Raw genomic sequence first — 142,214 nt, 5'->3', positions numbered from 1 at the left:
TTAGGCATGTCTGCTTAGCTTAACGAACCAATGGCACATTAGCAATAAGTGTGCAAGTGAGGAACTGTTTTGGAAGTGTTGAAGTGCCCTTTCATCCACATGCCAATGTAGCGTGATCGAATCTGCGTTGTGTCTGGTGTGAGGCGGACGTAGACACGGACAACGGTACTCAGTTGATGGTGTTTATTTCCTGTTAACGAACCACAAACAGCATACACACATGGCATCAGTTACCATCCTCGCCGTGGTTTAGTCCACCTGTGCTCTCGTGTTCGGCAATCTCAAAGAGAGCGCGCGCGCACATTCAAAACAGCGCGCCGTCTACAGTTACAACCATTAAATACATGTAGCTCAGTACAAGTCAGCTTCAGCAAAAACATATGAAACAATATGAAATGAAAGGCAGTGTGTAAGCATTAATTAAACCAAAATACAAAAACAACGGTTCATACCTGTTAACGAACCACAAACAGCATATACACATGGCATCAGTTACCATCCTCGCCGTGGTTTAGTCCACCTATCATTTTTAACAGAGTATGAGTTAGTACACAAACGTACTGTGGCTGTTGTACACAGGGCGAATTAATGTCATTACACAACAGGGTATTTCAGTACCAAAACCAAAACATAAATCAATTGTACAAGTTATACATTGCAATTAAATCCCATATTAGGTAACCGAAAGTGCGTACCTGTGCTCTCGTGTTCGGCAATCTCAAAGAGAGCGAGCACTTCCGCCGGCGTGTCTCTCGTCGACAAACCGGCTAAACCATTGTGTACGTTAGTTGAACGTATTTACAATACAACAAATATTCAATGGAAAGATATCCTATCTTCTCTAAACCCATTATAAAAGACCCAAAAGGGATTTCGTTTGGAGAATCAATAACTCAATGTGAGGAAATTAATATAAACTAGTAACCAAGGCACCCCTCCACAACACTAGAGTGAGCTCGGTCCACTTTGTTCCTTCAAAGTAAGAGTGTTTCCGTTTTGGCCTACTTATTTAAGATAAAAGATAACAGTTTCTGTCCATGATTCTAGCATAACAACTTCACTCTGCTACACCAAGTTACTTTTTTTTTACCTCTTTCACAGCCACTGTTGTTTATGGTAGTTTGATTATTATATTAAAAAAGATATAGCCTATGAGCAACTTCTCATCCAAATGGGGCCTGTAGTTCACAAGATTAGCTACGCACACACACACACACACACACACGCACGCACGCATGCACGCACGCACGCACGCACGCACACACACACACACACACACACACACACACACACACACACACACACACACACACACACACACACACACACACACACACAGAAACACAGATAGACTACATACTTCTATTTTATACTTGCTATACTTATTTTATTTTATACTTATCTATTTTTGTCTAGCACAGTCTCTGGAGCGTAACAGAAAGAAGCATTTTGTATAAAAGTATTCTGTACTTCTGTATGACAACTAATAAAGAAACTTGACCCCCCCCCCAGGCTTTCGCCTGGTGGAGATAATTCGACTCAATCAATGAATACTTACTGCCATGGGGCGCAGCACTTCCATGCCCCTCTCGGGTCTTTCACACATAATGATCAACAGACCTGAGACCCATGGTAATATAATAGAATAGAATAGAATAGAATAGAATAGAATAGAATAGAATAGAATAGAAATCCTTTAATGATCCTGAGGGAAATTCGGCAGTACAGATCGCTCACATTGAACAACAATAAACATTTAGGTAGTCAATAGGACTAAAATAGGAATAAGAATATAATAATATTAAGAAATAGAATAAAATAGAATAAATAATAAAATAAAATACGGTCCGGTATATACATTCTGGTATGTATATACATTTTAAAATCTTAAATATACAATATACATATACATAGAATGGGACCCGGACCCATTGACGATGATAAAACATGGACCCTACCCCCACGCTGGTCCCAGGTCAGCTCTCGGATCCTATGGTTCGGATAGATCTGTGAAGGCCTCTAGTTCACGGAGTTCAAATGAAAATAAAGTGTCAGGCTATTGTTACCTTAACCCCTTGTACATAAGTGTACATGTCCACGGAGGTAACAGTTTTCTCGAGGTCGGGACAGGTGAAGCATTTCACTGCTCCTGTCACTGCCATTGTTCATATGCAGTAAGCTGACACCTGGAATACCTTTGTGCTTTCATAACAGATCCCATTGTTCTGTGTGGTTAGGTTACTTTGGGGTCTATTAGCTGGACCTGTCGACACAGTAATTGTGCTCAGGTGTATTACAGTGGTGCTGAAGTTCTGAAGTGAGCTAATCACTCTTGTTTGCAACAGCAATAGAAGTTGCTCTGCATATTTTCTGGAGAGGGTGAGGGTGATTTGGACCGGATAGGAAGATCTTATTTTGCCTCTACAACAACTGTAGTTTCTTAAAACGTATAAAACAGTCATGAAAAGCAACTTGTTTGTTTTTGTATGAGCTGCATCTAGCTACTGAAAATACATTAATTACGTATTGCCTTGTAGCTTCTTCACCTTACCTAGTGGATTCTGCCACCAGATCTGACCTAGTGCTTCTGGTCATCTCGACAAGCTTTTTTGATATCTTGTGTCATTTCTATTTTACAAGGTATTTCGGGTGAAAAAATATAAAATATTTAAACATTTTCACTCTATGTATATAGTTTTCTTTTTTAAATGACTAAGAATTTTTGTATTCTACTTTTGTGTGATTTTGACAAATGAAAGTGTAAAGAATAATTAATTAATAACGCATGATAGAAACAACATTTTCAAAAACCTCTGTAAATTACCAAATATATACTTATTCAGCACATTGAGACACAAACATTTACTCTGACTTTATCCACTGAGAAAAAGAAGTATGTCAATAGCAAACTATATAAAATATATACAAACAAACAAACAAAATAAAAAATATTAAAAAAAAGAGATCCTAATTCACTGTGAGGTTCATTCAGAATTCCACAGTCAACAGTCCACAAATTGAAATGCCTGTGAAGATGTTCGAAGACACATTGTCATCCCCATCTAATTAGCGAAATGTCATCAGCATAATAGAATTACCTTAACCCTTCGAGGTGTATCATCAAACCCAGTGTGGGTGTGGTGGGTGTGCTCATGAAAAACAATGGTCGGGTCAAGTGAAACCCATTCCGTTTGAGATACAGATGCAGCTCTTAGGACTCTGAGCTCTGCTCTGCACTGCTACTGCGGTAATCATGCACCATTAACCTGGCAGTGCTGAGGCATTAACGATACTGCGCCCTTGCAGTAGAGAGCTGGATCTGTAAACAACATTAAGCGAATAGAAATTACTCATAATGTATGTAACAAGTGTCTTTGTCCCGCTCGTCTGCTCGTCTCTGTCTGCCTTTCACCGTCGCCAGGCTCCAGGGCCTGCCTAAGGGCAACCATTTTGCAAACATGTCACTCAGTCAGAAGGGCCCTATTCTTAATGGCCATTATGCGACCTGACTGTCTCCCGTTGAGTCATTAGCTGTCGTCAAGACACCTTTAAATGTGGTGTTGTCACTCGTCACGTCGCAGGCAGACAGCTTGCTGTGAGGCCTTTGTTTCTTCCACAATTTGGTAAAGTTTGTCTTTGTGTGTCATCGCCTGTGCATGAACACATGAATGCATGACTATATACACACACTGATACACACACACACACACACACACACACACGCATGCACACACATACACGCACACACACACACTTTCTCAAACACACACACACACACACGCACACACACACACACACACACACACACACGCACACACACACACACACACACACATACACATACACACACACTCTCAAACACACAAACACACACACACACACACCCTCTCAAACACACACACACACACACAAAACACACACACACACACACACACACACACACACACACACAGATGTAGGGCTCACCAAATTAAAAACAAACCCAAATAAAAAATTAAATAAAAAATACTTACATATATTTTGTATGTATTCAGAAAGTACATATAGTTGTGTTAAATGTTGTGCATTCCCTCCCGCTCTCTCTCTCCCTCCCGCTCTCTCTCTCCTCCCACTCACCCTCCCCTCCACTGTGTATCTCTCCCTCCCACTCTCTCTCCCTCCCACTCTCTCTCCCTCCCGCTCTCTCTCTCCTCCCACTCACCCTCCCCTCCACTGTGTATCTCTCCCTCTCACTCTCTCTCTCCCTCCCGCTCTCTCTCTCCTCCCACTCACCCTCCCCTCCACTGTGTATCTCACCCTCCCGCTCTCTCTCCCTCCCTCCCTCTCTGTCCACCTCCATCACTTCCAGTCAGAGGGTGGGTGGCGCGCTGATAGCTGAGGCTCATGTATCAGGTGCCGCTCCCCGTCCAGAACTGTCCCCATATCACCGCTTGTTCACAGGAAGCGTTTTATTGCCGGGCCTTTATGGCTGCTGCCGGTAACTGTATATTTATAGGCCACGCCAGACCTTTATTACTCGTCAGATACAGTAGATCCATGTGTTCGTTAGTGACCCTATTGGAGATCACAGACCGGGAAACCTATATAAGGGGGCGGATGTTCGTATATGTAGATGTGTATATCTGACCAAGTATATAGATGATCTACAGCTCTAACCCTATAGAGCAGTGGGACCAGCATGATCTAATTTTTGGGGCCATCATGACCTTTGTCCCCCTAGTAACTAACCACCATGTAAAATGTATAAACCACCATGCAGAATTTATAAACCACGATGCAAAATGTATTAAATGTTTAATGCATTTGTGAAATTAGTGTAGGTTCTTTTAATTCATTATTATTATAAAATGTTTATTTAAAAAAAAATTATAAATGTTTTTAATATTTCTATTTCTATTTGTTCCCTGCCCCCCATGCTATGACACCTGCATCTCCCCAAAGGGGATCAATAATGCCCCTTTTCCACTGCATGGTACCTACTCGACTCTACTCTACTCTACTCGGCATTTTCGGTTTTACATTACCAAAGTACCTGGTACCAGGTACTTTTTGGGTACTTTTTGGGTACTTTTTTAGTCCCTGCTCTGTCGAGGTTCCAAGCGCGTGCCAAGCGAGTAGAACTGGTACCAGAAAAGTCACGTGAAACACTGCAGACCACTGATTGGTCAGAAGAGAGACGCGTCACTCGTTGGAGAGTCTGAACGAAAACAGAAAGCCGCCATCTTTAATGTCTCGCATAGGATTTCATTGTTTGCAGCAGGCACAAGTGCAATAAACAAAGGATACAGTCACTGTGTATTCTGCCTCATTTATTGATTAAACAAAACCGACATCAACACAATTTGCCACCGAGCGGAGAGTTTAGTCTCGCAAAAAGATCGCTGACTTGTTAAGGCTTAAGCTTGTTGTTAGGTTAGGTGCTAATGTTGTGCTAGCGTTTTAGCATGGCTATCGTACATAGCGTGATCAATATAACTCGCTATTGATTGTTTGTATGAGTAACGTTAATGCAAGTAGAATAGACACAACGTGAGGTAATCACCATCCATTTTAAACCGGTTATTACCTAATACTAACGTTAGCAAATAGACGCGAGACTGGTAACGTTACAGCTTTGTTGTTAGCCTAATGCTAACGCTAACGTTAACGTTAGCATAGACAGCCTAGCTAACGTTAACGCTTGTAGAATAGACACAATGAGAGGTAACGTTAGCATTAGCAGAATAGACACAACGAGAGTCTCGTTAATGTTGTTATTGATTGATTGATTGAAAACTGTGTTTACTCTGGCTTGCGCCTAGCTCACGGACATAGCTATGCTGGAGCTCTCACAGAGCTATGGAGCTCTCAGCTGTACACCAGCAGCCCCGCCTCCCCACACGGAGACAAATTTTAGTACCTGCAGTGGAAAAGGAACGAAGTACCAGGTACCTAAAGCGAGTAGAGTAGAGTAGGGTAGAGTCGAGTAGGTACCATGCAATGGAAAAGAGGCATAAAGCAAACACTAGACTTGACAGAACTGTGTTGTTGCCAAAGGGTGGATTGTTAAACCCTCTGTGCTCTGCTTCCAGTAAACCAGGTGATTGGTCCTGTAAACAACAGTCATATGACATTATGGCTGTGTCATAAAAGGTTAATTGAACAATGAATAAACTAAGATTTGATAGTACAATACCTTGTCTTAAATCACCTCCTCCCCTGCAAGAAGCTAAAAACAAACACCTTGCCAGGATGTCCTTGGTCAATAAGACTTTGTTATTGATTAGCTTAACCTGGTTTAATACAGTTTACATTAAAATAATCTTGTTTTTTAACGAGAGGTCCAGGGACCCCCAGGGGTCCTTAAGGAGGTCACAGGGGTCCTTGAGGATGTCCCAGGGGTCCTTGAGGAGGTTTCAGGGGTCATTGAGGAGGTTTCAGGGGAGATATAGCACAATAAGAGAATATATAAGAATGACTACTCTAATCATAACTTTCACTCTCCAATGTTATCCCTCCACCTATAGACAGTTCAGACTAATTCAAAATCCAAGAGACCACAAAGGTCACAGAGGTCACAAACGGTTGACTAATTGACACTCTGCATCATAGAGTGTTGAGCTGCAGCATGACTGTACACAGACAACTCTTGACACGGAGAAGGTGTGGCCTAATGACCAATACCATAGAAATGGTTATCTCCAGACACGTTATCTTCAGTCGTCAGAAAAACCCTGAGTCCGGTGAGATAAGCTATTACTGTAACAGAGACTGTGATCAACATACATTTAAATGTAATATAACAGATTGGAGGAGATGTTCTTCTGATGTTCTGATAGAGATGGTTTTGTCCACACCTCACACTGCCCCTCATATTTGTAGCACAACAAATACCAACTTTTATACTGCACTGTGTGTGACAACCCAAAGCAGACATGTGTATATATTTTCCATATTGAAATTATAATTTTAGTATATTAAGTATGTTGAAAGTGTATTTCTACACACATGTACTTTTCAGAGAGAATAGCTCTGGGATGCTAATTTCTTGATTTATTTGATCAAGCATATGTGACTAAATTGGTGATACTTGAGGTCTGAGGCAGGCAGGTGGCGGTGAGGTGGAACCCATAATGTCAGTTATGATCACATCTCCATGGTTGATGCACATGTATTGGTAAGGCATGCACATGTATTGGTAAGGCATGCACATGTATTGGTAAGGTGTCAGTTACAAATAACTGGGTCTCTGGCTAAGAGTGGGGCGACAGTGGCTCGGGAGGTAGAGCAGTCGTCTGGTAATCCTAGTTTGATGGAGATTCCTAGTTCGATTCCCTCTCCTCCCGGGCAGCGTGTCGAAGTGTCCTTGAGCAAAGACACTTAACCCCTAACTGCTCCCGATGAGCAGGTCGGCACCTTGCATGGTCGCCTCCGCCGTCAGTGTGTGAATGTGTGAGTGAATGGGTACAAATGTGAGGAACAAATTGTAAAGCGCTTTGGATAAAAGCTGTTATATATAATTGCACCATTTAAGAGATGGCTTGTGGGTGGGACAAAAGGAGGTTTTGCTGGGTAAGGTGTGGAGACAACAGTTTATAGGAAGGTGTGGGGAGGGACAAGGGGATGGAGAGGGAAAGGAGGGGATTAACCAGTTCCTCAATGAACCCATTTAGCCTATGGCCTATCTAACTTGTTTGCTCAATATGACGGGAATTGTGAACTGTCACAGAGAGCGCTCCTGCCACGTACACATGAGTTTATATAGGCCTACTGTACATAATCTGTGTGATGATGTGTACCTGCTTTAACCCATCCATCTACATTCATTGCACACACATCCACATGCACACGCTCACTTTAAACAAACACTCACCTCACTTTTGACACTTTAATAAACACCAGACCATATTGTATCTATGCATTACAAAAAGATTTGCACTACATCCATCTACAAATCTACATTTTTTTTTGCATTTTGTACTTTAGGTTGTACTTTAGTTTGTATATTGTATATTCCTTATTTTTAGTGTTTGGACTTTTTCCCTTTTTACTGTATAAAGCACATTCTCAGGGGGCTCATACAGAACTAAGCATTCACTGTAATGTAGCCTACATGTACTTTATATGTGACAAATAAAACAAAACTTGAAACTTGAAACTTGAACTTGTCCCACTGTCAATCCTCGTATCAAAGGCTCAGATAATACATTACAAAGAGAAGGACATGTCTCCAATCCAATAAGGCGTTGCATAAATTAAGCCAGTAATGGGGTCCATACTGCAATCACACATTCTTCATCATGTCACATATGATCTACATCTGTATATATCCCTACCTACTCCTACTAGTTATACCACTGGCCAGTATGGCTAACTACCATATTTTATGGCTGTATCACTGTACATAATAATAATAATATAACACTGTACATACATCACATTATGTATGTACTGCTGCTGTGACTTCACTGTCACCTCCACTACCATTATTTGCTATATTTGCAACAATGCATAGTGCACTTTACATCCTTTCTACCGCTACACTGTGAACTGAACGAGCAATACTGTCACTCTGTCACTCGTGCCATATTTTTACACTTTATTTATCTTTTTTATGATAATTTATTTTAGCATTAAAGTTTTTCTCAACATTTTATGTGATTCTGTGTGAAGGGGGGACTAGCAAAGTAAGATTTTCATTGTACGGTGTAACTGTCTGTTTAACTGTGCATATGACAAATACATATCTTGATTAGCATTATTCAGTAGTATTCATTTATATTCCAGTTAATTACTTGTACATTGTATATTGTTAATGCACTTTGCTGTTACATTTGCACTCTGGTTAGATGCCAAACTTCCTTTCGTTGTACTGTACTTGTTACGTGTTGTATGATGACAATACATTTTAATCTAATCTAATATGACCAAACTACATGCCACAGCCCTACCACTCATCTGTGTGTGCGTGCGTGTGCGTGTGTGCGTGTGTGTGTGTGTGTGTGTGTGTGTGTGTGTGTGTGTGTGTGTGTGTGTGTGTGTGTGTGTGTGTGTGAATGGTGGGCTTCTCTCTCTCTCTCTCTATCTCTCTCTCTCTCTATCCCTCTATCTCCCCCCTCTCTCTCTCTCTTTCTCTTTCTCTCTTTTCAATTAACTTTAACTGTCTTTACTTGACATAACAAATCAAATCAGCAGGAAGGGTACAACTCTAAGGGTAAGTAAGATTGTTCGTCAAACAGTGTCGAACTCGAGTGCTACAGTACAGTTACAGTAAGAGTGCATATTAGTATAGACATATACTTAGTAGGTAGTAATATAGGCAAGGTAGATTCCTTAGTAGCAAAGTGCATAATAGTAGAAGACAGTAGGAAGATATTCTTTTCAGATATTGATTGAAGAAGTGCGTTTTTAGTCGACAGTGGAAACATGGGCGGGTTTGGGCCGCCCTGACCTGTCCACTGAGACCAGTCGGCTTGGCTTTGATGAGGTTTTATGTTCAGCAGTAATAAAGCACAATACTAATACTCTCGCTCTCTCCCTCTGGTCGTTATCGGTGTCTCCAGTGAGACCGTGACCCCTCCCTGCCTCCGCCTCTTCCCAGCACGGAGCGCCCAGGTTCCAGTAAGCTACGTGCAGAAAAGATATTCTGGCATGTGGCCAAATGCACCTGTCAGACAGGTATGTTGCCGCAGCCGGGGAGGAGTACATGCCCTTTGTTACCTCACTAAGGTGTGGGAGTGAAGTGCGTGTGTGTGTGTGTGTGTATGTGTGTGTGTGTGTGTGTGTGTGTGTGTGTGTGTGTGTGTGTGTGTGTGTGTGTGTGTGTGTGTGTGTGTGTGTGTGTGTGTGTGTGTGTGTGTGTTGTTTACAAGTTGTAAACAAGTTAATTACATCACACACATTACATTACAAAACAGCAATAGGGATTTGTTTTCATCTGCATCAGTGTCCAGTTCAGTGTCCTGACATTCAAACTCATTAACTCTGTTTACAGTTTTGGGGATATGCGTGACATTGTGTGCAAAATAAACCAGCATTGTTTCCAACAATGACATTGATATTCACCAATCTTCCTTCCACTGTCATAAGCTAACAGCTAAGAGTATCAGCATAGTCACAATAGACAGGAAGTGTATATGCAGTCAGTCTTCTGTGCTGTGTAGCTGCAGCAACTCAAAGTAACCTTTACATTTCCTTTGTATCCCACAATGCACAGGCACAAAATGAAACAGAAAATAATAGTAATAATAATGAATCGAAAAAAAAAGTTAAGTAATGTCAACTATTGTGAGTCCATCAGGTAGTGACTGCAACCTACTGTGAAGCCATTTGCCACATGTTCTAAAGGTTACCAGCGGAAAGTTCAACGGTAAATTAAACTGAACTTTAAGTTCAAAGAATGCTTTTTTTTTTTTTAAACATCATGTGACCATCCTTGCCAGTAAACTGCGGCAAAAATAGAGCCAGCTTCCCAATGGTTAGTAGAAAGAAAGCCAGCTTCCCAATGGTTAGCAGAAAGAGAGTCGTTTAAGCAGTTTTCCTGTTGGACTACAGAGATGTAGTTTATAGACATGCAGCGGCTTCCACTCTTAAGCCCCTAGACTCTGTATATCACTTAGCTATTAGATTTATGACCGCTGATGGTTATGGTTCTCACCATAGCAGAGTCGTCCCAGGACAAAGGATACCCCCCATCCCCCATCCCCCCTTCCCTCTCGCGTCTATATTAATCCCAGCCGAAGAGTGTCTTAGTCTTAGGCTCCCCCCCTCTAGCGCGCACATCGGCGCCAGGCGTACACTCTGGAGAGGGGGTTTGGGTAGGGATTGGGGGTGGGGGTGGGAGGGGCCTGCCATCAATCTTATCTACTCCAGACAGCTTCACTTTTCTTCGGGATGATCCGTTCCTGGCACAGCTCCACTGAACTCCTTACTCCCGTCTTGACCTCGACCTTGGTTTCACAGCAGATGGAGATGGGGGGGGGGGGGGGGGGATGCAGCCTGCAGCCTGCAGCCTGACCAGATTGCTGCAAAATGCTGCTCAAATTTAGCTTAGTTTAGTTTAATCATATATCACAACCATAATTTCTTTCGTGATGTCTAAAATGGCCTGAGATCTCGACAGTTCATCTGCGTGGTAGGCAACAAGTCTCTCAAGAATAGCCTTCGAGCTCGATTGTTCATCAGAGTGGTAGATGTCGATTTTCTCCAGCATGGTCTTAGAGCTCAATTGTTCCTTAGTATTGTAGCCAGCGATCTTCTTATACAGTTCCACTTGGTTGGTTTTAAGTACACAGTTCCTTTACTTAAGTAAAAGTAAAAATACCCAGATAAATGAGTACTCTGGTCAAAGTAAAAGTCCAGTCCTTCAAAATCTACTTAAGTAAACGTAGAGAAGTATTTACTATTGAATGTACTTAAGTATCTAAAGTAAAAGTATGCATTATTCATGACGTTTGTGTATTCCAGTGCTTGGGAGCATTCAATCCACAATCTGGATAAAGGTTATGTTAAAGTGGTATGTGATCCAGTTATGATGGTCTGATTAAATGTTAAAATGTTATGTGGTCCAGTTATGCTGCTCTAATTACATCCACTTGAAGTTGACAGGCTTCAAATGTGAAAATATATAATCTTCATACATTTGTGCCACATTTTCTATGCAAAATCCTTTTCTTCAAAGTAGCTAGTAACTGATGGGTTCAGATAAATGTCAGTAAAAGGTACAATATTTCCTTTGAAATGTAGTGGAGTAAAAGTATAAAGTTCCCTAAAATGAAAATAATGAAAGTACAAGTAGTTCAAAATTGTACTCATCTGCTCAAGTTGATTGAGGACTTTGGTGATTTATCGGGATTTAAGATAAATTGGCCGAAATCGGCTTTCCTTCCACTTAACACCCCTGCAAAAAAAGATACAACCCTCCCAGGAGAGATACCGATGGTAAAACATTTCAGATGCTTGGGAGTGGAAATATTCCCCACCATAAGACAAACGGTGAAGCACAACTACACAAAAATCCAAAACAAAATCAAAGACGACCTTGATAGATGGGCAAAACTTAAAAACACAGTACAAGCACGGATATCAATAGTTAAGATGGATGTACTACCTAGAATCAACTTCTTCAGTTCAATGCTACCGTTACCCCCTCCAGAGGGTTACTGGAAAAGATTACACTCCTCCACATACAAATTTATTTGGAATAACAAACCACCACGTATAAAAAGATCCACCGCACAGAGAAATAAAGCAGATGGTGGCATGGCATTTCCAGATTTTTTCCTATATTTTAAGGCGTACACATTAAGTCCATTGACAACATGGTTTGACCCCCAAGCATTAGTATCCTGGAGAAAATTAGAAGAAAACATAGTAGCCCCACATAGACTGAAGGACATAGCATACACTAAACTACCAATCAAGTACTGTGAACGAAAATTTGGACCCATAATTACTCATGCGATCCGGATATGGCGTGAATCACAAAAAAAAAATCCTAACCCACAAAAATGGCACAATCATACTCCCTTATTCAATAACAATGCACTCTTAATTGGAAAACGACCTATAAGATTCCCTATATGGGAAGAGCAAGGCATACACTCATTAGGGGATGTTTTTAACAAACAGGGTTTTTGTAGTGATAAAGAAATACGCAAAAAATTTAATCTCACCAAGTCCACATGGCTTTTTTACAAACAGTTAGAGCTATGTTTGAAGTCTCACGTGTTACATTAGACAGACCAATTGAACACCACAGATACCACAAATTCTTCTACGAAAGAGAGACATCGAGAGGTTTTGTTTCAGAATTTTATCATCAATTACTAACGTCCTCGTATGAAACCCTCCAACTAGACTCTGTCTGGAGGAGGGATATACCAGACCTGGAAAATGACTTTGATTGGCAAGGAGCCTGGGCAAATGTCCGACTTACATCAAGGAACCCGGATCATCAACAAATCAATCTTAACTATATTCACAGGACATACTTGACTCCTATAAGACTGAACAGAATGGGCCTTAAACAAGACTCCAAATGCTCCCAATGTACAAATGGGGACGAAGGGACATTTATGCACATGTATTGGGACTGCTCACCAGTTAAGGCATTCTGGAAAGATGTGACCCAACAAATATCAAAACTAGTATCTTGGAATATACCTGTACACCCCTCGGTATTACTATTGAATGATGTTTTTGAGTTTGCAGTGAATCCACAGCTAAAGAGATTGGTTTTATCGGGTATCACAGTAGCTAAAAAGCTGATCGCATCACGCTGGTTTCAACCGGAAAAAATGTGCCGTAAAGTTTGGTTTCTTACATATCTCGATGTAATTTACCAAGAAATATCTACAGCAAGAATTCTGGGTCTCAATGAATCCAAAATGTCAATGTGGTTAGAAGTGGTGGAGAGAATAAAAGCTAGCTTATAATGGTAGTGTCTGGTTAGGTGCGAGGGATAGTGGAGGTACTTCTCAAGGTGGGGTCCGGGAGGGGGGGGTTCGAGCTGGAGTATATGTGTGTAGGTTTTTTAGATAACAGGTATTAGGGGTATATCTTATATAAGACAACTAACTAAAATGTGATCTCATTGGATGTGCCCTGACAATTAATGCTTGTATATCTTATCGTGTGTTGTCATGTTTGTTTATATGTTTGTTTAAAAAATTATAAAAAAATAAAATACAAATTGTACTCAAGTACAGTACTTGAGTAAAGAATACTTAGTTACTTTACACTACTGGGCAGTAGTCATGTGTTCACATCAACGATTGACTCGAGCACAGCGTGTGTACAAACAGGAAATCTATCTATACGACCTCAGTACAATGGAGATGAAATCAATTACTGTTGCGACGGCCTCCACTCTGCCTGCTTATTGGTGAGTCTGCTGCCTCTCTAGGGAGCGTGGCAGAGTGGGTGGCTCGTCAGCCAAACTAGACTCACCTGGGCATTGAGAGCTGCCTGTCTATAAAGGTGTCTCTGGTTAGTTAACCTGCTCTCTCTCTTCTCCTCTCACCAGGTTATCCACCACCCATTGAGTTATCTTTTTCCTACTTACACCACACCGCACCACACTTCACCGTTCACTCATCCATACACTGCATTCATCACTGATTCTTATACATACATATTATTTTTTTTGTATCCACTTTTTCTGCCATTTTCTATATTTTCTCCCATCCCAATTTCGTATCATCCAATTCAACCCTCCCATGTCACGAACGCTGTTTCTTGCCTCCCACAAGCCGGCTGCAATGTGGACTAAGTCATACAGCACAAGTCCCCTCCTGTACTTGAGGTAACAGCAGTCGCATCTTTTCACCTGCGCAGCTCGATCTCTCAGTGGCGAGGAGTAACGCGTGGGAGGCTCACGCTGCCCCCGACACTTCCTGATTCTACTGCGCAGGCGCACCAACCGACCTGTAGGAGTCGCTGTCCACAACGCCCGATCCCCACCCATCAGTTTCCCACCCCCTAATACGGCCAATGTGTATTAGTGCGGACGACCAGCTAAACTGAAAGCAAATGTGGAGCGCTGGGCTCGAACAGGCGGGCGAGCGCCTTGCCCACTACGCCACGTAGCCGCCCTCTTATACATACATATTCATTGTTTATTTGATTGTTTGTTTGTTATATAGGTTAAAATAAATTATTCTGTTTAATGGCTTTCACGTGTGGACTCCCTTTTTGTCACAATTGACCCCTTTGTGACACTGTTATGAATGACTTATTGTTCTGGGGAGAGACGTGTATGTCCTCGTGGAGTTGACAGCGTGGTATGAAGGTAGACTCTATACCAGATGCTACGTTGACTGTGTGCCTCTCTGGCAGCATGCCATGCTAGTATACGATACACCAGTGTGGGAGCGGCCGAGTGAGTGACGGACCTGGGTCTGCTTTGCTGATCACTCAGTGTCACATTGTATGTGTCATAATTAGTGGTGTAAAGGTACACGTCGTATTCGTGCCGAACCGTTTCAGTGTGTACCGTACCGTACCGAACTGTGTAGTGTACCGAACGAATACAACGGTATGTTAACCACTAACGACCGCCCACCGGGGGCTGTTTTTTTCACAATCTAATATAATAATAATAATTATTATTATTATTATTATTATTATTATTATTATTATTATTTATTTTTTATTTTTTTGTCAACAGTGTCAGACTGTGGTTGTACTGGGCAGCTCACCAGGTATGAATGTGTGTAATTGTGTGAGTGTGAAGTAGGGAGTTTCTGAAATAAAAAGAAATGGTTAGGTAGGGTTAAATAATCCTAAGTGCTCAGGGAACCTACCTTGGGTAAATAAAAGTTTATATTGAACTGTAAAAAAGAAAAAAGAAAAGGAAATGTTGAACGGAGCAGGTCAGATCACTGATAAGGAAACAAGTGAAGTGAACTTCAGAGAGGTCTGTCTTCATCCCTGTACCTACAACATCTATTACACCGGCAAGTTCCACAAAAAAACCACAAAAAAACACTCATATAATAAAATAATCATATACAAACATGAATGCCGAGTACGATGTAACCATTTGAACCAGGATTTCTGTCCTTGTTTCATTGGAGAGAAGAATTTCATCTTAACCCTTTCACTGCCGCACTACCAAATGGTTAACCCTTTCACTGCGACAATACAGAAGGTTAACCCTTTACTTTCACAGATAGTGATAGTAAAGGGTTAACCTTCTGTAGTGTGGTAGTGAAAGGGTTAAAGGTAGAATCTGTAATGCCGCCAAACCATGTGACTTCTTGTTGACAGAATCCAGCTATAGGGCGACAATAATGTGGTCAAGAGGCATGGTTTCTATCTTTAGCCTTTAAGCGGCATGGTTTATTCATTCACATGGTATGAGCAGCAGTACATGAGGTCTCCTCTCACTGAGAGGCTGGGGGGGAAAGAGGTAGAGTAGGAGGAGACATCTCTATTTATACTCGCCACCTGGTGGTGTTCTTGAGTGGCTCCGCCTAGAGCGCCCTCCAGTGGAAACAGTTATATATGCAGTTAGACAGTTACTAACAATCCTACATAGAACCTCTGACTTCAACACTCCCACGTAGGGTTGTATTAGCATACTGGATAACTTCTCCGAAAAACATTTTACAAAGGAAATAATATAATCCAAAACATCAACAGAGTATGGCAGTCAACATTTACACATTAAACATGACCTTTGCAAATCCCTTCAATTTCAATTTGGAACAGGTTTCCTCATAGTGTCTGCTACCCTGTCGTCCGTTGGACAATAAACCAGTGTCATTCTTTCTTTTCTGATGACAGATCTGATGAGATGATATTTTCTATATCGACATGTTTACATCTATGTCGACACACTGGGTTCCTAGCCATCACAATGGTTCCCTGGTTGCCCTCATAAACAACAGTCTTCATATATACACAGTGTCCATCATTTTTAAATGATGTTGACAAAACGCCCCTCATCTTCAAAAACACCATATTCGGTATAGAGGATACATTCCAATTACCTACTACATATTAAGCAATATATTCATAATCTTATCTCCATCACTTCGAGCAGTTGTTCTAGATAAACACATTTTGCATTGTCATAGCTAGAAACATATACTCGGCTTCACAGGCTGATAGTATCACTGTGGGCTTTAAGCTCTAAACCCTTGCTGCCCTTTCTGAAACACAACTGTTCATCTGCTGCACCTCTGGGATAACGAAAAACATGTTTTTGACGTAGTTCAATGCTTCTCTGTGGGGTCAGCAAAATACTGTGACAATTTTACTCACTACAAAACATAGGTCAGGGCGGGTACATGTTGTTAAATAAATTAGGCTACCCACAGCTTCTCTGTACATTTTTACATCTGTCAGTTTCTGAGCATCCTCCTGATAGTCTAGTTTTTGATCACATGGTGTTTCCCTTGATCTACATTCTTGCATGTCAAAACGTTTCAGGATCTTTTTCACATATCTCTTCTGGGATATTTTTACACAATTGGCAGACTGTTCAAAGTCCATGCCTAGAAAATGCTTTAACCTCCCAAGGTCTTTCATTTTGAATCTGGTGGAGAGCATCTCTTTCGCCTGTGCTAGGCTTCTAGTGTTGTCTGCTGCGATGATCAAATCATCCACCCAAATGACGATGATCACTTTTCCTGACTCCTTTGACTCCCTCGAGTAAACACAGGGGTCTACTGGGTTCTGTAGGAAGTGATCTTCGATAACACATGTATGAAGCATCTCGTTCCAATTTCGCCCAGACTGTTTCAGGCCGTAAATGGATTTTTCCAGCTTACACACTAGCTTCTCTCCTTTCTTTTCGTAACCCTCAGGTTGTTCCATATAGTTAAATCATTGAGAACATGGTAAGTCATCCACCTCTGTACTTAAACATGGAATTAAACATAGGATCCATTTCAGTATTTAAACATGGACTCTAATCAGGTATTTAAACCTGGATTCTACTCCTCCCGTATTTAAATCTAGAGTATCATCCTCCTGCATTTAAGCAATTAGTCACCCTCCTTCAGTATTTAAACATGGAGTACCCTCCTTCAGCATTTAAGCAATTAGTCACCCTCCTTCAGTATTTAAACATGGAGTACCCTTTTTCAGCATTTAAGCAATTAGCTAGGAACCATACATTTGTATATGTCGTGGCCTTCAATTCCTCCTCCTGCATTTAAGCAGTTGGCTACGAACCATACATTTGTATATGTCGTGGTCTTCAATACCCTCCTGGGTTGAATACACCCATTTCCCTCCCACTGTCTGTCTGCCCTCTGGTAACTTGGTTGAATGCACCCATTTCCCTCCCACTGTCTGTCTGCCCTCTGGTAACTTGGCTGGAGCAAAGGTGTGGTTGTCCTCTAGGGACTTTATCTCCTCATCCCTTGCTCTCTCCCATTTACTTGATTCGGGGGACAATGTGACCTCTTTAAAGGTCGGGGGTACCCCACTGACTACCCTGTAGCAGTAATCAATGGTGGTAAGTGTACTGTCACCCTCGTCACTCCCTCTCCAGGCATAGTCTGTCAGATACTTTGGGGGTTTGTGTTCCCTTGAGGGATACCTCCCACTGCTTGGGGCACTTGACGTCACCCTCGGGTGCTCCTCGTCATCGCCCTCTGGGGGTGGCTGACTGTCTGCCTGCACAACCGTGCTAAGTACACTGGGCTGATGTGTCTCTGTTTCTACACACCTTACTCTGGAGTCCAGCTCTGGCTCCTCTGTCTGTGTCTCGCTCTCACATGTTGTCTTTGTGACAAACTTGACTTGCATGTGTTTCTGCACTCTCCCTTTACCGGGATGATAAACTAGGAAAGCGGGGCTTCCCTTGTCGTGCCCTACAAAAAGTCCTTTTACACATCTGGACTCGGGCTTTCCCCTGTCCTGCAGGTACGCATAACACACTGATCCAAATCGGTGCATTCTAGCTAGATTACACTTCTTTCCTGTCGGTGCTGTATACGGGGGGTGGTGCCCGTGTGCTTATTAAAGCACCTGTTTCTGGTCTAAGCGGCTTCTTGCACCGCATAATGCCATAGGCTCTTAGGTAAGTTACTGTCTACTAGCTTACACCTAGCCATTTCGAAAAGGGTGCACCATTTCCTCTCTGCCACTCCGTTCTGGTGTGGGGGATATGGACATGACGTCTCGTGTCTTATCTTGTACCTTCTCAACAGTGATTGGAACTCTCTGTTTGTGAACTCGGTCTCGTTGTCGGACCTCAAGCATCCTACGTTACCATAAGGGGCTACGTCTGCCAGGAATTTCTCCGTGGCCTGGAGTGTGTCACTCTTTGCTTTGAGAAAGTAAACAAACACTGCTCCTGTGCACACATCTGTAAAAGACTGTACATATCTAAAGCCTCCTATGGACTCGTTGCTTACTGGACCGGCTAGATCCGTGTTAACTAGTGCAAGTGGTACCTTTACTTTTTCTGTGGGATTTCTGTTTCTCGATTGAGTAAACTCCCCCGTTTTGCACACTACAAATTTTTTGTCAGGTCTACGCTTTTCACCTTCAATGTGCATGCCTTCTGTCACTGCTTGCAGTTTCAGTAAATCCTCGTAATTACAATGACCCATAATCTCGTGCCATGTCTGAATATCGTGACTGGCCGTCACGCTACACATATCATTATTATCATTACATTTGTCGTTGTCATTACACTCTGTTTGCAGATAATACACTCTCTGGTAAATTTTTATGTCAAACTGTGTACCGTCAGGCTCTACAAGAAAATGTTTACCTTTATCGAAGAATACCTTGGCACCGCTTGCAGTAGCAGCTATTACAGAGAATAGTCCTTGTGGGAACGATAGTACGTAGAGAGCGTTCTTGTCGTTGATGACATGGGACGACGCACCTGTGTCCACGATCAGTCCCCTCCTCTGGGCCCGCTGCAGCTGTGCCGGCCTGGCGATGCACGCTGTCCGCGCCCCGAAAGCGAAGTCTTCTTGTCCCATTATTCTCCGGGCGTCGTCTCGATCCGTCTCACGTCGACCGTCGCTGCCATCGTGTCCGCAGCCGCCATCTTGTCCGTAGCCGCCATCTTGTCCGTAGCCGCCGTCTCGTCCGTGGCCGCCGTCTCGTCCATGGCCGTCATCTTGTCCATGCGCGTATCTCGCGCTCTGGTCGTGTTTCTTCATGCACGCTCTGTCTGTGTGCCCCGTGGATTTGCAGAAGCTACACCAGACAGTCTTTGTGCAGTCGCCTCTCTGATGGCCTTTCTCTCCGCATCACCAACACGCCAGTTCCGCCGTGGTCCTGGTTCTCTCCCTTGGCGTCGCTCTGGCCTTTAGCACCCTCTCTATCATTAGCCCATCGCTTGGTGCTTCTCCTGCACTCCTCAATGGCGTCGTGATCTGCTCCGCTCTGTTGACGTATTCGGTCACAGTCTCGGTGTGCCCCTTCTTCAGGGCCGTTAGTGCTATGTAGAGGGCCACGACTCGGGGTCTTCCTCGCCCGATGTAATGCTCTCTCAACACCTCCAGGCTTTCTCAGCCTTTGTCTTTAGTGTCGCGGAATATCAGCCCCAAGCTGGTGTCGTCGAGCAGTGGCGCTAACTCACAGTACGCGTCTGCGTTACGCTGGTCGTCCAGTGCTTGCTCTTCCGCTGTCAGGTCTCCCGTGGGGGCTGTCAAGATCGTCGCCTTCAGTCCCGCACCGTGCATGCAGCATAGCATGCGCTCTTCCCAGAGCTCGTAGTCCTCTGCTTTTCTATTGAATGAGGGCCATTTGCTCCTTCCCTTGGTCTCCATCCTCTTGGTTGATGGTAGGCGTAGCTTTAGCTCTTGTTGGCCTAGCGTCTAGCCACGCGGTGCTCCCGGCGCTAACCTAGCCTATACTTTAGCTAAGCTTGCTACCCTTATTATTTCGCCCCGGTGTTATCTGGGCCCATAACCTGTTGACAGAATCCGGCTATAGGGCGACAATAATGTGGTCAAGAGGCATGGTTTCTATCTTTAGCCTTTAAGCGGTGTGGTTTTTCATTCACATGGTATGAGCAGCAGTACATGAGGTCTCCTCTCACTGAGAGGCTGGGGGGGAAAGAGGTAGAGTAGGAGGAGACATCTCTATTTATACTCGCCACCTGGTGGTGTTCTTGAGTGGCTCCGCCTAGAGCGCCCTCCAGTGGAACCTCTGACTTCAACACTTCTCTGCAACAGAGCCCCGCCTGGTATTGTGCTTTGTTTACATTGTTGTGTTTTGGTCTGGTGTGTGGTTTGGAGTTGAGTGGGGATATAGGGGGCGGGGTTGTTATTGCTGGCCACACCTCAGGCTCTGCCAAGAGAGGTCTGGGGACATTCACAGTACAATCTATTACAAAATTACAACTCACACAATAAGACCAAAACTAAAAATGAAAACAAAGTGCATTTCCAAGCGGGGCTCTTTTGCCTAGTGGTCACAGTTTGACGGCCTTACAGATTCAACTTTTAAAGGGGCCAATGCTAATTTATTTTGCACATAATCTCACACACATCCAAAAACTCTAAACAGTTTTGCACATATTCATTTAGTTTGACAGTAAATTAGTTTGAATATGGACCACCAGTGACATCATCGGGAACAGTTTACTCTCTGTGTGTCCAGTAGCCCCAGAGAGAGAGAGAGAGCTCCAGGTGCATGCTAGCCTAGCTTAGCACAAGGACTGGAAGCAGTAGGGAGCAGCTAGCCTAGCTTAGCACAAGGACTGAAAGCAGTAGGGAGCAACTAGCCTAGCTTAGCACAAGGACTGGAAGCAGTAGGGAGCAGCTAGCCTAGCTTAGCACAAGGACTGGAAGCAGTAGGGAGCAGCTCAAACAAGGGACTAAACACGTTTCGCAATTATGCCACATCAATGTGGAACGCCCTACCCAAAGCTGTAAAGGAATGTGAATCACTACCCACTTTCAAAACCACTCTCAAAGAACACCTACGGGAGACTGCAATTCGAAACTGGCCCTTGTAAATGTCCTAACCCAACCCCCTCCAATGTACAGTAAATTACCTAGTATGATTTTGTCAATATTCCAATGTACAGTTTTGCTTGTTTGTACAGTGTCGTCGTCCCCCAACCCCCTCCAATGTACAGTAAATTACCTAGTATGGTTGTCAATATTCCAATGTACAGTTTTGCTTGTACAGTTGTACAGTGTGTCCCCCCCCCACCTACCCAACCTCCCCCAATGTACAGTTTCTACGTCAAATGTATATACTCTATTTTCTGGACTATTTTTGTATCACAAACAGTACTGTATTTGCAAATCTGGTATGTCATAAATGTATAGATGTAGCAGTACTGTCTATCTGTATGTCATGTATGTCATATATGTCCTGATGAATTGAAAATGGGGGACCCTGATGTAAACAAGACGAAAGTCTTTCTCTGGTCTGCATCCCCTTAACAATTGTGTGTATTGAGCTGTACTGTATTGTACCCATTCTGCAATCTGTTAATAAAGTTTTCAATCAATCAATCAATCAATCAATCAATCAATCAATCAATCAATCAATCAATCAATTTCAATCAGCTAGCCTAGCTTAGCACAAGGACTGGAAGCAGTAGGGAGCAGCTAGCCTAGCTCCATCAAAAGTGAATAGATACAAGTTCCAACAACTCCAAAACTGATGCACATAGATGAAAGTTCTTGTCTGACTCTGGGGAAGATGACGAATAAGTGTATTTCCAGAAAATGATGGAATGTTCTTTTAACCCTTAACCTGATAATCAGCATTTTTTGGTATGAGGACTGGCCAAAACGTCCTCACAACCCAACATGTTCTTCCATTGAAGGTGTTAAGAGTTGGTTCTCACAAGAGTTGAAACATGCCCAGACCTGTCAACTAAAAACACACTTCTTCAATCAATATCCGAATTAAAAAACAAATCTTCTTATTGTACTATACTACTCTCTACTATCTACTATGCCTATACTACTACCTACTATCTACTAGGGGTGTAGCATCCTGAAAATATGGCTATTATTCAGAAGTGCTGACTTGCCTTTTATCTCCCCTTTGTGCACAAAGACATGTTGACTAGTGTCCATTGATATTCTCACGAACAATGACGCGGGCTCCTCCTTCTTCTATCGGCTGGAATATGGATTATACACAGTATCTCTGGATCATATGCACCCATCCTTTTCCCTGTGTGACTAGTTGGCGGTACCAGCAGGGGGCGGTGGCAGGCAGAGAGTGTACGGGAGAGAGGCAGGCAGCGAGGAAGAGGGAATCACCTGGAGGTGGGAAGAACCGGAAGCTCTCTTCAGCTTGGGATGTAGCCGTGAACGGTCGCAGCTACAACGGGAGGTGCTTTGGAATAGCCCCGTTAAAGAACCACCAGAGAGCCCCGCCGAAGCGAGCGACGGGTTATCCTAGGAGTATCCGTGATAGTGCGTGAGTGAGAGAGACTGAGCCCCAGGACTGACGTCCATAGGTATCGGGTTATAGTAGCAGCGTGACGGTATAATTAGCATGCTGCTAACGGCTATATTGCCTCTAGAAAACCCCGAGCGCGGGGCGCTGAAGAAGACCGGTGGTATGGGGTACCCCATCAACAATATATGCCGGCATTAGTATAGAACTCTTTTGGTATTATGGGCCCATATTTTGATTTCCTTTGAGTGTGATAACGTGTTTGGTTCTTTAATAATATTTTCCCATCTAATTAACCCTTTCCCTGTGGGGAGGTTACAGACCTGGTGCATCATAAGTAAAGCCCAGAGAGGTATTATTCTCGCCATATAATTAAAGCCTGTTAGAGGTATTATACATGGTACTGACCCAGACGTGGGCGATGAGTCAAATGCATTAAAGTATATTAGTATATGTGTGTAGAATATACGTGGACATAAGGTATTGAGTTACAGATTGGGTAATAGCAAGATTCCATTCTATTCGACCCAGTGCTTTTAACTCTTTGTAACTGACCAGTATAATTAGTATTAAAGAATTAGATGGGAGTTCTGTGTGCGTGTCCATTCATGAGCCGTTTAACAACTCTTTTGGTGTGGGTAACGTATATATGATTAACCCCTTCCTACCCAACTCTCCCCTTTTCATTGTAAGGTTTCTCGTGGTCATCAAGGGAGGGTACTGCTTGCGGGAGGGACGAATCTATTTTGGCATATCAGTCACTAGGTGTGGGAGGGCCCACGGAGGTAATCAGGGAAGTGAGAGCGAGTTGGGGAGTACTGCTGACCGCCCCGGAGAGGCGAGGAGGACCAGAGTACCAAACCAGGTTGGTAAATCCCGGGCCCCATTCACTCCCACTACCGGGTCCCAGTTTGACGCTCCAGGCCCAAAGACGTGGGTGCAGTTAGACGGAGCTCTACTGTGTCCAGCTACCTTGTGACTGCCAGCAACCGTTCCCACGAAGCAGGGATAATCCACCCTGTTACACATGGTTCAGTACGTACCTCGGTTTTGAAGTCACGGTTCAGTACAGGTTTTCGGTACAGTGGGGGAAAGTTTGGCTTTCCATGTTCCACTCAGGGGTGATGTAGTGTGCTGTCAACGAATATTCTATATTGAAATGAATAATCGACTTGTAAAGAAAAAAAAAAAAAAATTATTATATTAGATTGTGGAAAAAACAGCCCCCAGTGGGGTTAACATACCGTGGTATTCATTCGGTACACAGCCGTTCGGTACGGTACGGTACGGTACACACTGAAACGGTTCATTACGGATACGTGTACCTTTACACCCCTACTATCTACTATGCCTATACTACTATCTTCTATGTACTATGCTACTATAAATAATTACCTATACATACTACTACCTATGGTGCTACTATGTCTATACTACTATGCACTCAGAGTGCAGCACTCAAGTTTGACACTGTTTGACGAACAATGCCCCTCCTTCTGACTTATTTGTAAGTGGCTCTGGATAAAAGTGTCAGCTAAATGTAAATGTAAATGTACATGTAAATAATGTCCACATACACACACACACACACTCACACACACACACACACACACACACACACACACACACACACACACACACACACACACACACACACACACACACAGACACACACTCACACACACACACTCACACACACACACACACACACACACACACACACACACACACACACACACACACACACACACACACACACACACACACACACACAAACCATCAGCAATAAGGATCTGCTTGAACCCATGCGTGATACATACATTACACCAAACACTACAGTGACGTACAAACCACATCCGTTTCATGTCGGGTTGAATGGATGTTGTGCAACTCTGGAGTTTTGCAAAACCATTCCATTTGTGTGTGTGTGTGTGTGTGTGTGTGTGTGTGTGTGTGTGTGTGTGTGTGTGTGTGTGTGTGTGTGTGTGTGTGTGTGTGTGTGTGTGTGTGTGTGTGTGTGTGTGTGTGTGTGTGTGTGTGTGTGTGTGTGTGTGTGTGTGTGTGTGTGTGTGTGTGTGTGTGTGTGTGTGTGTGTGTGTGTGTGTGTGTGTGTGCGTGCGTGTGTGTGTGTGTTTGACAGCAGCAGTTATTGGGCTGGGAACAGTTCTTTGAACTCAGCTGACACACACACACCCCTTTGTTCTTTCTTCATACGGTATATACGGTACTCAAATTGTCCCCATAAAGACCTCACAGTAATCGTATCTTGTGTACCTTAGACACAAAACCCCACCTTCAGTTAACACCCATCAGCCGTGAGGCTCGCAGGCACATGTCTGGTTTTCACCTGACTGAGGCCGTTGAACCGGCAACCGGATATCTGTTTACAGGTCATCCACTGACTGGCACAATGAAATCAATCAAATATTGATCACAAGTGCTATTCTGACATGGCCAGATAGGACAGAATGGTAAACGTAGATACTATAGAGTCTTTAACTAATGTTTGTGTTCATAAGTGTATATGGTGTGTGTTTTAGCTGATCTCAGTTCACCTTACTATATGCTATTCAATACTGCCTCTGATCTTGAAATGGGTGGAAAATACTCCATGAGACTTGAAAGTTGTTTGAAATTGGTAATTAGACATTGATGATTGGTAGCCCCGTAGTGGGAGTCGAACTGGTCAAACTAGAGGTGGTGGCAGAGAGGAGGACAAGGAAACCCCCTCCAACCCCCTCTATGAGGAGCACGTTCAGCCATAGAGCCATGACACACCACAAACCGCCTTGACCGGTCCTTCTTGCCAGTTGCCATCAGGCTCCACAACCGTGGGCATGGATAGATAGATACTTTATTCATCCCCTTGGGGAAATAATAATAAAAAGCGATAAAAAAAGGACAACCAATACAACAAACAAACAATTAAAAAAAAACAGTCTGATGGCTGTGGGGACAAAGGACCCCCTGTACCGCTCAGTCCACGAGCGCAACGATATGAGTCTTTAACTAATGTTTGTGTTCATAAGTGTATATGGTGTGTGTTTTAGGTGATCTCAGTTCACCTTACTATATGCTATTCAATACTGCCTCTGATCTTGAAATGGGTGGAAAATACTCCATGAGACTTGAAAGTTGTTTGAAATTGGTAATTAGGCATTGATGATTGGTAGCCCCGTAGTGGGAGCACTATCGCAGGACCTTAGCATGTCTTTTACCATGCTTTTTGTTAACTTTATGTACATTATACCTGTTATGTCTTATTCTTATTACTTGTATTATTGCACAAATGTCTTATTCTTATTACTTGTATTATTGCACAATCGCTGCGGGCATGACCACCTGCATTTCACTGTATGCTCGTATGCCGTGACAAATAAAGCTCTTGACTTGACTTGACTTGACTTGGGAGTCGAACTGGTCAAACTAGAGGTGGTGGCAGAGAGGAGGACGAGGAAACCCCCTCCAACCCCCTCTACGAGGAGCACGTTCAACCATAGAGCCATGACACACCACACCGCCCTCTGTGAGGAGCGAGCCAAGATGAGGAGCAGGTTCAGCCATAGAGCCATGACACACCACAAACCGCCTTGACCGGTCCTTCTTGCCAGTTGCCATCAGGGTCCACAAGTTGCCGACAGGCTCCTCTGTCCTGCCAGAGTGTGGTGGAGAGTGTGGCTGTCATTGTACATGATGGCCTGCAGCTTACTGTGTGCGCCTCTCCACCACCACCCCCAGCATGGACTGCTGCCAATTGCCGGAGAGCTACTGTAACTGCTGGTGAACTTGAAAACTGTTAGGACTATCTGACTCTAAATAATAAACACTACATGGACTCTGGTGCAGTGTGTTGGACCATGTATACCATCATCACTATTAATTCGGTCTGATTGAATCCTACCACTCACTACTGTTCACTACTACTATTATCACTATTATCACTATTATCACTATCATCAATATTACTTTGCACTTTGTTCTATGTTCTATGCTCTATTATTATTTGTACCTGTCCTACCTGTACCCCCCCCCCATGCTGCCATGACACCACCTGGGGTTCCCAGAGGGGATTAATAAAGGAACGCTTGACTTAATTCACCCTTATGAAAACCACTGGGTCGTATATTTTCGCTAAAACATTACTGTATTCACTATGAATATAGACTATAAATGACAAACGCACTCAGAAACTGAAAACGGAAGTTGGACATGGGGACTGGAACGGTTTGTACCAGAGAATAACCTGTGGTTTTCACAAGGGTGAATTAACTATGCTGCCCGTGTGAATTTCAAACTACAAAGACATCTTAGACATACAGGGTATGTATGGGCGATATAAGGCCAAAGATGTCTTTTGGAAATATTAACTGTCTGCAGTGTGTGTGGTAGTGAAAAGTTAACCTTCTGTAGTGTGGTAGTGAAAGGTTAACCTTCTGTAGTGTGGTAGTGAAAAGTGAACCTTCTGTAGTGTGGTAGTGAAAGGTTAACCTTCTGTAGTGTGGTAGTGAAAGGTTAACCTTCTGTAGTGTGGTAGTGAAAAGTGAACCTTCTGTAGTGTGGTAGTGAAAGTGTTAACCCTTTGTAGTGTGGTAGTGAAAGCGTTGACCCTTTGTAGTGTGGTAGTGAAAGTGTTGACCCTTTGTAGTGTGGTAGTGAAAGTGTTGACCCTTTGTAGTGTGGTAGTGAAAGTGTTGACCCTTTGTAGTGTGGTAGTGAAAGTGTTGACCCTTTGTAGTGTCGTAGTGAAAGTGTTGACCCTTTGTAGTGTGGTAGTGAAAGCATTCTGGTGGTCTGGAAACAATAAAGGTTATTAAAGAGAATTAGTTAAATCTTTCAAAAACCCTTCAAACACAATATAGAGGCCGGCTGTGTCTGTGTCCTCTGCTGTAGAGGCCGGCTGCCTCATGGCTCTCTGTGTGTCTCTCTCTCTCCTAACAGCTCTGTAGAGGCCGGCTGCCTCATGGCTCTCTGTGTCTCTCTCTCTCTCCTAACAGCTCTGTAGAGGCCGGCTGCCTCATGGCTCTCTGTGTCTCTCTCTCTCTCCTAACAGCTCTGTAGAGGCTGGTTGCCTCATGGCTCTCTGTGCCTCTCTCTCTCTCCTAACAGCTCTGTAGAGGCCGGCTGCCTCATGGCTCTCTGTGTCTCTCTCTCTCTCCTAACAGCTCTGAAGAGGCCGGCTGCCTCATGGCTCTCTGTGTCTCTCTCTCTCTCCTAACAGCTCTGTAGAGGCCGGCTGCCTCATGGCTCTGTGTCTCTCTCTCTCTCCTAACAGCTCTGTAGAGGCCGGCTGCCTCATGGCTCTCTGTGTCTCTCTCTCTCTCTCTCTCTCCTAACAGCTCTGTAGAGGCCGGCTGTCTCATGGCTCTCTGTGTCTCTCTCTCTCTCCTAACAGCTCTGTTGAGGCCGGCTGTCTCATGGCTCTCTGTGTCTCTCTCTCTCTCCTAACAGCTCTGTTGAGGCCGGCTGCCTCATGGCTCTCTGTGTCTCTCTCTCTCTCCTAACAGCTCTGTAGAGGCCGGCTGCCTCGTGGCTCTGTGTCTCGCTGACTAGAGGCTACAGCTGCCTAGCGGTGTGTGGCTGCAGGGTGTTTCCACCCTGCCATCACACCTGCTGGCCACTCTGGTACTGGCTAAAGGTGCTCCCATAGTCGAGCGGACTGTACACGGACTGGACTCTGCGGAGGTCCACTGGACTCTTTGAGCTTTCATAGTCGAGCGGATCTCCGCGGACCAATTTCCAACATGTCTCGCTCCAGTTTACACCAGTTTACACCTTGCGCCAGTTTGTGTGACACCAAGTGGGCGCCGCGGACGTCCACGCGTCAGAAAATAGGAGCTTCGCAATTGGACTCTGCTTTGGGTCTGCTTTGAGTACCCTTTGGATCAGCCTTGAGCCCGCGGGAGTCTGCTCCGTGTACGGTCCGCTCGACTATGGGAAGGGCTTAAGGGCTGCTGCATGTGGCTACTCATCCCCAAGCCCACTTTGCCGAGCTCCCCACTCAGTGCCTCCCGAGTCCTCGCTAAACCACCATTGAGGCATTTTCATTCTCTGCTCTATTCTCTATGTCATAGGTGTCAAACTCACGGCCCGCGGGCCAAATCCGGCCCGCCACGTCATTTGATGTGGCCCCCCAAGAGCTCAGGTAAAAAAAAAAAAAAAAAAAAAAAATTTTTTTTTTTTTTTTTTACATTAATATTGGGTTAAAAAATAGCAGTGTTAAAATAATTGTGGGTTAATGCGTTAATAAAGCTTTAACTTTGACAGCCTTAGTTATTACACATTCTTACACATACATGTATGTTGAACATCTGAGGTAACAAAGGAAAAAAGCCAAAAGCACTTACTCCTCAGACATTCTTTGACAATTTTACAGCCCAAAATACAAAAAAGATCCAGGCGGAATAGGTAACAAAGGGTTGAAGAAATATTGTCTGAACTGTCAGATGCAAACTGGCTGTGTGACATAACCGAGCATCTCGCTCAATTGAATAAGAAGCTGTAGGGACGCAAACAAATCCCACCCAAAATTTGACCAATATAGTTGTGAACTGAGACAACCCTTATTTTGTTATTTTTGAGTACAGTTACAGTTGTGTGTTCATGCAGACACATAATAGCAATTTCATTACGAATTGAAAATGGGGGACCCTGATGTAAACAAGTCGAAAGTCTTTCTCTGGTCTGCATCCCCTTAACAATTGTGTGTATTGAGCTGTACTGTACTGTACCCATTCTGCAATCTGTTAATTAAAGTTAATTAAACTATCTTCCATTAGTTGGATGTATGGCCTCTGCAAGGTTGTGTGCAGCCATTTGTTTTTGTAACATCTGCTACATCTGTCCCACGTGTTCTTTGCAGCTCACAGTTGTTAGTGCTGCCCCTCTTGACTGTGACAAAAAGGTTTTGAACAAACTTAATGTCATAGCTTGTATTTGATGATATTCTTCTTTGTTATTTACTTGAATGGTTTGATCATTGATTGGTGGAGTAATATGGGGTTCTGATAAACTAAAATTATTTGTTAAAATAACATAAGCTAACATATATTTTTACATTTATGCAAATTAATATCCAATATGTATAACTTGAATAAGTAATAAATACAGAAACACCATGTTTAACAATATGTAAATGTGTAGCTACATTTATTTTACATTACATTAACATTTATACGGTCTTTGGCCCTTTGAGGGCAACCATAATGCTGATGTGGCCCTCTGTGAAAATGAGTTTGACACCCCTGCTCTATGTCATCAATAAACATCATCATAAGTGTCTGGTGTTTTTGGTGCAAGACGAACCGGTGAGAAGAGACGTATCTACTCTATAAGAAGCTGTGTTAATAACCAGAAAAATGCTGAAACGCTGAAGAATGACGCAGATAGGGCTCCACCATTGGGGATTTATAGGGCTACTTAGCCAACAGTAGCTAGTGAATGTTAGCTAACTGTGCTAACGTTAGTTGCTTGCCGTTACGCTAGACACTAAGGCAGCTGGTGGTGGGGCTGCCTATTTGTTTACATTTCTATCACGGATTGAGCCTTTAAAATCAGAACACGACACATGCAGTAGATATCTTTCAACGTTTATTTCTGTAGAAAAAAATAATAATAATTGCCACACATGAATATAGTAATATCACAAATTATACAAAGTGAGATTTACCTCTCGTACAAAATATGAAAGTGATTTGTAACTGATTGTTTAATATAATACAAACTGTTACTTGCAACAAAAAACGATGAGTGCATCTGAATGTCGAAGAAAAAAAATTGTAAGCGCACTTTATAGTAAGAGATATCAAAACGACCTGTAGCACAATGTACTTCACTGTCACATTAACCACACTACAAATGGTTAACGCTTTCACTGCCACACTATAGAAGGTTAACCATTAACCATAGTGTGGTAGTGAAAGGTTAACCTTCTGTAGTGTGGTAGTGAAAGTGTTAACCTTTTGTAGTGAAAGGGGACAAACTTCATATTGTCATCGTTTCTATGTCTATGTCTTCATTTATTTGTCCTTCATATAAAGCTTCCTTTTATTTATGCACACAAACCACAATAAAGATGACTTACAGTGATGGGGAGTAGCTTCACTACATGTTAGCAGTAGCTTGCTAGTAGTTCAACTGGCATAGTGATTTTAATAGTTTAATATAGCTTTTTTGAGCCTCTCTCTTGTTGTACAAGATATTTTGCTCTGACAACTATGATATGCAACTATGATATGCTATGGTAACGTTGGGAAATAGTCTAAAAAGATGCCAGTTAAAGATAAACAAGTTTTATGTTAACATTTGCATAAAAAGAGCCCAGACCTGTTTATTGTGTAAGTGAGAAGTAGCTACTATGCATTTAGTTTTCACTTTCAATTGAGTGGTATTTCTTTGCCAGGGCCTGCCAATACAAGTCTCAGTCGCTTACTGAGTGACTGACTGACTGACTGACTGACTGACTGACTGACTGACTGACTGACTGACTGACTGACTGACTGACTGACTGACTGACTGACTGACTGACTGCCCATTGTTGAAACATCCATGCCTGGGTGTTGTAGCTACTGACCAGACCAGAGCATCTGAGTGTTGTAGCTACTGACCAGACAAGAGCATCGGAGTGTTGCAACTACTGACCAGACCAGAGAGTATACCACATAAACAAAATGCCATGTAACGCAAGTCACATTAACTTATCACAGCAGTGTAGTGCATTTCTGACAGTAGCTAACGCTACATTCACTCTACACATCGTCAGTCGCTTGCATTGGATATCAATTCATCATAGATTTCATTGCTTTGTTTTTGTTTTAATCTTTGCTTAATTAAGGTGTATTTACTCGCCCTTATTGAAGCAAAGATACGGCTTAAGGGTTACATTAGCTTTAGCTTTGCCTAGTAGCACTGGTCGCCCCTAGCTTTAGCTTAACTTAATGTTAGTGATGGTGATAGATGCTAGCTGCTAACGTTAGCACCAGCAGGCTGCAACTTTCTGTATCAATTCATTGGCATTTTTATAGTTTGGCTTACTTCTGCATCGAGCAGCAAAGCACACTGTGCTTGAGGGTAGCTTTGCTGTAACTCAACTTCCTGAAGTAATTGGTGTAGCTTGTAAAACTATGCTTTCAGAGTAGCCTCCCCAACACTGAAGTGACATGACGTTTGCATACATTTTACACAATTTTTTTTTTAAATACAAACAATCTCCCCTTGGCACTTTATAATAAAAAAACAATATAATAAAAATAATTGAACGATTCAATAAAAAGGTAATAATAACGTGTTTCCAGTGCCATCGTATAATCATTCATGTCCAGTTACCAAAATGGCTGCCAAGGCAACAGATAAAGTGTTAATCCCTCTTGAATTATAAAGCTTTAAAAAAGTATAACTTTTTATCCTTATCCATCCAGGAAGGAGAGAATGCAGTATCACCAAAAAACAAAAAAAACAACAACAATTGACCGATCCCAAGCGCCGCCGACCTCAGCAACAGGTCGCTTGTGCGGCGCATGAGATTGGTGACACAGCACTTTGCTCATAGGCGTCCACGGCAATGCCTGATCCAGCCACCACACACAGTTACTGAAGTGAAGATCGAAAAGGGAAAATACAAAACGACATCATACAAAACAATATACAACTTATTATTAATTGGTTCATAAAACCTACTGGAGCCAAAAACACTGGCTTACGTTTTCTGCAACACCTCCCCCACGGAGAGAGAAGTTAAGTGTCTTTTACATGACGGGAAAGAGGGAAGAATGGCATGTCATCCAATCCTACGACGGGAGAGAAGCCACACTGGTATTTCTGGTTTTCCACCCTTGGCATTTCCACATGGCAATGTCTCTTTACCCACTCGGGCGCCTTGGCACGGTCACAGGGCCGAGCCGACCTCCTCGTTCTTCCAGCCAGTGGAGTTCTTCCCGAACTTATAGACCAGCCGCCTCCCATCCACTCGCTCCAGGATCTCCCTCTTATAGTAGTATCTGTAGAGAGAGAGAGAGAGAGGAGAGAGAGAGAGAGAGAGAGAGAGAGAGAGAGAGAGAGAGAGAGAGATGGCTTGAGTTTCATACACAAATCATCTGCACAGGTGCATTATATCCATGCAGCAAATACTAATACTAATACCTCAACTATTACTAGGACGTCTGTACAAGTTTGAAAATACAAAATGACTGAAAATCTAAAAAAGTATAAAAGTTTAAAAGTATCCAACTGAGTTCTCTTGGAAACAGCTCACTTTCGTTTATATTCACATTTCCACCCAGATAGAGTTTTATTTAGTTGTTCTATAGTCTACAAGAACTACCTGAATACATTCGCTACCTAAAGTTTATTCCTACTGTTTTCTTTGCTCATGCAATGTTTACATCCCATCCGTGTTAAGTTTCCCTTTGGGTTTTAGTGAAGTCTGTTTTATTGTCCGGCAGTTAGCGCGTCAGGTTTTGAGGAAGATCATCAAGATCAGTGTTGTTTACACACTTCCAGTGCACTCTTTCATGTTCTACGCCACCCCCGTGCTCGTGGCGCACTCACGCCCCCTCGTCCTCGTGCCGGAAGAACACGCGATACACAATCTCCAGGGCCTCTCTTTTCTCCTACTGTGCTCTATAGCGCCAATTTCATCAACTAGTGGTCAGAAACTCAACTCGATAGCTTTAAAGCAACACGCCAACATTTTGGGAAAATCAGCTTACCGTCTTCTCCAGAGAGAGACAAGAAGATAGATACCAGTTTCCTCTCTGTGCGTTCAGTCGAAAGCTATCTGGCTGCACGTTAGCCTAGCTTAGCACAATGAATGGAAGCGGACAGTGCCGGGTAGCCTTTGGGAGAGGTGTTAGTTGGACAATGCCTAGGCTAACCGGCACTGCCCGCTTCCATTCATTGTGCTAAGCTAGGCTAACGTGCAGCCAGATAGCTTTCGACTGAACGCACAGAGAGGAAACTTGTATCTATCTTCTTGTCTCTCTCTCTGGAGAAGACAGTAAGCTAATTTCCCCAAATGTTGGCGTGTTCCTTTAACTTTTAGTCACCACATTGAATTAGCTCTCTATGTGTGTCGCCAGAACAGTCTGCCTATTGGCTTCTCTGCGTTTGGGCAGGATTCTCTCTCTCACCTCATGGCTCGGCTGAGCTTCTCGTAGGTCATGCTGCTGTTCTTCTTCTTCTGGCCCCACATCTGGGCCACGGCTTCTGACTTGAGGAACTTGAAGACGCCCTCCCGCCGGTCCTCCCACTTCATCAAGCCCTGGTTCTTCTCGGGGTGGACCAGGATGTCCCGGATGAACTCCCACAGGTGGGTGCCACGGGGCGCTGTGGTGGGGGGGGGGGGGGGGGGCAGCATTAGCAAAAGGTGTGTCTCTCTGTGTGTGTGTGTGTATTTGTGTGCAACAGATAATGGAACTGAAAAAAATAGTAAAATGCAAAATGGATGCAAAGCATGTAACTGATGAAAGCTGCAGCAGTGTACAAACACAGATGCCCATTGAGAAGGACTTGCTGTCCGATGCGGCTGCCGATAATACAGTGTACTGCTGCCGCGGTGAAAACCCCAACTGATAAAGAGTCATTACTGTGTTTGTTCTTCTTGGTAAAAACCCCAACTGATAAAGAGTCATTACTGTGTTTGTTCTTCTTGGTAAAAACCCCAACTGATAAAGAGTCCTTACTGTGTTTGTTCTTCTTGGTAAAACCCCAACTGATAAAGAGTCCTTACTGTGTTTGTTCTTCTTGGTAAAAAACCCCAACTGATAAAGAGTCTTTATACCGTGTTTGTTCTTCTTGGTAAAACCCCAACTGATAAAGAGTCTTTATACCGTGTTTGTTCTTCTTGGTAAAACCCCAACTGATAAAGAGTCCTTACCGTGTTTGCTCTTCTTGGGGCTCTGGAAGCTGTGGTCGCAGCCCAGTTTGGGCGGTCTGCCCCGCGGCCTCTTCTTGGGTTCGCCCTTCTCTGTCTTGATGTTCTCTTCTGGGAACAACAACAACAGACCGCAGATCAGTTTTAACCCTCGAGTCAACCTTCAAAAAACCCACTACCTGTCTCCCTAGTGACCGAAACTGCGATCTCAGTAAAACATATCTTTTTCATGTATTGTTCCTATTTTCATTATTAACTTCAGTCCTCACCATACATATCGAATATTTATTCATTTTCAGGATTTTAACAATTTTTTTTATTAGGGTTAGGGTTAAGGTTAGGGGGTTAGGGTTAGGGTTACCCTAGGGTTACCCTAACCCTAACTCTAACCCCCTAACCCTAACCTGTCCAGTTCTGCGACTAGGGTGAAAGGTGTGACACTTGTTGTTCACGCGCTTAATAGTGATTGTTTTTAAAAAACAAACATGGATTATTGTAATGTGAGTCCAAGATGTGATACTGAGCTACTTTTTTGGCATATACATAAAATCTAGCCAACGCTATCCACAAACACACGTGAAGAAAACCCTAACCCTAACCCATTTGACCAGAACTGCGACAAGGGTGACTCGAGGGTTAAGTGACATGAGTAAAGACTGGGCCTGATGCACGACTGAAACTCAGTCACCATCCTGGTCGTGGAATCAGTTAGCTAAACTGATTTCTTAGTCCTACCCTATCAGTACCCCTATCAGCACCCCTATCAGCATCCCTATCAGCACCCCTATCAGTTCCCCTATCAGTACCCCTATCAGCACCCCTATCAGTACCCCTATCAGTACCCCTATCAGTACCCCTATCAGTTCCCCTATCAGTTCCCCTATCAGTACCCCTATCAGCACCCCTATCAGTTCCCCTATCAGCACCCCTATCAGTACCCCTATCAGCACCCCTATCAGTACCCCTATCAGCACCCCTATCAGTTCCCCTATCAGCACCCCTATCAGTACCCCTATCAGCACCCCTATCAGTTCCCCTATCAGTACCCCTATCAGCACCCCTATCAGTACCCCTATCAGTACCCCTATCAGTTCCCCTATCAGCACCCCTATCAGTTCCCCTATCAGCACCCCTATCAGCCTAGAAATCTTAATCACTGCTGCAAGCCATTTTTCTTAAAAGGTAGACTCTCTAATGCCGTCAAACAATGACGTCTTGTCAAAGGCGTCCCACTTGGAAATTCACAGTATAATAATTACTACATAACTACTTAATATAAAGTATATACCATAAAATATAATATTATTATAACTTATTATATTGGTTATATTGGTTTCTCCAGACCTCTCTTGAGCCTGGGGTGTGGCCAGCAATATCCACTCACTTGCTATCAGAGGGTAGCAGAACTCTGGGTCGGAATCGCTGCTCCTGGACTCAGGGGAGCTGGGGTTCTGGAAGCCGAACGGGCCACCTGGAACAAAACACATTAACATTAACATTTAAATATAAATACCACACTACAGAAGGTTAACATTTCACTACCACACTACAGAAGGTTAACCCTTTCACTACCACACTACAAATGGTTAATGCTTTCACTACCACACACTACATAAGGTTAACCCTTTCACTACGGTTAACCACCTGTAGTGTGGTAGTGAACGGGTTAACCTCCCTATATTGTGGCAGTGAAAGGGTTCATTCGTCCTGTATCCTAACATAAGGCATAGAAGCTGAGAGAGAGGAAAGAAAGGATAGTTCCCCAAAGCCCTTCAACCAAACCCAGCTTCAGTTTGGTGTTACATGATTGAACACATTAAAATGGCTCCGATCACTGACCCCAGATCAGATCAGATCAGGGGTCCAACATGGAAGAGGGCGGGAGGATGGGACGGATGATGTATACGAGAGGAGAGAGAAGAATCATGGGAGGAGGAAGGAGGAGGAAGGAGGAGGAGGGAGGATCAGGAAGGAGGAGGAAGGAGGACTTGTATTGATGGACACTCACCAGTGGACTTGGAGCTGGATTCACTGTCTGACATGTAGCCGGAGTCTCTCAGAGGGGTCATGGATTCCATGGACAACTGTGTCAGGTCATAGTCCAGGTCCCTCCTGGCATCCATGGCTGTTGACGAGTATCAACATTTAACACAGGTACATCCACAATATACCACAATATGACACCATATGCCACAATATGCCATAATGTCCCCACAATATATCACAATAGTACATAACACACCATGAGAGGTGGAAAGAGTACTGAAATATATTACTCATGTAAAGGTGTTGTCACTGAAATCTATGACTCAACTAGAAGTACTGTTACTGAAATATATTACTTAACTAGAAGTTCTCTGTTACTGAAATATATTACTCAACTAGAAGTACTGTTACTGAAATATATTACTTAACTAGAAGTTCTCTGTTACTGAAATATATTACTCAACTAGAAGTACTGTTACTGAAATATATTACTCAACTAGAAGTTCTCTGTTACTGAAATATATGACTCAAATAGAAGTATTGTCACTGAAATATATTACTCAAGTGGTCCGTTACTACTATTAAAAACAACAACACTTAAGTCTAAAGTTAATTATATGTACAACTACAAGCTTTTTGAGAAATACGCCAAAAGTAGTTTGACCTAAATACAAAACTATACAACTACTCAATTACAGTAACTTAAGTAGATATAATGAAGTGACTTCCACAGGGCTATGATAACACTGCAGGGGATGTGTGTGCCCGTACCTTCGCCCACTTTGAGGGTGCTGAGGAACGGGAAGCTCAGGTTGTCCAGGAAGTGGTCCAGCAGCTGACAGGTCTCCATCAGGTCTGTCCCCGACAGGCTCTGGTGCTCTGTTACAAAGAAAAGTCAACGCGTCAAATAGAAGATAAGATAAGGGGAGCTACAGGTTTGGGCAGGGTAATAGTAGAAAGACATACATATAGGCAATGACATGTCATCTTAATATATACCTACTATGAATAAAAGTAAACAGTATACACAAAGGTGTGGTTGAGGGTCTGTATACCCCTATCGGACATAATGTACATTCAAATGTGGGCGTTTAAAACCGGAATAATAAACTCTTATTTATTTTGCATCTTTATCTCCAGCACCGCCACCAAACAAACATGATCCAGCAGTGTAGCCATGGCGATAGCACTGCTGAACAGACCGTGGGCCACATGACTTGTACTGTATGTGTGGATTGTTTGTTAATCCATCGTTCAAATCAATCAATCTCTTTACCATATTTGTTCTTCAGTTCCAGGAGGCTCTGGCTGAGGTGCGGCGCGAGCTGCGGTCCGAAGACTCCGACCATCTGATCCTGGGTCAGCTGGCAGAGGGTCAGTCCGTCCATGGTGCAGTCGGACAGGATCAGGGTGGTCGCGTCGAACTTGATGTTGTCAATGTGGTCGCTGATCCAATCCAAGACGTTCTCCTCGGTCCAGAACTGAGGGTTGACCTGTTTGTACCACTGGTCTAGTGGAGGAGAAGGAGCGTGACAGTTGGGCTTTAGATGTGTGTATTATGGGATTGGTGACGTGTGTGTGTGCGTGTGTGTGTGTGTGTGTGTGTGTGTGTGTGTGTGTGTGTGTGTGTGTGTGTGTGTGTGTGTGTGTGTGTGTGTGTGTGTGTGTGTGTGTGTGTGTGTGTGTGTGTGTGTGTGTGTGTGCCAACAGATGAGATGGAATGTGTGTGTGTATCTGTAAGTAATCAACTCTACTTTTGGCGCTTGTCTTGAAATCTGAGCCAAAGTAAACTAACCACAAGCTTCTCCAGACCATAGAGACATACCATTACCATTATGTGAAGTGTCACTACTCAGACAAACCCTCTGATATTACATTGTCTATGGTTTAAAGCTGCAATAGTTTTGGGAAATTTGAACCTCAGCAAAGTCAGTGGAGTGTGATGATGATGATATATATTTAGTACTGAACTACAGTAATTGAGTGACCCAATAAGAAAACTGGATCCCTGGAACACCCTATGAAACTCGAAATGATCCGTTTGGCTGTGGTGTCCTGCCCTCCCACCACCTTTACAATACAAAGAAGCATCTTTTATAAAGATTAATGTCAACATGGTTTCTAAAGGTACATTCTTGGCTTTGTGTTGAGACACAAAAACTTTTGTAACTAGTTATTCCAGAGGTCACTTTTCCTTTCTAAAACGACATTAACCCTTTACTATCACACACTACCGACGGTTACCATTTAGACCGACACCATTTTCTCTCGCCGTTCTCTCCGAGTCCCCTGGTCGCTAAGAGGCTAGAGACAAACAAAATCTCGGACTCGCTCCAACAATGTGGAGGCGGCGTTATTCGGCGGCTATGCCGGGTTAACCATTACCCGCCGGGTGAATGATTGAGCCGACGGTGTTTGAATGAGGTCACGGCGAGGCTCGCTGGAGCTAATGGCCTTTCCCCAGCCAGAGTTTCTGTGTGATGATAAAGGCCTTGTGTTTACAGTGGGATTAGACCGCAGATTTTTTTTTGTTGTTGCTGAAACTCGCAATGAAACTGAAACTGCTCACACGACGGTTAAACATTTGCTACCACGGGCTTGAAAGGCAGAGGCCTATTAATAAAACCCAGCAGGATTTAGACAGCAAAACAACAAGTCCAACTTTGACATACAGCGTTTATAGGTTTAATAAGGTCCTAGGATTTGTAATAAAAACCTCAAACGAATAAAGGCAAGAAAATGAAATGCAATCACACCTCAAGTCTCACATGACTACTGCTTTTTAACCCTTTCACACCTAACGATTTACATGACTATTGCTTTTTAACCCTTTCACACCTAATGATTTACATGACTACTGCTTTTTAACCCTTTTCACACATAATGTTGCACACGACTACTGCTTTTTAACAGTTTCAGGTGAAAGTTTATAGAATACTCAATCGTTTTCATGTGACATTAATTATCAACTAGAATAGGACTCTCACCGATCAGGCTAGAGATGTAGCTTCGGTTGGCCATCGGCAGGCTGTCGATACTGGGCAGCGTGGCCGTGTGCTGTGGTGGCGGAGAGTCCGGGCTGGAGGTCTGGTACATGGTCAGGTTGGCGTTGGTGAGCACGCTGCTCAGGCAGAGGGTCGTCATGATTCCCTGGGTGGAGAGAAGACCAAGAAGCTATTGTTTGATGACATTCATACTGTATACATACATACATACTTACTGTATATACATACATACTGTATGCAGGCAAAGGCTGGTTTTCAATGGGAAGAGACACTAATATTGCTACGGACACTACAGCAGTATGTCAATTGACCTTTTTTGGCAATATTGTCCTTTGGCAAAATTATATTTCATCCTCTGCAGTGACTAACTGGATAAAACCACATCGTTTTATATTTTCTATTTCATCATTGATGAGTTGTTGTTAATTCAACCTCTTCAAATCACGTCACCACCATCAGCACCGCCACCCTGCAGAGCCCACGGCTTAGATAAAGACAACAATGTACCTGATGTTGAGGCAACAAGCCAACGGCTAGCAAAGAGGATGTGTCACGATAATCCAAACCACGCGAATGTGTTGTATAAGATTCCACTGTTCCGACGTATTCTGACGGATCCCCTCCACACACACACACACACACACACACACACACACACACACACACACACACACACACACACACACACACACACACACACACACACACACACACACACACACACACACACACACACACACACACACACACACACAGATGAGTGATAGGGCTGTGGCATGTAGTTTGGTCATAAATTAGATTAGATTATTTTAGATTTGATTAATGTATTGTCATCATACAACTAACACATGTATAGTACAATGAAATAGGGCGGTGGCATGTTGTTTGGTCATAAATTAGATTAGATTATTTTAGATTTGATTAATGTATTGTCATCATTTGGTCATAAATTAGATTAGATTATTTTAGATTTGATTAATGTATTGTCATCATACAACTAACACATGTATAGTACAACGAAAGGAGGGTTGGCATCTAACCAGAGTGCAAATATAACAGCAAAGTGCATTAACAATATACAATGTACAAGTCATTAACTGGAATATATATAAATTAATACTAATGAGTAATAATCCTAATCAACATTCAAGATTCAAGATATGTATTTGTCATAGGCACAGTTAAACAGACAGTTACACCGTACAATGAAAATCTTACTTTGCTAGTCCGCCCTTCACACAGAATCACATACAATGTTAAGAAAAACATTAATGCTAAAATCAAGAATCTTAAAAAAGATAAATAAAGTAGACACACACACACACATTCACACACGCGCACACACACACACACACACACACACACACACACACACACACACACACACGCACACACACACACACACACACACACACTAGGGCTGTCAATCATCCTCTATAATGCCATTGAAATTGCTATGCTTTATTATTAGATTTTTAAATTAGAATTACATTAAAATCTTTAATGCTCAAATTGAGCATATTACTATGTACCTACAGTAAATGCTTATGCCAATGCCTACACTATCAGTTCCTATTAGTGCACTGCAACCTTGCCCAGGCCCGACGGAGCCCGGCCCGGCCCGGCGGGTTCGGGCTGGGTAGGGCTTTTTTTTAAATAAATAATTCTGGCTCGGCTGGGCCCTGGCACCGCCGTTTTTTTTTTTTTTCTTTTTTTTTTTTCTTTTTTCATATAACTAGGGTTATATGATAACCTTCGTTTTAAGATTCGTTTTCTCTTTCGCGCCAGAGAAACATTTGGATGTAATTACCGCAGCGCGCAGGGAGAACTCGGGGGACAAGTTCAACTCGATTGGTTGTGTTGGAATATAGCCAGTTGGCGAACGTTTTTAATTTGTTCTTGGGATGTATACCCGGTTGGCGAAGTTTTGTTAACGGTGTTCAACGCATTGCTGAAGTGTGGTGAGTGATGTTTATTATTTGCTGCCTTGCTGGGTCGCCTCGCTACCTGTTTTGTTGTGCTTTTTAAATGCTTCTTAGTTTTGTTTATTTATTACGTTCATATAAAACAGTGTTTCGAATATTTAAAACAAATACAAAAAAAATTATATTTTAATAATAATAATAATAATTTTTTTCTGGTTTTCACACAGGCTAGGGCTTAAAATATTATTTACAGTCGGGCTTATTTTCGGGCAGGGCCTGAAGTTCACGGGCTCGGGCAGGGCTCGGGCTTTATTTCAAGGCCCTTGCAGACCACTAGTTCCTATGTACGGCCTGTCCACTAGAGGGCAGTGTTCCAGCCACTCACAGCTTTTGTTTCATTGTAACATTACCAATAAAAATAAACATATTAGAATCCCCGAAATATGTTCCACACACATAAACAGAAATTCTCTCTCTCTTCATGACAAGAGAGAGCAAGAGCGAGAGAGAGAGCGAGAGAGAGTGAGAGAGAGAGAGAGAGAGAGAGAGAGAGACACGCCTCAATAGGGGTACAGTGGAGAAAGGAGTGAGGGAGATGGATGAGGGGAGGACGAGTGGCCGCTGAAGGAGAGAGGTGGGTGGTGGTGTTACTAAAAATAGCACGTGCCACGGTGAGGTCGCGCTCTGTGGCTCTGCCAGGAGGACAGTGACTAACTACTAACAGACATTGCAACAGGGGCCTATTCAGGATGTTTATGTTGTCAAGTCAGAAAAGGTGTGTAGTAGTGTTGTAGAAAATATCATGTGTTTAACTTTCATCCTATTACAATTCTTTGTTCAACTTACTGAGCCTAAATTCAATTTTAATTTTTACATCTTACTTTTTCAGCCCTACCCTACCAAAGTGGGCCGATCGGAGTGGACTAAATGGGCCAGTCAAACCCCCACATAAAAAAATTTAATTACAATTTTTATTTTTTTTACCAGCCCACTTTACTTCCGGCCCATCGGGATTCGTCCCGCACGTCCGGGCCTGGGCAGAGATGGGGGGCTATGTAAATGTAATGTCAGCCACGCCTTCAATTACTAGGTAATGGCTGGAATGCACTTTCTCATCTGTACCAGGGATCGAACCAGCAGCCTTTTCGGTTACTGGTCAGCCATCTTGCCTTGTGGGTCCACTTATTTAAATTATTGGTAACACTTTATAATAACACTCAGTTATAAGACCTTTATAAGGTATTTGTAGATAGTGAACTAATCATGAACAAACCATTTATATACATTCGTAAATTATTATTAAATCATTTATAACTATATTTGTATAACATTTACAATTTTTTTTACTACATTATTTATAACTCATTATCAACATTGTTTGTACTTGATTTGTTCATCATTAAATAATGTTGTTTAATGTGTAGTAACACATTTGTAGATGCTTTGAAAAATGGATATGAAAAAACTACTATACTGTACCTCCATTTATTTGTTCATGTTCAACAAATGATTTGTTAAGACTAGGGATGCTCAATATTGGCTTTTTTACCGATACCGATATACCGATATTGTCCAACTCTTAATTTCCGATACCGATATCAACCGATACCGATATATGCAGGGTTCCCCCCCTGCAATATGTAATTAACATTACATATCTCTTGTTGTGGAATTAACACAACATTATGCATACTTTTGACAATAAATAAAATCAGAATTTGTTCTTACTTGCTTGCCTGGGTAAATAAAGGTTATAGAAATGTAAAAAAAAATAAAATAATTTTTAAACCGATACCGATATTTTCCGATATCACATTTTAATGCCAATATCGGCCGATAATATCGGTAGGCCGATAATATCGGACATCCCTAGTTAAGACATTCATAAAACATCTATAAATCATTTGCATATGCTATTGTGTGCCCTAATCTAAAGTGAAGCCTATTCATCATTAACAAATGTCTAAGGGCCCGCGTCCACCTAGCGCATATTTCTCCGTGAAACATGCTGGGAGTGCGCCGGCAGAGCTGGCTTGACGCGCATCTTGTAGATGACAGAAAGAAATCTACAGCCATGCCGCGGTTTTGCACATATTATATTTGAATAACTTTATTGTATATTAATTATATATATAGTTATTGCCTGACACCACAGTTCGCCCTTTGCTTTTTATTAGCTTTTTAGTAGTGTATTTGTGTAGTTATTATTATTAGTTTTGTCGCGGATCTCAATGGTCTGTGTGGAGACAGCCAGACAGGCAGGCAGCTCCGGTGTCAGGTTACAAGCAGAGTGGTAGATGACTGGCTGTGATTGGTTGTTTGAATATGCGCTCGGCGCACCGCTCTAGAAAAGTTCAGCCAGTTTCAACTCTCTGGCTTGTGCGGCCGCATAAAGGCGCTGAAAAAAGAAGCCGACGGCAGCGCACTTCCTAGAGGCGGCCGCATGGGGCCGCATGCGCTCCCTCCCCATTGTAATACATTGAAAACAGACGCGTGCGATCCTAAATATGCGCTAGGTGGACGCGGGCCCTAATACAGTTAATTAATTGTTGACTTTTTCATCACCTGTTACAAATGTTGTAGACAGCTTTCGGATACACCCTTCTTTGTGACATCAAACAGTGACAGAATTAGGACTATAGATAAATGCAATTTTATTAACATATAAAATACATGTGCACACATAACATATAGTGTAACTTGGGGGGCACTAGGACCCAGTAGTACCCTGGCCAGGTATTGCCAGAGCATGTAGAGGAAGCACGATTTACATTAGCAGAGCCAAGTTATTCGTGCTTTTAAGGTATGAGCAGGGTAAACACCTTTTTTGTTGGAAAATCTATTTAAATCTAATCATTTCCGACCTACAACTCTTATATTTTGTGTAGACGTACTTGATGTGGTGGATGCTAACGTTACATTCAAATTATGTGTTTGTTCCTAATGTGTGCTCAGTATATTGCGGTATGTGATGATGACATGAGGGTAATCATTATTTGTATTTTTAGGCTGTAGGCACCGCAATATAAATATACTGAGCAAACATTAGGAACAAACACATAATTCAAATGTAAAGTTAGCGCCCACCACATCAAGTATGTCTACACAACATATAAGAGTTGTAGGTCGGAAATGATGGAATATATTTACCAACTAAAAAGGTGTTTAGCCTGCTCATACCTTAAAAGCGTGGGGCAGCACAAATAAATGGAGGTACAGTATAGTTGTTTTTTCATATACATTTTTCAAAGCATCTACAAATGTGTTACTACACATTAAACAACATTATTTAATGAGACAAAAAATAGAGACAAAACTCTACCTGAACCAATGTACAGTTTCTTCGTCAAATGTATATACTCTCTTTTTTAGACTCTTTTTGTATCACAAACAGTACTGTATTTGTAAATCTGGTATGTCATAAATGTATAGATGTAGCAGTACTGTCTATCATCTGTATGTCATGTATGTCATATATGTTTTGATGAATTGAAAATGGGGGACCCTGATGTAAACAAGACGAAAGTCTTTCTCTGGTCTGCATCCCCTTAACAATTGTGTGTATTGAGCTGTACTGTATTGTACCCATTCTGCAATCTGTTAATAAAATGTTCAATCAATCAATCAATCAACCAGGTGGGTCTGTAGTAGAGACCAGAGGCTAAACTCTACCTGAACCAGGTGGGTCTGTAGAGACCAGAGTCTCAGAGCTGCTGTATCACATCTATACGGTTTCGACTTAGAAAGCATTGTATTCATTCATGAGGGAAATATGATCAGGAACTGTTCACACACGTGCACACAGGCAGGAACGTGCCCCGCAGGTCAAAAACGAATATATTTCCCCATACTAAAGTATATATTTAGAGTTAAAGGATGGGTTCACTTTTTCTTTCTTTTTAACCCAGGCCCTATTTAAGCTTTGTCTGGCATGATGCTGACTAGTACAGGCGATAACTATTATCTGGTTATTATTACTATTGTTGCTGCATATCCTCTCACCAGGCTCCAATCCAATCCAATGAGTCAAGTGTTTTAGCCTTCAAACACCATGACACGTGTCCTTTTACAAAACAGGAAGCTCACAGTATAATCAGATGTGTCTCCATATGTTCTACTGAGGAAATGGTTGCAAACCATAGGTAAAATCATATCATATCAAGTTATAACATGTTTTATGGTGCTGAGTTACATGTGGAGCTTGATACACACGCACAGAAACACTGTTGCTGCTGCTGTATACTGTATTGCACATTGCATCTTTTTTACCCATTGCTAATTATTGCACATTGCTCATTGCATATTACATTACATACATTTTTCTTGTTGGAACTGTACACACATATAGCCATTTTGTTATTTATATTTTATATAGTGTAATATCTGCATCCTGTTATCTGCACACTTTGTTAGAATTGTATATAGTCATCTTGCTGTTATTTTATCTTATTTTATTCTATGCTATTTTTTATTTAATTTAATTTATATTATATTGGATGCTGCTACGGTCGAGGAACCACAACAAAGTGAATTTCACTCTTTTTTGACACGACAATAAAAGGAATCTGAATCCTCCGCTCCTTTTTCCAGAGAAATCTGACTAACAAAACAAACCTGCCCTCCGCTATGCTCTCTGGTTCCCACGTGCGTGCGTGCATGCACACACACACACACGCACACACACACACACACACACAGTCTCTCGCTGTCTCTATCTCTCTTTCACACTCAATATCTCTGTCTCTGTCTCTCTCTCTGTCTCTCTCTCTCTCTCTCTCTCTCTCTCTCTCACACACACACACACACACACACACACACACACACACACACACACACACACACACACACACACACACACACACACACACAAATAGGCCTACACAGTTTTTTCATAATAACTTGATCTTGTATTTCATGTGTTGGGGGGGGGGGGGGGGGGGGGGGGGGGGGGGGGGGGGGGGGGGGGGGGGGGGGGGTCTATTGGAGCAGCCATTTTCAATCTCAAAACAAAACAATTGGCTTCAGCCAAAACCAACACACTGGTCCACTTCAGAGGTCATGTTGTTTAGTGAGACTCAAACTTGTGATGTCATCAGGTCTAAAGCCTGGAGCTGGGGCTAGACAGTGACATGTTTGAGACTGATTCTGTGGACCCACAGACATTTACCCATATGTCATCTTTAAGATCATATACTCATAACATTGTCCTGGGTGTCTCTCAGTGTCATCTTAATGAAAACAAAACTAAATGTATGGTATTTGGTGGTGTTCTATACCGACTGTGAAATTAAACTGAATTTAAATGGAACCGAAATTGAAAGAGTAAACTAAATTCTTAGGTGTGATTATAGATCACAAACTCTGTTGGAAGCCACATATATAATATATCAAAGGTAAATTAGCCAAATCTGTTGTGATTCTGTACAAAACAAGGGAGCTGTTAAATCAGAAATGTTTGCATATATTATATTTTTCACTTGTTGTGCCATACATGTCATATTGTGTTGAGGTCTGGGGGAATGTTTATAAAACAATATAGATCCTATTATTAAACTACAGAAAATAGCTATTAGAATGATAGACAAAGCTAGTTACCTTGAATGGACAAATCCATTATTCATAAAGTCCTGCACATTAGAATGTGTAGATAAAAACCTTGGAAATCATTTAAGAGTAAAAGTCTACCAGTTTGTATTCAATGTCTCTTTCAACCAAGAGAAGGAAAGTATAATTTAAGAGGGTTGTGTATTCTTAAAACTAGGGCTGTCAGTTTAGCGCGTTAATTAGATTAATTAATTACACAGCAAATTATCGCGGTATGAAAATTAACTAAAAATTTATTAAATTTGTATTTATTTTCTTATTTAAATATTTTTTTATCTCATTCATTCCATAAGAACGTAGAATACACATTTACAGACTTTTTTTTTAAATGGTCCATTTGCATGTTCTTGGTATCTGATTCTAGGGACATCTATGGATCTCAGGGAATGTATTCCCAGTGTCAGAAATACTGTGTCTGTTACTAGGCTTGAGTAAATTGTAATGAACCAAATGAGAATAATTTTTTTTATTGTCTTTGACTGTGATAACACCATGCTAAAATTTACCAGACCTGAAAAATCTAAGAAAATTAATAAATGGAAGATGATTAATAAACAGAAGGTTTTGTAGATACAGTACTGAATTCTGCCATCCGGACACATGCCATTTGAAATATGATTATAGAATATAGAATATCAGGCCTAAAATAGTTATGCGATTAATTAGATTAAATAAATACAAATCCTGTAATTAATTAGATACTTTTTTTTAATCGCCTGACAGCACTACTTAAAACATGTAAAAAGGTAAGAACTAATGTAAAAGCTAGATGTGTTTCAATTTTGGGAGTTAAATTATGGAATAGCCTTAGTGACGGGTTGAAGTTGTGTACTTCTCAGGGGAGATTTAAAAAAGCCTTAAAGGATCAAATAATTCAGGAGTACAGTTTTGAGTAAAACATCAAACATTCGTTTTTTTCTTTAAAAAAAGAAAAAATTATATCTTGCAGCATATTTTAAGTTTTTCTTTCTTATATTAAAATATATTTCGTTTTTAAGAATTTGTAAAGGATAGGCAAAAATAAGCATGTGCTTCAGCCTATTCCTTTTTTTTCGGTGGTTGATTTTGGATTTTGTGTGTGAGCTTTCCTTGAATAATGTCAAGTCAAGATAATTATGTACATACATTTTTTTTTGCAAGTCCACACAGGTGTGTTTGATTTGTCTGTAAACAAGACCGTAAAATAAACTTCATTCATTCATTCATCTTTACTATCATATACTCAGAACATTCTCCCGGGTGTCTCTCAGTGTCATCTATACCATCCATCATATACTCAGAACATTCTCCTGAGTGTCTCTCAGTGTCATCTATACCATCATATACTCAGAACATTCTCCTGGGTGCTATCAGTGTCATCTATACCATCATATACTGAGAACATTCTCCTGCGTGTCTCTCAGTGTCATCTATACCATCCATCATATACTCAGAACATTCTCCTGAGTGTCTCTCAGTGTCATCTATACCATCATATACTCAGAACATTCTCCTGAGTGCTCTCAGTGTCATCTATAAAATCATTATACTGAGAATATTCTCCTGAATGCTCTCGGTGTCATCTAGCTATACCATCATATACTCAGAACATTCTCCTGGGTGTCTCTCAGTGTCATCTTTACCATCATATACTCAGAACATTCTCCTGGGTGTCTCTCAGTGTCATCTTTACCATCATATACTCAGAACTTTCTCCTGGGTGTCTCTCAGTGTCATCTTTACCATCATATACTCAGAACCTGGTGAGCGACACAGCCTGTCTAGCCTGTGTTCAGCTGCCAGTTAGCAGTGAGGAGAAACAGGCTGAGCAGTGAGGAGAAAGAGGCTGAGCACTGAGGAGAAACAGGCTGTCTAGCCTGTGTTCAGCTGCCAGTTAGCAGTGAGGAGAAACAGGCGGAGCAGTGAGGAGAAACAGGCTGAGCACTGAGGAGAAACAGGCTGTCTAGCCTGTGTTCAGCTGCCAGTTAGCACTGAGGAGAAACAGGCTGAGCAGTGAGGAGAAACAGGCTGAGCACTGAGGAGAAACAGCCTGTCTAACCTGTGTTCAGCTGCCAGTTAGCAGTGAGGAGAAACAGCCTGTCTAACCTGTGTTCAGCTGCCAGTTAGCAGTGAGGAGAAACAGGCTGAGCAGTGAGGAGAAACAGCCTGTCTAACCTGTGTTCAGCTGCCAGTTAGCACTGAGGAGAAACAGGCTGAGCAGTGAGGAGAAACAGGCTGAGCACTGAGGAGAAACAGGCTGAGCAGTGAGGAGAAACAGGCTGAGCACTGAGGAGAAACAGGCTGAGCACTGAGGAGAAACAGGCTGAGCAGTGAGGAGAAACAGGCTGAGCAGTGAGGAGAAACAGGCTGAGCACTGAGGAGAAACAGGCTGAGCACTGAGGAGAAACAGGCTGAGCACTGAGGAGAAACAGGCTGAGCAGTGAGGAGAAACAGGCTGAGCAGTGAGGAGAAACAGGCTGAGCACTGAGGAGAAACAGGCTGAGCACTGAGGAGAAACAGGCTGAGCAGTGCGGAGAAACAGGCTGAGCAGTGAGGAGAAACAGCCTGTCTAACCTGTGTTCAGCTGCCAGTTAGCACTGAGGAGAAACAGGCTGAGAACTGAACTGAAACCTAGTGTTCAATACATTCCTGGATCCTGACAATTAGTTAGACAATGCACCGCCACACAAATGGATTATAATCTCTCCCTTGTGTCAAAGAGGCCACTCAAGGTGTAGTGTGTGTGTGTGTGTGTTTTTTGTTGACACCAGCCACAGGGAGGTGCTGGTCATAGAAGTAGGCTGTACCTTTGATCTGTACATGGACCAGGCCTTCCGGGACAAGTATATCAAATACCAACCACTGCTCAGTGTGATGGCCGACCTTGGGTATAGGTGTAGATATCATATGGTGTACTTGTATTCGGAAGTCTTGGCCATGTATACAAATGCACCATGACCGGTCTGAGAATTGCTGCAATGTCTAAAAGAAAAGCCAAACAAATAGCCAAATATTGCTCTGTCTCAGCTATTATTGGCAGCTTAGCCACGTGGAGAAGGAGGTGCTATGTGTACCCTTAAGTGTTCAGTGCTGCTTGGCCCCGATACATTTGATTCCCTGTTTATGTAATATAATTTGTGGAACCAAATAAAGTATTCAAACGTGTATGTGTGTGTGTGTATGTGTGTGTGTGTTGTACTGGTGTGTGACTACAAGGCAATGTGGCTCACTGACACCACTTTAATGTTACTCCTCTTCTGCTGTTGCATGTGTGAAGAAGAAGAAGAAGAAGAAGAAGAAGAAGAAGAAGAAGAAGAAGAAGAAGAAGAAGAAGAAGAAGAAGAAGAAGAAGAAGAAGAAGAAGAAGAAGAAGAAGAAGAAGAAGAAGAAGAAGTCTTTATTTGTAACACACATTGCCATGCAGCGAACACACGAGATGGGAACACACACACACGCATTTTTTTGGGTCGCTGATTAAATTACAATCTGTGCTTGACCCATCCCGTCGTCCTTCCCCCCCCAAGGGCAGCCGGGAGCAGACATGGGCTGCGGTGTGGGCCGCACCAAGGGACCAATCCAAGTGCTCCTGTCCGTCTTCGTCAGGGACGCAACAATGTTAGTCATCTTTTCTGCATGCTTTTCCATTGGATTTATCTAAAATTTCTGGAAAGGAAACCCTTGTGAGCACGGGGAGAACATGCAAACTCCACACAGAAAGGCCCGGGAGATACCCCACCTACCTGGCAACCCGAAAACCTGGTCCCCAAGCGGGATTCGAACCCAGGACCATCTTGCTGTGAGGAGACAGTGTTAACCACTGCACAATCGTGCCACTCACCATGCCACAAATGTGTAGTATGTTGTGTAATGTGTAGTATATGTAGTGTAATGTGTAATATGCTGTGTATATGCTGACATCTTTTTGTGTAATTTATAATGTGTAGTGTATGCTGACATCTTTTTGTGTAATGTATAATGTGTAGTGCTGACATCTTACACACTACATACAGTAAGCATTAGCAGACAAAACACAATTATAAACAAGACATAAGCATTTAGCAGGCAAGACACAATTATAAACAAGACATAAGCATTTAGCAGACAAGACACAATAAAAAAAACGAGACATAAGCATTTAGCAGACAAGACACAATAAAAAACAAGACATAAGCATCTAGCAGGCAAGACACAATAAAAAACAAGACATAAGCATCTAGCAGGCAAGACACAATAAAAAACAAGACATAAGCATCTAGCAGGCAAGACACAATAAAAAACAAGACATAAGCATCTAGCAGGCAAGACACAATAAAAAACTAGACATAAGCATTTAGCAGACATGACACAATTATAAACAAGACATAAGCATTTAGCAGGCAAGACACAATTATAAACAAGACATAAGCATTTAGCAGACAAGACACAATAAAAAAAATAGACATAAGCATTTAGCAGACAAGACACAATAAAAAACAAGACATAAGCATCTAGCAGGCAAGACACAATAAAAAACAAGACATAAGCATCTAGCAGGCAAGACACAATAAAAAACAAGACATAAGCATCTAGCAGGCAAGTCACAATAAAAAACTAGACATAAGCATTTAGCAGACAAGACACAATTATAAACAAGACATAAGCATTTAGCAAACAAGACACAATTATAAACAAGACATAAGCATTTAGCAGGCAGGACATAATTATAGACAAGACATAAGCATTTAGCAGGCAAGACACAATTATAAACAAGACATAAGCATTTAGCAGACAAGACACAATTATAAACAAGACATAAGCATTTAGCAGACCAGACACAATTATAAATGAGACATAAGCATTTAGCAGGCAAGACACAATTATAGACAAGACATAAGCATTTAGCAGGCAAGACACAATTATAAACAAGACATAAGCATTTAGCAGGCAAGACATAATTATAAACGAGACATAAGCATTTAGCAGACCAGACACAATTATAAACAAGACATAAGCATTTAGCAGGCAGGACATAATTATAAACGAGACATAAGCATTTAGCAGGCAAGACACTGTTAGTCAGCAAGAATCCATTATGTGATTCCATGCATTAAAACTATTCAGACAGAGCGAGAGAGAGTGAAGAGACATCAGATAGACAGGCCAGACAGAGTGAGAGAGAGAGTGAAGAGACATCAGATAGACAGGCCAGACAGAGAGAGAGAGAGAGTGAAGAGACATCAGATAGACAGGCCAGACAGAGTGAGAGAGAGAGTGAAGAGACATCAGATAGACAGGCCAGACAGAGTGAGAGAGAGAGTGAAGAGACATCAGATAGACAGGCCAGACAGAGAGTGAGAGAGAGAGAAGAGACATCAGATAGACAGGCCAGACAGAGTGAGAGAGAGAGTGAAGAGACATCAGATAGACAGGCCAGACAGAGAGAGAGAGAGTGAAGAGACATCAGATAGACAGGCCAGACAGAGTGAGAGAGAGTGAAGAGACATCAGATAGACAGGCCAGACAGAGAGAGAGAGAGAGAGTGAAGAGACATCAGATAGACAGGCCAGACAGAGTGAGAGAGAGTGAAGAGACATCAGATAGACAGGCCAGACAGAGTGAACCAACGGGTTCCTTTCACTGCGCCAATACAGTAGGTTAACCCTTTCACTGCCACACGACAGCAGGTTAACCCTTTCACTACCACACTACAGAAGGTTAAGTACAAATATGACTGAGGTTTCAATGCAACAGCCTCTGTGTGCTCATGTGCTTTCATTCCTACTACTTAAAGGCACCTTTAGTATGATGGTCATTAGTGATATTGATAGATATACGATGATAGTGATATTGATTAATGTGCTGTAAGTGTAATCTAAGTAGAAGCAAATATTCGTAGGTATACTCTTTGTGACTTGGTAATGTGCAGTAGTGGTGTATGTTGATAAGGTTAATTGCACCTGGTTTATTTTACAGCGTTTACAGTAATGGGGCCTATAAAAACATTACTAAATGACGATGAGTTCTCTGCGTATCGGAGCAGTAGAGTCACAAAGGGCAGTGATTTATACTCCTGTCAGGCGCGGGCGGGTGATTGTGACACCGGGCAAACAATAGTTCCGTTAAGAAGTGTGACCTCTGGGTGTTTCGACACATGATAATAACCCTGACTCAGATGGCCTCTAGGCCCACGTTTTCTCCCAAATTTCACAACAACCGTCACTGAAGCCCCGCCCCTTCCCCCCCTAACACTGTGCTGGAGCCCCGCCCCCTTTCCACGACACTGTGCTGGAGCCCCGCCCCCTTTCCACTGACACGGCGCTGGAACCGCATCGGAAGGAAAGCGTAGGCAGGAATGTCGCCGGGCAGGTCTTTCTTTCTTTCTTTCTTTCTTTCTTCCTTTTCTTTCCTCTCCTTTTTGTCGAGGCACCGGCTTTCGTGGCCTGCGGGTGATCTGGTGTACCGGTGTCAGCCAGGAACATTCCACTACTTATGAAGCCCCCCCACCGCCCCCACTACTGATATAGGTATAGTAACACAGTACATAGTAGATAGTAGTATAGACATTAGCATGTAGCCTGGTAACCTTTTTGTTTAATATCTGTAATACTGGGAAACCGGAGGGTTTGCACTCACAACTGTACCCAACTAATATGAGACATGGATATAGCCCAAGGCAAGCATTAGATTCATGCTTTACTTGACCTCTACCAAAAACAAATGCTCTGAAAAAGACGGTAATGTATAGAGCAGTTGCTTATTGGAATAAAATACCCAGAAATATAACTATGATAAGGAACAAATTTATGTTTAAAAAAAAGTTTAAAATTGCGCTCATGAATAATGAGTTACATTTTGGCCATTGACTTTTGAAATATGGAAATATAAAGGTGATCGGTGACTTGGGAAAAGTTATGCTATAATATGAGTTCAAATCATATATATGATTTTGATCTGTTTTGTTCTTATGGACTGAATATGTCATTTGTATTTTATGGTTGAGAATTGTGATATCTAACTTATGAATATTGAGTGAGCTTTTATTCACTGTTTTGTTCGTTGTGATGTTTTCTTGTGAGTACTTCAATGTTTGTGGTTTTATATTTTTATTTAACTTTTTTTGTGTGTGTTTGTATTTTTAATGTTTGGACCCCAGGAAGAATAGTCTCACTTTGGTGTAGATCCACAATAAAACAATAAAACAATACTAGGTAGTAGAATAGGTATAGTAACATAGTACATAGTAGATAATAGTATAGACATATTAGCATAGTAGATAGTAGTATAGGTATAGTAAGATAATACATATTATATAGTAGTATAGACATATTAGCATAGTTGGTAGTACAATAGTATAGGTATAGTAACATAGTACATAGTAGATATTAGTATAGACATATTAGCATAGTAGGTATTAGAATAGGTATAGTAACATAGTGCATAGTATAGACATATTCGGATAGTAGGTAGAATAGGTATAGTAAGTACATAGTAGATAGTAGTATATACTAGTAGTGATGGGACTCGATTACAAATGTTAATCGAATTAATTAATCCAAGACTTTATAGTTAATTAATAGAAATTAATCACATTTTAATCGCATATCAATATTTGATGCGAAAAGCAAAAAACTTCAATTCAAAGAATTTTGGTATACGAGTGAATCAATAAATACACATTATACATATGTTTATGTAGCAAAATCCTGTATTAGCTACTACACAGACCAACAGATCAATGCAATTTTTTATCAAGTGCAGCAATTTTAGGAATAATATATATATAGCGCAAAGGACCATTTGTAAACTCAAGCACTTTCGAGGTAAAAGTGAAATGCAGTACTTTCAAGTACATTCCAGAACAGTTGACCATTGGAAAAAGAAAACTCTTGATTGATCTCAATTTCTCTTATTTTATTTAATTTAAAAGTTAATAATTTGCGATTTATTATACTTTATACTTATAGCACATGCATGAGTCTGGTCTCCTTTGAAAGGTAACATTCTTACACAATAAAGAAAAATCATCATGCGATTAAATGCATCAATTTATTTTACTTTTAGTTCTTTCTGCAGTTAATTAATCGAAATGAATGCGACAAAGTCCCAGCCCTAGTATATACATATTAGCATAGTAGGTAGTAGAATAGGTATAGTACATAGTAGTATAGACATATTAGCATAGTAGGTAGTAGTATAGGCATAGTCTCCAAGACATTTACAACAAGCGTTGCATGGGTAAGGCTAAGAGAATAATCAAAGACTCTAGCCACCCAAACAACTGCCTCTTTGAACTGCTGCGGTCAGGCAAGCGATACCGGAGTCTCATGGCAAGCACAGAGAGACTCAGGGGCCTTTCTCACTCACTACTCGGGGCCGAATCAGCGCCGGGTCGCTCCCAAAAGGGGTGTGTCTGTCTGAGTGGGAACGCTCACCCCCGTCCCCGCCCCCCGCTGATTCGTCCCCGGGGGCGGTGAACCTGGGACGCTTGAAATAGGTGGGAGCGGGGGGCGTGGTGTACAAGCTTGTACCAAAACACGGGAGGCTTCTGTATCAACGTGCTGACACACACAGCGTCGTTACTGTCATGCTTCATGCTTGCTTGAATTTTGGGCAGATAAAAACACACAGCAACAACTGGACAATGTTCAAATGCATTTATTTCTATTAGACCAGTGGTGCCCAACCAGTCGGCCGTGGTCGAACAGGCTAAGCTAACTAGCGTTAGCCGTTAGCTTAGCGTTAGCCATTGCTGTCTACTATACTTTCTATCTATACTACTATACTTGCTGTCTACTATATTTCTATTAGACCAGTGGTGCCCAACCAGTCGGCCATGGTCGACCAGTAGATCAATGACATGCAATATAATTGCCACGAGCGATGGGATAATGTTAGCTGCTGAACAGGCTAAGCTAACTAGCGTTAGCCGTTAGCTTAGCGTTTGCCACAATGCTATACTATTATACTGGCATATTCCATTCACGTTAGCATGTAAGCTAACAAAATCAGCGCCTATGAGACTAAACTCCGCTTTTGGTGTTCAATTGTGTTGATGTTAGTTTTGTTTCATCAACAAATGAGAGGCAGAACACACAGTGAATGTATCCGTTTTGTTTATTGCACGTTCTTTGCTGAAAAATAAGTGCTACAGTGGCTATACTAGACTAGTACTAGGCTAAGCTAACTAGCGTTAGCCGTTAGCTTAGCGTTAGCCCTGGGAAACGCTCAAAAGCGAACTCTACAACACCATCCATTTGTGAGAAAAGGGGGTGGGTTATATTGACAAGGCTTGACAACAGAGGTTCAAATATAACTTCATATTTATTGGTTATTTGTTTTATTTTATATCAGCATCCAGTCTCCACCGTGTCTTCCTGTTTACATTTTCGAGCGTGACATCATCGCCTACGGCAAGCTTACAGGCTCAAAACGCAAACCGTAAACGAAACCCAGAGCGCACCAAGACTGAGTGTGTACACAAACTAGAGGGGGGAGAGGGGGGGGGAGGAGTTCGCATCAGATCTCGGAACGGACTAGAACGGAATGGAACGGAAATGAATGGGTGAGTGAGAAAGGCCCCTCAGAAGGAGCTTCTATCCCCAGGCCATCAGGATGCTCAATGACAATAACACTATGTAACAAACCATCAAATACACTCACAGCACACACATCCAAACGCACACACTCACTTTAAATAAACAACTCACTGTAGCACCCACTTTAGACACTTTAACACACTTTATATTTATATTATTGGTAAAGAGATTTGCACTACAACTCATACCTCATTGCACCTTACCCTAAGTTGTACCTCATCCCATTTCTGCATTGTACTTTGTACTTTATATTGTATTGTAACTCAGTTACTAATTTTTCTTTTTTACTTTTTTAATGTATATTGTATAATGTATATTGAACACTTTTGATTTGAACACTTTTGTTTACACTTGTTACATACTTTTGACTTCTATTTTTACTTATCTATTTTATTTGTATCTAGCACACTCTCAGGAGCAGAACAGGAAAAAGCATTTCATATAAAAGTATTCTGTATTTTTGTATGACAACTAATAAAGAAACTTGAACTTGAAACTTGAGTAGCATAGTAGATATTAGTGCAGGTGTAGTAACATAGTACATAGTAGATAGTAGTATAGACATATTAGCATAGTAGGTAGTACTATAGGTATAGTAGCATGGTTGTATAATAGTTGCTCCTTGAGCAAGACACTTAACCCCTAACTGCTCCTGATGAGCAGGTTGGCACATTGCATGGTTGCCTCTGCTGTCGGTGTGTGAATGTATGAGTGAATGGGTGAATGTGCGGCATGAGTTGTAAAGCACTTTGGATATAAATGCATTTACCATTTACATAGTAGCATAGTAGGTAGTAGTATAGGCATGGTAGCAACGTACATAATAGTATAGACATGGTAGTAAAATACATAATAGTAAAAGTCAGTTATTCGACAGTTATTCGACGGTGGAAGATTGGTTTGGGCTTAAGCTGTCACCACCGTTGAGTGAGGACAGAGAATAGCCTGCTTCGCGTTTAATTCATTACAAGCTAAGCCTGTTGAAGAGTGACTATTCTGATCATAGGGTTCACTCTCTCCACTGTTGTCTCCTCACCAACAGTTATATAATTCTGCTGGACTTAATCATATCTAACAACAAACACATATTCTTAGATGGAGGTCCCAGAGACGTAATCTTATCAGATGGGACTCCACTGCCTGTATTCATTCAGGGGGTCCTTGACACTCAAAAGGTTGAGAACAACTGCATTAGTGTGTTCAAATGTGTGGTGATGTCATGTGTACTGTGTGTGTGTGTGAGTGTGTGAGGGGGAGAGAGAGAGAGAGAGAGAGAGAGAGAGAGAGAGAGAGAGAGAGAGAGAGAGAGAGAGAGAGAGGGATAGAGAGAGAGAGAGAGAGAGAGAGAGAGAGAGAGGGAGAGAGAGAGAGAGAGAGAGAGAGAGAGAGAGAGAGAGGGATAGAGAGAGAGAGAGAGAGAGAGAGAGAGAGAGGGAGAGAGAGAGAGAGAGGGATAGAGAGAGAGAGAGAGAGAGAGAGAGAGGGAGAGAGAGAGAGAGAGAGAGAGAGAGAGAGAGAGAGAGAGAGAGAGAGAGAGAGAGAGAGAGAGAGGGGGGGGGGGGGGGAAGAAAGGCATCCTGGGCTAGAATTGAGTCTAATGGGCAAAGACAAGATAATTGAAAAAGTAACTAGAAGATTACATTGATTACAGAGATCACCTCCAAGCAGTAAGTCAATAGAGGGCTTCCATGGAATGTTAATAACACCCATTTAGGCCATGTCCACACTAAAACGATGTTGGTCGTTTTAGGCAAAGTATTTGATTGTTTGCATCGTTCTGCCACACGGAACTGCGTTCTGGCAGCCTGAAGACGGTACTTTTTTTTTTATACCAGCCTCCAGAGTGCGGAGTTGGCCCACCTCTCCCTTACCCCGCATGCGCAAACTCTCAGCCAACATCACAACAACAATGGCCTCATACAGAGTAGTTGCGTTCATGGTGCAGAAGCTATTGAGCCTGATCGGGCTTTTGCGGCAAACTGTTCCATAGCATACCCCTTCAGTTGATCATGACAAATCCTCTCTTACCTTGACGATTAAAAAGCCTCCATAATTTAGTAAATAGTATCCCCATGGCATGGTGCTGAGCTGTAGCCACCAAGCTATGCTATCAATATTAGCTAAATAATTAGCGTCACATAGCTGGCCTTTTTCTGAAAACCCAAGCACATATTGTTCTATAGCATACGCCTTCAGTTGATCATGACAAATCCTCTCTTACCTTGACTATTAAAAAGCCTCCATAATTTAGTAAATAAAGCTGTAGCCACTAGCTAGCCAGCTAGCATTGATGCTATTCAAAATGCTATCCACATTAGCTAAATCGCTAACCAACTAAATACAGACAACGTTTGCTAGTCGAAATGACTGGACACACACAGGGACAAGTTAAACATCAATCAATTAATTTATTCCAACAGGTAGTTTGAGCCGCGTCTCTCTCTCTCTCTCTCTCCACTCCCGAAGTACTCTCTTTTCTGGACTATTTTTGTATCACAAACAGTACTGTATTTGCAAATCTGGTATGTCATAAATGTATAGATGTAGCAGTACTGTCTATCTGTATGTCATGTATGTCATATGTTATGATGAATTGAAAATGGGGGACCCTGATGTAAACAAGACGAAAGTCTTTCTCTGTCTGCATCACCCTTAACAATTGTATGTATTGAGCTGTACTGTATACTGTACCCATTCTGCAATCTGTTAATAAAGTTTTCAATCAATCAATTCAATCAAACGTTGTGCCGTGTCTCTGGAAAAGTAGGTCAGCACAAAACCGTACGCGTCTATTCTTTTACCAACGGATTTCCAGTTCCGCGTTCGCGTTCTGCGATCTGATTGGCCACTGACGTACGCTAGTTCTGCCCCCCGGTAAGTTATCTACGCCAGTTATGCCCAACTCTTCTACTAACAGCCTGCGCCCTGCTTGCGCCTGCATTATCCAATTCATATCAATCGAAATAACGTATTGTTTTCATCTCTCTATATTAACGTGATTCCACACAACTCTACTAACAGCCTGCAGCCTGCTCAAATGTTCAAAACACGACCTCATTATTGCGCGATCTTCCAGCACGAGGGTGGGTGGGCGTAGGACGTGTAAAAACGTGTGTCCTTCCTTGAAACGAAGGAAGGATTCAAGGATGAGTCATGTTTTTTTTGTATTTTATTTTTTTATTATTTTTTAAACAAACATATAAACAAACATGACAACACACGATAAGATATACAAGCATTAATTGTCAGGGCACATCCAATGAGATCACATTTTAGTTAGTTGTCTTATATAAGATATACCCCTAATACCTGTTATCTAAAAAAAACTACACACATATGCTCCAGCTCGAACCCCCCCCTCCCGGACCCCACCTTGAGAAGTACCTCCACTATCCCTCGCACCTAACCAGACACTACCATTATAAGCTAGCTTTTATTCTCTCCACCACTTCTAACCACATTGACATTTTGGATTCATTGAGACCCAGAATTCTTGCTGTAGATATTTCATGGTAAATTACATCGAGATATGTAAGAAACCAAACTTTACGGCACATTTTTTCCGGTTGAAACCAGCGTGATGCGATCAGCTTTTTAGCTACTGTGATACCCGATAAAACCAATCTCTTTAGCTGTGGATTCACTGCAAACTCAAAAACATCATTCAATAGTAATACCGAGGGGTGTACAGGTATATTCCAAGATACGAGTTTTGATAATTGTTGGGTCACATCTTTCCAGAATGCCTTAACTGGTGAGCAGTCCCAATACATGTGCATAAATGTCCCTTCGTCCCCATTTGTACATTGGGAGCATTTGGAGTCTTGTTTAAGACCCATTCGGCACAGTCTTATAGGAGTCAAGTATGTCCTGTGAATATAGTTAAGATTGATTTGTTGATGATCCGGGTTCCTTGATGTAAGTCGGACATTTGCCCAGGCTCCTTGCCAATCAAAGTCATTTTCCAGGTCTGGTATATCCCTCCTCCAGACAGAGTCTAGTTGGAGGGTTTCATACGAGGACGTTAGTAATTGATGATAAAATTCTGAAACAAAACCTCTTGATGTCTCTCTTTCGTAGAAGAATTTGTGGTATCTGTGGTGTTCAATTGGTCTGTCTAATGGAACACTGTGAGACTTCAAACATAACTGTAACTGTTTGTAAAAAAGCCATGTGGACTTGGTGAGATTACATTTTTTGCGTATTTCTTTATCACTACAAAAACCCTGTTTGTTAAAAACATCCCCTAATGAGTGTATGCCTTGCTCTTCCCATATAGGGAATCTTATAGGTCGTTTCCCAATTAAGAGTGCATTGTTATTGAATAAGGGAGTATGATTGTGCCATTTTTGTGGGTTAGGATTATTTTTTTGTGATTCACGCCATATCCGGATCGCATGAGTAATTATGGGGCCAAATTTGGATGAGTCATGTTGAGGACCAACACAGGATGATTCAAATGAAATTGGAGTCTAGTCTAGAATAGGCCTACAGATGAAACCCATGAATACAGAGGTGCTTCACACTACTGACCGACTCAGCTGAGAGCGTCGTTTCTTGACTCAGCTGAGAGCGTCGTTTCTTAAAATTGTCAAGCTACAATATTATAAAATCCTGTCAGGAATTGTGCCTCAAAGCATGAATGAACCGGCATTTCTAAGCACTTTAAACTTACCGCACTTTAGTGCACATAAAGTCATAGGCGGAAACACAGAAACAGCTGTTTACCGCGGAGTTGGGCGTGCAGAACTGGCGTAGATAACTTACCAGGGGGCAGAACTAGCGTACGTCAGTGGCCAATCAGATCGCAGAACGCGAACGCGGAACTGGAAATCCGTTGGTAAAAGAATAGACGCAAACCGGACGGCACAACAACACTAGTGTTGTCCTTCTATTCTTCTGTTTCTATTGGCGGTAGGTATGGCGCAGGTAGGTGCAAACTGCGCATGCTCCATTCTTCTTCTTTTGTTTTTTGTTTTTTTTTGCGGCTGCGTTTCAGCGGTTCAGTGTTCTCATTAGGACGCACTAGTTTAAAAAAAAATATTTTGTGTTTACGGAAAACTTTTTTTAAATGAAAACTAAACAGACCAAAGTCGTTTTAGTGTGGACATGGCCTTATTCTCTATGTTGGAAGAAACGTTTTTAAATGTGAGAAGGTGGTGTTTTATCTTGTAGCTCTGTCTGAATGAATGAATGAAAACTTTATTTAACAGATTGCAGAATGGGTACAATACAGTACGGCTCAATACATACAATTGTTAAGGGGATGCAGACCTGAGAAAGACGTTTGTCTTGTTTCCATCAGGGTCCCCCATTTTCAATTCATATAGTACTATTAGAGGTGGAATTTGTCTTGTAGCTCTTAGAGGTGTTGTTTATTACAATGACTTGTATAGCTCTGTCTAACACATCATGGTAGAGGTGGTGTTTTATTACAGGGTATTGTATAGCTTTGTCTAACACAACCATGACAGAGGTGGTGTTTTATTACAGATATAGATGGAATTAGTGCAGTGGTTCCCAACCTTTCTGGGCCCAAGGCACACTAAAAATCAAACCAGAATCTCAAGGCATACCAAAGATAAAACCAGAATCTCAAAGCACACCAAAGATAAAAACCAGAATCTCAAAGCACACCAAAGATAAAAACCAGAATCTCAAAGCACACCAAAGATAAAAACCAGAATCTCAAGGCACAACAAAGATAAAAACCAGAATCTCAAAGCACACCAAAGATTAAAAACCAGAATATCAAAGCACACCAAAGATAAAAACCAGAATCTCAAAGCACACCAAAGATAAAACCAGAATCTCAAAGCACACCAAAGATAAAAACCAGAATCTCAAAGCACACCAAAGATAAAACCAGAATCTCAAAGCACACCAAAGATAAAAACCAGAATCTCAAAGCACACCAAAGATAAAAACCAGAATCTCAAAGCACACCAAAGATAAAAACCAGAATCTCAAAGCACACCAAAGATAAAAACCAGAATCTCAAAGCACACCAAAGATAAAAACCAGAATCTCAAGGCACACCAAAGATAAAAACCAGAATCTCAAAGCACACCAAAGATTAAAAACCAGAATCTCAAAGCACACCAAAGATAAAAACCAGAATCTCAAAGCACACCAAAGATAAAAACCAGAATCTCAAAGTCTCATGTGTGCACATCGGCTCTCTCTCTCTCTCTCTCTCTCTCTCTCTCGCACCCCTCAGTTTAAGGATCACAGCTGATCTCTTGAGGACATATCCACAGTGTTCTGTGACCTCAAGTTGAGCTCCTTCACTTGATGACCTCAGGTTGAGCTCCTCCATACTCTCTTCTGATCAAATGTTTCATCTATATCCATTTAGATTCAATTCAAGAGATTCACCTTTTGTGTCATCATCCTCCTCCTCTTCCTCCTCCTCACCACCATCATCGTCAACATCTTCATCATTATCATCTTATTCTTCCGTGGTTTAACAGGTTCTTGTTATATTTAGATAATTTTTTTTATCCACTTTTTCTCCCATTTTCTATATTTTCTCCCATCCCAATTTCGTATCATCCAATTCAACCCTCCCCTGTCACGAACGCTGTTTCTTGCCTCCCACAAGCCGGCTGTAATGTGGACTAAGTCATACATAGCACAAGTCCCCTCCGGTACTTGAGGTAACAGCAGTCGCATCTTTTCACCTGCGCAGCTCGATCTCTCAGTGGCGAGGAGTAACGCGTGGGAGGCTCACGCTGCCCCCGACACTTCCTGATTCTACTGCGCAGGCGCACCAACCGACCTGTAGGAGTCGCTGTCCACAACGCCCGATCCCCACCCATCAGTTTCCCACCCCCTAATACGGCCAATGTGTATTAGTATGGACGGCCAGCTAAACTGAAAGCAATGTGGAGCGCTGGGCTCGAACAGGCAAGCCCAGCGTCTCCGTCATTCGTGGCGAGCGCCTTGCCCACTACGCCACGTAGCCGCCCCTTGTTATATTTAGATTATTTAGGATTTCCCCCTGACATCATAATTAGGCTTATGATTAACCTCATTGTGTCACAATGATTCAGTCTCAGGGTCGCCTTTTAGGAGCCATAAACCCGGTCAGAATGTGAGTGTTGGACTAGAGGATAGAGGAACCGTTGCCCCATAAAACATTGATTAACTCAACATACCTCAGCCTCTCATCCGTCTCTCCCCCCATCAGAGATAGTTACGAGAGAGGGAGAGAGCGGGAGGGAGAGCGGGAGGGAGAGAGATAGGGAGGGAGAGAGGGAGGGGGTATTCAGGAGACATCATTGAAGAGGGTGAAACAAACAGCATGAGCCAAAACAGAAACTGGCTAGAGAGGGGGAGGAGAGAGAGAGAGAGAGAGAGAGAGAGAGAGAGAGAGAGAGAGAGAGTCATTTAGTGACCCCCTCTGGCACTCCACCACCACCACCAACAGCGACTGTCTAGGGGCACAGGAGTGGTAGAAGTGGTATTCCCCTTTAAGACTTTCACTACCACGCTACAAAGGGTTGACACTTTCACAGACATTCTCTTTCTCTGTATTGTACCAGTCAGTTTCATGAAATCATGACACAGGATATCCTATAGGCTGTGGATACATTCCTCTCTCAACCTGTTTTTCACTACTATCACCAATGGTCGCAAAGCATTAACCCTTTCACTACCGCACTACAGAAGGTTAATCCTTTCACTACCACACTACAAAGGGTCAACACTTTCACTACCACACTGCAAAGGGTTAACACTTTCACTACCACACTACAAAGGGTCAACACTTTCACTACCACACTACAAAGGGTTAACACTTTCACTACCACACTACAAAGGGTTAACCCTTTCACTACCACACTACAGAAGGTTAAAGCTTTCACTACCACACTACAGAAGGTTAGGTGAAAGGGTAGAGCCCCCAACCAATCAGATAGATTAAAACAAATAAATAAATCTCACTGCATAGTTGCTTATACGGGCATGTTTGCTTATACTTTTATACATACTTGTACTTTTATATATACTTATACTTGCTTTATATCAGTACAACTGATATGGATTTCCTGCAGCCACATTGGCTACAGCTTATCACACATTCCCTGCTTGTTACTTCACGCTATACAGAAAACCAGTAAGAAATGCACATGGCAGAAGTAATGAGAGGAAGCATCCTCCCCTGACAGCTGTCCTCTGACCACACCATGCGCTGTCATTTCACAAGGAGCATGTGGACAGTCACTAAATCATATTTATTACTTTAAAGATTAGATTTGTTTCGTTTCTTTCATTTTGTCAGTGATTATTAGAGTGCTTGCCATGTGTTCTCAGTCAGGGGCGGACCTAGCACATTTGGCGCCCTAGGCGAGATCTCTTTTTTTTTGTAAATTTTTTTTTTTATGGCTTTTGCCTCTTCATAGTTCTCTAACGTTAGTCTTTCTTTCCTCAACGCTCAATTCTATAAACACTTGACCGATACCCATCAATGCACAGCGCTCTAGCATGTTCTGACTGTGAACACCTAAAGCTGAGGCTCAGACCGACCGACCGTTTTAGATTTTTGGCTCATTTTCCCTTATGTTAGAATTTTCTTTATGTAAAAATAATGGTTGCCGATATAGAGGGGGGCGCCAAAACTGCACAGAGAAAAAAAATAAAATAAAAAAAAATAAAAAAAATGTGGCGCCCCCCTCTGGGTGGCGCTCTAGGCGACCGCCTATATCGCCTGTAGGAAGGTCCGCCCCTGTTCTCAGTAACCCTTGCTGGACTTTCCTAGCTGACATACTCAATGTTGAAAGGGAGCAGGTGTCAGCCAGGTTCTACTGAAGCAGACATAATTCAAAAGGTGCTACTATGACCTCTTGTGGAGAAGGAGAGAATTGCAATAAGCTAAAATAAATTATAATAATAATCACTGCTAGTAAATTGTCATGATTTCTTCCATTCACTTCTATGGTATGACACAGTGAGTATGATGAAAAATAACTCGATAGTGGTGGTGAGTGATGACTGGTGACAGGGTCAGGGTTAGTGGTTCATTTGTGTGCCATTTGTCCAGATATACTAACCTCCTGATAACTCAGCTTGTACCTGGCTCTGGATTTGACTTTCACCTATTAATAAAGGCAAATATATTAACTATATACTGTATCATCAAACCATATCTTATTAACTATATACTGTATCATCATTCAAACCATATCTTATTAACTATATACTAAATCATCAAACCACATCTTATTTTTATCAGGTAGAATGTATAGTACACATGCACACCACTGGGGAAAAAACCAAGTGAAACCAATTACGTTTAAAAATTATGCTATATTGATTTATCTTTTATTAGATATAATTCTATGTTGTAGTCATATTCATTGTATGCCATATTTTCTTTTATTAAATCATTGTTATTTATTTATCTTAACTGTCTTCTACCATAGGATTTAGTAAAAAAAAAGAAAAAAAGGATTTATCTTTATATTTAATCTCTTATTTCCATTAGTTTTGTAGTTAACCAAGGAGGAGCTGGGTATCCATTATGAAGCACAACATTAATTGTGTTGACCCTGTGTCAACAGCATACATGAATATATGGTACAGTGGGTGAATATAGGAGTCCAACATTCTGAAATGACTCTTTAATTCAATTTAACTTAAAACTAAAAGCAGATCAGACTCAGACAGGAAGCCCATCTCCACAGCCCAGGATCCCTGCAATCAGAGAACAGATTAACGCTAAATGCGTTAATGATACATTAAATCAGTATTGTGTGCAAATCAGTAGCAGATCAAAACCGCTCTCAAAGAGCAGCTACGGGTGACTGCAATTCTAAACTGGCCCCGGTAAATGTCCAACCCCCCCCCCCCCCCCCACACCCAAACCCCTTCAATGTACAGTTTCTTCCCCCTCAAATGTATATATATTTTTATGATCTCTTTCTCTTAAACAGTACTGTATATCTGTATGTCATAAATGTCTTGATGAATTGAAAATGCGGGACCCTGATGTAAACAAGACGAAAGTCTTTCTCTGGTCTGCATCCTCTTAACACATTTGCGGCCATTCGATTTCCCCATCTAACTATAGCTGGGCCAGCTTTCCATTACATAGTTTCACTGTGTCACCTTGTTTGTAGAGCTAAATCTATATTTTATATTATAGCTATGGATACAATAAATGGTAATTTGACAGTAACTATCTTCTGTTCAAGATGCAAAAAAGAATACATTTGTTCATGAATAGGTTCACGCGTTATCCCGTGGTGAAAATTGCAAGAGTGACGCCCCTGCACAAAAAGGGCAGCAAATTAGACCCAGGCAACTACCGCCCTGTTTCTATTGTTACCTCCATCTCGAAAGTCATGGAAAAAATGGTCTACGAACAGGTCGAAAAGTACCTTGCGGAAAAAAATCTAATCTACGAATTCCAATCTGGCTTCAGAACATCCCACTCCACTGACACATGCCTTCTCTATTTGAACGACCACATCAAACAAGAGGTGGACGCGGGCAAATACTGCAGCATGGTCATGCTGGACCTACAAAAGGCCTTCGACACTGTCAATCACTCCATTCTGATTGACAAGCTAAAAGCAATTGGTTTTGATAGTCTATCAGTGAGCTGGAATCTGGATGCAATCCTACCTTGAGGGGAGAGAACAGATGGTGGAGGTAAACGGTACCCTACCCCCCCCCCCCTCACAGTAAGCTGTGGTGTTCCACAAGGAAGCATACTAGGACCGCTACTGTTCCTAATTTATGCAAATGTACCGGATCGCCTCTCTGGTAAACAAGAATACCCTGAAGACTCTGGCAGGAGCACTCATTCAAGGGTACTACGACTATGCTTGCACCTCATGGTACCAAAGCACCTCAAAGGCGCTAAAAACAAGATTACAAACATCACAAAACAAACTGGTCAGACTACTACTTGACCTTACTCCTAGAACCCACCTCACCCCTGCCCACTTTGACTACCTAGGATGGCTTAGAGTAGACGACAGAGTACAGCAACTTGCAATGGGCCTGGTCTACAAGATACACTACACGACCAAGGTACCCATGTACATGTCAAAATACTTCCGAAAGGTCAGTGAATACAACGACCACAACACCAGAGGGAGCTCCACAAATCATGTTAAACCCAGATTCGGCTCAAACAAGGGACTAAACACATTTCGTAATTATGCCACATCAATGTGGAATGCCCTACCCAAAGCTGTAAAGGAATGTGAATCACTACCCACTTTCAAAAACACTCTCAAAGAACACCTACGGGAGACTGCAATTCGAAACTGGCCCCTGTAAATGTACAGTAAATGTCCTAACCAAATAATACACAAGACCCTCTTCTTGGGACCAAGTAAGGTTTTGTCGATATTCCAATGTACAGCTCTGCTTGTACAGTTGTACAGTTTCCCCCACCCCACCTACCCAACCCCAGGTTTTGTCGATATTCCAATGTACAATTTTGCTTGTACAGTTGTACAGTTTCCCCCACTTGTCTGGAGTCTGCTGCTCTGGAGTCTGCTGGTCTGGAGTATGCTGGTCTAGAGTCTGCTGGTCTGGAGTCTGCTGCTCTGGAGTCTGCTGGTCTGGAGTATGCTGATCTGGAATCTGCTGCTCTGCTGGTCTGGAGTCTGCTGGTCTGGAGTCTGCTGGTTAATGTCGGCTGTGGGGGTGCTGGAGACATGATCCAATGTGCAGATTGCCCACAGAGTCTCTCTGGATTGTCCAGAGATCTAGGTTTATCAGTCTGCGCATGCAGAGTTGGGGGGTAGGTGTGAAAAAGTTACTATAGCTCGGCAGAGAAAGTGCCGATCGACTTTGGATTGGTCTCTCCGTGTTCAGGAGACTCAGGCGTATAAAAGTATATTGGATCATGTCTCCCACACCCCCACAGCCGTAGCTACAACCACTTAATGTCAAGGCTCTCATCCACATTCATTCATTTTCTCAATGTAACGCGGAAATGCAGTGGTCTATGGGTGTTTTATACACGGCCCGGAAGCAGAACCCAGATACTCATCATGAGAGCCCATATAGCTCCTCCATGTGTCAAACTCAAGGCCTGCGGGCCAAATCCAGCCTGGCATTTTCATCCAGCCCCCTAATTGCTTGATTGCTTGTCAATAAATTTTGGCCCGCTGCCTCACCGAGGTGCAATTCAACTGGCCTGTGATAGAAGCGCACCTTTTCAAGCAAAAGCAGAGCGTTATCTGCACCTGCATCGTGTTTGCGTGGAAAGTACAAGTGAAAGCTACAGTAGAAAGAGATGCTGAGGTGAGAGATGTTTTCTGTGTGTTGATTTGCTATGTGTGTGTGTGTGCATGTGTGTGTGCGTGTGTGTGTGCATGTGTGTATGTGTGTGTGTGCGTGTGTGCATTCCACTTAGTTCTCAGAGTCCAAGTGCAGGACCAGTTTAAGCTAGAATTGCTAATCTTACAAACTAGTGTGGTTGAATAACTAATTGAAACGTAATAGCTAGTATTAGCTTGCAAATGCATAATTATTTTAATTAATTTAAATTACAATAGCTAAGCTTACAAATGTGACAATCTGCCCCTCACGTCCATCCAAAGACTCCTTTTGAACTGTCCTCTACCCCCATCCAGTGGACATCTGCCTGTACTGTCGCTGTTTGTGTTTTCCCTTTTGTGTCTTGCCCTGTGATCATTAACCTGCTCTCTGTCGTGTTGTCATTCCCTGTGTATCTGTATCTGCTGTGTTCCCCTGTCTAGCCTAGCGTTATGTCTACAGTGTGTCTGTATGTATTGTTATTCAGTCCTGTCGTGTTTTAGTCTGTCTGTAGTCTCCCCAGCTGTCGCTCATTATAATTATGTTGTGTATTTAGGTGTGCGTCTCCCTGCCTTCCATGTTGCGTCATTGCCTTGTTTCCCGTCATTCTGTCGTGCTGCTCGTTACCCCTGTGTTTTGCCGTTCCGGCTGTACTCGTGCTGTTTCTCGTGAAGCTCCCGGTATCCCTGTCGTGTCCATATCCTGCCGTTCGCGGAATTCTAGTGTTCCATGTTTTGTTGCTGCTCTTCTTTGTTTTCATGTCTCAGTTTGTGTTTGGTCAGGTTTTCGTTTGTAGTCAATTTGTGCCCTTCTCCGTGTGAGCTCAGCTGTGCCTTTACGTTCGTGCTTTTGTAATATACCTTGTTGCTGCCTTGACCAAGTAAAGCCTTATTGTTCCTCACCCCGTCGACTCCTGCCTCTCTCTCTACTCGCTCTCTGTCCTGCATTTGGGTCCTACTCTCCACACTCCACCCCCACACCGTAACAACAAACTCTTGTGACCTTTTAAACAGCCCTCCTCCGTATTCATTGAGACACCAGAGAATGAACAGAAGTGCATTTACAACAACATATTGAGCTGGTGTACAAACTGAATAGATAAACAAAATTACCAATTAACACATTGGTCACCAAAAACGGCATAAGTCGTTATTGCCCACCATGCGTTGAACGCCAACAACGGCGTAAATAGTTTTTGGGATCAATATTTCATTTTTTCGCCATGGCATTCATAATTCATCCAGCCTCCCTCCGGACTGCAGCGGCACCCTGTCTGAGATTGCAACGCCTCAATACCGCCGCCTGGTGGATGGTCGGGCGAGTTACACTCGCGTCAAACCGGAAGTGGTGGTCGGTGCGTCGAGGAAATCCCTCCGGCAGTCATATCTTGTTACGTGGATCCAGACAAACACTCTAGTGCATTTGGATCGCTTTCTAAACGCAATAATCGATATGATTTCGGCTTTTATTGCGCCATACAAACCGGAAATGGATCTATGAGATCGGCGTCAAATAATTGGGATCTTTTTCCTCCAGTCTCATCGGCGAACGGTAAGAGGACACTAACGTTATTTTCAGCCCGATTGTCTAGCGTAATAACTAGCGTTTTTGGAATTACAGCAGAAAAGCTTAAAAACATACTTATATTCTCGAAGGTATTAACACAACAATGTATGAATGAAAAAATATAACGTTCCCACATCCGGAACGATAGATAATCGATGTTGAATGGGCCATAGTAATGTCAATATAGCAATACAATTTAAAAAGTTATAGCCCTGCAAAGAAGGTAAACATCTCCATAGGCTTTCAACGGTGGCAGACTGAGTACAATGATGGGCACAACCTCCGGCGCCCAATGTGTTAAGCAAGTGACCTCAGGAAAACCTTTTTTAGGTATTATGTGTCTGGCCCGCGATATCATCTGTATTTTTGATGATTGAGTTTGACACCCCTGCCCTAGAACATTTACATTTTACATTTACATTTAGCTGACACTTTTATCCAAAGCGACTTACAAGTTCTGTGCAACAACAACAAGTCAGCAGGAAGGGTACAACTCTGGCAGATAAGGATAAGTGACATTGTTTGTCAAACAGTGTCGAGCTTGAGTTCTACAGCCTTGAGTGCATATTAGTATAGACATATTAGCATAGTAGGTAGTAATATAGGCAAGGTAGATTCCTTAGTGCAGTGGTTCCCAAAGTCGGGGTCGCGACCCAAAGGTGGGCCGCGAGCAGCCACGGGTGGGCCGCGAGATGATTTAAAAAAAAAAAAAAAAAAAAAAAAATTGTCAGGCCACTGAACTTAGAAGCAGGCCAGGACAGTGTTTCTAGTTGTATTCTAAAATTATATTCTATTGTATTCTAAAATGTGACTATATGGTTTTATATTAACTTAATAAATAAACAAAAACGAAAAATCTACTTATTTCAACGAACATTTCAAACTAAATAACAGATTATGCACATAAAACGCTGAAAACAACCGAAGCAACAATAGTATTTTAATGAGGCTATTATTATTATCATTATTATTTTGCAACAAGTTAGCCCTCTCATAAATAGCACATATAAATGAATAACTAACTTGAACTAACTTAATAGGATTGAAGTGATATTTGGCTTAAAAAATCGGTCGCCTGGCAAAAAAAAAAAAAAAAAAAGCCCGACGATGTGCATTGGGCCGCGGCTCTCTGACGCCTTATTTTCTGGGCCCTGGCCTGAAAAGTTTGGGAACCCCTGCCTTAGTGCATAAGAGTAAAAGGCAGGTGGAAGCTCCTCCTACTGGAAACTCCTCCTACTCCAGTCTTTATACTGGAAGCTCCTCCTACTCCAGTCTTTATACTGGAAGCTCCTCCTACTCCAGTCTTTATACTGGAAGCTCCTCCTACTCCAGTCTTTATACTGGAAACTCCTCCTACTCCAGTCTTTAAACTGGAAGCTCCTCCTACAGTGGAAAATCTATTTACACACATATGCATTGGTTTCATGAATAACACCATTCATAACAAGATATTCTTTAGAAGCCTATCCACAAAAAAGATATGCAAATCCCCTCTGTACTCTACCTCCCTTGGTACAGTCCGGGCCTCCCCTCTACAAAGTGTTTTAAAGTCTTCCACTTCTGGTTTGGCAGTAGGTGATCCTAAACTAGGTTTGAAGGTGCGAGAGGTATGTGGAGAGCACATAGATACACTTACAATCTCCTAATGCAAAAATATATATAAAAAGTCTAAACGTGTCTGTTAACACATTGTGCGCCAACAACGAGTATACTCGTTATTGCCCGCCAATCGTTGTGCGCCAACAACGAGGGAACTCGTTTTTGGGATCAATATAAAAAAATTTCGCCATGGCATTCATAATTCATCCAGCCTCCCTCCGGGACGCAGCTGGACCCTGGTCTGATATTGCAACGCCTCAATACCGCCACCTGGTGGATTCCGGGCGAGTTACACTCCACGCCAAACTGGAAGTGGCGCTCGGTGCATCGTGGAAAATCCTCCGCCAGAGATATATTGTAACGTGGGTCTAGATACACACGGAAAATGGATCTAGCAGATCGACATCGAATAATTGGATTTTTTTTCCTCCAGACTCATCGGCGAACGGTAAGAGGAATCTAAAGTTATTTTCAGCCCGATTGCTTATTTATTTCACTGCAATCCATCTGATCAACTTATCAACCCATACTAAAAAAAGCTGTTACTGACAATCAAGGAATTATAAACGACCCCCTCCCTTTTCCTTCACGCATGATGAAGCATAATGTATACCGATCATATACATTTGAATTTTTTAATATAGCGTGTATAGGAACAAAACGCCAATCGATAATGTATCATATGCGTCGGGGCCTATAACTCGCGTTTTAGGAATTACTGCTATACACTCCAAAAACATACTTATATTCACGAGAGTACTAACACGACAATGTATGAATGGAAAAATATAACGTTCCCACATCCGGAACGATAGATACCCGATGTTGAATGGGCCATAGTAATGTCGATATAGCTATAATATTTAAAAAGTTATAGCCCTGCAAAGGTGAGCCACTCCATAGGCTTACAGCGGGGCAGAGAGGGCACAAAGATGGGCATACTGCGTGGCAGACAATGTGTTAACTTGTAGACTATTTCAGTATGCATACCAACAATGACAAATGAAATAGCCTACCGTAATTCCTCTAATAGTAACCGGTATTCAATTAAAAACCGGGTCTCTATTAATGACCGGGTACGCTGTTGAGCTAAGCAATTATAAGCCGGCCTCCTAATACAAGCCGGGTTTCATGTATATTAGAGGAATTACGGTATTTCCCTCAACGGATTTACCATAGGCAATATATTTAGTTATTGTTGTTATATGCTGGCCTGGCTGTGCAGTAAATACCATATAATGGTATGGTGTTAATGTTTACCAAGAGAGTAAGCCTACCTCAGAATTGTATAAAACAAAGTTGTTATTATTATTATTATACCAGTATTGTGATTGCACTATTTTACTTTATTTAACTTTTTTTGACCACCTGTAATTGCACTGTTTACTACCGTGTTTCATACAGTACTTGGTTTCAATAAATGAACCCAGTACATTTTACTGGGTTCAAACTGACACAAAATGTTGATTTATTCATTATGATCCGTTTGAAAATTAGAAATATAGGCCTCTCTCTTATACATGCCTCCTCCTAATACAAGCCTGGTATCCGCTACAGTTGAAACAAATACAAGCCGGGGTTACTATTAGAGGAATTACGGTATGCTAAGTTTGCATGCTTCAGCCAGAAGTCAGTGGCTACAAATAGGCAAATAATGCAATAATATAGATGGTTTAGCCTGTAGCCACTACACTGGTAGCAACAATCAAATGTGCTAAGATGGTGTTGTAAATAGAACTGCATGTTATTGTGCTGTGTGCATTCTACTAGAGACCAGACCCCAGTGACGATCACTATTTCCTTTTGGGACAGAGAGAGGGAGAGGGCTTTGTTTAGGTGTCGTTGCTGCCCTCTAGTGGTCAGAAAACGATTATTCCAGCTTTAATTCACCTTTTTCTTCGTCTCTTTCTTACTTGCTGTACTCCTCTAACACTGACCCCCCCCCTGTCCCCACTGATCTCACAGCACCTGCACTGTCCATCATCATTCTACCACTGCTGACCCACATCTCAGAGAGAGAGAGAGAGAGAGAGAGAGAGAGAGAGAGAGAGAGAGAGACGAAGACAGAGACAAAGACAGTGAGACAGAGACAGATAGAGATGGGGGGGAACGAGTTAGAGAGAGAGAAAGACAAATGGAGAGAGGGGGCGGAGGGGGGGAGAGAGAGATGGAGAGACAGAAAAAGAAAGAAAGAGACGGAGAGAGAAAGAAAAAGAGATGAAAAGAGTGGAGAGAGAGACAGAGAGAGAGAAGGGGGGAGAAAAGAAATAGAGAGAGGGAAAGAGACAGATGGAGAGAGGGGCAGAGAGAGAGAGATGGAGAGACAGAAAAAGAAAGAAAGAGAGAGACGGAGAGAGGGGGGGGAGAGAGAGAAAGATATATGGAAAGAGGGGGAGAGAGAGACAGAGAGAGATGGAGAGACAGAAAAAGAAAGAGAGACGGAGATAAAGAAAGAGAGAAAGAAAGAGAGGCGAAGAGAGGGGGGATCAGAAGAGAACAGGTAATAAATGTGGGCCCATTAGAATGTTTATGTTGTCAAGTTTGAAAAGGTCAATAATCTACAATGCCAGTATTCCTCACATTTGTGTCATAATTGCACTGACAAACCCTGTACAGTAGGCCGAACATTCCTCTGCTAGTCTGCTGTAATGTGTGTATGCTATAAAGTCCACAGGCTAAACAGTTAGCATTACCAGCATTGGCGGCGTCGTTCTAAGTCTCTGTGGGAATATGAATGGCATTAGCGGAATTCACCAAATATTATATATATATTATATAAAATCATCTATAAATATAAAGTCTATGTGCCGACATCCACTATAAACAACCCAAGACGAAAAAAGGGATACCCAAGAATATTTTCTGAAAGTATACTTTGCATAGTAAAAAAAAAAATATATGTTGGTGATATTGTGCAAAGATGAACTGTACCCCCATGTACGAAACAAATTTAAAAAAAATAAAGAAAATTGTTTAGTATACTTTTCAGGTATTCAGAACGTTGTGCTGAATATAAACCACTTAAGTTGTTTTCCAGTGATGGAAAATATCAAATTGTATGAATATTACTTGATATGATACGTACCAGCAGTGGTGGAAGAAGTACACAGTTCCTTTACTTAGGTAAAAGTAGAAATACCCAGATAAACGAGTACTCTGGAAAAAGTAAAGGTCCTCCATTAAAAGTAGAGAAGTATTTGCTATTGAATACACGTAAGTATCTAAAGTAAAAGTATGCATTCTACATTACTTTGCGTATTCTAGTCCGTATTCTAGGGAGCATTCAACCCTCGATTGAAGCCTCATTGACCTCTAAAGTTTATATTAAAGTGGTATGTGGTCCAGTAATGCTGCTCTGATTAAAGGTTATGTTAACGTGGTGTGTGGTCCAGTAATGCTGCTCTGATTAAAGGTTATGTTAACGTGGTGTGTGGTCCAGTTATGCTGCTCTGATTAAAGGTTATGTTAAAATGATATATGTGGTCCAGTTATGCTGCTCTGATTACGTCCTCTTGAATTTGACAGGCTTCACATGTGAAAGTATATAATCTTCATACATCTTTGTTATGTTTTCTATGCTAAATCTTTGTATTCAAAGTAACTAGTGAGTGATCAAATAAATGTAGTGGAGTAAAAAGTACAATATTTCCTTTGAAATGTAGAGTAAAAGTAGTTCCCTAAAATGAAAGTACAAGTAGCTCGAAATTGTACAGTACTTGAGTAAAAATACTTTCCACCACTGCATACCAGCATGTACATATCAAAATAAAACAAATAAAGAACTGGGTATTCATCTACTAATCCTATGGATTATTTAATAATTAACACTTCTCTGCACCAAATCCCCAGTGGTGCTTAGGAATAAATGGCTGATAAAACTCCTCTTCCCATTAATGCAGTGATTCTATCAGCTTGGATACCAAGCTTATGGTAACCTGCTAAATGATGAAAACGTGATTAAATATAAATGGTGACACAGAGGCTCAGAAGGTGAACATTAATAGTTCTGTTTAAAAAAGAAAAACTGCGTATTTCTTTGTCAAAACGCCCCATCTTTATCTGGGACAGGCATCTATTTTGGAATCTGCTTTTATTTTAAGGTTTCCAGTACCTAAATATGTTGAAATTATACTTTTGTTGTGTTTTTTGTTACTCTTGCTTACCAAAGTAGTACACTTGTATACATATTTACCTTCTGTCCTTTCAGAGAACCCCAACACACACACGCACGCACGCACACACACACACACACACACTGTGAATCCGTATACTTGTGAGGAGTAGTTATTACATCCATTAACATACAGTGCACTCATTATCTACTGTAGCCCCTAAGTAACACTATCTTAACCCTTAACCTAACCCTAAAAAAATATTTCAACCTCACCTTAACCCCTAGACCTATTAAAGTGAAAACTGGGTACAGTGCCACCCCCCCCCCCCCCCCCCCCAGACACCTCTTTCCCACTATAATGTCAAGAACCCCCCTCCCACACACTGTGGATTCCCCCTCCCCTCCCCCTTTGGGGTCTTTTAATAGACCTGAGTGGCCATTGCAGCTGCCTGTGTGTGTCTCCTTCACCTCTCTCTCTCTCTCTCTCTCTCTCTCTCTCTCTCTCTCTCTCTCTCTCTCTCTGTGGCCCTTCCCTTCACTCTTCACTCCCTCTCATTCCTCTCCGGATCTCCCCCAGTCTCTCTTCTTTTCCCTCTTCTCTCTCTCTCTATCTATCTCTCTCTCTTTCTCTTTCTCTCTGTTTGCAACTTTCTCTTTACTAATCTCTTGTTATCTATCCATTCTATCCCTTCACCACTTTTCACAGACACACACACACACACAGATTTGCTCTCGGATCAAGCACTTCCAGGCCAAAGGCACCAGCCACCATGGCCGACAAACAGCGCACGGTGAAGAGGAAGGAGAAGAAGGAGAAAGACACGCCTGAGGCAGAGCTCAAGGATGTAAAGAAGGGAAAGGCCCCGGCGGAGGGAGAGAAGGCCGTGGCCAACGGAGAGGCGGCCGACGCCGGCGCTGCCAACGGTGAAGTGGCTAACGGAGAGAACGGAGAGGAGGTGGTGGAGAAGATGGAGCTGCCGCCGTTCGAGATCATCACAGGGTAGGCTGCTGTTTGAGATCATCACAGATCACAGGGTAGGCTGCTGTTTGAGATCATCACAGATCACAGGGTAGGCTGCTGTTTGAGATCATCACAGATCACAGGGTAGGCTGCTGTTTGAGATCATCACAGATCACAGGGTAGGCTGCTGTTTGAGATCATCACAGATCACAGGGTAGGCTGCTGTTTGAGATCATCACAGATCACAGACTACTGTTTGAGATCATCACAGATCACAGGGAAGGCTGCTGTTTGAGATCATCACAGATCACATGATAGACTACTGTTTGAGATCATCACACGATAGACTGCTGTCTACCTTGATTTCCTACATCTGCTTAAAAAAAATCAGATTTTTTAAACCCTGGCCCTATTTGCTACTTACCAATGATATTCAGAGAATCGGTAGAGTCCTTTCTCAGCACAATCCATGCCGTTCCTCATACTAGCTCCTGCTAGTTAGCCGCAAACCAATGCAAAGTCAATGGGGTCAAGCTCCTGTCTGTACAAGCTGACTGAAGACAACTGAAATCTACTTTGTGTGACACTGTTTAGTAAATTGTAGTTGTCTTCAGTCAGACAGGAGCTTGACCTCATTGATTTTGCATTTGTTTGTGGCTAACTAGCCAGTATGGATTGTGCTGAGAAAGGACATCATCAACAGCCTGCTCTGTCCCTTCCTGTAGAGGGCCTCTGTGTTGACAAACCAGTCCAGTTTATTGTTCAAGTCTACTCCCAGCGACTTGTATGGGGCTTCTTCTTGCTTCGCCGGTAGTCCACCACCAGCTCTTTTGTCGTGTTGTTGTCACATCACCTTAAGAAGCTCTCCACCAGGGCTCTGTACTCCTCCTCGTTGTTGTCTTTGATGTAACTGGTGATGGAGGAGTCGTCAGAGAACTTCTGTAGGTGTGACCCACTCGAGTTGAAGCAGATGTTGTGTTGAGGTGTAGACGGTGAACAGGAAGGGTGACTGTAGAGTTCCTTGGGGGGGGGGGGGGGTTTCATCTCTGTGCGTTCAGTAGAAAGCTATCTGGCTAGCCTAGCTTAGCACAATGAATGGAAGTGGACATGACCGGTTAGCCTAGGCATTGTCCAACTAACACCTCTCCCGAAGGATAACCGGTCATGTCCGCTTCCATTCATTGTGCTAAGCTAGGCTAACATGCAGCCAGATAGCTTTCTACTGAACGCACAGAGAGGAAACTGGTATCTATCTTCTTGTCTCTCTCTGGAGAAGACGATAAGCTAATTTCCCCAAAATGTTGGCGTGTTCTTTTAAAGGCACTGGATAAATCAAAGAACATGATTCTTACTAGGTACGTGTAGGCTCTGTGGGGCATGTAGATAATGGCGTCCTCCACACATGTTTGCCTGGTGGTATGCAAACTGCAGGGGTCTAGGGTGTCACTCACCAGGGGCTTGCTGCTGCAAGAGGGGACACCCGCTGTTTCAAGGTAAAAATCTGTAATGCCATCTGTCACAGGGCTAGGCCATACCCTCATTTCACTGCTTGACCTTACTCCTAGAACCCACCTCACCCCTGCCCACTTTGACAACCTAGGATGGCTAGAGTACAGCAACTTGCAATGGGCCTGGTCTACAAGATACACTACACGACCAAGGTACCCATGTACATGTCAAAATACTTCCCAAATGTCAGTGAATACCACGATCACAACACCAGAGGGAGCTCCACAAATCATGTTAAACCCAGATTCGGCTCAAACAAGGGACTAAACAAGGGACCCAACCCCTCCTACCCAACCCCCCCCCCCCACCCAACCCCACCCAACCTCCTCCAATGTACAGTTTTTACGTCAAATGTATATACTCCCTTTTCTGGACTCTTTTTGTATCACAAACAGTACTGTATTTGCAAATCTGGTATGTCATAAATGTATAGATGTAGCAGTACTGTCTATCTGTATGTCATGTACTTCTGTATGACAACTATTAAAGAACTAGAATGTATGTCATATATGTCCTGATGAATTGAACCTGATGTAAACAAGACGAAAGTCTTTCTCTGGTCTGCATCCCCTTAACAATTGTGGGTATTGTACCCATTCTGCAATCTGTTAATAAAGTTTTCAATCAATCAATCACAAGCAAGTACATTTGATCTGATTAGCAGAGAGCAAAAACCATTAGCATTTTCATGTTTGGTCAGGCTAAATCACTGGCCGCTGCTCAGACGCCTTGTTTTGAAATGTGCACGATCATTGGCTCATGAGAAATGATGAGTGTCCTGGTTTTCTGAGGGTCAGATTTCCTGGGGTCATATTTGTGGCTGGTCAGATTTCCTCAGGGTCAGAGAGTATCCTGTTGGTGGCTGGTTAGAAGGTTCCTCAGAGTCAGAGTGTCCTGTTTGTGACTAGTTAGAAGGTTCCTCAGAGTCAGAGTGTCCTGTTTGTGACTAGTTAGAAGGTTCCTCTGGGTCAGAGATGGTCTTGTTTGTCACTAGTTAGAAGGTTCCTCAGTCAGAGGGTCTTGTTTGTGACTAGTTAGAAGGTTCCTCAGGGTCAGAGAAGGTCTTGTTTGTGGTAAAGTCAACATTAACATATAGACAGGTTTGTTGTATAGAGAGAACTGACCATCTGTCCTATACAGTCAGATCAAAAGGGTTCATCAGTCACCTCAGTAACAGATGGAATCTAAATGAGGAACTGTGAGAAAAAAGATGTTTCTGAAAAGCTCACAGGAGTTTGGGAGAGTTGGTTAACTCAAGTTAACTCACAGATCTAACTAGTAACTAATTGGAGGTTGGATTAAGTCCTGATTCGTTACTCCCATTTTAAATTAGTTGACAAGGTTCCTCAGGGTCAGAGAGGGTTTTGTTTGTGGCTGGTTAGAAGGTTCCTCAGAGTCAGAGAGGGTCTGGTTTGTGTTGTCCCTGAGACAAATAGGGCCCCACAGCCTAGATGTGTATTCATTTGAGGGTCCTTGACATGAAAAAAGATTGAGAACCAACCACTGAAGTAAAGAGAAGAGAGAAAAAATCCTCCATGATTTCACTTTAATATCTGTTTGCCTACATGAGGGGACATACTCACAAACCTTCCCAGAGTAGTGCTGGAATGCTGATCTGGGGGTCAGTGAGCAGGTACCCTTGTCTTCATGACCGTATCCAAATTGACAGACTGAAGCTGGCTCTAGATCAGTACTCCCACTTGTGTTTATGGTGTAAATACAATGACAGAATTAGATCTGTCAACGATGCATAATGTCTACACATCAAGTAAGGGTCCACAACACTCTACTCAAGACGTGCGAGATGCCCAACAGATATCAAGAAGGGCTAAATATATGGACCTCTCGGCATGTCCCAACGGCCAAGACACAGGAGGGAAAGAGATATAGAGAGAGCATTCTGCTGCGGTCGAGTGACATTAACTTTGAACTAGTGATGGACCACGAGCAGAATGAAGAAACTCTTTAGCCGTCAATTCCCTAAGCTGTCGTGTCTGATTCAGAATAAGAAAATGATTAAACTTTTCAGCCTATTGCAATGTTTGATGACCCTGCCGTGTTATTGGAGTGTCTCTGTTATTGGTTGTCATTCATTCAGTCATGATTTTAGGGACATTTTAAACAGAGAGCTGGGTCGACAAGTTGGCTCTGTTCTCCACCAGCTTGTTCTGATCGTAATGCTTTTACAAACTTCAAAGCTGTATTTATCACCTGAATTTTTCGATACGCGTTTCATATTCTGAATACCCACATATGAGAATATGGAAGGAGAATGAGAAGCGAGAGAGAGAATGACAGAGAAAGAGAGACACTGACAAAGTGAGTCAGTGAGTGTAGCATGGAGAAAAGAAAATGGCAGCTCATTCTCTCAGAGAAGAAGAGAACAGCTATAACCTTGCCTTGTGCTTTCTCCGGTGTATTCTTCTGACCAAAACAAATACCTCCATGACCAAAACAATTGTCACTTCTTGTGTGTGTTATCGTGACAAAACGTAGTTTGGAGACCAGACAGACTCGTCAGGGATTCCTCCAGGTGAAATATCTTGCAATGTGTAAACTGTAAGCTGATCAGCCATGTACTGTGAAACTACCACAAGATTCCTGATTACAAGACAGAAAATTGTGTTGTGTGTAAACAGTACAGCGATCTGACCACTGGGAAAGTAACATATTGTGTGTGGCTTAACCAAGCATGCCTGCACAGTGAAATGTACAGTAAGGTTGAGTCATCTCACTTTGTGAAATGTCTCAGTTTGAACCCAGTTGCTATCACAAATGGATCTTAACACTTTCAGTGCCCAGCAGGGGGCGCACGATTTAGTGCTTGAATGCCCACCATTCACTTCAATGTTAGCGTTAATATCGCCTAATCTATGTTTTAAATTATGGCTATGTGTCTAATCTGCCCGTCGCTTATCAATGACTAATTTTCCAGTCAACATTGTCGAAGCGGATTGTTTTTTTATCGGTTCATTTCCGTTTTATAGCATTTTGAAAAGCCCTCATTTTCACGGAAAATAAAAAGAATCCGTGATAAACGCCCTGTACTGGAATATTCTAGAACGTTGTCATTTTTCGGCCTATTTATGAATCGTTTTCAAATAAACGCTAGATTATCGATAGTATATGTGTACATATGCACGCTATATAGGCGAGCTGAAAATCGATTCTCTTAGTTCCTGATCGCTCGCACAGCCAAACAGCCACACACACACATAGGGGAAAAGCTTATATCTCCGTGAAAACAGGTCTGATTATCCTAAGACTGGTAAAAATAGATTCCTTACCTGAGATCAGATGGTATCCAAAAAGATTATTCCAATTCCTGATCGCCATTCCAAAAATGGATCCTTTTATTGATCCAATGCTACATACTGTAAACACATATTCCACGCTGTTCTGATGCTCCACAATGAATCCGATCGGCTCGGGGTACATGCATGAGAAGTAAAATGTGGATTCCGGACTTTTTTTTTCTCATCCATTTTCATTTGAGTCCATTCCAAAAGGGTGCATTACCATCTGGGAGACGATAGGGGGCGCTTTTTTCACATCTGAGCTCCTGATGGGTCTGGTTTCCCAACGGTAGACTCGGTTGATGAAATATGAATTCAGATCGCTAATAAAAAAATAAAACGATAATTGTCGTGTTGGGCATTCAGGGGGCGGGCTGATAACACGTGTTATGTCGTCCGTGGCATCCAAAGTGTTAAGGACTGTGCATAAATGACACATTAACATATTTTCCGTTATCACAACATAGCAATCGGTGGAAGATTTGGTGCCTCAGAGCTATTATTTCCCATATGGTAGCCATGCCCAATATACACAAGTAATTGCAATCGCCATGTGATCGACTGGGATTTATTCATTTTGGAGTACTTTCTGACTGAGGTAAGGTCCATCTTAGTTAACTTGCTGGTATCTTTTTTACGTAAAACATGCTTCTGTACCGATCACAGTGTCGTAGCTTACCGGATGTAAAACTTTCTTTCGGTAACGACAGTTTTGAGTTAAAACGACCCCCCCCCCCTTGATGATTTTGTGAAGACACATATGTACACGGTATATACCTTTGATTTGGGGCTTCAGGGGATCAACCAGAACGATTTGGGCTTATTGCATATAATGTGTCATATCTCGCGATCTATGGAAAAAGACTGGATTATTTTGGAAATGGGGCGATGTTTAGCGTGTAGCGTGTAACAAACTACAGTGTGTAGAAATCAACTGATTAGTCAGTAATGGACTATGAACAATGCCTGTAAAATGAGCCATACTATTGTCTCCATAACTATAATACAGAACACACGATGGGTCTGCAAATATCGCTAAAATGGTCATTAACTCATTATACGCCAGCCACGAGAAAAGTCTGGTTAACTCACCAACCGTTCAGCACCAATCACGAGAAAACTCGGGTTTTAATTTTATTTTTTACTTTTATTAGCTATATCCATTCATTTTCATCCATCCAGCCTGATGTTATCATTGGGAATGGGTCTGAGCTCGCAAAAGGGCAAATACCGCTGCCTACGCCTTCCAGCTGGTATTGCACTCCATTGTAAATGGTGTAGTTTCTTTTTTGGGACGATCCAAGCCGTGCGGGCGGGTTTAGGTGCTCAGGCGAGGTAGGCCTTTGCAACGATGGTATGGAACAGTAACCCCGCCCGCCCGTTCATGTGTAACGCTCGATAATGTGGGACGGACCTCCACGAGCAGTATTTGGAATGGCGATCAGATAATTGGATTATTTCTTTTGCATTACATCAGATACCAGGTAAGAACACTATATATATAATCTTGCGTTGATCTGATATTTCTTTCTACCCCGATCGAAGCTGTCTCTGTGTGTGTGTGTGTGTGTGTGTGTGTGTGTGTGTGTGTGTGTGGCTGTGTGCCGTTGGGTGGGAGGAGGTGGCGGGGGATCCCCGCGGTCCAGGGCTCATTTCATTCTTGCATGAGGAAGGATAATAATGATGATCTAGCGTTGATTTCAGGAAGATTCGATAATCAGGCGAAATATGACAATGTGTGTTTAGTGTATTCCACTAAAGGGCTATTATCGCGTCTTTTCCTGGAATTACTTAGAAGCACCCAAACTATATTCATATTCAAACCGGTATAAAACGGAAAGGTACAGATGAAAAAACAATCTGTTTCATGGATGTTGACTGGAAGCAACTCACTGACAGTCGACGGGTGTATTAGACCCATAGATATAATATAAGATATATTTTAAGCACTCGCAAGTGAACAAAGCGCCCCATTGACTTACAGCGCTGGCGTAATAGCGCCCTCTGGTGCATTAAGCGATGGCGCAGAATGAGTTAACACTGGCGTCAAACAGTGCAGATGGCGAAAGCTAGTGGCCGTCAATGAGTTAAAGGTAGAATCCATGTTTTAGAATTACATGTTTTGTTTTGGTCTGTTGTGGGGGTTGGAGTGAAGTGGGGATAGAGGGGGGAGGGGTTGCTACTGCTGGCCACAGCTCAGGCTCTGCCAAGAGATGTCTGGAGGAATTCACAGGTGTGTTACTCATTACTCAACACATCAGACCAAAACAAATAATGTAAACAAAGTGCAATACCAAGAGGGGCTCTTTTGCCTAGAGGTTGCTGTTTGATGAAATTACAGATTCTACTTTTAACTGCTCAGTAGAGCTCAGATTTCCACCAGGTGGCACGCCCAACAAACACACAGACAAACACACGGACTGCTCTCCAATTACAGTTATTAGCATTAGCATGCTAACACTAACAAACACACAGACAAATACACTGACCAACACACACTGAGCATAGGAAGGGTGATAAGAAACATAGGAAGCATGTTAGGAAACATAAGAAGAGTGTTAGGAAGCTTAGGAAGGGTGCTAGGAATCATAGGGAGGATGTTAGGAAGCATGGGATGTGTGATAGGAAGCATGTTAAAGCATGTTAGGAAGTATAGGAAGGATGTTGGGAAGCATAGGAAGGGTGATATACTGTATGAAGCATAGGGAGGATGTTAAGAAGCATAGTAGGAAGCATGTCATAAAATGTGGCGGGGCTTATTTCAATGGACAATGATGGGAATTAATTCATTCAAAATAATGTTTCATAATCCCTCCCAGACTTCGCCTGGAGATACTGAATACTGAATCAACTACTGTATGTCAGTTCTCATAAGGTAGACTATGTCAGTTTTCACAAGGTAGACTATGTCAGTTTTCACAAGGTAGACTATGTCAGTTTTCACAAGGTAGACTATGTCAGTTATCATAAGGTAGACTATGTCTATGTCCAAAGATAGAACAGTTGCACTAGAAGTGTTGCACTTGCATTAGCAACTGGGTGAAAATGGAATCCAAGAGAGGCAATTCAGCTCAGTCAGCTCTGCCTGGGCTCACTGTGGGGTGAGTGTAACAGGATCGAGGGGGCTCATAGGTCCTAACTAGTGATGCACCGATGTGGAAATTGTGGCTGATACCGATAACCGATATTAATAATGCTGTTCTGGCCGATACCGATATTTACCGATGTCGATATCTCTGTATAGAAAACACTTTTTTATGATAATCACAAGGTCCTAGTGGAGAAGCCCCAGCCCCAGCTATTTTCCAAAACGTATTTTATTTTTTATTTTACTTTTGTAATTTATTTTCAGAAATGACTGATATTTTGAAACAATTTAAGACCAAAACATGTTAAAAAAAAGATTTTATTTAATTGATTTATAATTTTTTTTAATCTGCCCTATTTTGATATCGGACCAATACCAATGTGTAAAAGAAATTACCATATCGGCCAATATTCTATCGGCGGCCGATATATCGTGCACCACTGGTCCTAACACAGGCAAACCTGTTTGCACAGCCTGATCTCAGAGCAGGCAGCGCCTAAAACACCAGAGCAGGCAGGCCTGTATACTTTCCGTAGCCACATTTCTGGCAGACGCTCTCTGATTGGCCGACGACAGTTTCTACACTGGTTAAGCTTAGGCAATCTTCGAAGTTGGTTAAGGTTAGGCAAGTTCTTTCGACGGTTAAGCTTAGGCACTCTTTCGAAGTTGGTTAAGGTTAGAGTTTGTCTTAGAGCATGGCGATAGAACGCCAGGTAGTTTGCAGGCTGTTTGACGTGGAAATGGGCAAAGACACAGCTCGTCACGCTATTGGGCGCACATGTCACATGACCAGAAACGTCTGCCAGAAATGCGGCTACGGAAAGGATAGACGCAGCAGGCAGTGCCTAAAACACCAGAGCAGGCAGCGCCTAAAACACCAGAGCAGACAGCATCTAAAACACCAGAGCAGACAGCATCTAAAACACCAGAGCAGACAGCATCTAAAACACCAGAGCAGACAGCATCTAAAACACCAGAGCAGGCAGCGCCTAAAACACCAGAGCAGACAGCATCTAAAACACCAGAGCAGGCAGCGCCTAAAACACCAGAGCAGGCAGCATCTAAAACACCAGAGCAGGCAGCGCCTAAAACACCAGAGCAGGCAGCGCCTAAAACACCAGAGCAGGCAGCGCCTAAAACACCAGAGCAGGCAGCATCTAAAACACCAGAGCAGGCAGCGCCTAAAACACCAGAGCAGGCAGCATCTAAAACACCAGAGCAGGCAGCACCTAAAACACCAGAGCATACAGCGCCTAAAACACCAGAGCAGACAACGCCTAAAACACCAGAGCAGGCAGCACCTAAAACACCAGAGCAGGCAGCACCTAAAACACCAGAGCAGGCAGCACCTAAAACACCAGAGCAGGCAGCACCTAAAACACCAGAGCAGACAGCGCCTAAAACACCAGAGCAGGCAGCGTCTAAAACACCAGAGCAGGCAGCGCCTAAAACACCAGAGCAGGCAGCACCTAAAACACCAGAGCAGACAGCGTCTAAAACACCAGAGCAGGCAGCGCCTAAAACACCAGAGCAGGCAGCACCTAAAACACCAGAGCAGACAGCATCTAAAACACCAGAGCAGACAGCATCTAAAACACCAGAGCAGGCAGCGTCTAAAACACCAGAGCAGACAGCGTCTAAAACACCAGAGCAGACAGCGTCTAAAACACCAGAGCAGACAGCGTCTAAAACACCAGAGCAGGCAGCACCTAAAACACCAGAGCAGACAGCTTCTAAAACACCAGAGCAGGCAGCGCCTAAAACACCAGAGCAGGCAGCGCCTAAAACACCAGAGCAGACAACGCCTAAAACACCAGAGCAGGCAGCACCTAAAACACCAGAGCAGGCAGCACCTAAAACACCAGAGCAGACAGCATCTAAAACACCAGAGCAGACAGCATCTAAAACACCAGAGCAGGCAGCGTCTAAAACACCAGAGCAGACAGCATCTAAAACACCAGAGCAGACAGCGTCTAAAACACCAGAGCAGACAGCGTCTAAAACACCAGAGCAGACAGCGTCTAAAACACCAGAGCAGGCAGCACCTAAAACACCAGAGCAGACAGCATCTAAAACACCAGAGCAGACAGCATCTAAAACACCAGAGCAGGCAGCACCTAAAACACCAGAGCAGACAGCTTCTAAAACACCAGAGCAGACAGCGTCTAAAACACCAGAGCAGACAGCGTCTAAAACACCAGAGCAGACAGCGTCTAAAACACCAGAGCAGGCAGCACCTAAAACACCAGAGCAGACAGCTTCTAAAACACCAGAGCAGACAGCATCTAAAACACCAGAGCGAGGTATAAGATAGACTTATACCTGTGGAGGTTAGAAGGCTAGAGTTTTGCCTTGTGGATGTTAGAAGGCTAGAGTTAGGGCATGCGTCCACCTACCGCACATTTCCAGCTGAAAAACGCTGGCAGTGCGCTGGTAGTGCTGGGATGAAGTGCTTGCGGCGGGGGGGGAAACGCAGCGCGAGCCTTTTGTAGCAAGATGACAGAGAGAAAGAAATCTAGCGACAGCCATCTTTTTATTGTATTTTACTGCCGCGGTTTTGCACATATAGCATATTTTAATGCACTTTATTGTATATGAATTATATATATAGTTATTGCCTGACACCACAGTGTATTCGTGTAGTTATTAGTGTATTTGTGCTTTGTCGCGAATCGCAATGACCACCAACCAGCAGACGCTTGCCCTCATACTGCTCCTGGCCCGTCTCTTGTGGGTAGGCAGGCAGGCAACTCCGGTGTCAGGTTACGAATGTGTCACGAGCACCACGGCTGTGATTGGTTGTCTGAAAAGACGCTCAGCTCATCGCTCTGAAAAGTTCAGAAGTGTTCAACTTTAAACGCTGGGTGCTGCCGCACAAAAAACTGAAAGGCGCTGAAAAAAGAAGCCGACTGCAGCGCATTTCCTATAGGCGGCAGCATGCGGCCGCATACGCTCCCTCTTCATTGGGAACAATTGAAAAAAGACGCTTGCGCCCAGAAATATGCGGTAAATGGACGCGGGCCCGTAGAGTTATCTCTTGTGGAGGTTAGAAGGCTAGAGTTATCTCTTGTGGAGGTTAAAAGGCTAGAGTTATGCCTTGTGGAGGTTAGAAGGCTAGAGTTATGCCCCGTGGAGGGTAGAAGGTTAGAGTTTTGCTTTGTGGAGGTTAGAAGGCTAGAGTGGTGCCTTGTGGAGGGTAGAAAGCCAAAATGTTTGCCTTGTGGAAGGTAGAAGGAGGGTAGAAGGCTATAGTTATGCCTTGTGGAGGGTAGAAGGCTAGAGTTATGCCTTGTGGAGGGTAGAAGGCTAGAGTTATGCCTTGTGGAGGGTAGAAGGCTACAGTGGCTCGGGTTGCTCCCGATGAGCAGGTTGGCACCTTGCATGGTTGCCTCCGCCGTCGGTGTGTGAATGTGTGAGTGAATGGGTCAAATGTGAGGAACAAATTGTAAAGCGCTTTGGATAAAAGCGCTATATAAATGCAGCCATTTACAGTTGTGCCTTATGTCTAGCCTTAAACCACCTCGTGCCAGTAGCCATCAGGCTCCACAACCGTGAGCATGGACTGCTGCCAATAGCTGGAGAGCTAAGGGCTGATGAACTTGAGAACTGTTAGGACTATCCGTCTCTTAATAATGAGTTATGACGGTTTGGACCATGCATACCATCATCACTATTACTATGTTTCGATTGAATCCTGCCACTCACTACTGTTCACTACTACTACTGTTATCACTATTTCACTATTATCATTATTACTTTGCACTTTGTTCTATGTTCTATTATTATTACTACCTATCATATCTGTACCCCCCCCCCCCCCCTCCCTGCCACCATGCTGCTAGGACACTTCACCATACAAACCTAACACTTCTGAACACTTGAGTTCAGGATAATTCTGCCGTTATTGTTTGCTACTCAGGCTGTCAGCTGACATTAGCAATGGTAATCATGATTGGTGCTGTGCTTCTTTTATTCACGTCTGTTCTCAGAGAATATGGCAAATCTCTGTTGTGTTGCTGGTGAATGTAACTTGGTTTCTGACCATTGTCAGACACATTTTTATCCCATTTATTTTCTTGTCATGGCCTGCTAGCTAGCTCTCAAATCTGGGTGGATTTCTGGCTAGATTTAAAAGAAATTTAATGAATGTATTATTTTATAAAACCGTATTGGCAAATACAAAGACATTACAATAAAGGTACAACAAGCGCCATTCATTCCATGCAAATACAATAAATATCATCACTACATATTGCACAATGTGTAGACAAACAATGATACAAATAAAACACGTAGGGATATAAGATAAAAAAATATATATATGGGTCAGGTATTATTACTGTCATAGCATTTCAGAAATAGTTAGCGTGTGAGGTCATTGAAATTGTCAGTTCTGATTGGTCGTGAAGTCATCAGCTCTGATTGGTCTACTTTTGAGTGGAGACAAACCAACAATGTTATAGGCGGTTTCACTGGAATTATGTTGCTAGGGAACAGTTTGGACCCATGTCAGCTATTGATATAAACAAACACTGTCAATTTGTCTTCATCCTACACTGTGAAAACAAGGTATGGGATAGTATGGTATGGATAGTATAGTAAGCTATGTATTGAGCAGCATTAAACATTCATTCATTCAATCTTTATTTAATCTTGAAGGATCATTGAGAGCGAGCTCTCATTTACAATGATGTCGAGAAATACAAAACATAAGAAATACAAAAAAGAAAACAATATAGAAACAGAAAGTCAATCATTAAACATTTAAAATAATTTAAACACAGCTGCAGACTATGTTGAAGTGGTTTGCTATTAAAAACATTCCATATTTCTGGGGCACAGAAGCTAAAAGCAGATTTTCCTAAGATTTTCCTTTTAAATATATACTGTATACAGTATGTATAAAGGTTCAAATGAAGGTTGGAACAAGGCGTAACATGAACCTGACTGAGTAATGGTAGTGAGAGGGTTAATAACTACATGAGCTCTGTCAGTCCACAACGGACAACGGTATGAATTCCTCCATGATAACAGGATTACTGCTTAATGGATTCCACTTTACAGAGGATCAAATAGCAAATAGCTGCTATGACTCAGATCCTTCATACAGATGTAGCTCTTAGGACGGCCTGCACTGACGGGTGGTTCCCGGCGTGTGCCGTATTACCGGTATCAACCAATAGGGGGTGCTCGGGTTGCACCAGGTTACTTTCGTCTCCAGGTAAAGGGAGAACGTTGTGTTCTCAACTTTAACCCTTTCACCGCCGCACTACCAAAATGGTTAACCCTTTCACTGTGACAATACACAGAAGGTTAACCCTTTCACTGCCACACGACAGCCGGTGTGTGTGATAGTAAAGGGTTAACCTTCTGTCGTGTGGCAGTGAAAGGGTTAATACACAGCGGATGCTGTGTAAAGAACAATCAAGACCGTTTTCAAATGTCGAATTGTCAAATTTCGTATTCCGTTTGCTCATAAAATGCTTAACATCTGATTACAACACAGACGGCTGTTAATGTCGGGCCGATCAGTAGTGCCGAATTTCTCAGTTCTCCGCTTGATATAATTAATCAAAATGTGCAATCTAACAAATTTCGTTTGCTCATAATAGCCTACTGCTGAATAACAAACAATAATGTTCCATGATTTGATTAAAACTCATAATAACACCATACGTGCCTATAAATGGTTATCAAGCTGTGAGTCCCTCTAGTTAGTACACAGCACGAAGCAGATCGAGTCCGTTTTCTCACATTGTCTATTACAATAAAGCAGGTTGAATTATAATGTTTTTTTTGTATGTTGATTGTATGAATCAACACGTTTGGACAGATTTCTCCATTGTTCACCATCCATGATCAGTACATGAAGGTTAACCCTTCAGCTCGTTCAGTAACTTGTTTACATTATGCAGCTTGTTCAGTAACTTGTTTACATTATGCAGCTCGTTCAGTAACTTGTTTACATTATGCAGCTCGTTCAGTAACTTGTTTACATTATGCAGCTCGTTCAGTAACTTGTTTACATTATGCAGCTCGTTCAGTAACTTGTTTACATTATGCAGCTTGTTCAGTAACTTGTTTACATTATGCAGCTCGTTCAGTAACTTGTTTACATTATGCAGCTCGTTCAGTAACTTGTTTACATTATGCAGCTTGTTCAGTAACTTGTTTACATTATGCAGCTCGTTCAGTAACTTGTTTACATTATGCAGCTCGTGTAGTAACTTGTTTACATTATGCAGCTTGTTCAGTAACTTGTTTACATTATGCAGCTTGTTCAGTAACTTGTTTACATTATGCAGCTCGTTCAGTAACTTGTTTACATTATGCAGCTTGTTCAGTAACTTGTTTACATTATGCAGGTCGTTCAGTAACTTGTTTACATTATGCAGGTCGTTCAGTAACTTGTTTACATTATGCAGCTTGTTCAGTAACTTGTTTACATTATGCAGCTCGTTCAGTAACTTGTTTACATTATGCAGGTCGTTCAGTAACTTGTTTACATTATGCAGGTCGTTCAGTAACTTGTTTACATTATGCAGCTCGTTCAGTAACTTGTTTACATTATGCAGCTCGTTCAGTAACTTGTTTACATTATGCAGCTCGTTCAGTAACTTGTTTACATTACGCAGCTCGTTCAGTAACTTGTTTACATTATGCAGCTCGTTCAGTAACTTGTTTACATTATGCAGCTCGTTCAGTAACTTGTTTACATTACGCAGCTCGTTTAGTAACTTGTTTACATTATGCAGCTCGTTCAGTAACTTGTTTACATTATGCAGCTCGTTCAGTAACTTGTTTACATTATGCAGCTCGTTCAGTAACTTGTTTACATTATGCAGCTCGTTCAGTAACTTGTTTACATTATGCAGCTCGTTCAGTAACTTAGTTTACATTATGCAGCTCGTTCAGTAACTTGTTTACATTATGCAGCTCGTTCAGTAACTTGTTTACATTATGCAGCTCGTTCAGTAACTTGTTTACATTATGCAGGTCGTTGAGTAACGTAGTTTACATTATGCAGGTCGTTCAGTAACTTGTTTACATTATGCAGCTCGTTCAGTAACTTGTTTACATTATGCAGCTCGTTCAGTAACTTGTTTACATTATGCAGCTCGTGTAGTAACTTGTTTACATTATGCAGCTTGTTCAGTAACTTGTTTACATTATGCAGCTTGTTCAGTAACTTGTTTACATTATGCAGCTCGTTCAGTAACTTGTTTACATTATGCAGCTTGTTCAGTAACTTGTTTACATTATGCAGGTCGTTCAGTAACTTGTTTACATTATGCAGGTCGTTCAGTAACTTGTTTACATTATGCAGCTTGTTCAGTAACTTGTTTACATTATGCAGCTCGTTCAGTAACTTGTTTACATTATGCAGGTCGTTCAGTAACTTGTTTACATTATGCAGGTCGTTCAGTAACTTGTTTACATTATGCAGCTCGTTCAGTAACTTGTTTACATTATGCAGCTCGTTCAGTAACTTGTTTACATTATGCAGCTCTTTCAGTAACTTGTTTACATTACGCAGCTCGTTCAGTAACTTGTTTACATTATGCAGCTTGTTCAGTAACTTGTTTACATTATGCAGCTCGTTCAGTAACTTGTTTACATTATGCAGCTCGTTCAGTAACTTGTTTACATTATGCAGCTCGTTCAGTAACTTGTTTACATTATGCAGCTCGTTCAGTAACTTGTTTACATTATGCAGCTTGTTCAGTAACTTGTTTACATTATGCAGCTCGTTCAGTAACTTGTTTACATTATGCAGCTCGTTCAGTAACTTGTTTACATTATGCAGCTTGTTCAGTAACTTGTTTACATTATGCAGCTCGTTCAGTAACTTGTTTACATTATGCAGCTCGTGTAGTAACTTGTTTACATTATGCAGCTTGTTCAGTAACTTGTTTACATTATGCAGCTTGTTCAGTAACTTGTTTACATTATGCAGCTCGTTCAGTAACTTGTTTACATTATGCAGCTTGTTCAGTAACTTGTTTACATTATGCAGGTCGTTCAGTAACTTGTTTACATTATGCAGGTCGTTCAGTAACTTGTTTACATTATGCAGCTTGTTCAGTAACTTGTTTACATTATGCAGCTCGTTCAGTAACTTGTTTACATTATGCAGGTCGTTCAGTAACTTGTTTACATTATGCAGGTCGTTCAGTAACTTGTTTACATTATGCAGCTCGTTCAGTAACTTGTTTACATTATGCAGCTCGTTCAGTAACTTGTTTACATTATGCAGCTCGTTCAGTAACTTGTTTACATTATGCAGCTTGTTCAGTAACTTGTTTACATTATGCAGCTCGTTCAGTAACTTGTTTACATTATGCAGCTCGTTCAGTAACTTGTTTACATTATGCAGCTCGTTCAGTAACTTGTTTACATTATGCAGCTCGTTCAGTAACTTGTTTACATTATGCAGCTTGTTCAGTAACTTGTTTACATTATGCAGCTCGTTCAGTAACTTGTTTACATTATGCAGCTCGTTCAGTAACTTGTTTACATTATGCAGCTTGTTCAGTAACTTGTTTACATTATGCAGCTCGTTCAGTAACTTGTTTACATTATGCAGCTCGTGTAGTAACTTGTTTACATTATGCAGCTTGTTCAGTAACTTGTTTACATTATGCAGCTTGTTCAGTAACTTGTTTACATTATGCAGCTCGTTCAGTAACTTGTTTACATTATGCAGCTTGTTCAGTAACTTGTTTACATTATGCAGGTCGTTCAGTAACTTGTTTACATTATGCAGGTCGTTCAGTAACTTGTTTACATTATGCAGCTTGTTCAGTAACTTGTTTACATTATGCAGCTCGTTCAGTAACTTGTTTACATTATGCAGGTCGTTCAGTAACTTGTTTACATTATGCAGGTCGTTCAGTAACTTGTTTACATTATGCAGCTCGTTCAGTAACTTGTTTACATTATGCAGCTCGTTCAGTAACTTGTTTACATTATGCAGCTCGTTCAGTAACTTGTTTACATTATGCAGCTCGTTCAGTAACTTGTTTACATTATGCAGCTCGTTCAGTAACTTGTTTACATTACGCAGCTCGTTTAGTAACTTGTTTACATTATGCAGCTCGTTCAGTAACTTGTTTACATTATGCAGCTCGTTCAGTAACTTGTTTACATTATGCAGCTCGTTCAGTAACTTGTTTACATTATGCAGCTCGTTCAGTAACTTGTTTACATTATGCAGCTCGTTCAGTAACTTAGTTTACATTATGCAGCTCGTTCAGTAACTTGTTTACATTATGCAGCTCGTTCAGTAACTTGTTTACATTATGCAGCTCGTTCAGTAACTTGTTTACATTATGCAGGTCGTTGAGTAACGTAGTTTACATTATGCAGGTCGTTCAGTAACTTGTTTACATTATGCAGCTCGTTCAGTAACTTGTTTACATTATGCAGCTCGTTCAGTAACTTGTTTACATTATGCAGCTCGTGTAGTAACTTGTTTACATTATGCAGCTTGTTCAGTAACTTGTTTACATTATGCAGCTTGTTCAGTAACTTGTTTACATTATGCAGCTCGTTCAGTAACTTGTTTACATTATGCAGCTTGTTCAGTAACTTGTTTACATTATGCAGGTCGTTCAGTAACTTGTTTACATTATGCAGGTCGTTCAGTAACTTGTTTACATTATGCAGCTTGTTCAGTAACTTGTTTACATTATGCAGCTCGTTCAGTAACTTGTTTACATTATGCAGGTCGTTCAGTAACTTGTTTACATTATGCAGGTCGTTCAGTAACTTGTTTACATTATGCAGCTCGTTCAGTAACTTGTTTACATTATGCAGCTCGTTCAGTAACTTGTTTACATTATGCAGCTCTTTCAGTAACTTGTTTACATTACGCAGCTCGTTCAGTAACTTGTTTACATTATGCAGCTTGTTCAGTAACTTGTTTACATTATGCAGCTCGTTCAGTAACTTGTTTACATTATGCAGCTCGTTCAGTAACTTGTTTACATTATGCAGCTCGTTCAGTAACTTGTTTACATTATGCAGCTCGTTCAGTAACTTGTTTACATTATGCAGCTTGTTCAGTAACTTGTTTACATTATGCAGCTCGTTCAGTAACTTGTTTACATTATGCAGCTCGTTCAGTAACTTGTTTACATTATGCAGCTTGTTCAGTAACTTGTTTACATTATGCAGCTCGTTCAGTAACTTGTTTACATTATGCAGCTCGTGTAGTAACTTGTTTACATTATGCAGCTTGTTCAGTAACTTGTTTACATTATGCAGCTTGTTCAGTAACTTGTTTACATTATGCAGCTCGTTCAGTAACTTGTTTACATTATGCAGCTTGTTCAGTAACTTGTTTACATTATGCAGGTCGTTCAGTAACTTGTTTACATTATGCAGGTCGTTCAGTAACTTGTTTACATTATGCAGCTTGTTCAGTAACTTGTTTACATTATGCAGCTCGTTCAGTAACTTGTTTACATTATGCAGGTCGTTCAGTAACTTGTTTACATTATGCAGGTCGTTCAGTAACTTGTTTACATTATGCAGCTCGTTCAGTAACTTGTTTACATTATGCAGCTCGTTCAGTAACTTGTTTACATTATGCAGCTCGTTCAGTAACTTGTTTACATTACGCAGCTCGTTCAGTAACTTGTTTACATTATGCAGCTCGTTCAGTAACTTGTTTACATTATGCAGCTCGTTCAGTAACTTGTTTACATTACGCAGCTCGTTTAGTAACTTGTTTACATTATGCAGCTCGTTCAGTAACTTGTTTACATTATGCAGCTCGTTCAGTAACTTGTTTACATTATGCAGCTCGTTCAGTAACTTGTTTACATTATGCAGCTCGTTCAGTAACTTGTTTACATTATGCAGCTCGTTCAGTAACTTAGTTTACATTATGCAGCTCGTTCAGTAACTTGTTTACATTATGCAGCTCGTTCAGTAACTTGTTTACATTATGCAGCTCGTTCAGTAACTTGTTTACATTATGCAGGTCGTTGAGTAACGTAGTTTACATTATGCAGGTCGTTCAGTAACTTGTTTACATTATGCAGCTCGTTCAGTAACTTGTTTACATTATGCAGCTCGTTCAGTAACTTGTTTACATTATGCAGCTCGTGTAGTAACTTGTTTACATTATGCAGCTTGTTCAGTAACTTGTTTACATTATGCAGCTTGTTCAGTAACTTGTTTACATTATGCAGCTCGTTCAGTAACTTGTTTACATTATGCAGCTTGTTCAGTAACTTGTTTACATTATGCAGGTCGTTCAGTAACTTGTTTACATTATGCAGGTCGTTCAGTAACTTGTTTACATTATGCAGCTTGTTCAGTAACTTGTTTACATTATGCAGCTCGTTCAGTAACTTGTTTACATTATGCAGGTCGTTCAGTAACTTGTTTACATTATGCAGGTCGTTCAGTAACTTGTTTACATTATGCAGCTCGTTCAGTAACTTGTTTACATTATGCAGCTCGTTCAGTAACTTGTTTACATTATGCAGCTCTTTCAGTAACTTGTTTACATTACGCAGCTCGTTCAGTAACTTGTTTACATTATGCAGCTTGTTCAGTAACTTGTTTACATTATGCAGCTCGTTCAGTAACTTGTTTACATTATGCAGCTCGTGTAGTAACTTGTTTACATTATGCAGCTTGTTCAGTAACTTGTTTACATTATGCAGCTTGTTCAGTAACTTGTTTACATTATGCAGCTCGTTCAGTAACTTGTTTACATTATGCAGCTTGTTCAGTAACTTGTTTACATTATGCAGGTCGTTCAGTAACTTGTTTACATTATGCAGGTCGTTCAGTAACTTGTTTACATTATGCAGCTTGTTCAGTAACTTGTTTACATTATGCAGCTCGTTCAGTAACTTGTTTACATTATGCAGGTCGTTCAGTAACTTGTTTACATTATGCAGGTCGTTCAGTAACTTGTTTACATTATGCAGCTCGTTCAGTAACTTGTTTACATTATGCAGCTCGTTCAGTAACTTGTTTACATTATGCAGCTCGTTCAGTAACTTGTTTACATTACGCAGCTCGTTCAGTAACTTGTTTACATTATGCAGCTCGTTCAGTAACTTGTTTACATTATGCAGCTCGTTCAGTAACTTGTTTACATTACGCAGCTCGTTTAGTAACTTGTTTACATTATGCAGCTCGTTCAGTAACTTGTTTACATTATGCAGCTCGTTCAGTAACTTGTTTACATTATGCAGCTCGTTCAGTAACTTGTTTACATTATGCAGCTCGTTCAGTAACTTGTTTACATTATGCAGCTCGTTCAGTAACTTAGTTTACATTATGCAGCTCGTTCAGTAACTTGTTTACATTATGCAGCTCGTTCAGTAACTTGTTTACATTATGCAGCTCGTTCAGTAACTTGTTTACATTATGCAGGTCGTTGAGTAACGTAGTTTACATTATGCAGGTCGTTCAGTAACTTGTTTACATTATGCAGCTCGTTCAGTAACTTGTTTACATTATGCAGCTCGTTCAGTAACTTGTTTACATTATGCAGCTCGTGTAGTAACTTGTTTACATTATGCAGCTTGTTCAGTAACTTGTTTACATTATGCAGCTTGTTCAGTAACTTGTTTACATTATGCAGCTCGTTCAGTAACTTGTTTACATTATGCAGCTTGTTCAGTAACTTGTTTACATTATGCAGGTCGTTCAGTAACTTGTTTACATTATGCAGGTCGTTCAGTAACTTGTTTACATTATGCAGCTTGTTCAGTAACTTGTTTACATTATGCAGCTCGTTCAGTAACTTGTTTACATTATGCAGGTCGTTCAGTAACTTGTTTACATTATGCAGGTCGTTCAGTAACTTGTTTACATTATGCAGCTCGTTCAGTAACTTGTTTACATTATGCAGCTCGTTCAGTAACTTGTTTACATTATGCAGCTCTTTCAGTAACTTGTTTACATTACGCAGCTCGTTCAGTAACTTGTTTACATTATGCAGCTCGTTCAGTAACTTGTTTACATTATGCAGCTCGTTCAGTAACTTGTTTACATTACGCAGCTCGTTTAGTAACTTGTTTACATTATGCAGCTCGTTCAGTAACTTGTTTACATTATGCAGCTCGTTCAGTAACTTGTTTACATTATGCAGCTCGTTCAGTAACTTGTTTACATTATGCAGCTCGTTCAGTAACTTGTTTACATTATGCAGCTCGTTCAGTAACTTGTTTACATTATGCAGCTCGTTCAGTAACTTGTTTACATTATGCAGGTCGTTGAGTAACGTAGTTTACATTATGCAGGTCGTTCAGTAACTTGTTTACATTATGCAGCTCGTTCAGTAACTTAGTTTACATTATGCAGGTCGTTCAGTAACTTGTTTACATTATGCAGCTCGTTCAGTAACTTGTTTACATTATGCAGGTCGTTCAGTAACTTGTTTACATTATGCAGCTCGTTCAGTAACTTGTTTACATTATGCAGCGTGTAATTTATGTGAAAAATATCTTACCGTGGGCCGGTTGGATCCCCAAAAGGATTTCCCAGTTATCGATCGCCATCTGGTAGATCGATATGTCCATTGGCTGATGATATATTCCTTTACTGCATAGTGAATTCGGCGTCGCAAAAGGTATTCCAAGCTACAGGCTACGCATATAGAATCCAGCTAACAGTAAACTCCATTGAAAGTAAAAAAAATAGTGCACCGTTCTGCCACAGGGAACACTGCATTATCGAGACAGCGCCCCTAAGAGGATCTGGCCGGTAATGCACTTTTCAGAATTCGAAGAGCGGGGTAAATCTGCAGTGCTGCTCGGTGACATTGAGTAGGTTATTAAAATGGAATAAAAGCCAAAACAACCTTGTCCTTTAAGCATGGCTCCGAAACACGGACATATCCGTGGTCGGGCGGGAATGTGTTAAGATATTCTCCAGTTTTAGCAGGTTTTGTCACTTGGTGTGAAGTGAAGAAGCCATGTATTTGTGTGAACACATGTGAATAGACATGTATTTGTGTGAACACATCTGAATAGACATGTATGTGTGTGAACACATGTGCATAGACATGTATTTGTGGGAACACATCTGAATAGACATGTATTTGTGTGAACACATGTGAATAGACATGCAACCCCAAACTTGTCACTGTGGAAAACGGAGAGAGCAGAGTCACAGGTCTAATAATAAAGAGCTTGAATTCCACTCTAAAATTAGCCTTGGCTTTCCTTGTTGCGCTGGTTAATCTATATGTCTGCCCTTATAGAACAGTCCCCGCCCCCCCCTCAGTCGCTCATGTCTCATAGAACAGCCCCCCCCCCCTCTGTCACTCGTCTCGTGCAAGACATTGTGTCTTTAATTATTTTTTTTAAATGTCTCCTGTTGTGTCAATGTTAAGAAGTCAAAACAAGCATGAGGATAGTCTCAGAAATATCCACTTACACAAGAGAACTGTGTATATCATGTATATTATGTCTAAGCTGTTTTGTAACATGGAATATAACCTGAATACCAGTCTTAACTCGTTTTACATAAAGTAATATCCAGTTTAACATTTGGAAAAACATTTCAAATACTATATATTTGGGCACAGTTGCATATCATTACGTTGGGGAAGATGTGAGATGTAGAAAATACTGTCAAGTAGGCCTGCCGCGATAAGCAATAAATCGATTAATTGCCGCGATAATTTAAATGAATGCAATGATTTTGACGGACGCGATTAATTGCTATTTGCGCGTTTGTTTTAATGAGGCGGAACCAGTGCCCCTTGTCAGTCACTGTCCGTGTTGGGAGGCGGGCCGCTGGCTTTACTACAGCACAGCACAGGAGCTCCGTGGGGCAACACCACATAGCTTAACTACATTTCTCAATAGTGTTGCTCCTTTTAACCAAGTAGCGTTATTTGTAGTGTAACGTTAGAATAACACAGAATAACGTTAATACAATTACATGCATCATTGTTTACAATGAACGGGTGGGGCTAGTCAAAGGACTGGAGACGGGGACAAGTTAAACATGAATTAATTTATTATAACAGGTCGTTTTCGAGTCGTGCTGCAGTGCCTACGCACCACAGCTATTCTATTATAATACTGCTTTGACGCTTCCTCCTCATCGTTGATTGCCTGTAGTAGCTGCATCTAACGTTAGTAGCTAACGTTAAAACTAAAAAACACAACCGGACGAGACAAGTTGTCGGCTAGGATAATCACAACAATACTTCCGGTCCGGTCGGTGGGCTTCAAAATAAAAGTCTTAAACACCGGAAAAGACGGAGCGGTGGGCTTCAAAATAAAAGTTTTGGGAAATAAATTTCTCAAAAAAATTCTCTAACCGGTCGCAATAATATCGCTTATCGCGATATTTTCGGGGGCAATTAATCGCCCAGCAAAATGTGTTATCGTGGCAGGCCTACTGTCAAGCCTATTGTCAGTGGTAGAGCAGACCCCAGGTCAGTTTGTTATTGTCAGTGATAGAGCAGACCCCAGGTCAGTTTGTTATTGTCAGTGATAGAGCAGACCCCAGGTCAGTTTGGTATTGTATTGTCAGTGATAGAGCAGACCCCAGGTCAGTTTGTTATTGTCAGTGATAGAGCAGACCCCAGGTCAGTTTGGTATTGTATTGTCAGTGGTAGAGCAGACCCTAAATCAGTTTGGTGTTAGAATAGAATAGAATAGAAATACTTTTATTATCCCGTGGGAAATTTGACACTGCAAATCACTCAACATTTAAACATTTAGACTGAACAGGTCACGAATTAGAATAATAAAACGAATCAAATCAAGTTGCCTAGGATAAGAGTAGAGTAAAATAGAATACAAATGGAATAAAATATACAGTAAATAAATACAGTAAAAATATACTGAGGTCTACAGTAGGTGTAGTATTGCACAGTGCTGTTTCGAACTAAGTCCAGGAAGATGGTAACTGCCACTCTGTGCTCAGTGATGCAGTGAGGCACAGTGATGCAGTAAAGTCTGATGGCTGTTGGGATGAAGGACTTCCTGTGCCGTTCAGTGCTGCATTTGGGTAGTGTGAGCCTAGCACTGAACATGCTCCTCCTGTCAGCCAAGTCTTTGTATAGTGGGTGGGAGGGGTTTTCCCTGATGGCCTGGAGCTTAGCAAGGCTCCTCCTCTCCACCACCCTCGCTAGAGAGTCCAGCTCCACCCCAACCACGCTGCTGGCCTTCCTGACCAGCTTATCCAGCCTGTTTGTGTCCCCTGCTCCCAGTCCGCTGCCCCAGCATGTCACAGCTTACAAGAAGGCGCCCGCCACCACCGACTCATAGAACATCCTCAACATCCTTGTACAGACATTGAAGGATCTCAGCCTTCTGAGGAAGTAGAGTCGGTAGAGCAGATCCCAGGTCAGTTTGTTATTGTCAGTGGTAGAGCAGACCCCAGGTCAGTTTGTTATTGTCAGTGGTAGAGCAGACCCCAGGTCAGTTTGTTATTGTATTGTCAGTGGTAGAGCAGACCCCAGGGCCCCGTTCCCCGTACCTGGATAACTGAGTTAGCCGGATAACTTTCGGTTAAGTCTGACTTAAGCCGGACTTTCCGGCTCCCCGTACCTGGATTTTCCAAATCACCATGACAACAGATCCAAAAGTTTGAGCCTGGTCGAAAGCAGGGTTTAAGTTCAAGTTAGCCGGATCAACCATCGCCACGCCCCCGCAAAGGAGTGACAGCGCGTTTCCTGAAATTATTCCCACAGTCTAGGATCTGCGTTATACCATTCTGAATTACGTTTTTGTGCTCCATTCTTCCAGAGGGGTCTTTTGAAATGTAAAATAGACCCAAAATGCTGATACTAAATTCACTTTGTCCTAAATAATGCACGTTATATACCGTGGCGCTCGCTCGGTGCAACAACAACAAAATAAAGAATATTCTAAACACGGGTCTCTCGTTCATTAATGTATAAACAATGAATTTATCCCATCTGGCACAGTGGCTCAGCGGTAGTGCTCAATCCTGGCAACCCAGCGACCGGTGTTCGAAACCCCGTGTTTCCAATATAATTTTTTTGAATATAATATTAATTATTATACGCAAAGGTAGCCTGGTTTTAAGTTAAAATATTATAAATCTACATGCATTGAGGATGTCATTCTTTATATAGCTCTCAACGTGCACCAAATTGAATTATTCCTATATTGCAAAAAGAAGGAGACGACTGGGTTTCGAACCCCGGTCGTCTGCGTGAAATCAAAAGAAGAACCCGTTACACCACAGAGAAGATAAGTAAAAGATCGACCATACATCAATCAATGGGTAAGGGAGCCGTATCGTTATTCTGTATAACAGTTTTACTAATTATTTTCGCTAGCAAGATCTCATTTGATTATTCAATCCAGCAGGCAAGTTTAAAGAAATATAATCTGATTGATTGAGGTAATGAGGGACTTAAAATTAGCCTATAGATAACGCATTTAACTTGTCGGCGAGGCGATTGAGCCGTACTGCAATATGTTACTAAAGTTTTAAATCAATTAATCAATCAATGCCGCTAGAGAATCAGGATCTCTGCTCTCGACACTTGCTGCCTTCTCGGCTGAGGCGGGCACGCGCATTTATCCTGGGTCTCAAGTCTGGCTTGAGTTAACGAGACTGAATCCACCTTCGAGGAACAGGAAAATCCCGGCTTCAAACATCGGGTTAACTGAAGCTGGATAATGACATCTTGATCGACTTAGTTGAACCAGGTACGGGGAACGGGGCCCAGGTCAGTTTGTTATTGTCAGTGGTAGAGCAGACCCCAGGTCAGTTTGTTATTGTCAGTGGTAGAGCAGACCCCAGGTCAGTTTGTTATTGTATTGTCAGTGGTAGAGCAGACCCCAGGGCAGTTTGGTATTGTATTGTCAGTGGTAGAGCAGACCCCAGGTCAGTTTGTTATTGTATTGTCAGTGGTAGAGCAGACCCCAGGTCAGTTTGTTATTGTCAGTGGTAGAGCAGACCCCAGGTCAGTTTGGTATTGTCAGTGGTAGAGCAGACCCCAGGTCAGTTTGGTATTGTCAGTGGTAGAGCAGACCCCAGGTCAGTTTGTTATTGTCAGTGGTAGAGCAGACCCCAGGTCAGTTTGTTATTGTATTGTCAGTGGTAGAGCAGACCCCAGGGCAGTTTGGTATTGTCAGTGGTAGAGCAGACCCCAGGTCAGTTTGTTATTGTCAGTGGTAGAGCAGGGCCCTGTTTCATGTACGTGGTTCAACTAAGTCGATCAACATGTCCATTATCCAGCTTCAGTTAACCCGATGTTCAAAACCGGGATTTTCCTGTTTCACAAAGGAGGATTCAGTCTCGTTAACTCAAGCCAGACTTGAGAGTCAGGCTCAAGTCAGGCTAGATGCGCGCTCCCGTTTTAGGTGGAAAGCCAGCACGTATCGATGGCAGAGACCCTGATTCTCAACGGCATTGATTGATTAATTGATTTAAGACTTTATTGACAGATTGCAATAGGCTCAATCGCCTCGCCGACAAGTTAAATGCGTTATCTATAGGCTAATTCTAAGTCCCTCATTACCTCAATCAATCAGATTATATTTCTTTAAACTTGCCTGCTGGATTGAATAATCAAATGAGATCTTGCTAGCGAAAATAACTAGTTAACTGTTATACAGAATTACGAGACGGCTTTCTTGCCCATTGATTGATGTATAGTCAATGTTTAACTTATCTCCAACGTGGTCTAACGGGTTGTTCTTTTGACTTCCACACGGACGACCCGGGTTCAAGACCGGGGTCCTTCTTTTTGCAATATAGGAATAATTCAATTTGGTGCACGTTGAGAGCTATATAAAGAATGACATCCTCAATGCATGTAGATTTATAATATTTTAACTTAAAACCAGGCTACTTTGGCGTATAATCATTCATATTATATTCAAAAAAATCATATTGGAAACACCGGGATTTGAACCCCGGTCGCTGGATTGGCAAGCTTGAGCACTACCGCTGGGCCACTGGGCCAGATGGGATAAATTCATTGTTTATACATTAATGAACGAGAGACCCGTGTTTAGAATATCCTTTGTTTTGAATGAAATTTATCTCTTTATCCTCATTCATTAATGTGACGTCAACGGCTCATTCAATTTCTCAAATCCGTCAAACAGCGCATCTCATCAGACATCTTAATCCCAGTTACAATTAAAATAACCACATCATGTGTACATCGCACGAGCGAGCGCCACCGTCGCCACGGTATATATAACGTGCATTATTTAGGACAAAGTGAATTTAATATCAGCATTTTGGGTCTATTTTACATTTCAAAAGCCCCCTCTGGAAGAATGGAGCACAAAAACGTAATTCAGAATGGTATAATGCAGATCGTAGACTGTGGGAATAGTTTCAGGAAACGGGCTGTCACTTCTTTGCGGGGGCGTGGCGATAGTTCAGGCTAACTTGAACTTGAACTCTGCTTTCGACCAGGCTCAAACTTTTGGATATGTTGTCATGGTGATTTGGAAAATCCACGTACATGAAATCGGAAAGTCAGGCTAACCCAGTTATCCAGCTAAAGTTATCCGGGTAACTCAGTTATCCAGGTACAAGAAACAGGGCCCAGACCCCAGGTCAGTTTGTTATTGTATTGTCAGTGGTAGAGCAGACCCCAGGGCAGTTTGGTATTGTATTGTCAGTGGTAGAGCAGACCCCAGGTCAGTTTGGTAACTTGTCCTAGATGGGTAAACACAAGTGTAATCACAGATGCAGAATAATTAATATAAGTCATTATTCTGTATTCTATTTCATGTGAGCTTGTGAGGCTGTTATATTGTCCTCTAAATCTTCGTTGTGTGTACATTGATGGCAGAGAACTAGTGGTGTGTAGGGTGTGTGTGTGTAGTGTGTGTGTGTGTGTGTGTGTGTGTGGGAAGGGGTAATCTGGTTCTGTCTATATCCATCCATTATTATTCCAATATTAAGACCTCAATGAATCAAGGACACTTGTTAGCCTTCCATGTTGATACCTTTACAACGGTGCCAATTACGCATGCATACTGCATCCACTCTTTATGCTCCTCAGCGTGCATACTGCATCCACTCTTTATGCTCCTCAGCGTGCATACTGTATCCACTTTATGCTCCTTAGCGTGCATACTGCATCCACTCTTTATGCTCCTCAGCGTGCATACTGTATCCACTTTATGCTCCTTAGCGTGCATACTGCATCCACTCTTTATGCTCCTCAGCGTGCATACTGTATCCACTTTATGCTCCTTAGCGTGCATACTGCATCCACTCTTTATGCTCCTCAGCGTGCATACTGCATCCACTCTTTATGCTCCTCCCACATTAAAACACTATGGGTGCCGGAGGTTAAATTCATGATATACCATGGGTTGCCGGCTCTATTTGTCTATGGAGAAGTACCCCTTCTTTGCATGGCTATAACTTTTTAAATTATATTGCTACATTGCCATTATTAGGGCCCATTCAAAGTCCTATATGTATTGTTCATTGTGTAGCAACGTTAAACTTTTTCATTCACATATTCATAGTAAAGTATGGTCTAATGTATAAGTATGTTTTCATCTCTTTCTGCAGCTTTCTCCAGAACGTGATCTATAGCCCCAAATGCATTATATTGATGATGAAATACAGTTTGATGGCAATCGGGGCGATATAAAAAATTTCAATTGGACGTACTTCTAGAATCATCTACGTATGATCTGATGATGACCGGATGGGCGGGGGATCGTTTATAATTCCGTGGGCAGCGTTATATCATTCATCTAGTGTGGGTCATATGTTCATCATAACAGTTCTGTATCGTATCGCTCTCGCTCGGCATCGCTCTCTGCACTATCTCGCATACGTGCACGCGCACTGAATAAAGACCACAATGTACCTTTAATCCCAATATTCGTCTGACCACACCCCTATCAGCTTACCCATATAAGCAGGGGTGGGGCCACCCACTCGCCTCCTTCTCGCTTTCACCACAAGGAAGAAGTGCCTCGGTAGATCCCCACACTTGACACCATGATGGAAGAAAGGTTTAGGAGCAGCTTGGGAAACAAGGATACGTTGACATCATATCTTTATTTTCTCTCTCACTATTTTCGAGAAAATACGGCGATATTGTCTTCGTACTGGAGGGTCTGGAAGATGATGATCATTCTAAAAACCCTCCACCGGTTTTCGTATTGGGAGCACGCCGCTGCATGCTTCTCAACTGCAGTTCCTTGCTGTGTTTGTTGGGGTGAAACCTGTCAGGCCACAGCTGAACTGTCGGACATGCCGCTGTTGTGAGAAGCGGTGCGTTCCAGGTTGGGTGAGTAGTGTTTTGCTGGCAGGCTCCACTTGTCTGTTAGTGCTATGGGGGCTACTTGACAATGTTTATGGAAACCGGCCCCAGGCTAGGGTCCTTTGTTCAGCCACCTAGGCGACAGAAGGCCTTGGTCTGAAGACCATTATAGTTTTAACTAGTGGGCCGCGACCATTAACACTGGTGATCCCTGTGTGTTCTGGACGAGTGGACATCTCTCTGTCACCGTGTTAAGGCCCCATCTTTCATATCCAAATGAGAGTATTCCTTCACGAGGGGATATGTGCATGGATGTGCGATAGCGGCAGATCCATGTTCAAATCAGCTACACAGGCCAGTTTGGTATTGTGCTGATTCCGTCGGGTGTTGGTAAAATCACCGTTGTAAAGCAGTGTTGACATCTTGTTTCTCTGTTCTCTTAAACAGTGAGGAGAGGTTCAGAACGGCGGCCTGTCTGGGTGAGTGTTATGTCATTGTTTACATGTTCAGTTGATAGCTGCTTAGCTTACGGTTAGCCAGTCAGCTGTTAACTGCTGCGTTAGCCTGCTGGATCGCTGCATGGCCTGCTTAGGGCCTACTATTAGCCAGTCAGCTGTTAGCTGCGGGGCTAGCATGTCGTGGTCGCTAGGTAACGTTGGCTTGCTGCAATAGGCCATGGCTGGCGCGGGGTAGCTTAGCTTCTCGCGCGCCGCCGTGAGCTCGCTTCTGATCGCGTGCGTCGTTAGCTCGGCGTCTCGCAAGCAGAAGCAGTAGCACCCGAACGGTTGGATCGGCCGTTAGCTTGATGCTATTCTGTTGAACGTGCTTTGATTTTAACATGTTTTACACTCTTGACCGCGACGTCATCCTTGACAGGGGATGTTTCGTCGACCCTGCCCTGAGCCTGGACGGCAAGGTTGCATCAACGGGGGACTGTAGTACGGGTTGGGGCGGTGACGCTACCCAGTTCGGACAACACAGGAGCGGCTGTGTTCCTACGGTGTCTGTGACTGCACTTCGCTGATCTGCGTTCCGGGTAGGAACGGGGTTGACCAGACCTCATAACACGTCTTCTGGTTTTACTTTGCTAAATGTATTGTGAATAACGGTGTTTTTTCCCAAAACGTGTGTTGTTGCAATGCATTTAGGATACGTTGCGGGTTATGTGTGAGCTGTTTTTTGTCACTGGCAGTTAGCTTCTCCGTGTAAAATCGGGATGTAATGATCTGGTTGTTGTGTGAGAAACATCATGGTGTTTATATGTACCGTGTACTCGCAACTAAGGTAACTAACCTATGAAGCTATGCTTGGTGACAAGTGAGTAAAAGAATGTTCTTTCTCAGACTGTAATGACAATGAACAGTGTGTTCACACATTAACAGGTTTTCCTGTTTTAACTGGCCGTATTGAGGGTAAAATAGGAGGATTGTGTTTCCCCCCCGGTTCCCTGGGGACTTTTTCATCCTCCTATCAGACATGTTGTGCATTAATTGTGTCTTTTGTGTGGTAGGGATACGATGTAACTCTTAGCTTGATTGCTGAGGTTGTGCTAAATCTGCTGGAGAAACTTATTTCCTAAAGGGAAATTGGATTGGTTGCTGTCATGTGTGCTTAGCAAGGCCTGTGGTCGATACTAATCAAGAATGATGTATTCTCTCATTGTGAAAAAAACGGCGTTCCTCTGTTGAGTGTTTTTTGCCATTTTTTGTAGGTGATGATGGGTTGTGTGTGTCATGTGACCTACAACTGGGTTGTACTGGCCACAGAAGCACATGTGTATGTTGGACCGGGGTTCTTAGAGCCCTCTCTATTCTGTGTTTTTCCTTAGTAAAAATCAGATAGCAGGTTAGCTCATGCGCTGTGTGGAGCTGTGAAACGCTTCATAGAGCTGACTATGACTGTGTCATATTCTCTTTTTGTCGTTACATCGTATCATGGGTGTGGGGTCGTAAAGGGGTGAACTGGTAACCTTTCCTCTCCCCATTGTTCTGTCGGTCAGGGGTACACCCCCTGTCCTTCAAGGTTCCCGTCACGTGGCGGTTCGGCACGTTACAGGGGGGGGGGGGGGGAGGGAGTTCCTGGTCCCACGGCCTGGTATATTGGGCGTGTGCACCGCAGGAATTCCCCCGCCATAGAGTACGTCACCGTGCGCGTCTCTGTTGGTAGGACTTCCGTGTGCTGTTCAGGTCCATGTGATGGATCTGTTTTCAGGGGGGGTGGTCAGGGCTCCTCCTCACCAAGCGCCTATTCAGGCCTTCTGTGAGTTCGGACTCCTTCTTCCATGTGAGGAAGCCTCCATCAGAGTACAGAGCCTTCCTCCTCAGATTGTCAAAGTGAGTGGACCCTCTAGAAGGGTCCTTTTCTATTGTATGTATATTCGATTCAATTCGTTTATTGAGTGTGTATGGGTTCAGTGCCTCTTCCCCGGAGGCCCTAAAACCAGTTTTTTACATGGCTCAAGGTGCAATATATTCTTTTCAATCTGTACAGCTCGCGTGGGAAGTCTCTCTGGGGATCCCCGTCTCTTTCCTATGGGAGGGTGGTGGGATGTAAAAATGTGAAATTTTTTTACCCCGGCTGTGTAGACTGGGATACATACTGTTGATGCTTCCTTCTTTCTATTCCAGAAGTGTTGGAGTTAGGGAGTGTCACACCCCTCTTGTCGTTCCCCTGGGCGCCTTGGGGATTCAATGACAGGTCTAAATAGCCTGTTCATTGATGGGGGTGTGTCCCGACGCACGTATAGTGCTAGCTCGCTGTAAACAGGCGATTGACTGGCACGCCTTGGTTGCTTGTGGTTGAAACAGCGTTTTTATAAAGCAACTGAGATGGGGGTTTTTCCTCTTCCGACGACCACATCCCATGACCTGGGTGGGTTGTCGACGGATTCTCGTTCATGTCTGGGGGATGATGACGGGATGGATCTGAACATACGTGGTGGGGTCTCACGCCCTTGGGGTGGGCCACCAGGCGCGGTTCGTCCGAACGTCTGGGTGGCGCCTTCTTTTCATGTTAAGATCAACACGCATATCTGCCCTTCTCCTGGAGTAGGCATGTCGGCGTGGTTAGGGCACGGGACTGGTTCTGGTCACGCTGGTCCAGATCAGTTGAACCCGTTGTCCGCCGGGGATGCAGATCTGCTGTTCTGGTACCCTGAGGGACTTGGGCTTTTTTCAGGGGGAAAAATGCCAGGTCGGTCTGGGTGTCACAGGGTTAAGCGCTATGGAGACCCTGGTTGGGTATGTTTTTACTCAGCACTGTCGTCATGGCTTACAGCCATGCCATTCTGTACGCGCTCGATCTCGTCGGATCTCGGCCGCTACACAGGTTGGTCCTGGTTAGTACTTGGTTGGGAGACCGCCTGGGAATACCAAGTACGGTGTGCTTAGGGGCTGGTTCTCCATTATTTTTCGCTCCTCTCTCACGCATGGCGAAGAGGGGCCTGTGGGGGTGGTTTTTTGACCTCCTCTGGTGACCCTGTGCTTCCCGTACCGCCAGGCCCGGTCCGAAGTGATGTTTGCGACCCGTAGGCCTGGGTTAACCCTTTTTGGAAACTGAAACACTTGTACTGCGGTATAGCCGGTGTATACCCGCAGGTGTGTTTTGGAGTTTTTTCTTGAGGGGTTATAGGAACAACCACCGCATTGGGTAACACCGAGGTGGTTGATTCCCTGGTGTGTTGGTGCAGTGTCAACTCCCGGGTTCACCGTTTGAGGGTGCCCCTGCACGTTCATGACGTCTGCCAATCGTGTCAGCCTTCTCTGCCTCGACCCCTCTGGGTGGGGGTTTTTAAATGGAGGCTTGGTCATGCAACAACGCCAGCATACGCCCCTTCCGCCGGGGCAGCTGTGTTCAGCTGTCCCCTCTGGCGCCTGTCTCGTCCGCAGTCTCCAGGCTAGGGTTGACAGCCTGTTGCCTGGTTTTTCCCCGGTGCGCTGCCTGCTTCCGTTGGTTAACCTTTTTTGTGTGCTTACGGCCATGCTGACTGTCTGTTCTGCAGGGTCAGTGTGCCAGGCGGTGTACTGTTGGGGGGACGGGGCCCGCTCGGCTTACGGCCATACCGACCTGAACACGCCCGATCTCGTCCGATCTCGGAAGCTAAGCAGGTTCTGGCCTGGTTAGTACTTGGATGGGATTCCGCCTGGGAATACCAGGTGCAGTAACTGAGGGGCCTTTGTCCGAATACGCTGGCGATGTGGGGGGCGGGGCACTACGTGCCCACCTGGTGGGGTCTTGATGCTGGCATCATGGACTTCTCCGGGCCCCCATTCTAGGGAGTCCAGTCCTTTTGGTGGGTCTGGGTCTTCCTTCATGCTCCGCTGCTACGGCCTTGCCACGGGGTTGGGTTTGCCCTTGACCCCGTGATTCTGGGGGCAGTAACGAGGTTGTTCCTCCGTTTGTTCCCGGGTGGCATGCGGGTTGTGCGTGTGTGTAGTCGTGGGGTCAAGCCACGGTCTGCTCACCCTGTGCGTTGAGTTGCTTGAGTGCCTCTTCGCACGGTCGGGTCCGTCGCCCTCCCGTGAAGCCCCTAATAGGGGGGGTGCCCGCCATTAGGGTGGGTCGGGGGGGCTCGGCCCTCCCTGTTCTGATGGTTTGTGGGGGGCTGTCAGCGGGGTGTATTTGTCGGCCGTTGGCTCTCGCTCGGCCTCCCTTGTGCAGAGAGCGATGCCGAGCGAGAGCGATACGATACAGAACGTTAGGTTATGACTATAACCAAGTTCTGTTAGTATAGCGACGCTCTGCATCCGACGCCGCTGCAGCCTTTGACCTCGCCTTGTGGCGAAAGCTTGGGAAGGAGGCGAGTGGGTGGCCCCACCCCTGCTTATATGGGTAAGCTGATAGGGGTGTGGTCAGACGAATATTGGGATTAAAGGTACATTGTGGTCTTTATTCAGTGCGCGTGCACGTATGCGAGATAGTGCAGAGAGCGATGCCGAGCGTCGCTATACTAACAGAACTTGGTTATAGTCATAACCTAACGTTTATATGGAACACGTTCAAGAATAACGCTGAATCTTACCGGATCTTCCTCGCGCCGTTGGACGATCAGCGTGGTGTAGACCGTTTTCGATTATGGGATGTTTATCCTGATGAACCATTTCCAGCTTGTATAATACTATATACGTCCAAATCATGTTGTTTATCGAGTTATTGGCAATGGATCGCTATATATTGTGACGAGCCAGAGTGCCGGCAGCCAAACCGAGTGCCCGGAAGTAATATGGCCGACCAGCACAACCTCCACAGCACTTCCTGTTTGGCGATTGCGCCGATCGGCCACCAGATGGCGCTCCTGAACCGCCAGAGAGCTCAGTGGGTCCTCCTGGTGGATCTCAGGCCAGCGGAGGGGAAATATGAATCCGATCACAGATTTTTGAAATATTGATATTAAAGACGCTGTAAAGCGTCCTTCGGCAACTTGAGCATGGCCGGGAATGACGCTGTAAAGCGTTTCCCGGCAGTTAAAGTGAAATTAACACGGAAATGATATGACCTCACCTGCATTCTGCATAAGGGAAATTCTTTTTTGAGGGAAATGATTATTTCATGAGAGAAATCATTTTCACATGGGCTAATTCATACAATAGCCTATCAGCGCAGATGCTACAACTCCAGTGTTGGCCTTCAGAATGCAGTGGCAACGAGGCTCATGCTAAAAAATGTAAAGGCACCCGACAGGGCTGCCCATTAATCCCAACTGTTTTTAACAATTCCCCCCTCTTCTACACAGGGACCGCATCGATCCCTTCTTCTATAAGTTTCAATACAAGAACGTGGAGTACTCATCGGGCCGCAACAAGACCTTCCTGTGCTACCTGATCGACAAGAACAACGAGTTCGCCAAGGACGGGGTGATGAGAGGCTACCTGGAGGATGAACACTCCGGGGCCCATTCAGAGGAGGCCTTCTGGATACAGACCCTGCCCGACTACGAGCCCTCACTCAAATACACAGTCGTATGGTATGTGTCATTTCATACGTTTAGAACCTTTATTTAAACTCAAAAGACAACTGAGGTTTCCCTCATCTACAGTCACGTCGAGTGTACATATAGAGTTAAGCAAAAAAGGCATATAAAATCACACAGAATATAACAGACATAACAATAAGGCAAGTAAGGATAACAATCAATTAAAATGTACCACTTGATTGACAAAGGTTGGAGATCAAGCTTTTAAACTCTGCAACAGAGGGGAGAATCTCAAGCTTTAAGGACTGTTGGAGTTCATTCCATGAGCTAGAGGGGCATCATAGCGAAATGCAGATTTACCCTGTTCTGAGCAAACCTTAAGGACTAGCCAGTCACTAGAACGGGTTCCATAGGTACCAATAATGATGTAGTACAGTGGTCGCAATAGGCAGCCCGCAGGCTGAAATTGGCCTGACAGCAATAATATCTGGCCCGTCAGATTATTTTGAGAATATGATTTCTTATATTTAAGCTATAATGTCCAAACAGAGAAACTACCACCACCTAAAGAATGCTTATTATACTTTGTTTTATCCATGCTGAGAGTGAATAACAGGTAGGCTATAGGCAGCAAGGTGCAATGTAGCGCTTGCTCAACATGAATAAAGTCGGTGGACAGCACCTGGTGCTGAAATAGCAAACAAGCAGTGTGGTATGAAATTAAAACACCATTTTAGTAAGTCATTCAAAATGTATCTTTACTTATATGACTGTGACGGCACCACACAACAGTGCAATTAAACTGACGTCAAATCGGAGCAAAAAAAGCTGAATCTGCTTCAAGAAGAGGCTACATTAGGTATATAAGAATTACAAGGAGACATTCATTAACTAAATTAAAAATACAATTTGGCTTTTAACCCTCTAAAGCCGGGCGCAACACTAGACATATCTTTGGATCAGTTTGTAAACTTTGTAATAAAGACGCGCCCACTGGCAGTGCGCGGAAGTAAAGATAGATAGATAGATAGATAGATAGATACTTTATTAATCCCCTTGGGGAAATTCAGGGTATCTCGCAGCTCACATAGTATACAGACATTGACCGTTCCCATACAGTTATTACACGTTATGTCTGCATCATGAATTAAAAAGTACATGATAAAATTCAATTGAATCATACCCATCAATATTAAATATGAGCGTGATTAGATAAAAGCAGGTGTATAAAAACAGTGTATAAAAACAGGTGTAAAAACAGATGTAAAAACAGGTGTAAAAACAGGTGTAAAAACAGGTGTGTGGGTCAGAGGTCAGGTCCCCCACACTATAATACGCTGTTGTACAGTCTGATGGCTGTGGGGACAAAGGACCTCCTGTGCCGCTCAATCCGTGAGTGCAGGGAGATGAGCCGTCCACTGCGACTGCTGCTCTGACCCACCATAGAATCATAGAATAGCATAGAATCTTGAAATATCTAGATTGGTTGTTTTCTCTGGACTGCATCTAATCTGCTGTATCTATCTATTTATCATATCTATGTCTGTCACTATAGCCAATGGAAATGCTAGAAATGGTCACGTGGGCTGGGAGAACCAATGGAAAATTCCTATAGTTTCTCAATAGTCCAGTCCACTCCACAGAACAGGCAGTCAGATAAACGCGCTGGTTGCACGTAATGTAGAGGCACTTGTGTCTGGTTTTATAATAAAATGGCAAAAAGACAAAGGTATAATGTTCAGTGCAAACCTTTATTATATATAATAATGGGTGTAGAACAAACTGCTCGTTTACAGTTCATTATGCCCCCTATGGAGCTCATTCATTTGATCCATTTTCTGCCTTTGCCACAAATGTATGTCTTAATTATAAGGTGGTCTGTCACAATTTCACTATCGATTTATTAAATTAGCCATTGTTTTTGGTTCTGGCCCGCCATATAATGGCTTGGAAAAAATTTCACTACCACACTACAGACGGTTAACCTTTCACTACCACACTACAGAACCTTCACTACCACTACAGAACCTTCACTACCATCCTACAAAGGGTTAACCTTTCACTACCACACTACAGAACCTTCACTACCACTACAGAACCTTCACTACCACCCTACAAAGGGTTAACATTTCACTACCACACTACAGGCGGTTAACCCTTTCACTACCACAACAGCAGGTACAACTTTCACTACCACACTACAGAAGGTTACACTTTCACACTACAAAGGGTTAATCCTTTCACTACCAAACTACATACGGTTAACCCTTTCACTACCACACTACAAATGATTAACCGTCTGTAGTGTGGTAGTGAAAGGGTTCAACCGAATTTTACGTGCCTCCTAATCAGAACCCATAAGGCTTTCAAACTCAGTCCAACACGTCCTCCTCTTTCGTCCCCAGGTACGTGTCATCTAGTCCCTGCGCAGCTTGTGCACACAGGATCGCGGAAGTCCTGAAGGCCAGGACGGCCTTAAAGCTGACCATCTTCATGGCCCGGCTGTGGGAGTGGGAGGAGCCGGCGATCCAGGAAGGGCTGAGGGCCATGCACGCCGCAGGGTGCAAGCTGAGGGTGATGAAGCCCCTGGACTTCGCCTACACCTGGGACACGTTTGTGGAGCATGACGAGCAGCCTCTCAACCTCTGGGAGGACTGCAAGGACAACACTGAGTACTATCAAGAGAAGCTGGCTGAGATTCTGGACTGACCAGTGAGTGGGACTAGGGGCAATACCTTATTATTAGGGCTGTCAAAATTAATATGTATATATTTTTTATTAGTTTGATTAGTAGAACAAAAAAACAACACAATTAATGGCATTACCATTTTTGACCCCAACTGCCTCCCTAACTTAAAAAAAAATGATATAAATCTGTTTATTTACACTTATTTACAATTTTTTAATAGAGATTTTCCGAAGGAGCTGTATGCCAACAAAGACGTTGTTGAATGAACAACAACATATTTATTCACAAAATGGATCCCCATTCCTCTGACTGGTGACCGCAGCACCAACTGATTCATTTAGCTACATCTTTTCCATTTGCATCAATTGCGATTAATTAATGGGTTTGACAACCCTTTTTATTATATATAACTAACTAATAACTAACGCTTTCTGAATACAAGGAGAAAGATCAAAGTGTCAGGAAAGAGTTTAGGTCACATGTCACACATATCATGAAGTCTACTATGTATTAGATCACGAGACAGAGTGGGTTATAGAAATTAGATCACGCCTATGGGTGGTTGTTAGGCCCGAGGTGCAGCCGAGGGTTGTTAGACCCCCATAGGCGTGATCTAATTTCTATAACCCACTCTGTCGTGTGATCTAATGCTTTTATACAATGGCCGATGTCATCCAACCTTATTGCTATACAATAAACACACATTAATTGAAGATTTATTGACAAAACCATCCGCAGAAAAAGTAGTTCCCAAAAAAAAGGAGAGAAGTTGCCTCCATGTGAAAGCAGCTCGGAAGTGCATCCAACTGTTCTCAGTAACACATCCAACAAACTAACACATCCAACTGTCTCTCAACTAACACATCCAACAAACTAACACATCCAACTGTCTCTCAACTAACACATCCAACAAACTAACACATCCAACTGTCTCTCAACTAACACATCCAACAAACTAACACATCCAACTGTCTCTCAACTAACACATCCAACAAACTAACACATCCAACTTTTCTTTTTATAGAATATGTTGTCGAATCTAAGAATGACCTCTCTCTGTCTGAGTTTCAGTATATAAGGGAAGAATGAAAAATGGGAGTACTGAACTGGATCTGCTGACCAGTCAGGACTTAAGTCCAACCTCCATCTTATTTACATCTTAACCAGCTGTTGAGTTAACTAACCTCTCCCAAACTCAACTCAGAAGCTCTGTGTGACCTTTTTCAGGAACATCTGTTTCTGACAGTTACTCATTTCGATTTCCATCTGTCACTGAAATGACGGATGAACCCTCTTTATCTGACTGAAGAGCCAGATGTTCATCTCCCCCTATCTGTTTACGACAGGATGAAAACCTCTATCTCTGCCTCTTCAGGGAGGACTAGATCAGGGAGGGTTGGACCAGGGAGGGTTGGACCAGGGAGGGATAGACCATGGAGGGTTGGACCAGGGAGGGATAGACCATGGAGGGATAGACCATGGAGGGTTGGACCAGGGAGGGTTGGACCAGGGAGGACTAGATCAGGGAGGGTTGGACCAGGGAGGGTTGGACCATGGAGGGCTGGACCAGGGAGGGATAGACCAGGGAGGGTTGGACCAGGGAGGGATAGACCATGGAGGTTTGGACCAGGGAGGGATAGACCAGGGAGGGTTGGACCAGGGAGGGATAGACCAGGGAGGGATAGATCAGGGAGGGTTGGACCAGGGAGGGATAGACCAGGGAGGGATATACCAGGGAGGGATATACCATGGAGGGCTGGACCAGGGAGGGATAGACCATGGAGGGTTGGACCAGGGAGGGTTGGACCAGGGAGGACTAGATCAGGGAGGGATAGACCAGGGAGGGATAGATCAGGGAGGGTTGGACCAGGGAGGGTTGGACCAGGGAGGGATGGATCAGGGAGGGATAGATCAGGGAGGGTTGGACCAGGGAGGGTTGGACCAGGGAGGGATAGACCATGGAGGGTTGGACCAGGGAGGGATAGACCAGGGAGGGATAGATCAGGGAGTGATAGATCAGGGAGGGTTGGACCAGGGAGGGATAGACCATGGAGGGTTGGACCAGGGAGGGATAGACGCGTCTCTACAATTCGTAGCCGCATTTCTGCAGACCCCTCTCTGATTGGTTGAACTCCATTTTTGCAGACCCCTCCCATTTCTGCAGACCCCTCTCTGATTGGTTGAGCGAAGCCCCTCTCTGATTGGCCCCCCGCATGAGCCGAGACAAGCTCCTCTAGCCAGGAGTTGAAACTCCGTTAACTCCAGAGAGAGAGGCTGAACGCAATTTATACGCATGGAAGTATTGATTACGCCATAACGAATCATTAAAAAAATATACCGTTAACTGGAATATGTTGTGTGTGCCTTTACACATGTTGGATAGGATTATGTAATTGGTTTGTATAGCGTCGCGTATAACGTTATTTCGCGTGACTTCACGGTTTATTCACATTTCACAACACAGCCAGCGTTCAACTTGTTTACACTCCCCACTTACTGTACAATGTAACATTTAGATTAACCCAGTTGTCTATCTGTATGTCATATGTTACGATGAATTGAAAATGGGGGACCCTGATGTAAACAAGACGAAAGTCTTTCTCTGGGGTCTGCATTCCCTTAACAATTGTATGTATTGAGCTGTACTGTGTACTGTACCCATTCTGCAATCTGTTAATAAAGTTTTCAATCAATTCAATCAATCAATAACTAGACAGTTACAATATAACATTTAGATTAATTAACCCAGTTAATGCCTTAAGAGAGAGGCTGGTGGTCAAGTCAAGAGTTATTTGTCACAAGTTGTTTATTTGCATACAAGTTTACAATGAAATGCGGGTGGTCTTGCCCGCAACGATGTGCATAATACAATAGTAATAACATAAAGACGATGAATTGAAAATGTCTAGGCCTACCACAAGTTCAAAATCTGGTATGTCATAAATGTCTAGATGTAGCAGTACTGTCCATCTGTCTACCTGTATGTCATATATGTTATCATGAATTGAACATGGGGGACCCTGATGTAAACAAGACGATGAATTGAAAATGTCTAGGCCTACCACAAGTTCAAAATCTGGTATGTCATAACAGATGGACAGTACTGCTACATCTAGACATTTATGACATACCAGATTTTGAACTTGTGGTAGGCCTAGACATTTTCAATTCATCGTCTTGTTTACATCAGGGTCGTAGAGACGCGGGATAGACCATGGAGGGCTGGACCAGGGAGGGCTGGACCAGGGAGGGATAGACCAGGGAGGGATGGACCAGGGAGGGATAGACCAGGGAGGGATAGACCAGGGGCAAGCCAGGCATCTTTTGGGGGATCTCCAACATCAAGGCATGCAAAGATTTTATTCTGTGTATGGATGGAATTATTATTGAGTCAGTTTCATAATCAGCCAACTCAGCCAACATCAACTTAGGACTGCAATGTTTTCAAACATATAATTTTGAGCTCAACATTTAAAGGTGGGGTAGGCAAAATATATATTTTTACAACCATTTTGATAATATTTGGTGAAATTCTCTTTACATCCCAATAGCTACCAATAATAAATCCACTGCTCTGAGTGAAAACAATCCAGTATCTATGACTGTCTCGTTAGTGTCCCAGGGCCTCTAACCAGTCATTCCAAAATCTCTGGGTGGCCTGAATCAGAATGTTGTTAGATGCCAGGTGGTGTTTTCCAGGGTCACATCAGAAAACGAAAGCCGTCATAACGTTAGTCGTCTAAAAATACAGTGTGATGCTGCATGCTGCTCAGAGGCTGGGAAATATTTTGTATTATTATTATTATTATTATAATTCTTTTAAATCCAACTTGAAGCCGCCACACTTAAAAAGTGATACAGAGCTTGCTCTATCTCTGACGGACATCTCACTCTTACCCCATCTTGAATGGCAAAGATAATTTCAATTACCGTCGTGCAAGATAATATCTTGTCTCTCCCATAATGGAGATGCTATTTCAAGTCGAACTCTGGACATTTATCCTCTGTCTCTTCCTCTTTCTCATCACAGGAATCCAGTCGACTGAGAATGTACCCCCTCGCCCCCTCTGTCTGTGCACTCTTAGCGTAGTCATTTTTATGAATCAATTAAAAATCTATTATGATTGTAAAGGGCCTGCGTGCCATTTGCCTATGATGTGTTTGTGTGTGTACAAATGCACGGTATGTCAAGCCTGCTTTAAATACCACCACAAAGCTCCATGCAGCCACCCAGATCCACCTGGCAGTTGCCTACATAGACATAAAGGCTAGATGACTCACCCGGGCTGCTGGCCAATGGAGACCGACGTTGCCACATGGCGACCATCTTGCCACAGGCAGCACGCCGACTCATAACATGAATGTCTATGGTGCATGTACTATTGAAATAAGTTAACTAGGGATGTCCCGATAAATTTTTTTTGCTCCCGATCCGATCCGATCATGTGATTTTGAGTATCTACCGATACCGATCTTTCCCGATCTCACATTACATTCACCCTGAATGTTGACGTTATCCAGGTGAAAAGTTAACTTCATTCAAGCGAGGCATTGCAATCCTTGACATAAATCATTTGATATATAATCTTTTTTTTTAACAAATGTTTTTTTATTTTTAATATTTTTTTGACATGACATACAAACATTTACAGTAGAAATCCACTATAAAACACATAATTTGATGTATAATTAAATCAAAGGAAATGCGTTTGGGTCTGAGAGTGTGGCTGGTCTGCCGTTCTGCAGCTGGATACTATTGGTTTGTTTTGGCAAAATTCTTCTGCTGTGTGACAATAAATAAATAAATGATGATATGCAATTTAAAACCAAAACTAAGGCCTCAGTATGAGTTTAAGACGTGAACATGGTCATGTTTGTTGAATAAAAAAAATGAAAAAAAAAAAATGTTAAATCCCGATTTTCTTTTTTTTTTCGATCCCGATCTTCGGAAAATCACGTGATTGGCCCCGATCCCGATCACGTGATCGGGACATCCCTAGAAATAACCATAGCTTGCTCAATTTTCAACAGATTTTCAAACGGTTTGGTTTGTTATAAACGTCAGAGATGTAGTTATCATACTGCAGTGCATACTTAATAACAATGGACTTTCATATGAACATTATTTCAACATGTCCAAGCATCCTGAATCAGAGCCACGTTAATAAAGTTTGTCATAAACCAAACTGTTTGTAAATCGGTTGAAAATTGAGCAAGCTATGGTCATTTCAATAGTACATGCACCATAGACATTCATAGTACGAGGCATGCTGCCTGTGACAAGATGGCCGCCGGTGAACTACGCTGGAGACTCCGCCATCTAGTTATATACATATATCTGTGGTTGCCTGGCCTCTGCTCTCTGGGTCTGGTCTGGCCTGGCGGGACTCCTCTGTGGATCAGCTCTTCAACATCAAGATGCAACGGGGGGGAAAAACATGGCACATTCTCTCTCTGTGTCCCCTCAGGCAATAATAATATTATGTCCTTTTGTGTCTTCTAATTCTATTTGGGATTCTAAGATTAAAGCTGCACTATTACAAAACTGGCACCCCTTGTGGTTGTGAACATTAACTGCACCTTGTTTTAAACATGGCGGCTAAAATAATACGGTAACAACAAAAGAGATGTTGAAGCTCGGTAACTTTGGTCATGTTTTTACATTTTTGTTTCATGCTCTAGAAATTTTACTTTTGTAGAATTTCGATATGATTATCATATGAAGACTTTAACTTTAGAAAACTGGGGATTATTAAGTTATATGTTTCAGAACATGTCTATGACTCTATGTGAGACACCAAACACCATTCTTTCTTTGTGTTTTGTTATGTTTTACCTTCATTGTAATGAGTAAATAAAGCTTTTCTACTGGAGGACAAAAATTAAGTTGCATCTGCACCTAATATGAATATAACTTCACTGTGATATTTATAACCAGTTAAATCACAATATTATATAAAGTTTTCTACTTTTCATATGATGTGGAGGTAAAAAGGTGTAGTTTGCCCAGTATTATATGTTGTGTAAGAAATAATAATAATAAAAAAGACATGACATTCAAATAAAGATGGTTCATTATGAATTACAGCTGTATTCATGTCATATTGATTCATTTACATGACCAATCTTCTCTGTTTATCTATGTGCCCTTGAGCAAGGCAATTGAACCCTTGCACTGAAGAACCATTTTGAAATGTTTTGCCCATATATTTGCAGTCCAAATCTAAATCACTTGGAGTGTGATTGTGATATATCACAAGAAAGTACTCAACCTCTATGCAGGGGTGTCAAACTCAATCACCAAGGGGGCCGGGCACACATAATAATACCTGAGGTATTTACTTGAGGTCACTTGCGTAATTGGTAATTTTGTTTATCTATTCAGTTTGTGCACCAGCTCAATATGTTGTTGTATGCACATCTGTTCATTCTCTGGTGCATCAATGAATACAAGGAGGGCTGTTTAAAAGGTGGTAAGGAGGCATCATTTATGAATAATTGGCGTATAGGATTAAATTAATTATTCACCTACAAGAGTTTGTAAGATTAGCAATTGTAGGCTAAACTGGTCCTGGACTTTTGGAGAACGAAGAACAACACCTCACTTTCGCTGGTCTCACGCAAAAATATTATTTCCACAGAGAGTAGGTATGTGAAATTCATTAAAATAATGATGCATTGGAGGCGGTTAGGTGGCCGAGCGGAGATTGTGTTCGTCACCAACCCGGGGTTGTCACCAGCTTGGCTGGCCGTCCGCACTAATACAATTGGCTGTATTAGAGGGTGGGAGAAGCTGGCGGGGTGGGTCCGGGTCGTTGTAAACAGCGACTCCTACAGTTCGGTCGGGGCGCCTGCTAAGCGCGGATAGGACTTGAGGGGGATAGTGTGATCCTCCCACACGCTACGCCCTCTCAATGAGAATCCGCGCTGCCAGGTGAAAAGAAGCGGTGATTGGCTGGACGTGTGTCGGAGGAAGCACGTGGTAGCCTCCACTCTCCCAGATGATCTGACTGTGGGGGGTAAGTGCGCAGCGACCAGGAAGGGACTGGGAATTGGCATACGACTAACATTGGGATGGGAGAAAATCGGAGGAAAATGGAGGGGGAAAAAGATCAATAAAAAATAAATAAAAAATGATGCATTTGCAAGCTAATAATACTTATTACAGTAGGTTTCAATTAGTTATTCACCCACCATAGTTTGTCAGATTAGCACGTCTAGGTTGTTCCTGGACTTGGAACACACACACAGATTTGATTTCAGAGTAGGTATGATGAATTAGCAATAATCCACTTGTTAAAGTAAACTTGGATGCAACCGGATAATACCACGGCTTGAGTCAAGTGAAAACAGATGACTGACAAGCTTTTAAACCCAAAAGTAAATAAAAACACAAGGTAGCTTACAAGTGAAGGCTAAATATTAGGTCCTCCTCCAATGGTCCACGAACGAACGATCCACACCATCAAGAGGTACAGCCACGACAGACAGCAAGCAGGAACAGAAAGGCTGGATGCAAGAGGCCTGTGTTGGCACTAGAGCAAACACATGGTGAGTTATGTCAAATTGGTCATATCTTTCATCTATCAATCTAGCTACTAACTGGGGAGACAAAGAACTTTTAGACTAATGAATATAGCAAGGGCGATCACGATCATTACTTCGCCGGGATACATTGTTGTGTTCACTCTGAGATAGATGGATAGAGGACAAGGTTGGAGGATGCAACTGAAGCCAATGTCGCAGAAGGGAGTATGTGCATTCACAGTCTTCCACCAGGAAGGGTCTGCCATGTTAACTGTGGGCTCTCATTATAAAGCCCAGGCGTGTCTCTATGGTCTCACCACGCACCTATGGAAAACTAGTAGAGGGCTTTAACCAAAAAACCAACAGCCAATACCCAGGTCTCATCCCGACATAGTCCACAGCTGTGCCCAATCACATTAGTCACTAATGTCAGTAATGTTCTGGGCACGGCTGTGGAATATTATCCTTCAACACAGTTCAAAGTCTCAGTTATGCAATAATCCACAGTGTATATTATGTTACTCCAATGGCCTGGTAATCCAAATGGGGGCATATTCCACAGTCTTAGTTGTCAAAAAGAAAGGTAAATTGATAGGAAAGGGATTAGAGAAGAGAAGCCTTTAATTGTCATGCAGATTAACACACACACACACACATGCACCAATCCAAGTGCTCCTGTCTGTCTTCGTCAGGGATGCATTGGGTTTCTCTTATTGGGAGGGGAAACTCTTGCGAGCACGGGGAGAACATGCAAACTCCACACAGAAAGGCCTGGGAGATACCTCACCTGCGTACCTGGCAACGCGGCAACCTAGTCCCCAAGTGGGAATTGAACCCAGGACCTTCTAGCTGTGAGGCGACAGTGTTAACCACTACACCACTGTGCCACCACATTAGTAGGGAGTGCCCTGTCAACCTGTGACATCTACTTTATATCACCACATTACTACTACTTTATATCACCACATTACTACTACTTTATATCACCACATTACTACTACTTTATATCACCACATTACAACTACTTTATATTACCACATTACTACTACTTTATTACCTCGACTTGCACTGATATTCTAGACTCTGTGGCTCCCAAGTCCAGACGTAGTAAAGCTCATTTAACACCATGGCTAAATGATTCCACGCGCACTCTCAGGCCCCGTTTAGACGGAAACGCTAGCAGGTGAATCCGCAAAAATATTTTTTCGGATGTGCCTTTCGTTTATACGTTTTTCGCACGTACTGCTTACGTCACAGGTAGCAGGTATGCGCCAGTAGCCGAGACGTAAACAAAGCAAGTATGTCTGACTATTATCAACGGAGATCACCTGAAGGCTACATTGGCAGTACTTTTAACCCTTTCACTGCCACACGACAGAAGGTTAACCCTTTACCAACCGGCTGTCGTGTGGCAGTGAAAGGGTTAAATACACAAGAATCTGTCCCGCGGCGTGAGTGGACCCACTGTCTGTGAGTGACTCTGCTTTGGTACAATCACATTCCCCATCCACAGTCTGCGAATCAGAGGCAGAGTAGGGCGGGTCTTCACAGCACGTCATGTGACATATGCGCCAATCGTGTGACAGCGGGGCTCCGTCGTTATAGCGTCGTCTGCACAGAGAATTCCACCCCAAAACGCTCGTCTAAACGTAAAATTTAAAGTGAAACCGCAAGATGACTTTTGCGGTTTCTGTTCACAAAACGCTCGTCTAAACGTAGCCTCAGAACGAAAGTGGGAAAAAGACAGGCTTCATGTCTCCCCCCAAATCCTGAGAGACTCCCTGTCGGACTACCAACAAGCTGTAAAAATATCTAAAACTGCAACAGCCACAAACCCCAGGTTCTTTTTAATGTCCTAAACTCTCTCGTCATCAACCCCTGTGATGTGTCCCCTGTTGTCCCCTCACCTGCTCTCTGTGAAAGCTTTCTAAATTTCTTCATTGATAAAATCTCTGCACACTTTTAATTTTACGTTTAGACAAGCGTTTTGGGGTGGAATTCTCCGTGCAGACGACGCTGTCACACGATTGGCGCATGTCACATGACGTGCTGTGAAGACCCGCCCTACTCTGCCTCTGATTCGCAGACTGTGGATGGGGAATGTGATTGGACCAAAGCAGAGTCACTCAGACAGTGGGTCAACTCACGCCGCGGGACAGATTCTTGTGTATTTAACCCTTTCACTGCCACACGACAGCCGGTTGTGTGATAGTAAAGGGTTAACCTTCTGTCGTGTGGCAGTGAAAGGGTTAAAAGTACTGCCAATGTAGCCTTCAGGTGATCTCCGTTGATATAGTCAGACATACTTGCTTTGTTTACGTCTCGGCTACTGGCGCATACCTGCTACCTGTGACGTAAGCAGTACGCGCGACCAAAGCCGTGACAACCCTTTCGTCATCGTTTTAACAGATTTATACGGTTTTACAGTTTAGACGAGAGCGCAAAGCTTTTGCGTTTCTAGGAATTCCACCCTGGAAGGTAGTCTCACTTTTTTGCGGTTTCACCCCGTAAAAACGCCGTTTCCGTATAAACGAAAGGCACATCCGAAAAAATATTTTTGCGGATTCACCTGCTAGCGTTTCCGTCTAAACGGGGCCTCAGACCATCTGACACCTCTGTTACTCCTCTCCCTCCCCCTCCTCTGCACCCCCAGCTCGCTGTTTTCGAGCCTGTCTCCCTCTCTGACGCAGTCAAACACCTGCGACCCACTAACTGCCCATCAGATAGCCTTCCCTCTCGCCTTCTCAAAGAAGCCTTTGAATCAGTTGGCCCAATTATTTTGTGGTTGATTAACACCTGCCTCAGCTCTGGATGTGTCCCTGCTGCCTTCAAGCACGCTGTGGTGCAGCCGTTATTTAAAAAGAAAAATCTCTACCCCTCTGTTCTTTCCAACTTCAGGCCCATTTCCCAACTTCTTTTTCTGTCCAAAGTCCTTGAGCGAGTAGTTTATATTCAGTTAGTCTTTCCTTGCCATAAATACCATCCATGAGAAATTCCAGTCTGGTTTTAAAACATCTCACAGCACTGAAACCGCACTCCAGAGAGTCCAAAATTATTTGCTCCTGGCCGCTGACTCAGGTAGTCCTGTGATCCTGGTGCTCCTCCCAGCCGCCTTTGATACGGTGGATCACAGGAGCCTACTGTCACGGCTAGAGCAGTACGTGGTAGGTGTGTAACGGTACACAGAAGCCACAGTTCGGTACGTACCTCGGTATTGGTGTCACGGTTCGGTACAACAGGAAATAAATATTTATAATTATTATTATATATTTATAATAATAATAATTATTATTAAATAGAATAATTTTCTATAGGCTTGCCGTGGTAGTCAGTGATACTGGTTCCATTCTGTGTTCAGGCATCCACTGAGTAAATTAATTGCCTACTGCCCCCTTAACAACTTAGGCTTGTTAAGTTTCAGTTTGTAGAGAGGATTTAACTGCACGTGAAGCCGAGACTGAAGACTAGATGACATGTTACATGTTGACATGTTACACAACAATGGCAGAGGATTTATCAATATTTTGGATTTAAACACAGTAGCAGTTCAACTGGAGAGGAGCTCAGATGATCAGTCCGGAAAAGTATTGCTTTTTTTTTCTTCGATCAGCTGTGAGTCCGCGGGAGAAGGTTGGCGTGTGTGTTGGTGAATGACACACCAACTTGGTGTGTGTCTGTGTGTGTCTTTCCATTCGTTAACATTATTGGGCGAACAAGAAAATGTAAGAAAACTGTAAAATTGTAATGACCCTGCTGTGTTACGAACATGATATAATTCATTCATGGTTAGGGACACCCGACACCTGTAAGGGGAGGGAGGAGGGGAGAAACAGCCTGTCCGATTGTCATCGTGCGTGCGTTTACAAGCTTCAACGGTTTATTCATCATCTAAATTTGGCAATACAAGCTTAATATTCAACGTTAACACTTTGGATGCCAGCCACGTCATAACATGTGTTAACAGCCCGCCCCCTGAATGCCCATCACGACAATTAGCGTGATTTTTTTTAAATTAGCGATCTGAATTCATATTTCATCAACCGAGTCTACCGTTGGGAAACCAGCCTCACCAGGAGGCGTTTTCCTTAATGATAAGCAAGCAGTGCAAGAATGCGGAAGCATTCTACCGTAGTGTCGTGCGGTAATGCGCCAACCTGCTCATCGGGAGCAATTAGGGTTAAGTGTCTTGCTCAAGGACACATCGACACGCTGCCCGGGAGGAGTGGGAATCGAACCGGGAACCTCCGGATTGCCAGACGACTGCTCTACCTCCCGAGCCACTGTCGCCGGGGTTCATTGCCCGAAACCTTATTTACAACATTTAAACCATCATAACGTTCTTTTACAGACACTGGTTAGACATCTTACCTCCTCAACACCCAGTAGGACTGCAGCGTGAGGAGGGACGCACGAAAGGAATTACATCACTTCGGGAGGAAGTGACAACGCAATGATTTCAAAATAAACTACTTTGAGAATGAAAATAATAATAATTGAATTAAAATAAAACGTGAGGGATTATTTGTGGAATACTTAACAGTATATTATATATACCTGCTACACACGGACATGTCTGTGTTTCGGATCCAACGGTTAACGGAGATGCTGGAATGGACTGGAAATACGTCACTTCGGGAGGAAGTGACAACGCAACGATTTCAAAATAAAATACTTTGAGAATGAAAATAATAATAATTGAATTAAAATAAAACGTGAGGGATTATTTGTGGAATACATAACAGTATATTATATATACCTGCTACACACGGACATGTCTGTGTTTCGGATCCAACGGTTAACGGAGATGCTGGAATGGACTGGACTAAATACTGGGTTGGTGAGTGTTCATTTTCCCCCCAGAGTTCAGTCTTCTTCAGAGTCGGAGAGTTCGCCCTCAAAGTGATTTGCTCCCTTGCTCTCTGCCATGAAGTCTGGTCTTCTTTGACGGATGGAATCTGTGTGCCACATGTCTATGGCTGTGAAGGGGTCATACTTGTGGATCTTTGGTGAGTTGAGCTGCACCATGAGCAGATCTGTCAAGGAGGCTGATGTCAGTGTGGACCTCCAATCAGTCTTGACCTGCAAAGTATTCAAATCAAAACACAAATAAAAGTGACATTAAGTAAGTGACTACATTAAGTTACTAAAGTGAGTGAACAAAATTTTCTGGTTCTCACACAAGATTAAAATGGTAGTGTGTGTGTGTCTTAAAAGACTTTACCTGCTTCATTGTGTTAAACCCACGTTCACAATCTGCTGATGACGCTGGGATAGACATAACAAGGTCCACCAGGTGGAGGACATCAGGGCACAGCTCTCTGTGCATCTTGTTGACATCAGACCAGGTCAGGCTTGGCAGCACTTCATTTTCTGCGTAGATCTTTGTCTTCAGTATTACCCACTGGTCGGGGATGTTCTCGACGCAGACACCATTGGAGTTCAGGGCCCTCATTTATCAATGGTGCGTGTAACCCGTGCGTACGATCATTTCTAAGCAAAGTGTGGGATTTATCAATTTGAACGTGTGCTTGACTTTGTGCGTATATATACACACAGCTCTGACCATGCGTACCTGGCGCCCAGCAGTAGAATATGAAGACTGCAGACGGACGGCATTATGCTTTCATTAGTTTCATGCATTAGTTTCAACAATGACGTGTTTTGTATGACCTGTAATTCACTATAGTTCATTGTAAAATAGCGACATTAGTGTAATTATTGTCAAACCCTAAATAGCATGTGGGATAGGTATTTCCAAATGAATTCAGCCTGGTTCATAGCGTTATTATAGGAATACTTCTCGCTGTGTGCGCTCAGATGTTTTCAGAGATATAGGGCATGTCTATTTGCAGAGAGAGAACATAATAATATTAAGTAGAGTTCGCTACCCGAGACACATTCTCCTTGATTTGTACCGCAATTTGAGACCCACATTGGAGCGTGGAGCAAAACGCAGTGTTGGATGTCTAATTTCCCCAACCCCCCCAACTACATACAATATCCATATATCAATAACAGGAGGCCAAGAGAGGATTTTACGCCAGGTTACCCAACATCATCGGAGCAATATATAGACTGTACCCATGTAGCTTTCAAAGCTCCATCAATAAACATCCAGTAATGTGAACCGGATTCCACTCGGTCAATGTACAGATAATCTGCGATGCGCATTTTGGCTGATAATGTGCCGGTGGCCGGAGTCTCATTCAGGCCTAATTGTATTTAATTCAATTGTAATGTTATTACTGGGGTATCTATAATTAAAACATCACTTAAATGCAGATCAGGGTTATCCACTGAAGCCATAATGACTCTGACCAGAACCACAGGCTCACGAGCACACAATAGGCATTGTAGAGCGCAGAGTTGGCCTGCTAAAATTGAGTGCTTAACACTTTCGCTGCCACTTGGATCCGTCTAAAATCACTCTAAACGGCCAGCATTTCTAAACAGACTTGCATAGTTCGTGGGGCTGTTTGTAGAGCTAAATCTATACTTTATAGTATTGCTATCTGTCCATTCTCATTGTCAATTGACACCATAAACCGTCCCTTCAAAATGGCTTAAAGAAATAATTTTTTCATCAATACGTTCTCATTTTATAGCATCTTGAATATAAGCGTTATAAGGGATTTCGGCTGGGATATTTCCTGGAAGGCGAGATACAGGCCGCTAAGCTACTAACGTTAAATCCAATGGCATTTAGGATATACAGAAGCTACAGTTTTCAGCAACTTTTCTCCTGTTATTTAAACAACTTTGTCGTCACAGAGAGGTAATGAAACGTATAGAATGTATTTAATAAGGAAACGTTTGTCAGCAGGGTTTTTGGGCTGTATTTCATGTAAATTCTTTTACTGTTAGTTAGCCAAATTAGCATTTTAGCTAATATGATGAGACATGATCAATGAATTGCTGTTGTCACCATTGCGTTTGTTAGACCCCCATATGGACTTGTTTGATAATCAGAAGACATTTGATCATGTTATGCCGATCTCGGAAGCTTATTATGCTGCATGCATGTATTTTCTCCTGTCAAATGTACTTCTATGTGCAAGACATTGTACCGTGTGATTCTCAAAATAGACTGATTCTTTATGAAAATCTAATCCTTTCACATCTCGTTTTTGCATACAGGGACCTGCAGTGAGTACTAGAGCATTCATTCAACATCCCTGACCAGCAGCATGGCTCTCTCTTTTTTTTTTTACACCAGATGCTTAGAAGAGCTACCAAGGATGAAAGTGACGGATGTCCACAGGATTGTAAAAGCGAGCAGTAAAGCATTGAACTCTTTGCTGGACAAGGGTTTTAAACTATATGTGTCCAGCTATATCTTCGATTATGAAGGTGTTGTACATTTTTCCTTTACAATTTGTGTTGACAAAGGATCCCAATGTAAACAAGCAATATTGCTTTCTTGGGTTTAAATCCTCTTAGCAGACCCTGTATTGAACTTTACTGTCATGTGCTTTTTGTATACAAACTGCTAATAAAGTATTAAATCAATCAAAAGTCAAACTATCTTGTTATTCATCATGTCATGTTTTATGCCTGACAGTTTCAAATAAAGACAAGCTGACAGGTGAAGTCAGCATCAGAGCCTGTTGCTACAGGTCACTGAAGAAGAATGAAAAGCCCCACAGTTTAAGAGTAGGGTGAAATGGTGGAAGGGCGGTGTTTGTTCAGGGCTCCAGAGTACTAAACGTTTTAGGTGGTTGCACAGTGCGCCTAACTTTTTCATGTAATGTGCAGCTATACATACACACACATAGACAGACCTTCTAAATGTAAGGTGCACAATGTCTAATCCGGCTGTAATTTAGGTGAATAAGGTCTTACCGTCAGCCTGTGGGATACCCTACAGCATTTCCCCGTTATCGACCGTCATCTGGTAGATCGATATGTCCATTGGTTGATGATAAATCCCCTTATTCCATGGTGAGATCTGCGATTCGAAACGTGATACACAGTTCATGATGTTCGCTTGGGATTAGAGTAATATGATACTCTGTTGGAGGGTAAATCCATTCGCCCACAATGATACTGCAGTGGAGCGATGGCGCCCCTAAGAGGATCTGGCCGGTATTGCATGTTGCCGATTCCACAGAGTCGGGTAGATCTGCAGAGTCGATCGGCGATCTTGATCCGGTTATTAATATGGAATAAAACAATAACAACTTGCCACGGCTATATACGTGGCTCTGGTCCACAACGCATGGATTCGAAACACGTATTAACTCGTGGCTGGTCCCCATTGTTTTAACACTTTGATCGCCAGGCTTAAATTCATAATTGACCATCCTCCGCCAGCCCTATTTAATATGGAGAAGGTCCCCTTCTTTGCAGGGCTATAACTTTTTAAATTGTATTGCTAAATTGACATTACTATGGCCCATTCAACGTCCTATATCTATTGTTCAGGGTGTAGCAACGTTATACTTTTTCATTCACATATTCATACTAAAATACGGTCTATAGTATGTATGTTTTTATCGTTTTCTGCAGCTTTCTCCAGAACGTGATTTATAGCCCCAAATGTATTATATTGATGATCAAATACAGTTTGATAGCAATTTCAAATGGACGTGCTTCTAGAAGTTACTACTGATCATCTGATGTTGACCGGATGGGGGGGGGGGGTCGTTTATAATTCCGTGGCCAACGTTATATGATTCATCTAGTGTGGGTGATATGATCATTAGAGCAGTTAGTATCGAACACGTTAGAAAATAACGTTGAATCTTACCGTAGCTTCCTCGTAGCGTTGGGCGATGAGCGTGGAACAGAAATGTTCCTATTATGGGATGTAGAAATATGCGATCCATTTCCAGGTTGTATAATAGTATATACGTCCAAATCATGTTGTTTATCGAGTTATTTGCAACCGATCGATGTCCAGTGTATCAAGATGGAGTCCCGCTAACGATAGCGAGTGCCCGGACGAAATATGGGAGAGCACAACTTCCGGCGCATCACTTCCTGTTTGGGCAATCTTGAACTGTTGGAGAGTTGAGAAGGGATCAACAGTATATCTCAAGTGTCCGGGGGAGAAATATGATTTCGATCACAGATTTTTGAAATATTGATATCAAAGACGTGGTACGGCGTCTTTGGCAGAATGAGCATGGCGAGGAAAGACGTCGTACGGCGGTTTTGGCGACCATAGTGTTAATGGACAGAAGGACGGATATATCCGTGGCAAGTTGTTTTGGCTTTTATTCCATTTTAATAACCTATTCAAGGTCACCGAGCGGCACTGCAGATTTTCCTTACTCTATGAATTCGACAATGTGCAATACCGGCCAGATCCTCTTAGGGGCGCTATCGCGCTACTGCAGTGTGCCCTGTGGGCGAACGGATCAGTCTATTTTTTTTCTTTCAACAGAGATTTCAGTTTCAGGATTCTGGATCTGCAGCCTGTAGCTTGGATTACGTTTCGAATCGCAGATTTCACCATGCAATAAGGGGATTTATCATCAGCCAATGGACATATCGATCTACCAGATGGCGATCGATAACGGGGAAATGCTCGGGGGGATCCAACTGGCTCATGGTAAGATCTTTTTCACGTAAATTACATGCTGATCAGAGCTTGCTATGATACTCAACCAGCCGACCAACCGGCTCATGGTAAGATCTTTTTCACGTAAATTACATGCTGATCAGAGCTTGCTATGATACTCAACCAGCCGACCAGCGTATGTGGCTACTTAGACGAACACGGTTATTGGTAATCAATAATAATAAACAACGTCCCCCGCCCCCCTTTCATGCATACATGCTTTGGGACAGTCCCGATAATATGCAGTTTGAGTTATTTCTGTAGCATCTGTAAAACGGAAATGCCATTGGATATAACGTTAGCAGCTATTAGCCCTGTATCTTGGCTTCCAGGAAATATACTAGACCAAATCCGCTATAAAGCTTATATTCACGGCGCTATAAAATGAGAACCTATTGATGCATTTCTTTTAAGCCATTTTGAAGGGACGGTTTATGCACTCAATTGACAATGAGAATGGACAGATAGCAATACTATAAAGTATAGATTTAGCTGTACAAAAAGCCACACGTTTGTTTACATTCCCCGGTCCTCTTGCCATTAATTAGACTAAGCCCAATGGCCCCGAATGTGTTAATGAACTTGTTCTCTGTTCAAAGCCTGTTCATGGCTGTGTTCTCTGGTCATGGTCTACCTGCTTAATCATTACTTCTGGTAAGTACCAAAGCAGTGTTATCATTAGCATATGGCAGGCATTGACACTAAGGGTTGCCCACCTGCCCCTTGCAGGTAAATAAAACTTTCGGGCAGGTAGTTTGCTTTCCGGTTGCCCAACCGGGCAAGTGCTTGTTTGAGAGGGAACACAACCGTCTATAAACACAACACGAGATATCTGTCTAAACACCTGAACGTGGTCAGGTCAGGTCTTCTGGTCTGTGGTATGTAAAATAAGAGCAATGTGCTATTTTCACATTGTTTTTTTTTAAAGATAAATTTTTTTTGCGTTTTATTGCTACTGGGCAGTCCAGTAGAGAGAGACAGATGAGGAATGGGAGACAGAGTGGGGGGAAGACATTCGGCAAATAACGACGGGTTCGGGAGTCGAACCCGGGTCGGCCGCGTCGCGGCTGATGTGGTTCGCCACTGGGGCGCCCCTTTTTCACATTGTTTAAAGTAAAACAATAAGTGTTAAATTTAACGGTAATTCTATTTATGGTCATTTTCATTTTACCTACAGTATCATTTTATAATGGACTATTTACTTTTTGGGCAAGTGGGCATGACCTTTGGGCAAGTAGAACATGACCTGTACTTGCCCGATTGGCAAGTGCCTCTCTGAGACCTTAGTGTCAACCCCTGCATAGGAGGTTTGTCTCATGTTGCATAGAATATTTCTGAAACAATCAAATTTATTTTCTTTTTAGGTTGTCCTGAAACATTCAAAGCCAGTCATAATGACTGCGCATCGTTGTTCATGTGTCACTGGCACAGCACTTTGCAACCACATTGTTGCACTACTCGTGCTGTCAGCTCAGTATTCTGAGACGGGTACCAAAGTTGTCCCACCTGTACACAGCTGCAATGAAACGGAGCAACAGTGGCATAAACCAAGAACCATGGTCAGTTCCGCAATGAAACGGAGCAACAGTGGCATAAACCAAGAACCATGGTCAGTTCCAAATGGTACATCTTTGTATGTTTATCATGTCATCATTTTGCATAGACGTAAGCACTGCTGAATTATCATAGGGGCTGAAACCTGGTCCAGTAAGCCAAATGACCATCTCCAAGCCGACGAAGTCCAGGGCGACAGGAACAGAAGAAGGAATTAGGTAAATATGGACTACTGTTTTACAAGTCTTTCAAGGATAAACACTGAAAAGATTTTTAATATTGAACAATACACACCAGTTATTCACAATAATATAGATTCAAACTAAATTATATTCAAGAGAAAATGTGTAAACCAACTAGCATCACTCATCTGTGTTACAGAAGCACACTCTACAAGGCACTTGCTGGACCTCTCCCTGACCCCTCTGTGCTCAAGGTGGAAGAGGCTTATAAAAACTTTGCCCCCCTGTCCAGGCCATTAGTCTGTACCATGGGGATGTCTGCAGATCAACCCTTGGTTGACTCTCGCTTTGGACCTGTCCAGGTAGCCTGTAGCTGTTCCGCAACTGTAGCTATTTCCGGGGTAGGCCTGATTGGCCCCGACAGGCACGTGACATTATATTCAAGAGAAAATGTGTAAACCAACTAGCAGCACGTGACATTACCCCGGAAATAGCTACAGTTGCGGAACAGCTACAGGCGTCCAGGTAGGGGTGGGCATATGGTGATAAATATCATTGAGACGATACAATATCTCCACGATATGCCTTTTCAGAGATATCGTATATATTGTGACACATTGAGGGAGCCATATCAAAATTCCTGTTGAATTGTTAATAGAGATTCATTGCAGAATTCATTCAAACCTGCTTGAAATGGTATTTTGGTCTAAATGGTCTCTTACTCCTTTTTCTTTTAGTTTTTGTTACCTTGTAGGTGGTTGTACTGTTAAGTAACTTGAAAAATAACCATAAAAACCAACATGAAAAAGTATCGTGATAATAATTGTGGATCGTGATACAGCTTGATAAATATGGTGATATTATATTTTTCCATATCTCACACCCCTATGTCCAGGCTGGAAGTGTCCTGTCCTACCAACAGCCCCCAGTGAAAGCACGCCACATAGAGCACATAGAGCATCATGAAGATGCTCCTCCATTCCCCCGACTCCCCCTGGATGATTACAGACTTGACCAGACCCTGCAAGGCTGCCAGTTTGTCCTCAGTGAGCATGATGAGCTTCACATCAAGTCTCTTCAGGTCACATATAATACTGCACAGAAAATAGAAGCAGCAACGACAGAGCAGAGTGGGAGTTCTGAGTGGAAACTGCTTCGCAAACAAAGACTGACCTCATCCAGATATGGCTGCAACTATTGATAATTTCTTAGCAATTACTATACTGATGACCTTTTCAATGGCATATTCAAGAAGCACATTCTAATATAATTTGATTTGTTTGTGTATACAGTAGGGCTGGGCGATATGACGATATTATATAAATATCGGGTACAGTTCATTAACGATACACTTTTTAAACGTATCGTGGATATCGTGATGTTTTGACCAAGAGGCTTGTGTCGCGTCAATCTGGTCCACACGTTGACACTTTTGAACAGCGCCGCCCCACACACACACTACTGCATTAAAAATTACTACTTATGATAACAAAGGCATTCGTTTTGTGGCATTAACGTTATATAGTTACACTTTCAATAACATCAGCGTATTTACATAGCAACGACCGAGGTCGACCTAGATATAGCAAGCATTAGTCGTTCATATCTCAGCCCGTGCTGACTCAGTTGTGCCCATTCTGCGGTCTGTTAATAAAGTTTTCAATCAGACAGATGTATGGAAAGGCTTTTATTATAACATCCGTTGCAGTAAAATCATTATGCCTCCAGTCGTTTAGTCATTCTGCGGAGCTAAAAGCTAAACGTCGGCCGCGGCGAGCTACCGCTGCCATTGTTGTTGTCATTGAGCTCTCCAATGGCGGAAGTAAAAAATTAATACGCGCTTGCCAATTGGTGCTAAGAACAGCAGGGCGGGTGCAAGCGATGTGACGTAATTGGCAGACGCGACTGTCAATCAAAATGATTCTGTTTGCCGACTGAATGAATGAAAACGTTATTAACAGATTGCAGCATGGGTACAATACAGTACAGCTCAATACAACAGTCAACATGCAGTTGACCAGTACAACTCTGGTCTGGATGCAGACCAGAGAAAGACTTTCGTCTTGTTTACATCAGGGTCCCCCATTTTCAATTAATCATATTTCATATCTAAATCATATAATATCTCATTGCTAAATATATGCAATATATAATCTAATAATCCAATAATCTAAATCTAATATATAATATAAAAATGCTAAATGCATGGGTATTTTATTTTGTCTTTAATGTTAGCTTGCAAACTCAAATACTGTCTTGGTAAGCCTCATAATGAATTTTTTGGGGAAAAAAAGAAAAACATTGTGATGCGTATCGTGTATCGCCGAAAGGTCAGAAAATATCGTGATATCATATTTAGGCCATATCGCCCAGCCCTAGTATACAGTATAATCAGTGAAAAAGGTGAACCAATTACCGTAGCTACATTGGTTATTTTTAATCAAATCGATTATAATTGCTTAGTTCAATTGACTGTTGCACCACTATACCTCCAGGTTCCGAGAGGCGTGCCATGTTCGGGGGCTGACTTCAGCAACAAATTTGGCTCAGAGAATCATTAAAGGTACTGTGCAAACGGCTGACATGAAGAGGGGACTGGACATGGAGATCGAGGCCGCGATAGACTATGCCAAGTTGAAGAACGTCAATTATTATCCCTGTGGCCTGGTGATACACCCTGATGTTCCCTGGCTTGCATCCTCCCCTGACGGCAACGTTTTTGATCCCCTTGAGCACCCACCTTTTGGACTGGTGGAGTTCAAGTGCCCCAATGTTCCAAGTTTTGTGGACTGCAAATACATGAGCATGGCAGATGGCAAACATGTATTGAAAAAACAGCATTCATACTACTGGCAGGTTCAAGGGCAGCTTCTTACTTCAGTAATGGGGGTTAGGGTTAGATGGTGCACATTTCACATTTATACATTATACATTTACTCCACAGAAGGCTGAATTGCCCAGGCCTTAACAAGAGGTCCATACTGGTAGTTGCTCAGTAAGCAGGCTACGGTCCACATAGAGTTTATGCTTCCCATCGAGGCCACTGGGATATCAGAGTGGAAGAGTTTATTCAGCTTAATTCTTCCAATTAGTCTTTCAACATGGACTCGAAGGTGCGCAATCTCCTGGGTTTTCTTAACCTGCTCTGCTGGCATCTGGCTCTGCTTTGAGAGGAAGTGTGGGCGATATAGTTTACCCGGGATACAGTCCTGTATCAGAAATCCCTTGTCTGCTATCACAGCCATATCCTCTGTCAGCAGGCGTTGGAGGCCTGACTGCTTAAACAGCTCTTTGTCACTGATGGAGCCAGAATACAGTTCTGAGATGAAGGTGACTGCTCCATGAGGTGCCATCCCAAGCAGGCCCTTCATGGTGGTATGAGACTTGTAGTTGGAGTACAGTTCACTTTGCAGATGCAGGCTTTCTGGCTGTTGGTATCTCAGCTCTGTGCAGTCAACAACTACCTACCAAATCAAGTAACATCAAATTAATGTAATATCAGTCATCAGATTTGTATTGTTTAAATTAGAATTTATATTGTTTAGACTAGAGGTTGTATTTATGTTTGAACAATAGGGGGCACACCACCTCCATTATAGCACCTCCATTATAAAGGTCCTTGCTATCAATAGACTCTTCTATGTAGTGACCAAGCAAAGAAGAGGCCACAGTTGGCAAAACATAATTATTTTGGTCTAGTGCTTGTGTGTAGCAAGTCAGTTTATGTAACAACGAATACAGTAGTATATGAGTGATTATGTTTACCTGTGTCTGCCAGGCGCGGAACTTTGTTCCTAGCGGTGGGGGGGACATATTAGGGGGCGTGGTCAGTGACGTCGCGGGGGGGGGGGGGGGGTAGGTGTGCAATACGCATTTTCCCAGGCGGTGGCGCCTCTTGTAAGAAGTGGTCATCGTGGAGCCAGGGCTTGTCCAGCTGCACGTCCGCTAATTTAATATAATGATACTTGTAACTGAGGGGTACAATTCCCTGACTGTATTGTTAGATATGATACTTACTACCACTACCTCTTGTACTTTAGACTCTGGCCACCCAGTACTAGGCATAAATAATTATGGTAAACACTCCCACGTAGATGAAACGATCCAACACAAATGTACCAAGTCGAAAGTCTGCGTTTAATAATAATTAATACATAGCAAAAGGTATGTAGAGCAATCACTTAATTACATTTATGATTTGAAATAGGATGCACTTTTATGGCAAATGAGTATTCGTTGGTATATCAATAGAGAACGTCCAATCTCTGGTGGCGCAGGCGGTAAATATACAACCTGGAATATTTAAGGAATAATAGCAATGATACTTTAATGATTATAGAACTGGATACACTAGGGGGGAATTCCGGTCGCTTGTAAGACAACTGGAGAAGGGGGGGGGGGGTAGAGTCTGGCTGTATCCGTCTGGCCGAGGGTATCCTGGGAGAACCCACGGTTGTGCGGCTCGGTGCCTCAGCGATCCTCGATCCACAGATGAAAGCAGTTGGACTCTCTGTGGGCCGGCTTCCTCCGGTCCACGATGGAGAGACGTGAAGCGACCTCGTCGTGTAGAGCGTCTCCTCACCTGTCGTCCTCTCCGGGGGGGGGGTTTCCAACACACGGCAGTGTTGGTCTTTATCCATAGAATAATCACTGTATACAAAGCATAATCCGTGCCTGGGAAGGCGGGCTGTCGTCGGTAGAATAATCCGGTATGCAGGTCCACTCGCTCGTCGGCTCTGGGGCTCCTCGGGTGCAGCCTCACATGGGGTCGGCCACCCTGGATAAGCAGCCAGTTCTACCCGAAACGATGGGGGTACTGACTACGATCTGTCACTCTATTGGAGGGTAAGAAACTGGACTAAAAAGGAAGTCCTACTTTAGTAGCGCAGTATATATACGCACTATGAACAAATAGTACCATTAGTGGTGCGGTAGCCAGATTCCTACGCGGAACTAGGACTTGTTCGTACATGTTGAGCGGTACGTTTGAACTGGGTCTGGGGGGTATGGCAGCCTGGCACCAAGGTCTCGACCAATAGTAGAATGGAGACTATTATGGGATGTTCAGTAGGCTAGAATGGATATTCAATGCATATTGTACAAGGAATATACAAGGGATATCAGGGAATATTAGAGAATATACAAATACAATTAAATATATATATATAAATAAATATATATATTCGGTTTAATCTGGCCCTTCACAACAATACTAGTGAAATTTTTTTTAACTCTGTCAAAATAAACGAGCTGCATAGGCATAATAAACTGTAAGCGACATATACATGTTTGCACTGTCTTTTTTCTATTATAAAGTGCCTCTCGAGACTCGGGTCCATAACACATAACAGATCAGTCATTTGATTGTAATGCAGGTGCTCGCATTATAAATCGAATGTATGCGAGACAAACAATGTAATCGTTTTGATGCATACATCTCTGCCCAGCCTACCCCACCTGTTGCTGTTGCGCCCCCGCACAGAGAGACCCATATCCCCGCACCAGAACGCTACGACGGGGACGTCTCTAAATGTCATGCCTTTATTTTTCAATATTCACTAGTATTCGGACAACAGCCGCACACTTAAAGTGATACATCTAAAATCGCTTACCTTACCTGTCGGGGGTCCAGGACTCCTGCGTTAGAATGGGCGACAGGCAGCTCCACTTCCCTCTGCAATTCGTTCCCTGCATACATCGCAAAAGGTATTCGACCACCCTCCCGGGGGCTCGGATAGTTCTTGTAACTGCCTCCGTGTTCAAGTTTAAGTTAAGTATGATGTCATAGACTATGTCAAATGTCATGACTCATAGTAGAATCGGCTGGCTTGTTCACCATCCGCCAGGGAAACCGCAGATATATTCCTTTACTGCGAATTGAGAGCGTCCTGTGGTGGATTTTTGACGTCTCTAGGGATGGTTAAATGAAATACAGAGACAAGAGATTGGCCTTAAATCAGAGTGCAAACCACCAGGTTCTCCACGGACATCCAGCAGCCTAAAACAGTGTCACACTGCGAATTAGATATTCTGAAATAATAAAACAGGAGCAGAAAGAGACTCACGTTAAATGAATACAATACAGGTTTATTGGAAAAGAAAATATATAAAGTACGCCCATACGGACGGACTTTCAGTCTGTCAGAGTGTATATTCACAGGTCTGTCAGAGTGAAAGTGACAAAAAGCAAAAGTGTCATGTGTTTTAACACAGTGGAATAGAGACGCCTCCGTCTCTGATTGGGTTGGCTTTATATGGTCATTTGGGGAGTCGGATGGGATGGGCCCTTGAGGAGGTAGAGGCGCTGCGGCCTTGGACACAAGCGTTATCTGGCCTGCTCTGAATATAATGAATGGATATACTGTAGTGTTTTAACAGTTTTTGAGAGAAGGATAACATGACTTCACGATCAACCCTGTTGTGGGGCCCCAGAGGAGTAAGAATGTGAAACCACCCTTCACATCCAAACAGAAATCCTGACCTCACAAACAGAGGAGGGGGGGGAGGAGGAGGAGGAGGGGGGAAGGAGGTGGACGAGGAGGAGGAGGGAAGGAGGAGAAGGTGGAGGAGGAGGTGGGAGAGGAGGAGGGAAGGAGGAGGAGGACAAGGCGGAGGAGGAGGGAAGGAGGAGGAGGAGGGAAGGAGGAGGAGGGAAGTGGGAGATGAGGAGGGAAGGAGGAGGAGGAGGGAAGGAGGAGGAGGAGGAGGTGGAGGCCAGATGAAATTACACTTCACATTACCCCACTTTGTGCCATTTTTGGCACATCCTGGTAATTTCAACCATCAATATCACTAAACCACAGTCCCAAGACACTATGCAGAACATCAAATCAATCAACATCAATACATCACAATTTCATACTTGGCAGAAAGTAGCACGATAATACTAAGCAGGCAATTGCAAAATGGTATATAGGTAGAATTAAAAAAATTAAAAAAATTAAAAAAAAACATCTTCTCACTCCTTCACACACAGAACGATATATCTGTTGCAAGGAGGCTGGATGCCGTTGAATCTTCTCACTCCTTCGCACACAGACCGATATATCTGTTGCAAGGAGGCTGGATGCCGTTGAATACAGTAGCAGTCAGGTGTCTTCTCACTCCTTCACACACAGAACGATATATCTGTTGCAAGGAGGCTGGATGCCGTTGAGTACAGTAGCAGTCAGGTGTCTTCCCACTCCTTTAAGCACGTATGTAGCTTATCTTAACACATATAGTGACCAAAGCCCACATCAAAGTTGAGCTTCTCGCAGTGTCACCTATGTAGCTTATCTTATCTTAACACAGATAGTGACCAAAGCCCACACAAAGTTGAGCTTCTCGCAGTGTCACGTATGTAGCTTATCTTATCTTAACACAGATAGTGACCAAAGCCCATATCAAAGTTGAGCTTCTCGCAGTGTCACGTATGTAGCTTATCTTAACACAGATAGTGACCAAAGCCCACACAAAGTTGAGCTTCTCGCAGTGTCACGTATGTAGCTTATCTTAACACAGATAGTGACCAAAGCCCATATCAAAGTTGAGCTTCTCGCAGTGTCACGTATGTAATCAATAACACAGATAGTGACCAAAGCCCATATCAAAGTTGAGCTTCTCGCAGTGTCACGTACATATAGAGATAAACACAGATAGTGACCAAAGTAACCAGGGTTGACTTCTCGCAGTGTCACATACATATAGAGATAAACACAGATAGTGACCAAAGTAACCAGGGTTGACTTCTCGCAGTGTCACATACATATAGAGATAAACACAGATAGTGACCAAAGTAACCAGGGTTGACTTCTCGCAGTGTCACATACATATAGAGATAAACACAGATAGTGACCAAAGTAACCAGGGTTGACTTCTCGCAGTGTCACATACATATAGAGATAAACACAGATAGTATTACATTCAGACGGCCCCCCCCCACTCCTGCTTACCCAACTCGCCGCGACGCTGCATGTAATGCCTGTGGAATGCCGTCCCGACCAGCCGATGCAGACAGACAATTCCTCACTGTCCCAGACGTGGCTGTGTTGTAGAGCGATGAAGAGCCCGTCTGCACCGGCAGGATCGGTTGGCATCACCACTTCAGACACCAAGAATGTGGTGGATTTTTGACGTCTCTAGGGATGGTTAAATGAAATACAGAGACAAGAGATTGGCCTTAAATCAGAGTGCAAACCACCAGGTTCTCCACGGACATCCAGCAGCCTAAAACAGTGTCACACTGCGAATTAGATATTCTGAAATAATAAAACAGGAGCAGAAAGAGACTCACGTTAAATGAATACAATACAGGTTTATTGGAAAAGAAAATATATAAAGTACGCCCATACGGACGGACTTTCAGTCTGTCAGAGTGTATATTCACAGGTCTGTCA

At 42.6% G+C, this 142,214-nt stretch overlaps 2 protein-coding genes across 2 annotated transcripts; one reads left to right on the top strand and one right to left on the bottom strand.

Annotated features, from left to right (window-relative positions):
• Window positions 1–30,406: 30,406 nt before the first annotated feature.
• On the bottom strand, window positions 30,407–40,331 carry elf3 (E74-like factor 3 (ets domain transcription factor, epithelial-specific)). Its single transcript, XM_084316766.1, has 9 exons — window positions 40,195–40,331; window positions 39,670–39,832; window positions 37,959–38,192; window positions 37,454–37,561; window positions 36,705–36,821; window positions 36,081–36,167; window positions 34,700–34,807; window positions 33,954–34,149; window positions 30,407–32,822 (listed from the first exon to the last, which is right to left on the bottom strand). Exons 2-9 carry the CDS (start codon window positions 39,824–39,826, stop codon window positions 32,711–32,713), a joined length of 1,119 nt encoding a protein of 372 aa, XP_084172892.1. The 5' UTR covers window positions 39,827–39,832; window positions 40,195–40,331; the 3' UTR covers window positions 30,407–32,710.
• Window positions 40,332–53,612: 13,281 nt separating this feature from the next.
• Window positions 53,613–121,080, top strand: apobec2a (apolipoprotein B mRNA editing enzyme, catalytic polypeptide-like 2a). The gene is made up of 5 exons (XM_084316688.1): window positions 53,613–53,698; window positions 77,038–77,331; window positions 112,140–112,370; window positions 114,725–115,031; window positions 119,039–121,080. Exons 2-4 carry the CDS (start codon window positions 77,102–77,104, stop codon window positions 115,026–115,028), a joined length of 765 nt encoding a protein of 254 aa, XP_084172814.1. The 5' UTR covers window positions 53,613–53,698; window positions 77,038–77,101; the 3' UTR covers window positions 115,029–115,031; window positions 119,039–121,080.
• Window positions 121,081–142,214: the final 21,134 nt, after the last annotated feature.

This window comes from Notolepis coatsorum (genome assembly GCF_963971535.1).
Source record: "Notolepis coatsorum genome assembly, chromosome: 6".
Taxonomy (NCBI): domain Eukaryota; kingdom Metazoa; phylum Chordata; class Actinopteri; order Aulopiformes; family Paralepididae; genus Notolepis; species Notolepis coatsorum.
This window is presented reverse-complemented; position numbering and strand designations above follow the sequence as displayed.

Coding starts and splice junctions, on each gene's coding strand:
- elf3 (XM_084316766.1), bottom strand. CDS start 39,826: ATGACGACCCTCTGCCTGAGCAGCGTGCTCACCAACGCCAACCTGACC. Junction 34,150..34,699: donor CCCCAAGAAGAGCAAACACG/GTAAGGACTCTT, acceptor CCCCCACCACAG/CGCCCCGTGGCACCCACCTG. Junction 32,823..33,953: donor AAGCTCAGCCGAGCCATGAG/GTGAGAGAGAGA, acceptor CTCTCTCTACAG/ATACTACTATAAGAGGGAGA.
- apobec2a (XM_084316688.1), top strand. CDS start 77,102: ATGGCCGACAAACAGCGCACGGTGAAGAGGAAGGAGAAGAAGGAGAAA. Junction 77,332..112,139: donor CCGTTCGAGATCATCACAGG/GTAGGCTGCTGT, acceptor TCTTCTACACAG/GGACCGCATCGATCCCTTCT. Junction 112,371..114,724: donor CTCAAATACACAGTCGTATG/GTATGTGTCATT, acceptor TTTCGTCCCCAG/GTACGTGTCATCTAGTCCCT.